This window comes from Biomphalaria glabrata, chromosome 5 (genome assembly GCF_947242115.1).
Source record: "Biomphalaria glabrata chromosome 5, xgBioGlab47.1, whole genome shotgun sequence".
NCBI classification, from domain to species: Eukaryota; Metazoa; Mollusca; class Gastropoda; family Planorbidae; genus Biomphalaria; species Biomphalaria glabrata.
This window is the reverse complement of record NC_074715.1, coordinates 43,491,824-43,636,002: the sequence shown is the minus strand read 5'-3', so window position 1 is coordinate 43,636,002 and position 144,179 is coordinate 43,491,824. Positions and strand designations below refer to the sequence as shown.

The 144,179-nt window shown below is 33.1% G+C and overlaps 6 protein-coding genes across 22 annotated transcripts; 3 read left to right on the top strand and 3 right to left on the bottom strand.

The window, feature by feature from the left end:
• Window positions 1–1,259: 1,259 nt before the first annotated feature.
• On the top strand, window positions 1,260–8,919 carry LOC106063749 (probable U3 small nucleolar RNA-associated protein 11). 2 transcript variants are annotated; one of them, XM_056031311.1, is made up of 9 exons: window positions 1,260–1,394; window positions 4,839–4,981; window positions 6,390–6,451; window positions 6,668–6,770; window positions 7,153–7,269; window positions 7,377–7,467; window positions 8,012–8,136; window positions 8,524–8,634; window positions 8,814–8,919. In XM_056031311.1, the coding sequence occupies exons 2-9, from the start codon at window positions 4,928–4,930 to the stop codon at window positions 8,898–8,900; spliced, it is 750 nt and encodes a 249-aa protein (XP_055887286.1). In that variant the 5' UTR covers window positions 1,260–1,394; window positions 4,839–4,927; the 3' UTR covers window positions 8,901–8,919. The 2 variants fall into 2 exon arrangements, with proteins under 2 accessions (XP_055887286.1, XP_055887287.1); XM_056031312.1 differs by lacking the exon at window positions 1,260–1,394 and adding an exon at window positions 3,784–3,920.
• Window positions 8,920–23,662: 14,743 nt separating this feature from the next.
• LOC106063545 (maltase-glucoamylase-like) lies at window positions 23,663–87,126 on the top strand. Of its 3 annotated transcripts, none has more exons than XM_056030730.1 (68): window positions 23,663–23,879; window positions 28,781–28,990; window positions 32,340–32,578; window positions 33,088–33,236; window positions 34,048–34,225; window positions 34,868–34,967; window positions 35,079–35,191; window positions 35,739–35,864; window positions 36,121–36,252; window positions 36,491–36,628; window positions 36,753–36,869; window positions 37,007–37,133; window positions 37,262–37,412; window positions 38,098–38,231; window positions 38,330–38,364; window positions 38,474–38,590; window positions 38,774–38,922; window positions 39,058–39,142; window positions 39,629–39,685; window positions 39,801–39,931; window positions 40,138–40,226; window positions 40,340–40,389; window positions 40,513–40,662; window positions 42,580–42,670; window positions 43,139–43,374; window positions 43,946–44,097; window positions 46,527–46,704; window positions 46,802–46,901; window positions 47,286–47,398; window positions 47,645–47,770; window positions 48,008–48,139; window positions 48,611–48,748; window positions 49,180–49,296; window positions 50,464–50,590; window positions 50,692–50,842; window positions 60,373–60,506; window positions 60,608–60,642; window positions 62,777–62,893; window positions 63,067–63,215; window positions 63,323–63,407; window positions 63,538–63,594; window positions 63,740–63,870; window positions 63,974–64,062; window positions 64,224–64,273; window positions 66,457–66,609; window positions 66,755–66,845; window positions 67,075–67,316; window positions 67,541–67,686; window positions 70,832–71,009; window positions 71,109–71,208; window positions 71,975–72,087; window positions 73,080–73,205; window positions 73,700–73,831; window positions 74,583–74,720; window positions 75,163–75,279; window positions 75,686–75,812; window positions 77,024–77,174; window positions 77,722–77,855; window positions 78,148–78,182; window positions 79,621–79,737; window positions 80,014–80,162; window positions 80,289–80,373; window positions 80,478–80,534; window positions 80,742–80,872; window positions 81,524–81,612; window positions 82,059–82,108; window positions 83,367–83,519; window positions 84,692–87,126. In XM_056030730.1, exons 2-68 carry the CDS (start codon window positions 28,816–28,818, stop codon window positions 84,758–84,760), a joined length of 8,133 nt encoding a protein of 2,710 aa, XP_055886705.1. In that variant the 5' UTR covers window positions 23,663–23,879; window positions 28,781–28,815; the 3' UTR covers window positions 84,761–87,126. The 3 variants fall into 3 exon arrangements, with proteins under 3 accessions (XP_055886705.1, XP_055886706.1, XP_055886707.1); XM_056030731.1 differs by lacking the exon at window positions 23,663–23,879 and adding an exon at window positions 24,070–24,207; XM_056030732.1 differs by lacking the exon at window positions 23,663–23,879 and adding an exon at window positions 27,858–27,950.
• Window positions 85,454–89,601, bottom strand: LOC106074068 (ERI1 exoribonuclease 3-like). Its single transcript, XM_056030733.1, has 7 exons — window positions 88,942–89,601; window positions 87,736–87,852; window positions 87,061–87,120; window positions 86,677–86,768; window positions 86,341–86,413; window positions 85,713–85,809; window positions 85,454–85,624 (listed from the first exon to the last, which is right to left on the bottom strand). Exons 1-7 carry the CDS (start codon window positions 89,422–89,424, stop codon window positions 85,539–85,541), a joined length of 1,008 nt encoding a protein of 335 aa, XP_055886708.1. The 5' UTR covers window positions 89,425–89,601; the 3' UTR covers window positions 85,454–85,538.
• A 2,664-nt stretch (window positions 89,602–92,265) lies between these two features.
• Window positions 92,266–102,031, bottom strand: LOC106063715 (protein-L-isoaspartate O-methyltransferase domain-containing protein 1-like). Of its 10 annotated transcripts, none has more exons than XM_056029743.1 (6): window positions 101,943–102,031; window positions 99,638–99,806; window positions 98,832–99,153; window positions 96,778–97,052; window positions 95,754–95,874; window positions 92,266–95,605 (listed from the first exon to the last, which is right to left on the bottom strand). In XM_056029743.1, exons 3-6 carry the CDS (start codon window positions 99,136–99,138, stop codon window positions 94,449–94,451), a joined length of 1,860 nt encoding a protein of 619 aa, XP_055885718.1. In that variant the 5' UTR covers window positions 99,139–99,153; window positions 99,638–99,806; window positions 101,943–102,031; the 3' UTR covers window positions 92,266–94,448. The 10 variants fall into 10 exon arrangements, with proteins under 10 accessions (XP_055885718.1, XP_055885712.1, XP_055885713.1 ...); XM_056029737.1 differs by having other exon boundaries at window positions 101,851–102,006; XM_056029738.1 differs by having other exon boundaries at window positions 99,638–99,749; window positions 101,851–102,006.
• A 219-nt stretch (window positions 102,032–102,250) lies between these two features.
• Window positions 102,251–124,278, top strand: LOC106063537 (lethal(3)malignant brain tumor-like protein 1). Of its 5 annotated transcripts, none has more exons than XM_056029361.1 (24): window positions 102,251–102,310; window positions 104,147–104,459; window positions 105,460–105,658; window positions 108,762–109,597; window positions 109,850–110,011; window positions 110,325–110,540; window positions 110,911–111,073; window positions 112,703–112,827; window positions 113,020–113,161; window positions 113,288–113,417; window positions 113,505–113,632; window positions 113,822–113,919; window positions 114,023–114,135; window positions 114,885–115,006; window positions 115,187–115,281; window positions 115,631–115,856; window positions 116,485–116,570; window positions 116,745–116,970; window positions 117,414–117,516; window positions 117,612–117,740; window positions 117,871–118,038; window positions 118,868–118,935; window positions 119,598–119,833; window positions 120,626–124,277. In XM_056029361.1, the coding sequence occupies exons 2-24, from the start codon at window positions 104,193–104,195 to the stop codon at window positions 120,758–120,760; spliced, it is 4,173 nt and encodes a 1,390-aa protein (XP_055885336.1). In that variant the 5' UTR covers window positions 102,251–102,310; window positions 104,147–104,192; the 3' UTR covers window positions 120,761–124,277. The 5 variants fall into 5 exon arrangements, with proteins under 5 accessions (XP_055885336.1, XP_055885340.1, XP_055885335.1 ...); XM_056029365.1 differs by lacking the exon at window positions 102,251–102,310 and adding an exon at window positions 102,394–102,561 and having other exon boundaries at window positions 113,520–113,632; window positions 120,626–124,278; XM_056029360.1 differs by lacking the exon at window positions 102,251–102,310 and adding an exon at window positions 102,396–102,561.
• Window positions 124,279–124,943: 665 nt separating this feature from the next.
• Window positions 124,944–141,020, bottom strand: LOC106063704 (serine/threonine-protein kinase MAK-like). The gene is made up of 15 exons (XM_056029366.1): window positions 140,899–141,020; window positions 138,133–138,466; window positions 137,938–137,992; window positions 136,894–137,015; window positions 135,712–135,791; window positions 135,384–135,516; window positions 134,882–135,053; window positions 134,603–134,770; window positions 134,039–134,290; window positions 132,147–132,346; window positions 131,566–131,684; window positions 130,425–130,547; window positions 130,173–130,232; window positions 129,150–129,480; window positions 124,944–126,867 (listed from the first exon to the last, which is right to left on the bottom strand). Exons 2-15 carry the CDS (start codon window positions 138,231–138,233, stop codon window positions 126,852–126,854), a joined length of 1,932 nt encoding a protein of 643 aa, XP_055885341.1. The 5' UTR covers window positions 138,234–138,466; window positions 140,899–141,020; the 3' UTR covers window positions 124,944–126,851.
• Window positions 141,021–144,179: the final 3,159 nt, after the last annotated feature.

Genomic DNA, 144,179 nt, shown 5'->3' with positions numbered 1-144,179 from the left:
GACAGTGGATTCTTTTATTATGTTGTTTTTCCTTCACTTTTTCTGCCTCCTCTTCTTTTTCCTGGTACTATTCCCTGGAGGAAGGTACTCTTTGCGAGCCCTGAAGACTTTGTAATATGGTCACATAGAGTTTAACTTTGCGTTTTTTTTTTGTTTTTTTTTTACATTAGTTAGTAGGTCATCGTGGTGTCCAATTGCTGGACTAATCTCTTTGTTTGTGATGCGGTCTTTATATGTGATACCTATATAATCTATATTATTAGGATCTTTCTGTAGTATCAGTATCTCAATTCTTTTGCTATAGGATCCTCGAATCCCCTCTTTTTCTGCAGCCAGCGTCCAAGATTCGCAAGCATATAATAAAGTGGCCAAGACCAGGGAACACATATCAGTCTGATTTTATAATTTAGTCAGATTTTAGTGTCGATGGTTATGCCTTTGTGTTTCCATATTGTTTTGAGCTTTGCAAGTACTGCTATAGACTGTGCAATTCTGGCCAGTAGTTCGATCAAGATTAATGTTCCTTCATCTAACACAATAGATCCGATATATTTAAAACTACTGGACGCTTTTCACCTCCAGTACCTAGCCTTCTCAAAGCTCGGTTTGGCTATTGGTTATCATTTGAGTTTTTCGACATTTGTTTGAGTACCATATGATGCAGATATTGTCTATATTTTGCGTCGCACCAAGTCAGCTAGTTCTTCTGTCAATGCTAGACCACCTAAATCGATTGGTTGGCTAAAAATGATTCGGAGGATTGCAAGCCTATATTGCAGTAAAGGTGTATATATTTAAAAATAATAATTGTCTAATTTACTAGGCTTATCTTATAAAAAGTGACAAATAAATAAGCTATGTAAAGCTAAAACTAAATTAAAATAATATATACAGACCTACTTCAATCAGATATATCGCCATAATGCCTATTATAAATTTTAAGAATATTGTTATCACATATATGGGCGTAGCCAGGATATTTTTTCGGGAGAGGGGATGAGGGGATTTTTTCATTCAAAATGTGGAGTTTATGAAGTATTACTTTTCGAGAGGGTTGAATCTCAACCATTGCTATACACTCGTGTGGTAACTATATAAAAGTTTTGCTTTAGTTGGTGACTACAGATATATATATATATATATATATATATATATATATATATATATATATATATATATATATATATATATATATATATATATATATATATATATATATATATATCAACAAACAAACATTTTTAGCATTTTACTTCTCAAGAATCTAGACAAGGACCTTTTCCTTATAGTTTCCACTAAATTGTACAGGGTTGGAAACCTTGGGATTTCTTTTTGAAATCTTGGGATTTTTAAGAGACCATCATTGTTTATGTCTTCAAACATTGGTTGATCAGGTCTTAGATTCTAACTAAATTCTTATCCAAATCTAGAGTATAGATCTAGATATCTAGACTCTATACATTATTATTTTCTATTATCAGAGAAATAGACTTGCTTACCTAGTTAACCTAGTCTAGAATATTCTAGATCTTAGATCGTAATCTTTAAATCAAGAAGTCTCTAACTCTACTCTAAGAAGTAGCCACTAGACTAGTCACTTAAGTCACGACTAGTGACTACATTCTACATCAGTGTTTCTCAAACTATGTGCCGCGGCACACTAGTGTGCCGCCGAAGATTTGCGGATGTGCCGCGGGAGTTTTCAGAACGCCACATGTGTAACGTTACACAGGTCTGCCTACTATTAAATGTTTATTTTATGTTACGATGACATCCCCACTTGCAACGACCAGTAATAGTAGTGGGTCGCTACATAGTGACGGAAAGGGATCTCTTCAGGTTATGGAATTGTCCACTATATATATATTATTATAATGACTCAAATGTAGGCGCCTTAGCAGACGCACAGCAGTTCTTGAATTGGTAACAATAATAATAAGCGATGTGTTTCATGTAAATTGTTTAGGTGTATGCTACTAATAACAAGTTATCACTAAGCGTTATTTATTGTTATCCATGGAGAAATACGTTAGCAAGAATGAAACTGCGAAAGTGTTAAATGAAAAGCAAGGAACCAAACGAAGGTACAAAGAAGATTACATCGGATATGGTTTCATATCTTCTGGACCTGAAGATGCTCCATTGCCATTCTGTCTAATTTGCAATGCAACTCTGTCGAATGAGGCGCTTGTTCCAAGCAAATTGAAGAGACACTTGGAAACAAAACATCCAGCTGTAAAAGCGCAACCGAAGGAATACATCGAAAACATCAGGGCTCAACAAAATAAACAAGCTAAGAAACTTACGATCTAACTAAAGCTGCCAGAAAAGGGATTGATTGCAAGTTATAAGGTTGCTCAGTTATTAGAAAGCACACACAGTGGCTGAATCAGTCATTGCACCAGCTTTAGCAATAGTTGATGAAACTATCCTTGGACCCGATGCCGCCGAAAAAGTTAAAAAATGATTCTATCTCGCGCAGAATTGAAGACTTATCGTCAGGGTCTCTTCAAGTTGATGAATCCACTGACGTTAGCGGCAAAGCCCAGCTGCTAGCTTTTATTGGGTTCATAAAGGATGAAAAATGTGTCAACGAATTCTTATTTTTCAAAGACTTACCAACTAGGACCAAAGGCGAATATATTTTCAAAGTGTGAACGAAAACATTTTGCTATTTAAACTACAGTGGAAAAACTGTGTCAGCGTTTGCGCCGATGGCTGTCTTCCATGCGGGGAAATAGAAAGGGATTCGTCACTCTTGGGCGTCAAGGAAATCCAAAGTATTAGTTGTACACTGCATGATCCACAGAGAAGCTCTTGCCTTTAAGTCTTTGCCGAAAGATTTGATGTCTATTCTGGATCAAGTGAAGAGATCTATTCTGGACCAAGAAGTTGTAAACTTCATCGAATCTCGACCGCTTGCATCCCGACTTTTCTCAGAGCTTTGTGAAGCAATGGATTCAGATTCAGAAAAAAAAGACTTTGAATTTTCTATTCATGATGAGATCTGGTGGATAAGGTGACATTTCTCTCTGATTTATTTCACAAATTAAATTCATTGAATTTAAGTCTTAAAGGACCATCAAAAACCATCATCACTGCATCCTCAAAACTGAAGTCATTTGGTGAAAAATTGTCTTTGTATCAAAGTAAGATCTCGAAAGAAGTCTTCGACTGTTTCCTACTTACAATGAATGTGTTTCAAATAAAGAAATCACCTCCGAAATTCTGTACACTTTGACACACCTGCAGTCAGCATTGCAGCATTACTTTCCAACAGTTTGAAGTCATGAATATGAATGGGTCAGCTCTCCATTTGGAAACAATGAAGCTACAAATCTGACAACTGAAGAAGCAGAGCAGCTCATTGATTTAAAAAAACGATGCAGTTCTTAAGTCAAGTTTTGCCGAAAAAAGCCTGGATAAGTTGTGGATTTCAGTCAACAAGTTATATACTGCAATCAGTTTAAAAGCAATCAAAATAATTCTTCCATCTTCCATCTTCATGGTTTTGTGAGTTTGGATTTTCAGCACTGACTGAAATCAAGTCTAAGAAAAGAGAGAGACTTCTTACAATAGACGATGTAATGTGAGTTTGTTTGTCGACTTTGGAGCCTCAATTAGATCGCATTTGCTCTCAAAAACAGGCACACTCTTCACATTAAATGTAATACTTAAAAACAAGTAAAATCTTTTTTCTTTTTATTATAAAACAACTGTTGATCTTCGTGGTGTGCCGCGAAATTTTGTAATTTTTTTACTGTGCCGGCAGACAAAAAAGTTTGAGAAACACTGTTCTACATCTATGATCTAGTCTAAATCTAGATCTAGGTAGAGACTAGAGACACTAGAGTAGATCTAATACTAAAATTAAAATAGATCTAGTCTAGTAGGTTACTAGTAATACTATAGTGTCTAGAGTAGGTATCTACTACTATCTTACTTAATTATCTATCTATAATAATCTAGTCACTCGTAGTGAGTGTAAATTAGTAAATCATAGTCATAGTAAATGTAGTTAGTGACTGTACCTACTTAGTGTCTAGAGTCTAGTGACACTGTAGTCTTATACTGACAATACTGTAATCTTGCCCCTACCATTATTTACCATACTCAGATACTGTCCATAGTGACCATAGTCTCTATAATATATATTATATTATGTTATGTAGTTGTTTTTTTTTAGTTTAGTAGATCTACTATCTAGATTATACTCTATACTTAGTTATAGTATCTAGATACTAATGGTCTAATCAAGTCTAATCATTCTAATCTCGATCTAGAAAACTAGAATGTCTATAGTCTATAGAGTCTTTGTCTGGATCTATACTATAATCATAATGTCTATATATACTATATATATATAGATTATATTCTATAAATTATAGATCTAAGTATAGAATCTAGTCTAGTCTATATAAAAATAAATATTATATATTATTATTAATAATATATAATTATATAGCTATTATAGTCTACTATAGTCATATAGATCTAGATATATAAGTATAACTATAGTAAATTCTAGTAGACTTGAAGGCCAGGGTATAGATCGAGATCTAGAATCTAGATATTAGTTATTTTTACTATTATGATAAAACTTTCCATCGAAGGCCCCTAGTTTTTCAGGTCAATTATTTGGCAGCTGTCTATCCGCACGTATGATGACGTACTGACGTGACCTCACCTGCGCCTGCATGCTCTACTAGCAGAGCGCGCCCGGTCACTGTCCCTCTCTCTCCCCCTCTCTCTCTCTCCTCTTTTAGTAAATCTTAGATCTATGTAATATATAGTGTTTAAGTAAGTGTATTATAATTATAGATTCTATTCTATAATAGATCACAGATCATCAATATCATCTTACTTTACATAGTAATACTAGAAAAATAGACGATTCTCTATCTACTAGACTACATAGAAAAAGAAAATGTCAAGCTGGAAGAAAAATAAAACTCAGAAAGTTCACAGAGAACGGCCACAGGTAAACTAATACTAACTGTTATTACTAAAAATATTACTTATATTAGACTTAATTAGACCAACTCTACAATAATATATATATATAATTTATATATCTCTACTAATCTAGACAATCTAGATATCAACTAATAAATTTATAGTATGAATATCTAAAAGTTTAAGATCTATATTTAATTTCTAGAATTCTAAATCTACATTGTATGTAAAATCTAGATTTTAGTATAATTATAATAAGACTATGTATTATAATGTGTGTCACTATAGTGTCTATATAGATTATCTAGAGTCTAGAGTAAAGCAGCCTTATACCCCACTTTAGTCTCCTACATTGAACACATCATCATATTTTTATCAATGCATCCTTTTTTTTATGGTTATTACAGAAATACTGTAGCATAATGGTGTGCAGTCCATTTTGCTAATCTCATTTTTAACACATTTTAGTTATATATTCCTATGTGAAATTGTTGATTCTAGAGCTACTTGGCGATATGTGTATACATGTATGTCACTTCCCAAAAATTTTATATGAAGGTGCATGATAAGGTACACCATTAGGGAAATGCATTCACATCAAGCACAATAGCCCTTCCTTCCCAAAAAATTGTATGGCAAATAGTCTTTTTGATTTCTTATACACATGGTAGTTCAACTCATGCTTGGCCAGAAATGAAAGAAATAGATGATTATTTTAAAACCTTTTTTAAATACGTAATGTTCAATATGGTATACAAAGCATACAATATCCTAGTCAGGGAAAAAATTGTTTGTTGAGGGAGACACTTTCGCATACCTTCCCCACCTTCTCTTTGACATCAGATTTATTTTAAGTATGTGTAGTGAAACTGCAACATATCTAATTTTATAGACCAATGGATGATGAGTTTATAGGAGAGATGCTTCATTATTTATCTTTCACTAACCAATATGGACTCTATATAATTCAAATGCACAAAATCGCTGCACTTTGGTTTTACATGTTTCATAAGGCATCTTTACTCTATATTCCAGTATTTACTATCTAGATATGGAACTTAACATAAATCAACTTTACTGGCTTTAGACTAAGACTCTAGTTGACAGACTGCTGCATGCCAGAAGTTTGTCTTAAAAAAAGCATTAGCCTAAGCAAGATCAAAGTACTCCCAAAATAGAAGAACCTTACATGACCATTAATGGATAACCCTTGGAAAAAGTTATTTCAAATACTTTGGCTCCATTATTTCCAATGGTATGCTATTTGATGAGGACATTAATTTAATTACAGGAAATCTATAGCATTTTTTAATAACAGGAAAGCTTTAAAAAGCAATGGGCACCAAAACCATGTCAAGTGTGAACATTTATCATGCCTTCTGATTCCTCTTTTTTATATTCAATAAAATATTTTTTTTAAACTTTTTTTCCAGCCAGAAGATAGGGCACATTTGGGTATGTTGGAGAGAAAAAAAGATTACAGAGAAAGAGCAAAGTAAGTTTTTTTTTTAATCTTATGTTTGCCAAATGTATAAATACAGTATTGAATATGTTTTTAACTCATTTAATATAAATGGATAATGAATTTTTAAAAAATTTTAACTAACCTTGAAGGATTTTAAATTTCACATTTTACAGTTATTTTTATATCATTTGTTTCTTTTTTTTCATTAAGTTATATTTGTTAATTTTTTGCCTTCCTCTATTTTAGAGACTTCCATAAAAAAGAAGAGACAATCAAGAAATTAAAGAGGAAAGCTGAGAACAGAAACCCTGATGAGTTTTACTTTAACATGACACGTACTAAAAGATTGGTGAGATAAACACTTCTCAAAATGTTTAGTTTTTAGCAAGAATGTTAACAGTCATAGATAATTCAGACATATACTCCCTTGCCTATCCTTTTAATCTTATCAATACTACAGAAATTCTCATCAGGTTTTTTGTTGATTTTTTATGCTGTGATACTCTATTTTGTTTTTTTTATGAAATTGATTGATTGCTGTTCCCAATCAAGACTTTTTTTTCTTAACTTAATTATTTTTATCAAAACTTTAAGAATTGAAATAGGTCAGTGTGTTAGGATGAGAGAGAGGGCCAGGGGTTAAAATAAAATAAAAAAAATCTTGAGTTTCTTATTATTCAACACTTTTTTGAAAAAAATCAACTACTGAAATATTCTTTTGAATGTTTTAGAATGGTGATCATAAATTGCGTAAAGAAGCTGAGCCTGTTGTAACTGAAGAGCAAAAGAAAATGATGGCAACCCAAGACAGGCGATATGTATTATTTAGACTATCTAAGGAACTAAAGGTAAGTTTTTGTACTAGAAGATTATTACTATAATTTTAAATCAATTTCATATAATATCAGGAATATATATATTTAATTTCTAAATCAATTTTTTTTTACATTTTCAGAAAATTGAAAAGTTGAAAAAGACTTTACACATGATAGACAGTGATCAGAAGAAAAATTCTCATGTAATTTTTGTGGATTCAAAAGAAGAAGGTAATAATAGTTAAATTAAGTCAGTGTAAACGATGCTTCATTCCATAAATGTATGACCATATTTAAATGAACTGAAACATGAAACAGTAAACCAAGGTAAAGGTGAGGATGACAGTATGATTACAAAACCTGGCATGAAAATAAGGTCCTTTTAAGAATGGTATTATCAAGTAGTCCAATCCTTTGAAGAGAAAATACAATACTCAGAAGTATCCCCACATTTGCAGATTTGAATTACAATGGATGTAATTTTTTAAGGATATCCATATTATTTCCCTTGTTAAATTGTGGTTTGAACTCAATTCAGAGGTGCTCCCCTCCCTTCCACTTCAAACTAAGATTGTAATCTGGTTTGATGCTTTACTAAAGACAAAGCTTAATTTGATTTTTTGTTTTATTGTCATTGTTATAGATTGTTTTTTTTGCTATACAACTAAAGGAATTTCTAATGTAATTTTCAGTTATTTCTTTATTGTTTAACATTATTTTTATAGCTCTAAAATTGTATAAATACATTTAATTGGTTAAATTTTTTATTTTTCAGCTAAACATTTTGATGCTGCCAAATTCTTTGACACACATCCTGCATTTATAGACAGAGCATTTAACCGACCAAAAATGGAAACTCTAAAGACTGGTCAATTTGTAACAGAGGCAGAACAATTGCAGGTATAATACACATGTATATACTTTTTGTTACAATTTTTAAACAGATCAGAGAAATTCTTTTGCTTTATTTTTTATGTAGAATTTTTAGCATAACTTTTTTTTTTTTTCAACATTGTGATCAGTTGTACATACTTACTGTCTCCATGGTACATAACAAATGTGTACATTGTCCTTAATATCATTATGATTTATTTGTTAGTAGCTAAGTAAAGCTGAAACTTATGTCAGTATTTAGGCCTTGTTAGTAGCTAAGTAAAGCTAAACTTATTTCAGTGTAAAGTCCTTGTTAGTAGCTAAGTAAAGCTGAAACCATACCAGTCTTGTTAGTTGCTAAATTTAATACATTCATATTGATAATTTTCTAAATGTTGGATTTCACTCCCCCAGGCTGTGATGGAGGCTAAAGATGCTGCTTACAAAGAGATGACAAGAAGAATGGACAGAGCCAAAGAACTGAAAATTATTGCTGACAAATTGGAAGCAAAACTTCATACTCTTGTAAGTGGTCGTTGTCATACAAAATTATGTCTGTGCCTTATGTATGTAATAATTAACACAACTTACAATAGTCATTAAAATTATATTTAAATTTAATTATAACGCATGAATTGCTAATAAATTCACTGTCAATTTCTTCACAAATCTGTTATTTTTTTGTTTGTTTGTTTTTTTTTCAGGATAAATCTGCCAAGAAAAAGTGTATACAGCAAGAGACCAAAAAGTCTGCAGCTCAATATGTCTTTTCTTTTAAGAGGCAGAAATAAATTTGACTTATAATTAGCACATCAGTGTTGAATATGTTTCTTTTCTTTATGTTATTCTCAGTACGCAAATTGACACCAAAGGGAAAAGCTTGCTATACACAAAAGAAAAATAAAACAGCTTTATCTCTCATTTGTTGTAGAAGTTGAGAAATAGAGATAACTTAAGGATTTACGCTAATCAATGATGGCGTACGATGGGTTAAAAATGAATTGTGCTATATCTACATGGGCATACTGATTTCTAACCTGTAAGAATTAAGGCCATTTTTCAAAATTGTTTTTTTGGCTAGTTACCTTTTTGTGTCATTCAGGGTACTAATGTAACTAATAATAATTAGTAATAATTATTGTACACCATATAAAAAAAAATTCAACAAATGCAATGTGTCCCAGAGCTCATGCTGTATGCTTATATAAAAGGTTCTAAGAACAGTCCATCATTACTTATCATCCCAAACTAACAATTTGTTAACCATGTTGTTTTTAGATATCTTAATTGAGTTCTTTTTACAAAGTTTAAATCAACTCACTCTGTCTGGTAAAAAGTTTGTAAACATTTCTCCCACACCCTATTTCGGATAAAGCTAAAATTTTGCACAATTATTTCTTTTACCTGACAACACAAGAATCAATAACAAAAATTAACCAATTAGTTAATTAACTATTGGTAATTAATCATTTTGTTTGGTATCTTGAACAAGGGAAAGAAATTGTACTTGACTGAATTGGTGGGATAAGCTAAATTAGTCCCCTTTATATGTCAATGTCTGAGTCTTAGTGAGCACAACATGAAAAATAGGAAGAGACTATAGAAATAATACAATCTTCTATGTTCATAGGCTCTCCACTAGCAGAGTAATTACTGTGTTGGCTTACGAAGGCTTGAGCCATGAGTTTGAATTCACGTCGTTCCCCTCCCCCCCCCCCTTTTATTTTATTTTTTTTGTCAGTCTAGATTTATTACAAATTTAATTACATGGCTGATCCAAACTGATACAAGTATGCTTCAAATATGCTTTGTTATTTTTTTTTTAAAGTATTTTTTAAATATATTTTCTTGTTTTTAAAGTTCAATTGGTTTCTTTTATTTTAATTTCTTACTCCTGTTGTAAAATTGTTTGACATGTTTCGGATGTTCCTTCAGAGTTGAAGATATTCTACTTCTTAGCCCCAAAAAACTCCCACAGGAAGACATGTGATTAGACAGCACAGGGTATGAACCCGGGACCATCGAAGCGACTAAAGAACATTCCAGCAGACATATCACACAACCCGGCAGCCATCCAGCCATATTTTGTCCATAATGGCTTGGAGGAGGAAGAAGGTATCAGTGCACTGGCTCCTCTTTGTTATAGCTAATATCAGATTCACATCATTGATATCTTAAGAAGAAAATGATCATATGCAGCAAATATAATAGACAAAGAAATGCTGTTATTTCTTCTGTTAAGTCTATGCACACACACAAAAAACAGAGAGCTTCGTAGTTTTAAAAAATTGGCAGTATTATCTGCAGTAAAGAAAGAAACGTTTCAGTGATTCACAATTTTTATTTAAAATATTCAAGTGAATAGACTATGTAGCGCATCAGTCTGATTTTAGTGTCGAGGATTATGCCTTTGTCTTTCTAGTTTCTTTGCTTAGTTTTGCAAGAGCTGCTGTGGACTACAATTCTGGCCAGTAGTTCTGGTCTGAAACGATAGCTACGAGGTATTTGAAACTACTGAAACTTGTCAGTTTTTTGCCTACAATAGTGGCAGTAGTAAGATAGCTAATTCCAGAAAAATACAAGGACCTGTTTATGTTCAATAGAACTACTTGCTTTTTTTTTTTTTTTAAATTGCATGCATATTTTAATTTGAAAGTTTTATTTATTTATTTGCAATCCAGTATTTCATGTTACAGCGCAGACCCAGTTGCAACGAGAGCCTAAATATTGTGTTCATCTGGTCCAGCTAAAACCATTGTCAATGACTTTTACTTAGTTCCCTTTTCGCTGTCTTCACTGTCTTGGGCCAGAACTTTTTTTTTTTGGAAAGGGGGGGGGGAAAGGAAGGGAGGGGGTCTCAAGTGTGTGTCGCGATCTTTGTAAGAGTTCTCCAACTGTCTTTCTCAGACATTATTTACAACCAGCTGTTTTACTCTCTGCCTGTGAGAACAAGTGACAACCCAGTTGGTCTTTATAGCATTTCGGGGGTGGATCACTTCTGTCATTCCGTCCTCTTAAAAAGTGTCATCCCCCATACGTGACCGGTGCCTTATCCAGCGTAACCACTAAACAATATGTACCGGTACTGTCGATCATACCGGCATTCAACAAAAGCTTACCTGGCAAGTGTGTATCAGTAGATTTACATTTTTTAGGAAGTCGTAAATTATCTCAATTTTGAAGATGAACTCCTTCTTATCTTATCTTATATAATACAGACGTTACTTCAAAAAAGAAGATGATTACGTCCTACGCGTCATGCATTTAGTCATGCATATTAACCAATGACTTAAATTCTGCCAAGTCACTGGTTTTCCTGGCTAGCTCAGGCAACCCATTCCATGCTCTAATAGCACTAGGGAAGAAGGAGTATTTGTACAAATTTGTCCTAGCATATGGGATGAGGAATGTGCCTTTATCTTTGTGTCTTTCAGAGTATTTTATTAAATTTTGTTTTTTGTATTTGAAGATTATGGTTCAGTGTTTTATGTATGATTGCTACTTTACTTTTGAGCCTTCTGTCCTGAAGGCTTTCTAAATTTAGTGATTTTACTAAAGGTGTTACTCTCGTCAAATGTGAATATTCGTTTGTTATGAATCTAACTGCTTTATTTTGTGTCTGTTCCAGTTTCTTAATGTTTTCTTGAGTTGAGGGGTCCCAAACGGAGGATGCATATTCTATTATTGGCCTAACCAAGGTTAAATAACATTTTAGTTTTATGTTCTTATTTGATTTATAGAAATTTCTTTTAATAAATCCTAATGCTTTGTTTGATTTTTTTTGTAGTTTCATCAATATGTGGATTCCATGATAGTTTTTCATTTATTATAACACCTAGGTATTTTGCGTTTTTAGTCTGTGTTACTGGTTTGCCATGAATAAGATAAGTGGAATTAATTTGTTTTAGTTTTTTTGTTACTCCTGTTGGTTACAGAGCGGAAAGGACTAGTCCTAGGCTGTAGCCTCCATACAAATAGGGATCTTCCAGGTAGTGCCCCCCCCCTTCCACCAAAGTCGGGAACACTCATGTGTGACGCTGTCTCGTTTGACTCTTCGCAGTGACGACATCGCGAGTCGAAGTTCGGCCATGGTTCGGCAAGAACCGCAAAGTATGCACCAATAAGATATTATCCCGTCATACCTTGCGCGATTATCGATCTTCATTTCATCCTTCTATATGGTAACCTGAAGGATGTTTTGGAAGTCTGTGCCAATGAAAAGTAGCAAGCTGTTCGGTTCATCTCTCTGCGCTACCATACGGGTTGTTGTAGCTTGATACATGTAGACTAACATAATTCATAACTTTTTTTTGTTTTTAAATTGAACACCTTTTATCTAACAAAGAAATTCACATTCTATTTTAGCGACAGAACATTAGTTACACTATCTGTAGATGTAGATATTGGATTCCCTTTTACTAACAAATGTGATTTTTAACAAGTAAAATATTTAAAATACTGTTATGACCCTATTGGCGGCGCAAAAGGGTTAACTATAGGCTCAGTATAGGCTCATACACGTGAATCACTCAGGTCAGCGGGGCCATGGACAATGGACAGTACTACGATTACACGATTAAACGCAAATATGACCAATGTTATGGTCACGTGATCGAAAGCCTGCGTGTACGAGTGACACAGTGTGTAGGAAAGCGGCAGTTCAAGACCGGAGAGCGTCGAGACCGGGACTGTTAGTCGGCTATGAAGTCGGTCCTGGTTGAGTCCTCATGTGTTGATGTACAAGTCCAGAAAGAGAGATAGAGTTTTGTACGGTGATGTACAGAGTGACATTTTATTTGTTGATGTGCTTGATGCCAATTGTCTAGTATTGGCTGTTATCTACTTATTCACTCATTATTAAAGTACCATATTATTTGGAACCTTGTTGTCAAGTTCTTGATGTGTTGATGTGCTGTGTTGAGTTTTAGCAGTTTTTACAGAAGGCCTGATTGGGAGAGAGAGATCGTAACAATACTTTTAAAAGCAAAGCTTATATTGAGTGAAATTGCATTAATTATTTTCAATCAATCATAATTAATTTTAATAGATCTAGACTAACAATAATAAATGGGTGCGATTTGTTGTTGTTTAGCGCAACTTTCATGCTTATTGTATGCTCAGTGCACTATGGTCCAGTCACTTATGTGGACCAGTGGGAGATACAGGATGAAGTAGGGGTATTTAGGAGAAGGTTTCCTTGCTGCCTTTTCAAAAGCAATTTAAAACAAAAACGTTGCTCGAGTCTGAATTCGATCTAGAAGTTTCGAGCCTCCATGACTGAAGTCCTAAGATGGTTAGACATTGAGCTTAGAAACTAAGAAAAAAATAAAAGGTTCTATTGTCTAAAAAAAAGTCTATTGTTTAAAATTGTTAGCGAACGACGTAATTCTCTGCACAAGTCTTATCTCCCCTTAGTTTACTACATTTTCTATATATAAAAAACAAATTTGATTATGTGTCATTGAAGATGAATAATTGTGCTAAGTTTCAACTTGATCAGAGTATAAATAATTTGTTAAAGATTCCACCCAGACAGACAGACGGAGTGAGTTAATTTAAGCTTTGTAAGTTAAATAGCTAAAAAAAAATCACTCCAGTTTCACTAAATCTGGCCAAGCAGAAAGTTTCTATCTAATCTATTCTGCTAAGTTTTTGAAAGGAATGATATCGGGGGGGGGGGGGTGTAAAGAAAAAAAGTCATTCACTATCTTTATCATTGCAGCTATCAATTACGAATGACATTCTTCATTTTGTGTGTGTCAAAGTTCTTTGGCCACTTGATATACAATATTTATTATAGTTATCTTCTACAAATAGCTCTAAGACCAGGGTGCACCACCTTTTTCAGTAATGAGCCATAAAAATTTCCGACATCACTATAAACAAATGGTTGAGTCTAATGAAGTTGAGTTGGAATTTCTTGGCTAACACCTCGTCATGGACTGGATATGGTCCGCCTGGCCGTAATTTGACATCACTAATCTAGAACGACTAATCTAGACAATACTACAGCGTCTCACGAACTGTGGGCGAAACTATGGGAAAATTATGTGTTGTAGACTCCAGGAAAATAAAAATCAGAAGCTCAGATCCTAGACAACGCTTGGCGGAGGGGAACCACCCCGTACCCTAGCTGGAGTAGAGGTCATGGGCGTAATATTTTTTGTATTAGGGAAGCGTTGTAGGTAAAACTTTGAGAAACACTGCTGTTCTACCTTGTGCTGCTTTTTTTTTTTGCATATACAGATCTAGTTTATTGAGGCAGTTTTAGGTACCACTTTAGCTGTAACGTATTGTTCTTTTTCAATGCACGATTTACATTTTATAGCTTTTTATGTGCAAATCGATGGCTAAAAATAGACGGTCGACCTATGTAAATATTGAACTCTGTCGAATTAAATTTCGACATTAAAGGGGGAAAAAAGCATTTTCGACCTTATGTCCATATCAACTATTTGAAGGCCAGCTTTTTGTAAATATTCTTTTTTTTTCTAGAATTCGACCGTTTGTTTGAAGACACCGAATCTCCGAATTCAGTGGTTCTCAAAAACTAGGGTAAGCGCATGGGCGCGAGCAGGATTTTTTGCAGGGGGGTGCAAGTTGCAACCAATGGCCAAATACGTAGCATCAACTTTCTTTTTATGGAGTTAGTTTTGATTATGTCAGTGAGATTGCTGATGTCAGGGCCGGTCCTAGCGATTGCGGGGCCCTATGCGAAACTAATTGCGCGGGGCCTAGTCTGGGTGGGAATATGGATAATAAGTGAAAATTAAGATTATGTATTAGAAAATAAATTCGGCTTTGCATTTTATTCATTCTTTTCTAAGAACAAAATTGCGATCAAGTTAATTTTACTTTACCAATCTTGCAACCTATGGCATATTTATATGCCAGTGACAATAAAAGTAAATACATATTGAAACTTCGTCCGATTCTCACATTTTATTACATGAAAGCTGACAATGTCTTTTTTTTTTTATCGCGCGTAGGAATGGCGTTTTTCATAAAGAATGACACACACACACATGATAATTTTGTCTATTTTTCATGAGATTTTTATGAGTTTTCAGGAAATTTTAATAAGTGCAAGTTGTTTCCAGGAATTTTTCGTATATATTTTGCAATTAATAATTACACATAAAATTAGAGCGGGGCCTATGAAAGCGCGGGGTCCACTGCGACCGCATAGATTGCAGTGGCCTAAGACCGGCCCTGGCTGATGTGCTGTTGAGTGGTCTTATGTTAAATTGGATAGACTGCAACACCAGGGGACCGTTCAAGAGAAGATGACTAATTAACGACAATGAAAAGATACATTGGAAACACGTGAGGAGCAGGCACTGATAACACATGTGCATTTGGCTGGTTTCACGCAGCCATTATTTTAAGATATGCCAGACAGTCAAAAATCTTCTCAAAGTTGTGACTTAAAGCGTGGATGGATTTGTATTTCTCGGTAAATTGTGTCTCACACAAAAAATATAAATTTAGCACCAAAGCTCTCGCTTGGAACTGTTACGGAAGAAATAGTCTTCTCGATGACACTAACAATAATAGCATGACGTATATCTGAAACGTCAATAGGGTTATTGATTACAAGGTTAAGTCTGTGAGACGCGCAACAGACAAAGGATGCTTTTGGATATTTTTCACGAATCATTGCCTGAACACAGTTCTGAATGCTAGCCTTCATGGCAGCCATCGTAGCCTTGGCTAAGTAGTTTGTCCATGTCTAGACTGTACATAATGTAGGCTATTCTTTGATTGTGCGTCTCTCTAAACAAAACCAATGAAGAAGTCTTCTCGAATACAATCGTCATCAACAAACCGAACACCCAAAGACAGGGCCTGAGATATATGCAGCAAAACAAAATAAAAGCAAAGGCAGTGAATTCATGATGATAATTATGTTTTTTTTTTTTGTTTCTTGTTTCTTTGACTCGGAGGAAGGTGAAGTTATTATATACAGTACTACGTAATCTGGTGCACTTGCTTAGCCTGCTATTTGATCAAGCGCTAGCACTAACCGCAACTCCACAAGACGTAAATATATTTATTAAGATGACTGCACTCTTCACTCTTGTTCAAAGAAATTTTAAAAATTTATCACATCGAAAGACAGCTGACAAGGATATTTCCTCCAATGAGAAAAAAAAACTTTATCGTAGACCTTAACTAAATGTAATAATAACTATAATTAGATCTATATGCAAATGAATACATTCGTAGCGACTAACGTGCTATAGAATATTTCACTCCCTTTATAGTGCAAAGAATTGTTATCTCATAATAAAGCGTACATGGTCGGCCATCAACTCCAGGTTAACTATTCTATTGTATTACAATAAAAGCTTATCCTCACAACTGTACTTCAGTGGAAGCACTACGTAGAAGAAGTTAATAGATTTGAAGGTGTACAAAATTGGCTGAAATTCGACTAATCAAATCGTGGTCGAAGTACGCTTGAACTTGGCTTCTCTGGGCTAACTCTGAAGGGGACTCGCGGTTTGTCACCTGAATCTGGCAGAGTTGTGTTTGCTGAGCGCCTAAATGCAGCACGGAAAACCTTCTCCACCCCCGACCCCCAACTGGTCCACAAATGAGATTATAGCGTTCTGATTATATTATTATAGCGTACCGCTATATAAAAGCAATAATTTATTTATTACTCAGAATCCAGAGAGGTGCACGTGCATCAATTCCTGCTAAGCCTAGGCTAGTCTACTAAAACATTCATGTATCCTTACAACCGTAAGGAAGCACGACTTGTTCAGTTGCTACTTAGAAGATAATTGATTTCATACTACAGAAAATTGACTAGAATTGGGCCACTCAGCACAGGGCCGGTCCTACAGATTGCGGGGCCCTATGCGAAACGGATTGCGCGTGGCCTATTCTGGGTTGTGATAAGGATTAATAAGTGAAAATTAAGATTTTGTATTAGAAAATAAATTCGTCTCTGCATTTTATTCATACTTTACTAATTACAAAATCACTGGTAAGTTAGCTTTACGAGCCATCTACAGCAGATAGTAGTTTTTCAACAAAAAGCCGATAAACATTAAGATCTGCCTTTTAAATTTTGAGATTTTCATCAGTTTTCAGAAGATTTTAATAATTTCAGGAGATTTTCATGACTTTTTCTTATATTTTACAATTTCAGGATAATTCCTGAAACCCTTTAAGTTAAGTTAAAATGGTTTATTTTAATACTTTACAACTAGAATTCGCGCGGGGCCTATGAAAGTGTGGGGCCCACTGCGGCCGCATAGGTTGCAGTGGCCTAAGTCCGGCCCTGACTCAGCACCCTGCGGGCGCCCATGTTGACAATAAGGCGTCCACACAAATACGGAAATTGTATACAATTAAAATAACTTCTTCGCTAAAAGATCGAATACTTTAAATAGGCTTATAATCTAGTCGCCAGTCACGCTGTTTAATATCTCTATTACATACTATTTTTTTAAAGAATTTCTTCGCTTTGATATTCCCTATCGTGTCTTTAATTCTTTCGTGCATGCAGAGCCGTATTTAAGAATCTGTCCCCGGGGCAGGATTTTTGTGGAGGCCCCTTGCTTTTTGCCCCGCCGTACGTGGACAAAGATTTTTAAACACCTATATCCACACCAATGCAAGAGTAGCTTATTGAAATATTAACAAACAAAGGTAGCACAAATATTGGTTACACCAACAAACAGATTACAATTTTATAGCCGGAATAGTGGGTTATTGTACAATTTATTTGTAGACTGTTTTCCCGTCTTCCTATTTGGTAGAATGTGGATTCAGCTCGTTACGAGCCTCATCACAAACAAAAAAAAAAAAAACGACTAGAAATTGTTGCTTGTGGAGATTTGTGGTTGCTACTTACAAACATTGAGTTAGACATAAATACACTCATAAAATGTCACCTTCATTCAAATCATTAACTTTTTATAAAAATTATTTTAACAAAAGTTTTAATTTCAATAAACACTCCTTATACAAAATATTTTTTTTCTACATTTTTAATTTATATACTATACATTTATGTAGCTTTTTCACTAAGGAGTTCGTTGGCAAATTTCAACTATGTAAAGGGGTCCCCTGGTCAAAAAGTTTGAGAACCCCTGTCCTAATGCAACGTTCGGTGAACTTTGCTTTGGTAAAGGTTATATTAAAAATAGTTAATAATATAGGATAAAGTTTAAAAAAAAAACTGTAGTCTTACACATAAAATATGAAAAGAAAGTAGGAAATCCTTTTTTATTTTTAGAAAGACACAAATAGTCAACACTAGATCATGCTCTTGCCTCACTGCTGACTTGCCACTTAAAGCTTTTGAGACTTAACGAAGCCTGTGAATTTATTCATTGAAACGACTCCCGCAATAAAATATTCACGTGGATTGAACGCCGATTTAAAAAAAAAAAAGTTATGAAAGCATTTATTCATGGCTGAAACTGGAATAGTTCCTATAAATGTCTATAAATATAACAGGATTATTCCAAGTAGACTTGTAACTCAACGCAACACTTATGACTTTTTGTAAAGTGCAAATTGTAGTTAGTGTAATACCCAGCTGTTACAGTAATATATCTACACCATCGACTACATGTGTACGTTTTTTAAAGGGAGCTAATGAGCACTTTTTTTTTGTTTCATTGCTGCTTTCTGTGTTTGTCACTGTGTAACGAACGAGGAGGTGTGCTTCGCTGAATAAGTTTGCCTAGAAGTAGATCTACACACATATTTTAGATCTACGTGAGAATGTTTTAATAAATCTCTATTCTACGCAAGACACCAATCACAAAAAAAAAAAAGAATACTTTTGTTCCCTTAGCAATTGAATAAAATCTTACTTTCTGGCGTGAATTTCAATGTGTTATTATTATTATGATATGAAAAACGAACTAATATTCATTCTGGCACTGCCAGGGTCGAGTTTTGTTGGAAACAAAATTCATTGTAGGCCTAGTCTCTTTAACAGTGTTCACTTCAAAAGTTCTGGTGATGTGGTTGATCGGCAGCAGTGCCGCTCAATTATTTTACGGCCTAAACCAAAGATTAAACAACTTAAATGCACCATATTGTTACAAATGAACAGTGATAGGTAGAGGTCAACGTATGACCCCGGCGAGATGACACAGCAGCGAGTGTCCTCTGGAATCTACATGTACAAACAAAGACAGGATGTGACGTGCCCTCACGTGTTGTTCCAGGGGACGAACAGATCTAAGTAGGGGGACAGTTACTAATGAACAGTGACAGATAGAGGTCACTACGTGTGACCCCAACTTGATGACACTGCAGCTGATGTTTTCTGGAATCTACATGTATAAACAAAGACAGGATGTGACGTTTCCTCACGTGTTATTTCAGAGGATACTAGCCGTGTTTGTGCAACTTTGGACAAGCGATTAGGGACTCTATATAAGCCAGAGAGTTAATGTTAAAGTCAGTCGTATGGAGTCGTGAGCGAGCCGTTACAGTCGATACAGACGATGTAAGACGTGTGCGGCCCTAGTGGAAGAGAAATGTGTACGACTCGATGCAAGTTAACTAGGGTAGAGTTAACTGGAGTGGACTACTGTCGTTAAAGTCTATACAGTAAACTACAGTGGACTTGAGCCGTTACAGTCGATACAGTCGATGTAAGACGTGTGCGGCTCTGATTCGATAGACTTGAGGACGACTTGGTTCAGCTTTGGGAGACCTGGAGCGACACTGGGAAGTGTGTCGTTGTTCTGTTTTGTGGAATACGGCTCGAGGAAAGTTGAGAAGAGATGAATTGCAACGAAGTGAAGTGATGAATTACAACGAAGTATAGCTAACTGTAAACTGACAGATATTGTACAGTCTTCTACGCTACATGTTACAGTAACGAATTGTTAGAGTTAATAGTCATTAAAGTTATATGAAACTGAAAGTTTAGTCGTCAAGTTCTGTGCAGTGTTTTTATTTGTGTGCCAACTAATACATCTAGCCGGAAAATTCAGAAATACGTAACAATTGGTGTCAGAAGTGGGATCTTTCTGGCTAGAATGTATTCCTACAAACTTCTTAATGAGCTTGACATGAAAGAACTTAGACAAGAGCTTCGAGAAAGAGGTCTACAGCTTAACGGAAATAAGGAATCGCTAACAGCACGTCTCAGACAAGCCCTGTTGGAGGAAGATGAGAATCCAGACACTTGCCAATTTGAAATCAAACCTAATACGATAGAGCTCCTGAGAACTTTGCAATACAAAATGAACTCGGTGAAAGAGAGCATTAAGGAGATAGAATCAGAAATCAACACCAGATTTTCTTCATTTGACCAGTTGACCAAAGCCATGAATGAAAATGAACAAATAGCTACCACGCCCAACAAGACAGAAGAACAAATAAAAGATCAAACGAGAATCATGATTAATGAGCTGCTGAACACCCAGCAGTATCAGATTGAGTCGACTGATGAAAGAGCTACACCATTGATGAACAGCGAACAATTGTCCAACCAAGGATGTGGCGATACAGACAATTACGATAGGCATGTTGGTGATGGTTGTGCTGTCTTTGACTGTGATAGCAAACCAAATGAATGTGGCCCACAAGAGATGAAAAGAGACGGTAGCTGTTACTATTTCAACGAGAAGCAGAATGAGACCGCTGAAGAAACAATAGAAGAGACCTATAGTTTGACCGAAGCTTTAGCTATAGATATACCTGATATGAGTACCGCAACTAGCCAAACAGATCAAGACAACGTTGGGTCTGCGTCCAAGCCTGTTGCTGTGGGCCTTAAAGACTTCTGTCTATCTGCCAGTGTCTACGAGAGGAACTCGAAGCTTGATTATTGCACTCATGCGTTTGACAAGAACTGTACGTACGTAGCTATGCAAGAAGACTGTGAATGCCAAGAAATACACCAACAAGCTCTAGACCTAACAGAAGCTTGTACAGCTATCAAGGTAGGCGCGAGAAGCCCTGGTGATAGTCAAGGAATTACAATAGAAACTGATGCTGAAGTTGATGGACCTTTGCACGTTGAATGTTATCAACCTGCCCCACAGTCGAGTCCTCCAGACTCGGATGAAGGTGATGACGTGTTTGACAACTTGCCTTCAAGTGGACTTGCAGCTCATTCGCAAAGCACCCATCAAAGAATAATGCTGAAGCAACTTGTTAGATCAACAGTCTTGATGACTACAGCTATGAAATACAATGCCTTCCTATGTGCTAAGTCGCTGCCATCAGCATTGATCGACAGGAAAGCAAGACAACGACAACGACATCAACGCAACCAAAGAAATATCAAATTGAGGAGGCGGAGAAAGCGACATATGCAGAGTGCAACGTGGATGGCTCCAACAAGATCAAGATACAAACCCACCCCTTCTCCCACTGATAGACCCCCACCTGCATTTATGAAACTCCATAGCCCATGTTGTTAGAAAACAAGCCCACCACTTCTCCCACTGATAGACCCCCACCTGCACTGATGAAACTCCACAGCCCATGTTTTTAGAAAGATTCTGTCCGGAACCATCAGACCAAAGAAGAAAGCCTTACTATCAGTTGAAAGTGTGAAGCCACTAAAGAATAATTTAAGAACATTCCTCATGAGAATAGCTTGATGAAGTATAACAAAGGTTTTAGAAGAACGCTAATTAAGTCAGAAGCAAGAAGGACAGAAAAGAAGTAGTTTAAAGATGTCAGAACTGTAGTGAGTAACCATCTGTGACAGAACTGTACAAGAAGATCAACCCAACAGACATCGTACAAACCCAAAGTCAGTTGCTGTTGTAAGAAGAACATGTGAATATTGCTGTACTGTGATGAACCTGTGTATCTCTGAAGAAGCTCTGTAAAAAGATGCTGGAGAATGTAAAACTCAGCCAGTGAAGCACGAACTCGTTAGAATGCTGATGAATTTTCTCGACAAGAGTGCCCAATGTCGTCATCTGAAGATCGATGTTTCCATACCAAGATTGATGAAAACATTTGTGAGGACCTGCTGAAAAATGAGGATTTGGCTCCCATTCTTCTATGGAAAGAAGATGGACAACGGCCAGATTGAAAGAACATCTCTGAGAAGGGGGCAACCACCAAAGCTTCCTTCTTGATCGTCGATCGATTTCATCAGTATCGTGGTGAAGTAGAATCTGTTCGGGACGAACAGATCTAAGAAGGGGGCAGTGTTACAAATGAACAGTGATAGGTAGAGGTCAACGTATGACCCCGGCGAGATGACACAGCAGCGAGTGTCCTCTGGAATCTACATGTACAAACAAAGACAGGATGTGACGTGCCCTCACGTGTTGTTCCAGGGGACGAACAGATCTAAGTAGGGGGACAGTTACTAATGAACAGTGACAGATAGAGGTCACTACGTGTGACCCCAACTTGATGACACTGCAGCCGATGTTTTCTGGAATCTACATGTATAAACAAAGACAGGATGTGACGTTTCCTCACGTGTTATTTCAGAGGATACTAGCCGTGTTTGTGCAACTTTGGACAAGCGATTAGGGACTCTATATAAGCCAGAGAGTTAATGTTAAAGTCAGTCGTATGGAGTCGTGAGCGAGCCGTTACAGTCGATACAGACGATGTAAGACGTGTGCGGCCCTAGTGGAAGAGAAATGTGTACGACTCGATGCAAGTTAACTAGGGTAGAGTTAACTGGAGTGGACTACTGTCGTTAAAGTCTATACAGTAAACTACAGTGGACTTGAGCCGTTACAGTCGATACAGTCGATGTAAGACGTGTGCGGCTCTGATTCGATAGACTTGAGGACGACTTGGTTCAGCTTTGGGAGACCTGGAGCGACACTGGGAAGTGTGTCGTTGTTCTGTTTTGTGGAATACGGCTCGAGGAAAGTTGAGAAGAGATGAATTGCAACGAAGTGAAGTGATGAATTACAACGAAGTATAGCTAACTGTAAACTGACAGATATTGTACAGTCTTCTACGCTACATGTTACAGTAACGAATTGTTAGAGTTAATAGTCATTAAAGTTATATGAAACTGAAAGTTTAGTCGTCAAGTTCTGTGCAGTGTTTTTATTTGTGTGCCAACTAATACATCTAGCCGGAAAATTCAGAAATACGTAACAATATGTTCTCTGATAATTACATTTAGTGGTATATGATGATTATATTCATCTACTCTATTTTCTATTTGACGGGGAGTTATCACACTTGATTCCCCTGTGTTCATATGACTATTGTGGGACAATGGTCTCTTCTAAGATATAGACATAACCTCATTGAGACACCGACAGTATGTTTACTTTTGACTAGAGCACGGACACAGCAATACATATTACTTTAGCAAACATCTGCTTTACTTCAACAGCAATAAAAACAGCTCCTTATTCTCTCTCTCTCTCTCCCTTTCTCTCTCTCTCTCTCTCATTCAAGCACATCCACTCCGTTTATATCCTTGTTTATATCCTTTTCCATCTTCATTCTGTGTCATTATCTCTCTCTCTCTCTCTCTCTCTTCTCGCTCTCTCTCTCTCTCTCTCTTCTCTCTCTCTCTCTCTCTTCTCGCGCGCGCTCTCTCTCCCTCTCTCTCGCTGTTATATGTCTCCTCATTTCAATAGCAGTCGGCGAAATTCCCTTTCCTCCACATGTTTGCAGTTGATATCTCTTCTTTGGATAGAATCTTTAAAGAAAAAAAGACATAATATATTTATTCGGGTCTACTTTACAACACGGCCATATACTATATCCTGATGGGTCTGCTGCACGGCACGACTACAGCTCAAAGACTAGATACTTTCTAATAATAAAAATACAAGGTAGGTCTAACACATTGACAAAACATAAAAAGCTCGTTTTTTTTATGTTCTTATTTATTTTATTAGCATTTTGCAATTTTTAAGCTAACGTAAAAAAAAACAACAGTAATTTATTAAAGAATCTTTTCTTTTTTCCTTGTTTGCTAGATCTATTTACTTAACTTGTAGTTTTTTTTCCTTCATGAACTTGTAATTGACAGTTCATAGGTCAAGGCCTTTGGTTTACCTGAGGCCACTGAAAGTGCGTGTATACCATTGTTTAAAAAAAGATGTGCTACTTATTCATTATTTAAGATAAAGGTAACTTCTGATTGTGTTCCAAATAAAAGTAAGTAGCGCTTGCTATGTGTGTTGCAGCATAATTAGAAAGCCTAGCTATAATGTTTTACGTTATTTTTTGGCATAATTCTATTGATATAAATTACTCTTTAATGACCGAGAATAGAGAGAGAATGAGAGGAGATAACGAATGTGAGAAAAGAAGCCAATGAGATAGATAAGAATACAAGATTAGGAAATATTAGCAAGTAACGACTCCGTCTCACAGCTGGAAAGGTATAACAGAAAAAAGATTGGATACAAATTTACCTTATCCTACTAAATACAGATATTACTCCCAAAAAAAAAAAAGATGATTACGTCCTACCCGTGTTCCTTATTACGGAATATTTCCATATTTAGACATATGTTTGTCTTTTTTCAAAGCACCACCAATAGTTTCATTTGCATAATTTTTATTTAATGTGAGATATTGACCACTCTTTTCTTCAGACGAATATAGCAAGTTTTTATTTACAAAAAAAGCAAGAGAGAAACTTGGATCATGACTTTGACACTATTATTTTTTGTTTGTTTACCATCACTTAGTCTAAAATGAAGGAAATATAATTTACAAGCGAGGTCAGTTACGTAAAATATATCGCATAAACCAGGAGCTCCTGGAAATCTCCCGAAATTGCAAAATATACGAAAAAGTCCTTAAAATATATGAAAATATATAGACAAAAATTGTCATTTTGGGGTGTCATTCAATATGGAAAACGCCAAACGTAATTGTGTAATCTGGTGAAAGAAGCTTCTCGCCCCTCAAACTAATGAAGAATTACTTGAGATCAATAATTCTCAAAGATAGATTGAAACATTTGGTAATTCTTGCTACTGAGCGTGATCTATGTAGGAAACAGAATTATTGTGATAATACTGTATGACTTTGCTACACGCAAGGCTCGTAAAGTAATTTTGTACGTAGTAAAGTATGAATGAAATGCATAGACGAATTTATTTTCTAATACAAACTCTTAAATTTCACTTATAATCCGCTTCCCTACCCAAACTTGGCCCCGCGAAATCCGTTTCGCATAGGGCCCCACAATGGTTAAGTCCGGCCCTGCTATTTAGTGACGGGTGAATATACATAGTAGATTACTTGTTCTCTTTCCATGATTTCTTGGTCAGAATGGTCAGGCACTGCTATTTAGCGTTTGTAAAATGTTTGCTTGTAAAATGTTTGACATGTTTCGGATGTTCCTTGAGAGTTGACGATAGTTCACTTCCTAGTCCAAACCTCCCGCAGGACGAAGGGGGGTGGGAGCGGCAGGGTTTGACAGTCCAGCGCGCAGCCATCCGTATAGACGTGTGAATACCCACTTGTTCTGCCCCCCCCCTCTTGTTTTTTCGTGGGGTGACTATCCGCAGAAATAAGAGAGTGATCTTTCCTTTACTTCTTCTTCTCGTCCAAACTCTTGAGGGAAGAGGATAATTATATATATAGATAAGAATAATATTTTAAAATATTTGGCTTCCACCCCGAGCAACCATTTATTTTACAAGATTTATCGCTTTATACATTTGTCGTAACTTTGTAAAACTTTGTATTGTAATATAGTCCTTTTTAAAATTTTAAATGAGTTTTTTTTTTTACATATTTAAATGTTGAATAGGCTCAACTGATTTACCCAAGTAGGCCTACTATTTGTACAAATACTCCTTCTTCCCTAGTGCTATTAGAGCATGTAATGGGTTGCCTGAGCTAACCAGGAAAACCAGTGACTTGGCAGAATTTAAGTCATTGGTTAATATGCATGACTGAATGCATGACGCGTAGGACGTAATCATCTTCTTTTTTGAAGTAACGTCTGTATCATATAAGATAAGACAAGAAGAATGCACGGAGTTTACAAAGTTCAGAAGTTCTCAATCCGACTTATCTAGGCCTACTATCTTTGATTTGGGCACTTTAGAGATATTCTTTAAGAAACCTTATCTCAAGACAATTATTATAAGACTATCTCTTGACTGAGCCCCCGACATCTTTACCCCCCCCCCACACACACACCCACATACACACACGCGCATATCATGATAATGAAACAAATTGTAGCTTTCCAGTGCTTATCAAACGACTGCAATATGAACTAAGTCAAGTACACTTCTGACAGTTTTACACAAGAAGGATATTAGAATTTGGTGCGTATAGAACATATAGAACAGGAAAAAAAGAGAATGATTAAAAGAGAGAAAGAAGGAGAGAGAGAGAGAGAGAGAGAAGGGGAGAGAGAGACATAATATATATGGCTATCCTATCTGGCAACATAATTGCTAGTTTGACACAAACATTTTGTAAATGTAGGCCTTATAAGTGGAGAAAGGGGAATGGCATTTTTTTTTACACAAACAGAGAATTTATAATGTTTAACGGATGTTAGTGAAAAATTCGTTTGGTGATCAGATTTTTGTTTTAATTCACTGGATGTTCTCGCTCTTCCCAAAATGCCTTTGATCACGCGAGCTTAAACTGGAGCTCTTCTCTCTTTTGCAATGAAGGCCTACTTTTATAATATCCTATGTTAGATGTCTTTGCTGTAAAAAGAAAAGACTTGTGTGAACTGGCTGTAAGATTATATGGCAGTCTTTTTTTTTATGGCGATGTTGAAAAACGCGTGAAAGCATTTTATTAACAATCGTAATTTACTCCTTCACCTTAAGACAATGCAGTAAACGTGGATTAGTGCATTTATCCTGCCGCCTCTTTTGTTTTATCTATAAACCAGGGCCAGGGGAGCTTTTGGATGACTCCAGGTGAGAGTTTGGCGGGAAAATCGCTCCGCCTGCTTTTAAAATCAATGTCTTCTAAGCAGTGGTTCTCTCAACTCTTCTATATGGATCTGAGACATGGGTATTATACAGAAAGTAACTAAGACTACTTGAGCACTTTTACCAAAGATGCTTGCGCTCCATCATGGACATAAGGTGGCATTGGCAAGACCGCACTACAAACAGCGATGTCCTTGCGAACGCCGGTATGGACAGTATAGAGGGACTTCTTATGGTCCGACAGTTACGCTGCGCAGGGCACGTATCCCGTATGGGGACGAACGTATGCCAAAAGCAGTCTTTTTTTTTTTTTTTTTGGTGAGCTTAAAGGTGGTCGACGTAACAGAGGTGCCCTACGAAAACGCTTTAAAGACCATCTTAGGCGACAACTTGCTTTAACTAACATAGAAGAGAGCACCTGGTTGCATGGGGCTTCAGAACGAGAATTCAATACTGTGAAGAGCTGAGCTGGCTCGGTCATATTTTAAGACATGTCTTACTGTCAAAAGTCATCCTTCAAGGTACAGTGGAGGGAACACAAAGAAAGAGTCGTCCAAAGAAAAGCTGGCTGGACAACGTAAAAGAATGGACCGAGGCCTTTCTACAGAACAGCTGGCTGCTGCTGACCAGAAAAAGTGGAGGAATTTGGTTACGCGAACTGTCACAGACAGCAGCCCTACAGCGAAAGTCAAGGACAAATGAAATGACGAGAGATGCGTTGTTAAAGCGGAGGATTTTAGCCTGTCTAGCTGTTAAACAAACCTGGTTTTCAATATTTCCGCATCACTGCCTTTGTCACAGAAACCGTTATGAAGTTTGAAATGAGAACATTAACAACTTTAAGAAACGTTATATTGTTGTTCTTAGGTATTGACTTAATCCAAATAAGGAAGATTGCAGTTACTCACCTACATACGCTGAGCCAACTGTGACCTACTTATTATGCCACATATCACGCAGACAGAGCTGTTATCAGTCGTGAGTCTATTTTTAAGTTTTTCTTTTGCAATCTGCGTCTGTGCGTGGCGTTATATTTTCTTTGGGTGTCAAATGAATGTGTCTTTGGGAGGGTGTTCCCCAGTTGTCTCCATTGGAAGCATGATGTTATATTTATATCCCTCCATGTCAGTAAAAAAAAAAGGGGGGGGCGTGGTGGTTAAGGCTTCTGAACTAGGTATCTCAGGTTCGAATCTCTGCGAAGACCTGGATTTTGAATTTCGTAGTTTTTAAGACGCCTTTGAATCCACCCAGCTTTTGTGCATAGATGTGGAAAGTAAAAGCGGTTGGTCGTTGTGCTGGTCACACCACACCATTGTTAACCGGGGGACATAGACACAGATGACCTTGACATCATCTGCTCCATATATAGCAAGATCTGAAAGGGTTATACTTTATTTTCTTTATAACAGTAAGGGCATGATGACGTCTAAATCATTCTTTCAGGTGTTTGCGGTGTAGGGGAGGGGAATGTTAAGACTAAGATTAAGACTAAGACTGCGTTATTGATCCTTACGGAATTTTGTTGTGATTACAAGGACTCTTTTCTCATATAAAGACAACACAACAGAAAAATACACATAAATACAACAGACAACATAAAGAGTTCATTCAGCGACTACACACAGGTATCTTGGTCCATTTCATGTTCCCTGATCAATGAGTGGCGGTGATAGAGTCTGACCGAGTGAGGTACTGTTAAGTTTAACAAGTAGTTAAGAAAACATCTCTTTATGTCCACGCCAGGAAACGATTGTTGACACTGTTAAGTTGTCACTGATAATATGCCTTTTTGTTCTTGTGTTGTCTAGATTGACAGGGAATTACGTCCTAAGCCCTAAACATCATGGGCAAGTACATAACAAAGACGAGGCTTAAGATCATTGTGGCTATTCTAATAGTGATCGCTATTGTGATTGCAATCGCTGTGCCCCTATCGCTTAGAAGCTCCGGGGGTGATGATGGTCCATCAGTGCCAGACAAGAGACCTTTCAGAGTGACATGCTACCCAGAAGCTGAAGGTTAGTCAACACAACGCTTAAGTCAGTAGTGACTCAGTAGGTTTTATTTCAAGTAGATTTAGAATAGGTAGACCGTAGACGCATGCAGTATCGCCTTAAAGTATGTGTGAATCCAAACCCTCTTTTAGGAGTTTAATGAAAATGGCAATAGTTCCGCTTCCGTCATGTTGTTATTGCAGGACTCAAGCACTCTACTATCTACAAAATGCTTCCAAAGGCATGCGCCTCAAATAACCTCAAACAACAGGTCCTTACTCCTGGCCATCACGTGTGGCTAAGATATAGGTTTCTGCGAAACTGTTATCTCTGACAGGAGCACTGGCGGATCCAGGAAGGGGGCGGTTGGGGCGATCGCCCTTTCGAGTGGGGGGGGGGCGGTCCTATTTATTTGCAGAAATCACAGCTTGGTAACAGAATCAATTAAATATCTATATGATTAAAACTTGTTATTGGTATTTCGACCGGTCTTTATATTATGTCGTTCATCTTTGGCCGATTGGAAGGGGAGGAGCGAATACCTCTACTGCCCTTCCCATCTAAACCCTTTGAGTGGGGGGGGGGCGGTCCTACTTTTATGTAGAAATCATAGTTTGTGAACAAAATTAGTCGAATATCTATATAATATAAACAGGTGGAAGTGCGATACATGCAATTACCTTCCCCCCATCGGACAAACCAATACTTTTTTTTTGTATTATAGTAAGAAATTACAAAATTTAAAAAATCAGTCATTAATATAATTTATATATGCTATAAAGTAAATTCTAATATCGAGTCGCCCAACCTCTATTCTTTAATGCAAAATGCAATCATTAGCAGAAATTATAAAAAGGAGCGAGGATTAATCGTTTTCATTTTACCGCCCTTCCCCTTTCCAGACAGAGTTTGTGTAATTTCACATGAATTTATCATAACTATTTTAAGAAAGACTTTGCTTTGGAAAAGTTATAATTCAAACAAAATTTTTCAATAAAACAGTCACGGTTGAGATGAGTTCAAAAGCCAGATAATCTTTTCCTAGTCGACTTTTTCCAACCTTTACTCTATCTCATATTTTTCTAGTTAAATAAATTTAGGACTATAACTCACAATTTATACTTGCATTTTATTGAATATTATTAATCGGAAATTTTTTTTTTCGGCGGCGATCCTCAAAGCCTTAATCTAAATATGGTGGGTATCTTATCTTTTCAAAGAACAAATCGGTTGTATTTGCAATGTATTTAAGGGACTATAAATTCATATTAGAATATTTTCCACATTATTCAAAAGGTCCTTTATAATAGAATGAATAATGAGCTGTAGATCATCAGAATGCGTTACTGCAGTAAAGAATGCCAAAAAAAGTTTTTAGCGTTGAGGCTTCGCCCCGAGCCTCACTGATGAATAATAAGCTGTAGATGTCAGGAGAATGCGTTTCTGCAGTGAAGAATGCAAGAAAACGCTTTTGGAGTCGGGGCTTCGCCCCGAACCCAATAATAAATAATGAGCTGTAGATGTCAGGAAAATGCGTTTCAGCCTTGAAAAATGCAAGGAAACGCTTTTGGCGTCGGGGCTTCGCCCTGAACCCCATTTATAAACAATGAGCTGTAGATGTCAGGAGAATGCGTTTCAGACGTGAAAAATGCAAGAAAACGCTTTTAGTTTCGTTTTCTTCGCCCCGAACCCCACTGATAAGCAATGATCTGTAGATGTCAGGAGAATGCGTTTCTGCAGGGAAAAATGCAAGAAAACGCTTTTGGGTGCCCCGAACCCCACTGAGAAAACTTGCAGCGCTTTCCCAGACCCCCAAGCTTGCAAGAGAAAGGCCTCAACATGACTTTTTTTTTCTGTTTGTTTTTTTCGCCGAAGATTGAGAAACAGTCTTATTTTATTCTCACATATCGAATATATATATATATATATATATATATATGTATATATATATATATATATATATATATATATATATATATATATATATATATATATATATATATATATATGTATATATAGATAGATATAGATATAGATAGATAGATAGATAGATAGATAGATAGATAGATAGATAGATAGATAGATAGATAGATAGATAGATAGATAGATAGATAGATAGATAGATAGATAGATAGATAGATAGATAGATAGATAGATAGATAGATAGATAGATAGATAGATAGATAGATATGCTGTACGCACGTTTATGCATAGGGTTAGGGTTTACTGGGCGTTAGGGTTAGGGTTTGGAAAAAAATCCCCCCCCCCACTCCAAAGTTCTGGATCCGCCAGTGGACAGGAGTGGGTGTAAAGACGAACAGCTGCCATGGCACTTGAACCAGTAAGCTTGGGACAAAAGGGGCTCGTTCGCATGGACGTAGCTATGGGGAAGTTTCGGGGTTGAAATTCTGAAAAATTTGGTGATTGTAGTCTGTAATTTATAAGATAATTCAATATCCATTTTATCTTCTAGACTATATCTTATAATGCACGAATTCAGCCTTGATAACAAGGAGGAACTAAGTTATCAATTAGATTCTAGTTAAAGCAACAAAAATAAATGTCTATAGGGCCTATAAATATAGGCCTACGTCGGCACCAAAATCAGACTGATGCGCTCTCTGGTCATGGCCACATTTTTATATGCTTGCGAGTCGTGAACGTTGACTTCAGAGCTAGAGAGGAGGATCCTAGCAATGGAATTGAGATGCTACAGAAGGATCCTAGGCATCACATTCAAAGACCGCATCACAAACCAAGAAATCAGAGACAGGGTTACTGTAGCGATCGGAGCCCATGACGACCTGCTAACTATTGTAAAAAGACGAAAGCTTAAAACCTTTGGCCACAATACAAGATCTACGGGGCTCGCAAAGACCTTCCTTCAGGGAACAGTGCCAGGGAAAAGAAGAAGAGGCAGACAGAAAAAGCGATGGGAGGACAACATTAAAGAATGGACGGGCCTGCCATTGAGAGAGGTTCTAAACAATGCAAAAAAAAAAAGGGAGGAATGGAGAAAGACGGTCGACAAATCTTGCCTGGTGTCCCAACGGTCCAACAGACTAAGGGATAGGTAAAGGTAATTACAAACTGTCTGACACTCCGTCAAACTGTGTAATTTCAAATTACAATACTTTGTGAAGCTTTTTTTTCTAACTAATATTATGCAGGTTTTTTAAAACTGCTAATGAAAACCCAGTCTTTACCTCTTTCACTACAAGTATGGCCCCTGTATAAAAAAGTTTCTAATTTTGTTTATTTTTATGAATGCTTGTAGGCTGTAGCTTACACACACAGTAGACAAGTACTGTTGTTTGGATTTCAAAATTAGCAAGAAGGTATAACTTACCATTTCATTTTATTCTAAACATAGGAAATCCTTCTTTGATAGACAAAGCAGAATGCGAGCGGAGAGGATGCTTGTATTACACAAACCCGATAGAATGTGTATTTGTTGATGGTAAAAATGTTTTGGAGGCAAGCAATGTAACTAATACCACTTTTGGCTATCAAGTCAAACTAAAACAATCTGGAGATAACCCTTTTGGTGGCAACATCAGAGACTGGGTCTTTCATTATGAAAACCGAGGAGAAAATGTGCTTCGTTTTACGGTAAATATAGATCGATATCTTTATATTAAAATATGAAGTGCATGCAGGGCTGAGTGGTAAAACACTTAATTTTTTGACCAAGGGTTCCCGGGTTTGAATTCTGAAGTTTGGGATTTTTAATTTCAGATCATAAGAGCACATCTGAGTCCACCCAGCTCATTAAGGTACCTGACATTAGTTGGGAAACAGTAAAGGCAGTTGGTCATTGTACTGGCCATATGACACCCCCATTAACCATGATCCACAGAAACTGATGAACTAAACATCTTATGTCCCATAGATCGCAAGGTCTAAAAGGGAAACTTTATTTTTTTAAATATTAAAATGCAGTATTGTTATCTTGATATAGATCTAGGCCTATAGCTTGGATACGTATTTAACTCAAGATTTTACTAATGATCGAAATAGATAGCTTAATATAGAATAAGTTTAGAAAAAAACAACATATTATTTTATTTTGCAAACAGTTGTGAAAAGGATCTTGATATCTTGTTTTGGATATATGTCAGTTAGATACACAAGATGGAAAAAGATACAAAGTGCCTAAGGTCATGAACTTACAAGAGGCCAGTTCATCAACACCTAAATACACACTTAACATAACAAGTTTGAAGAATTTTTCCTTCAACATTAAAAGAGTTAGCACAGGAACTACACTGTGAGTATATATTCTATTAAACGATGTATGGTATCCAGTCCACTATGGTTTGTCATATTTTAGTAACAGAGGCCTTAGGGGCAAAAGTTAAAATTATAGTTGGTGGGTTAAGTTATAGGCTCAACTTGCAAATTACTAAAAGTGATCCTAGTTACAGTTATAAGAAACATAATTGTCATAATCGCATAAAAAGCTTATGGCAGACCTTAAATCATTGGCTTTAAATAATGGGAAAAAAAGCTTTTGGCCCTGTGTCGATGATGTGAAGCTTTTTTGTTATATAGAAAATGCATCTTGAACAACTTTTGTTATTGTGGGATTGCATTTCAAATTATGCAATAAATCAACTTCCCAGGAGATTGCTGAATCTTAATGATTAAGTACTCTCTATGGAAATATTAAAATAATGGTGTTGCTCTCTCTAAAGCAGTATTGAATAGAAAGGAATAGAGGTTAAGAATCTTTTGAATTCTTCATATGTTACTTTATACTAGGTTGTGCAATATGGTAGCTAAAGCTCTGGGTATTTTAAAATTTTGCAACATACATCTTTTTTTAAAACTCTTATAGTTTCCTTCCTCTGTCTAATATGACATGAGGCAGCATAAATCCCACTAAAAATTGTTATATACTTGTGAAGTTCTTTAACACATTATAAGTCATATTGATTATTAAGTTTTCTCCAAATTTTATGTAGTTGTCATTATTGTAAAAAAAAAAAAAAAAAGTAAAAAAGATACACATATAGCCTTATCTATATATATATTGAATTGTAAATCACATACAAAGCAAACTAATTAATATCAAACAGGTTTGACATCGGTGTAGGTCCAGGAAGTCTTGTGCTGTCAGACCAGTTCCTACAGATCACAACCAAACTACCAAGCACTAATGTGTATGGCCTGGGAGAACATGTCCATGACTATTTTAAACATGAGATGAACAAAACCTGGACTTCATTTGCCAGAGATCAGCCACCATCATGGGATGTAAGATTTAGATTTGACAACACAGGATTAGTTGTTTTTTTTTAAATTTAAATAAGTTGTTGAGGCTAATGGTTGGGTAGAATTCATTTAGAACCTGTCATTGGTAGAATGACTTTAACTCCCTTCACTTAGTGAGAATATTCATCAGATTATACAAAGTATTATAAAATGAATTCTATACTAGTATTATTAGGGTGTGGCAGTCAAGGGGCAGTGCTAATGGCTGCCACAGATTGAAGTTTTGATTGAAACTATGCTGAGTGCACATTACACTTATGAGGTACCACAATTTGTTGGAGGGAATAAATTTCTGTCCAACACCCTAGTTTTCATTGACCAGTGAAACAAATAAGACTTTACATCATTTGCCTCATGACTTAAAGTTTCTAAGAGAAAAAGGTATTTTAAATTCAATTAACATTATACAATTTTTATGAGACTTTTATTTATTATATCTTAAGCTCAAAACAGTTTTAAACTAGCTCCAAAGGTCCATGTTTGTGAATCTCTAATTCCTCTTTTCCAATGTGCACTTATTTTGCATAATGTTTTGGTGACAATAGAAAAATCTTATAAGATTTCTATCTTAAAGTACATTTGTTTAACTGGGTTAAATTGATCCTATTATTCTTACTTATTCAGGCCATGGCTAATCTTTATGGAACTCATCCTTTTTACACTTGTGTTGAAGATGCATTGGGAAATACACATGGCATTCTTTTACTTAACAGTAATGCACAAGGTAACACTGACTTTCAAGCTTGAAATGAAAAGCTTCAATGATGAATCTATATATCTGCTTCCTTTTCAGTGTGCTTTTTATTGAGTCTTTTATGTATCCTCTTTCTTTCAGAATACTCATTTTCTGATTTGCCAAGTCTGACGTTTAGAACCATTGGAGGAATATTGGATTTTTATATATTTTTGGGGCCTAGTCCTGAAGAAGTCATCCAACAATACACTGCTGTGAGTATCATTGTGAACATTTAATTATAGTACTCTTATTATTGTGTTTTTGTGTGCATGTGTGTGCAAGTAAATACATTTAAATAGTGTGAAATTGTTTTTATGACAAGAAATATTTTGAGCCATTTATTGGGAACATTAAGTGTTAATTATTTAAATGAAAGTCTATTTTATTGCTTGTGGCATTGCCTCATATGAAAATATTCAATAACAGGTAAGTCAATGTGTTGACTATTGTCTTACAAACATTTGTTTAACATTTGTTTCATGTAGAGATAATGAGTATGTTTTGTTTGCTAGATTTGTAAAAAAAATTTTATATAACTTTATTGTTCTTCTCTTGATGTAATTTTTCCATGCGAAAAAATTATTAATCAGATTTTGTTATTTTTAAGTTCTACTTACTCTGTATCTTCTACAAGAGCTACCACAGCTGCTACTTCTGATTTGAAATAAGTTATCAGAACCTTAAAAACATCATACACATCATCATCTCAATTCATTAACATCTGTACCTTTAATATAGAGAAAATCTATTTTGTTTTAGGTGATTGGTCGTCCTGTGATGCCACCCTATTGGGCTCTTGGCTTCCAACTCTGTAGATATGACTATCAAAACATATCTAATCTAAAAGAGGCTGTGGACTCTACTGCTCGATATGAAATACCACATGTAATTATTGCATTGGCTGAACTTTTCTTTTACTAAATTCCATCAATTAAAGTAAAGTTTATTAACATTATATTGAACTATAGTTATATTCTTCAAAAGTAATACTTAACATATTTTCACTTCTAGCATTAAAAATACTGTTTTATTTAAGTTAACCTTTTTTTGTTGTTGTTGTTATCACTTGTACAATATTTCACACCTAATGTAGGTATGCTTTTATTTCACTGAGGATGATTTGTTTCTCCTTCACATTAAGGATGTCCAATATGTTGATATAGATCACATGGATACCCAAAAAATCTTCACAGTTGATCATAAAAGATTCCCTAATTTAAATGACTATTTTAAAGAGCTACAAAAGGGAGGTATGAGAATCATCTACATACTGGTAAGTGTAACATCTCAATTACTTTTTTGAAATATACACTATTTCTTTAATAAAAGATAGTCATATCCTATACATATTTCAATTTGTTTGTTGAGTTTCAGTGATGCTCATATAGAGTCATTCTTAGATAAGTGTCTCAAATTTGAAAATAATAAATTAGTTACACAACCTTTGTAGTTGTTACATCAAGATGGAAGCAATTTTATTTCCTCATTTAAAATTTTAAAAATTTCTATAGGATCCATGTATGATCTCCAATGAAACTGACTACTATCCCTATGAAGAAATGAAGAGAAACAATTGTAATATAAAGTGGGCACCCAATGTCACAGTTCCTGATGATGCTAAAGATACTGATGGAGCATTGTTGGGTTATGTAGGTGATATTACTAACCTATTATTTTAAATATTTTTAATTGCTTTATAACTTTCTCAGTATATACTTGGTTTGAGATGACACGAACTAAATGCATATTTACATATTGTTTTTTACTTTTAAGGTCTGGCCACAAGGCAAAACAGTTTTTCCAGATTACCTGAAAATTTCTACTAAAGCTGTTTGGAAAAAGTTAATTGTAGATTATAGAAATAATCTTACTTTTGATGGTCTCTGGATTGTATGTACTGCTTTATCTTTATACATTTCTTTATTTGTGAACAAATTATATCTGATATCAGATTTTCTTTTAATGTGCATTATAAATCTATTTATGTAACCTAATTTTTTTGATTAAAAATAATTTACTTTTTCTAGGACATGAATGAGCCAGCAAGTTTTGGTACAAATGAAGAGCGGCCTTTTAACTGGCCAGAAAATGTTAAGCCATACTGGAGTTTACAATGTCCCAAAAATTTCAAGGAAGATCCCCCATACAGACCAAGTAAGTGATCAAAAACAAGAATGTTTGTTGTGAAATTTGAGGCTATTAGCAGCATTCCTTTATAAATTGTGTTTATCTATTTGTATTTTCTTATAAAACAAAATTATATTGTACCCTAATTATTGCAGAAGCTGCTTATTTATGGGATACTAAGAATAGGAAAGGGAGACTATCTGATAAAACAATTTGTATGAGCACAGTACAAGGAGATAATGATGAGTATTCTCACTATGATGTTCATAACCTGTATGGCTGGAGTCAGAGTGATGTGACATTGGAGTAAGTAGCCTACAGAGTTGTGTCTGATGTATAATTTCTAGTTGATAGCTCATAAATAGAAATGTCCATTCTTTGTCTATTATGGAATTAAATTCAAGTAAGTTCTTCTTTAGTAGCTTTTGAATGAGGAGGCAGGGTATTAGATTTTTTACTTAAGGAAAGGTCCTCCTTAAATTCTGAAAAATAAACTAGGACATTTATTAGGTGTTGTCAATTAAAACTTGCAGCCTTGAGCAGAACAAGCACATTATTCATGAGAAATTTTATTTGGTGTTGTCAATTAAAACTAGCAGCCTTGAGCAGAACATATTCATGAGAAAGTTTTCTTGACTCTTACAACCTGATTACATCATCTCCATCTCCTGAATTCCACTAATTCAAGTTAATGAGGAGTCAAGGACACCTAGTCAAGTTAACATTTTTTTTTATAATTCTTTCTTGTCATCTCTAGCTTTACTTCAGCTAGATAATTTATTTTTGTTTTTTTTAAACAAAAGACTAGGTAAGATTTAGAAATCAACTTCACTAGTCTTACAATTCTCTAGGAAGATCAAATCTTTTAGAATTTTGATTGCCAACATTTGCTCTTCAGGATAGAGACTGTGTCAATTTTTTATTTTTTTAAGTTTTCACAAAATGAACACTTTTCATTGTTTAATTTTAACTGGGTATTTTTTTGAAACAGTGCAGTTAGAGAGGCCACTGGTGAAAGAGGTATAGTCATCAGTAGGTCAACTTTTCCTGGCTCTGGTCAGTGGGTTGGTCACTGGCTTGGTGATAATGTCAGTCAGTGGAAGGACATGCTCAGCTCTATTATCGGTTAGTATTTCATAAGTTGCAGGATTCAAAGAAACTTCAGAAAATCTTTTGTGTACTCAAATGTGTATTCAATAAAAATCTTTTTTCTTTTTTTTCAGGTTTACTGGAGTTTAACCTCTTTGGAATTCCCTATGTAAATATTTTTATTGTTTTTTGTAATAGTTTTACACTTGTATTGGTTGTTAGAATTTCAATTTTAATATTTTGTACTTTTATATATACTATCAAACCATTTTTTACAGATTGGTGCGGATATTTGTGGATTCTTTGAAAATACAACAGAAGAACTTTGTTTAAGATGGATGCAGCTTGGAGCTTTTTATACCTTCAGTAGGAACCATAACACCAAGGGACCTATAGTAATGTTGCATTTTCTGAAATTATTTAGTACTTTGATTGGAAAAATTCAATTTAAAAGCACTAATTGTCATTTTAAAAATACACTTTATGCAGATTGATTTAAGTTTTCAATTTGCTACAGTATCAATTAATGTTATTGTTTTTTTTTTGTTATATAATTGCTTTTATTTATTACACTTAAGCCTCAAGGTCCAGGTCAGCTTGGTGATGATGTTGGTTTCGCATCAAGGGACATAATGAGAGTTAGATACCAGCTTTTACCTTACTTGTACACCCTTTTTTATTACGCTCACACCAAAGGATCAACGGTCATTAGACCACTGCATCATGAGTAAGAAAACAAGCTTTTTTGTTCAGTCTGTATAATTCAACTATTTGTTTAAGGAAATTCTGTATTTAAACAATTAATTTATATCTAAATCTCTCTTTATATAGTCAATGTTTTTATTTGTGTTTTTAATGAAAGATTTCCCACAGATAAAATTGCTTTAGCTATAGATAGACAGTTTCTCTGGGGATCTTGTTTACTGATTTCTCCAATTTTAGAACAGGTAATTTAACATAATTTGAGATCATATTTTGTTAAGAAATGCATATATTTTATGTAAAACAGAAATATTTTTATTAAATACATTGGGTGCTAGTAATGTAAGCAATTAACTGTTATTAGTTTAGCACATTATTTTAATACATTAAGATAATTATTGTAAATAATGGATGGTTGCCTGGTCGTGCGGTTTGCGCGCTGGACTGTCGTTTGGATTTATCCATGGTCCCGGGTTCAAACCCAGCCCCCTCCCATCCCCCGTCAGCCTGCAGGAGGTTTGGACTAGTAAGTAAACTATCTTCAACTCTGAAGGAACATCCGAAACATGTAAAACATTTTACAAACAAACCTGGAGAATTAGGTTTTATGTGCATACAACACTTTTTTTTTAAACTATAATAAATTAATAATTTTTATCTAGGCAATAAAACTGCACAAGAAGTTTAAGGTTTATAAAAAATATCTACATTTTTTTGTTTGATTGAAATAGGGACAGACAAGTTTACAGTATTACCTACCAAGAGGAACCTGGTACAATTATTTTACAGTAAGCATGTTTATATTTGTTCTCAATTATTAGTCAATCTTTTCAAGCATTAAGTAATGATTCTTTTTTTAAAGTTTATATTCAATAATATTGTAGCAAACATCTTTATTCCTAGCATGATGGTGAAACACTGTCTGAAGGTTTGTACAAGTCCATAAGTGTGAATAAAACCAGCAAACCAATGCTACATCTGAGAGGAGGCTGTGTCATCATACAGCAAGACTATGCCAATAATACTCATTATAGGTATAGTATGAATTTAGAGACACTATTCATTGCCTTTTTTACTTTTAAACACATAGAAAGAATTGTCTGAAAATATTAGATGAAAAAGATTGAGGAGTCATAGTTATTTAAATTTTTAAAAACTATAAAAATAAAAAAAAATTCTTATTTCCCCAATGCTCAAATAATACATGAATCTATCTTGTGATTTTTTTTATTATGTGAAGCCGCCAAAAACCACTTACTATTGTTGCAACACTTGATGAATTTGGAATTGCTGCTGGTAATTTCTATTGGGATGATGGCGTATCAATAGGTACATAATATTGTTGAAAGGTACCATTAATAATGTCTAAGATTAATGATAATTTTATGAGACATCTATAAAGAACAACTGTATTTAACTTATAATAATGTCTTGGCTTACAGATTCCATTGAAAAGAAAAAGTTTTACTTGGCTGATATCACAGTGAATAATGTGAGGCTATTATATTTTTATTCTTGTAGATTTACAAAATTTGTCTCTGGAGAACATTGGAGTACAACACCAAAACTATTTTAAAAGATTTTTTTCATTCTTGTAATCTTTTTCTTCTTACAGTACCAGTTATCATTGACAGTGCAACAATTACCACCAGAAGCAGAATGGAATAAGATAAGGTTCAAAAAAGCTTTGCTCATGGGCATCACCAACACTGTTCGACATGTCACACACAAGGGCACTGCTCTAGCATTCAGACAATCTGGCCAGGTGAGTCATACAATCAAGTTACACTGGTATAAACCTTGACTGGCAGTTTGATTTGGAAGTTTTTAATGAGTAAAATACTGAACTACTACATTTGTAAACTTTCTCATTATAGTCTTTCTGGCTTGTAGTGTTCATTGCATTGATCTCTCTAAGTCCAGAACAACTATGGTTCATTTATTAGAGCACTTTTTCATCTGACTTTATAGTCCGGGGAGGGGGGGGGTTTCGGGTAGTGGCTGAGTGGTTAAGCGCTTGGCTTCTGAACCTGGGGTCCTGGGTTCAGATCTTTGTGAAGACTGGGATTTTGAAATTCGGGATTTTTAGGGTGCCCCTGAGTCCATCCAGCTCTAAATGGGTACCTGATATAAGTAAGGGGAAGTAAAGGTGGTTGATCATTGTGCTGGCCACATGACACCCTGCTCCCTTACCATTGGCCAAAGAAACAGATGACCTTAACATCTTCTGTTCCATGGATTGCAAGGTCTGAAAGGGGAACTTTTCTTTTATCGCCCTTGACTTTTGATGGGCATAGATCAGACTTCCGCAGCATATGGTTTGCAAATCAATGGAGAAAAAAAACAAATTATGACCACAAACCAACAGGACTTTTAAACGGACATCAGTATTGTAGGTGAAAAGCTGACAAGTGTCAGTAGTTTTAAATACCTCTGAGTGATCGTCTCAGATGAGGGAACCAAACCTAAACTACTGGCCAGAATTGCAGTCCACTATATGCTTATGAATCTTGGAGGATGCTTACTGTAACTATAGAGAGGAGGATGCAATTAAGATGCTACATAAAAATCTTACACCTTCAACTATTCCTTAGTCTGTTGGGTCGTTGGTGCAACACACCAGATGTGTCAACCATCTTTCTCCATTCCTCTATGGATAGAACCTCTTTCGATGGCAGGCCCATCCATTCTTTTATGAAGAGATAAGAAACAGGATTAATACAGCATTTGGACCCCACAATGACCTGCTAACTACTGTATAAAAACACAAACTTTATAATAATAAAGCTTGTCTTCAGGTCCAAAGATTAATGAGGATTAATTTGCTGCCCCAGCTCTGACCTACACATTTTGCCACATCCGGGGCAAGCATAGCCATTGTCCACCAGTGGTTGATTAAGATTTTCTTTTTGCCGTCTGCATCTGTCCTTGACAGTGGATTTTCTTTTGGTCTCAAACTTTAACTCTATGGCCATATCACTAGGTCCTCAAGGAACAGTACCAGGAACAAGATGCATAGAACGTAATCATCTTCTTTTTTTAAGTAACATCTGTATCATATAAGATAAGATAAGAAGAGACAATAAGAGAAAGCAATGGGAAGACAACATAAAAGAATGGACGGGCTTGCCATTGAAAGAGGTTCTATACAGAGAGGAAAAGAGAAAGATGGTTAACAAACCTGGCGTGGTACACTAATGATCCAACAGACTAAGGCAAAGGTGAAGGTATAATCCTATTCTAGAGAGAGATAATTGGCTTTCCCTTTGATGGTAGAGGAATCACACATTTTTTGTTTGGTTCGCTTTTCTTCCAGTGCTGAGGTCATTACTGTCCTTAGCTTTCTTTGTCAGCCTCTCTCCACATGGTGTGATCCTAGGTTGTCTTCTCATGGTAGTGTCTTCCCTTGTTGTGTTAGTGTACCCTTATTTACAGTTGGTTATTCATCCATTATGAGCTTCAGGTTGTTGATACATTAGTCCAGAATTTAAGTCCATTAATCTTTACTTACTGACAGTTCGTAAATGTAGGCTAATGGACAAAGTAGTCTTTTTCAAATGAGTTTTAATTTTATAAGCCATTACTTAGCTCATGATAGACTCAGTACTAAACAAAAATTCTATTAAAATATATTTAAAATAAACAACTGATGAAATACAAACTTTTGTTTTCTTTCATAAAGGTTTTGGAAGTTGACCTTCCTGATTTACCAATGACCAGTGATTTCTCAATTGGATGGTTAGATGGCTTGGACTGTTTCCCTGAAGCAGAAGGTGAGTGGGTTGAGACCTAATATGAAAATTCCTGTTGTTTAAGATGTGATAATGTTTGCTGATGTTATTAAAAAAAAATAGTTATACAATTCAAGCCTTGTTTAGCGAATCCTTTTGTAGTTGTCCAAGGCAGTGAATGTTTAGTTCTATTAAACTCTACACCTAATGACCCTTGAATCATTGTTTTGAAAATATTTACAAGCTGTAAGTTGTAGATCGTCTTTAAAAAAACTAAAGATGTTTGATTATATGACCCAAACTTCTATCACCAAAGTAGAGAATAATTGAGAGTTGGATTCTGACCCTGCACTATTGGTTTAAAAATCCATATGACATACTCTTTGTTCTAACATTAGAAACCTTGAATCACATAATTCTCTTATTTTATTACCTTTTTATAAATAATCTAAATTTTTTTATTTGAAAAAAACGTTTTTTTGATTTGTTTTAACTTATTTTGTTTGTCAGGGAATGCGGCTAACATAAACCAAAGCAAGTGTGAGGCGAGAGGATGCAGTTTTTATGAAGATCCTGTTGCTTGTAGATATAATGGCTCCTATGGACTTAGTGGTTCTTTATTCACACCAACACAGCATGGGTTTACAGTCAATTTGAATCAGAAAGGGAAAGCACCTTTTGGTGGGGATGTGACTGAGTGGATTTTCAGTTATGAAAACAGAGGCCAAAATGTTGCCAGGTTTACTGTACGTATTGTGTTTGTATTTGATTTATCAATTAAAGGTCATGAGTGTTTTTTTAAGCCTGTCATTTAATAGCAGTTGACTATATTTACTAATTCTAGAAATAATAACAGGTTGTGGATTTGTATTATTAGGTTTCAAAAATCATTAATGCTGTTGCAAACTGAAGGGAAGCATTCAGTGAAAGGATGAACAATTACACAAGTTCAATAATTAAATTACAAAATAAGGCAAATTGAGACAACAATTAAAAAGGACACATAGTTCTGTCTCTCGTTCATGCCTTAGACCCCCTGTAACAGACACCGTGGACCGTAAACTGTCTCTCCATAACAATCCATCTTTCTCTTGTACAGAGAAGTGCACAAAAAAGAGTACAATGGTCATGTGTAGGGCAGAGTCACAATACTTTTCTTGCTTGACCATCTCGTGACTTTTCTAACACTGTACCCTTTCTGAATTATTATCTCATATCTTAATATTCCCTAGAGTAGCCTACTTCATTAGTACTGAAATGGTGATTGTATGCATAGATGTTTAAAATTTAAAAGTGATCTTGTGTCTTTAAGAACAGTTTGATACACCAGATGGCAAACGTTACAAAGTTCCTAAACACATGAACCTATCGCCACCTGCAGACCAGTCTACTCTTAATTATGAGTTCAAGATTACCAACTTTGAAAACTTTGCTTTTCAAATTGTTAGAGCCAGCACCAAGACAGTGATGTAAGATGAAATAATGTATGCTTTTAATAATTTGTTTAAGTAGCAGTTGTAGTATGAATATTTGTCTGAAGAACAACCAAAATTTGACTTTTTAAAATTACTATAATGGAAAATGTTAGCAAAATATATTGGTTTTTATCTTCTTCTTGGATGTAAGGTGTAAGATGTAAGGCTTATAAATTACAACTGTAAAGCCCTTTGTTGGTCATAAAATGAAAAGGCTTTAAGCAATTTGAAAGGTTATCAACCCCTCTAGTGACAAGCTGAATGACTTTTAAAAAATATTTTTTACAATACATCTCGACAAAAAAAAATTATGATTAAAAAAATAAATTTTTAGATATAATAATAATAATAATATAATATTTATAATAATGACATACAATTTGATCGGTAAGGACACTCCTCCTTATTATAAATACTCTCCACAAGAGGTTCTCGAGTCTACTGAACATCTGCTGTACTGGGATAGGCCTATTCTGACCGACAAAACGGTAGATTTCAACCGCCCGATAAAAAAGAAAAAAACGCTACCATTATCGATATCGCCGTACCACTGTCTCATAATTTAAGAAAAACTGAGATAGAAAAACAAAGAATATATGGGAACCTAGGCTTGGAGATTAAGCGTCTATGGATATTGTCCAAAATAACAATATACCCCATTGTTATATCAACCGAGGGGATAATAACAACTGACCTCACAGACACCTTCAAGGCCCTTAACATTCCTAGGAACATCTTCGTTGCCTGTCAGAAGGCGGTACTGCTGCAGACCTGCCACATCACCAGAAAATTCCTCAGTGGAAACTGTTAAAGGGACTACGATGAATTTTGTTTCTCTTTAGCCAAACTCGACCCTGGCAGCTCCAGAGAATGACTACTCGTTCATTTCTAACATAATAATAATAATCTTTATTGTCCGTATGAAAATTTGTCTTACAATTTGTGCATTACACCAAACAAAAAACATTATAACTATAAGAAACTAAAGTGTACATTCACACCAGACTCACTCATAATTTACATGTGACAAAGTTTATACCAGATTGTTCTTATTTAATGATTTGATTGCTAGGGGAACAAAAGAGTGTTTGTGTCTGTTTGTCTTTGCTATCGGTGTCTTGTATCTCTTTTGTGATGTTAAAATCACAAAATCCTGACACAAAGGGTGATTCTTTATTTCGAGGATCTTTTTAGCTTTTCTATAGATGTTTTGCTTACAAACATTCATTTGATACATGTTTAGGTTTTGCAGTATTAGAAGCTACTTTTCTAAAAATATTTCTCCATGGACAGAAAATTGTTTTTTCTTCTTCTTCTTCTTCTAGCCAGCTTTATTGCTGCTGAGCTGTGCGCTCTTTTGCAGACTGTGCCAAGGAAAAATAGTGTGCTGTTTTCTTCAGTTGTTCAGCACTGCCGTACAGGGTGTTGGTTATGTTGGGCTGTAGTGGAAGTAGGGTCTACCTAAGGTGGATAAGGAAGGGACATTCAAAGAGGATATGGTTTACAGTTTCATAAGGGTGGACACAGTGTCTACAAAGGGGGAATTTATTTTGTTCAGATGGTAATTTAACAGAGGTGTGTGTCCTGTTCTTAGTTGGAAAATTGTAGATTGTTCTTTGCGGGGAGGAAGTTAATATTGTCCAGTTTGTTAGCATAGTCATTTCTTTGTACATGGCTCTGCCTGTGTTTCCTGATGCCCATTGGTTGAGCCACTCCTCTTAGTGATTGTTGACTAACATTAAACTTTGGGTGAGGTAGTTAACAGGTCTATCTGGTTGTGCCATAGATGAACCTGCCTTTGATAGCTTATCTGTTTTTTCATTTCCCATGATGCCAATGTGTCCAGGGATCCACTGTAGTGTGACATTGATGTTTAGTTTTGATATCATCTGATGGATTATCATAATTAGTGTTGTAAACTCTCTTGGGCTGTTTGAGATGCTGCTGTTAAGTGCTTTCAGAGTGGATTGGGAGTCTGTAAAGACAACAATATCGGATAGTGATTGCACTCCTTCATATAATTTGTTTTCCACTGTCTGTAATGCTATGGTAATTTCGGCTTGGAAGTTTGAGCAGTAATTGCCACAGGGTACACTTATTTCAAAGTGTTTATTTTTGGGGAAGACCAGGAATTGATGGTGGCTTTGAAGGCCGATCTGTCGGTATATATATATGGATAGCCTACCCAGCTTATGCTAAATGACAAGTTGTTTGAAAATTAATTAACTTTTTAAACTTTTAAAAAAAAAAGAAAAGATTTGTATTGAAAAGCTATAATTTTCTTTAGGTAACTTCTTTAAGCAGAATCATGGCTAATATATTTATTTCTGATAGAACAAAAGAAAAAAAGCATTCATTTTTTTTTAAATTTTTTATACTAACGAAGAGTCCTAAAAGAACTCATATTTATTTCTAAACAATAGTTTTGACATCGGCGTAGGTCCAGGAAGTCTTGTGCTGTCAGACCAGTTCCTACAGATCACAACCAAACTACCAAGCACTAATGTGTATGGGCTGGGAGAACATGTCCATGACCATTTTAAACACGATATGAACAAAACCTGGACCTCATTTGCCAGAGATCAGCCACCATCATGGGATGTAAGGTCATTGAATAAAAACAGTATTATATTTTAGAGTTCAAAAAATATCTTTAAAGATTTATCTTTTTTATTGTTATCAATTTTTTTGTTTTAAGGCTATGGCAAATTTGTATGGCGTTCATCCATTTTATACATGTGTTGAAGATTCAGAAGGCAATACTCATGGAATCTTGATGTTAAACAGTAATGCCCAAGGTATAATAAAGTCATTAATGTCAAACTGCACATTTAAACATAAGTTTTTATAAAGTTTTTTCAATGCATGGCTAAGTTTTTTAAATAATGTATTATATCCTTTAATAAAATGTATGAATTTTTTTATTTTGATGAAAAAAATGCAAGGTAAATAGTTTTTTATTGATGAAAAATATGCAAGGTATATTTTTTTTATTAATAAAAGATATGAAAGATATATGTTTTTTATTTATAAAAGATATGCTATGTATTTTTTTTTATGATAAAAGATATGCAAGATATATATCTTTTAAAGAGAACTATTGTAACTTACAAGAAAGCAACTATTTGTTTATTGTTTAGTGTTACAATGAAATATTTTACTGTTGTTAATTGTTCTTTCAGAGTATTCATTTACTCCACTCCCAAGTCTCACCTTCAGAACAATTGGAGGAATTTTAGATTTTTACATCTTTATGGGTTCCAGTCCAGAAGAAGTGATACAGCAATACACACAAGTAAGCTCTTAATGCATCACTTGATATACAATTTTCTTTTGAATATGAAATGGTAGCAAATATCTTCTTGTTTTTTTTTTAACTTCACACAAACTATCTAACATGTTTAGTTTAACCTTTGAGAGGATCTCACTCAATAGTGCATGCTGACAAGTTGTATTTTGTTGCTCTGGCAAATAATTGTTGGGTTTTTTTTAGAAAAGGGTTAGTACTGAAGTATTTTTAAATATTGTCTTGTTCATTCAGGTGATTGGACGTCCAGTCATGCCACCATATTGGGCTTTGGGTTTCCAATTATGTAGGTATGACTATCACAATATAAGCAATTTGATAGAGGCAGTGGAATCCACCGCAAGATATTCTATACCACATGTAAATATTTTAAAATCTTATTATTATTACATATTATTTTTTTTACAGATATATTTACATGATAAGATGTAATATTTTTTTTAATAAACTAATTACAGAAAGACTAAGTTTAAAAATAATAAATGTAATAAATTAGAGAAAGATTTAAGTTTATAGAAAATAAATGTAATAGATTTTATTCATTCTTACTTTACTAAAGTATTCCTTATATCAAACCCTGTACTTAAATTTTACTAGGATGTCCAGTATGTTGATATTGACCACATGGACACACAGAAAATCTTCACTGTTGACCACAAAAATTTTCCAAATTTGAATGAATATTTCCATAAACTTCAATCTGGGGGCATGAGAATCATCTATATATTAGTAAGTACAGTAAAACAAAATAGTGGAATGGGGCAGAAGTAATCTATATATTAATATTTATAGTAATAATGGGGGGGGGGGGGAGAGTAGACAAAGGATTGTGGTCATCTATATACAAGTATAGTCAAAATTGGAAGCAGAAGAAAAAAAGATGAGGGTCATTTATAGGCTAGTTAGTGCAGTAAACAAAAATTGGAAGCAGAGAAAAATGAGGATTATGAATTTATTTGTGAATACAGGGGATAAGGGAAGGATCTTAACATTGACAAAAAGTGAATGCATTAAAAACAAACATAACTTTGCCTAGAAATGTTATCATTTATTGAATTCAAATCAAAATGATTAAAATGAATGAAGTGACTGACAAATGCTGCAATATAACTTTTTGTTTTCCAATTGATTTTTCCAGGTGTTATTTTAATAAATTGATTGATGTTTGCAGTCTGTGTACATGTTATGTTCATATTTCAGGATCCATGCATGATATCCAATGAAACTGACTATGAGCCATACATTCAGATGAAAAAATATGGTTGCAATATAAAATGGGATCCTAGTGTACAGCCCAGCAATGATTCAAGAGATTCAGACAATGCATTGTTGGGTTACGTAAGTGTTCTAGGTTTACATTTTATATTTGGATTTTATTTTTGTGTTAGAAAGAGCTTTAGTACAGAAACAAAAAAAAAATAACATTACATTTTAAAAAGTCAGAAATGGAAACTGCAATTACCATCCACTCTTTTGGCTAAAATGTCTTTAATAGTATTTTTTTTAGATTCTAAACAGGTGAGCTCACACCATCTGAGTCAGGTCATGGGATATAAAAAAATGTCTTGTTTTGTTTTCAAAACAAATATAGTTGTTTAATTACATTATGTGTGTTAAAAAAAATATTTAAAAGAGGGTTAGAAACCTGAACACAACTATCAACTTATTTATAGTTCATATATAGTTAAGCATATCTTTAAATGATTATTAATTTATAATGAAAGTTGGAGCCACCCAAATGATTATTTTCTTTTTTTTTTTTATTTTAGGTATGGCCACAAGGAAAAACTGTATTTCCTGACTACTTAAAACAGTCTACTAAAATGATATGGAAGAATTTAATAGTGAATTATAGGAAGAATCTCACATTTGATGGGATCTGGATTGTAAGTTAATTTTGTCCCTAGCAAAATATAAATTGAAAATGCCAATGGGTAAAAACTATATCTAAGCTATTTGTTTACACTAAGCTAATGTGTAAAAACTATCATAATCTATTTCATATCCATCCATCCATCCCAGTGGCGCTACAGCCCATGGAGGGCTCTGGCCTGCTTCAACACATCCTTCCATTCAGATCTTTCCTGGGCCTTTTGTCTCCACACCCTAACCCCAAGCTGTTACAGATCTGCTTCTAAATCATCAATCCATCTATTTGATATAGATATACATAATTGTAAAGTATTTCCTGTTATTTTTTGTAAGTGATGAAGAAAAGTGATAGTACCCGCAAAATTATTAAAGAATTTTTCTTTAAGTTTTTCTGATAACCCTGTAAAGGCAACACTGCAGGAGGTTTCTCCTTTGCAGTTATTAGGTGCTTTTGTAAAACTTATGGTGAAAACAATGGACTACATCAAAGTGAACTAGGATGTAAGTGACAATACATCTTAAAAAAAAGCATCTGTTTATAAAAGCCTAATAAATCATGTTCTAAAGATGAATCAGAAGATTACATTAGTTGTTAGGATTAGGGATATTCATTGATAAGATTTGCATGTGTCAGCACTAAGTCCAAACACTTAAAAAAAATATTGATGATTACCAGACAGAAATTAGGGCCTAAAGTTAATGGGTGAATGCAGTTTCACCTTGAAAAACTTTTTTTTTATGTTATCATAATAACACTTGACTGAATCCATAGGTGTTATAAACCAAAATATGCCAAAGAATATCTTTGAAATTTTAGGACACCCCCTCAGTCCATCTAACTCTAATAGATACCTGACATTAGTTAAGAAAGTAAAGGTGGTTTATTATTGTGTTGGCCACATGACACCCTCAGTACCCTTTGGTCATAGAAGCAAGTGACCTTTACATCATCTGCCCTATAGATCACAATGTCTGAAGGGGCTACTTTACTTTTTTTAGACCAAAAATCTCATTAATATTATCTTTAAATACTCATCTTATATGAATCATATCATATTTTATATTGTTATTTATCTCTGCAATCCTAGTGTTTAATGCTAAAATACAGATGTCAATATATAAGAGAAAAAACTATTAATTGTAATTTGGTTTTGTTTTTATAAATTCTGTCAAATTTTAAGGATATGAATGAGCCAGCAAGCTTTGGGACTAATGAAGAACGACCTTTTAATTGGCCAGAAAATGTGAAGCCATATTGGAGCCTACAATGTCCAAAAAACCTGAAAGAAGATCCCCCATACAGGCCAAGTAAGTTCAGCTAACCCTTCACTGTTTCTCAATAATATTCAATAATAAAAAATTGGATACCATTAAGAGAAATGCATTAAAATCTGTTTTTATTTCCACAGAGGCTGCTTATCTTTGGGACAGGGACAATAAAAAGGGGAGACTATCTGACAAAACCATCTGTATGAGCACAGTACAGGGAGATAATGATGAGTATTCTCACTATGATGTGCACAGTCTGTATGGTTGGAGCCAGTCTGATACTACTCTTGAGTAAGTAAGGTTGGAAAGTGTAGAGGGCAGAATAAACAATATCTAGCATTGGTTTTTAGTTCTGAAAATGTTTGGATTGTGTAATGACACAAGATGCGTAGAAGTTGATGTGAATCGGGTTTTTCCTAAGTAATGTGACGAGTAAGAACAGAGTAGGTTGATGAACAAGAAGAATAACGGACAAGACGCCTAAGAGGACGACGCTAGGCTAGCGACGACAGAGGACTGTGCCCTTTTTATTGTTTATTAAATTGTTGAAGTTATCAGCCTGCGTTATTAAGTATATTCTTGATTCATTCTGTTGTTGTGTCATATGGACTCGCATGCACCAGTAACATATATATATACTCATCAACAAAATAGACCATCAACAGATGTGGCGACCCACGACGGCCAGGGCGTCATTTTGATCTACAATCTAGTTAACTTCGTGTTCTGGATATATCTATCTACAATTCTACACTTGGCGAAGTACACTGGAGAAGTACTGGATTAACATTCGTTTATTTCTACTAGATCTACCCTACGTCTATGCTAATTATCTGGACTGCAGCTGGATTTTGGCATCTTTGTTCCAGTGGATCTAGACTTTCTATTAGAGAAAATTCGAAACCGTTACCAGCGTCTAGCTTTGTCAGCCATGTTGGATATTTTTAGATTGAACTTGGATCTATATTGACTAGATCTATATCTATTGTGTCTGAATCCAGAACTATTTCGTCCGTTGAAGTGATTTAGGGCAGTCCGTCGTCAGTATACCTCTACCTATATACCTCAAGAGTGAAGATACCTCATTTTGTCAGGTTTATCTGTTTATTGTGAGTACGGAAAGTCATCTGAGTCTACATATCTAGTATCTACAAGCTGACCGTTGGATCGAGTCACCTTGTCAGGTTTGTTTTTCAAGCTATTAATTGACTGTTGCAGTGTTGCTGAGCTTGCAATCTAATCTACACACGAGTGATGGTATACCCTACTACCACACTGCGTGACCATCTATTCAACTTGTAAAGTTGACTAATTTATATTCATCAAAAGAGAGAGTTGGACTTAGTCATTTTTTTTACCTCTCTTGAGACAGCACCACCAGCTTGTCTCAGTATTGACTTATGTTCCTGACCTGAAGACAGAAGCCAGCACCAACAGATCATCAAGTGGAACCGGAACCTTGGAACCTGACCAGAGGACTTTATCTGAGAATCGTACCATACTGTGGCAGCACCAGGAGAGATTGGCCTAACTCAGTACTGCCTGTCGAATAGCCTTTGTGGGAGCACACCTTGCCTTGCCTAAGACTAAGACAGTGGGGAACTTGTGTGGAACTGACCGTTGTAGCTCCGTGGACTGAACAAAGGGGATCTAACTAAAGATAAGTTTATTTTTTCTCTCCATTATTATTAAATTAAGTCTATTAGGGACAGTAGATCTTTGTTAAGAGCAGGTTGCCTGATAAGGGCGTCATTATAGGACACATTAGAAAGTGGACCTGCTCCATTTAATAAAGTCTCGATGATTGTTTAGATTGTCTTGTTTTGTTCGTATCCACGTACATTTTATTTTTTTTAGAAGTCAAGTGAAGTTATCTTTATTTGTCTCTTTCAGTGTATACTTCCTCTAAAAAGTCTCATCTCATTAGAATAGATTTATTTTTTTTGTGTCTTATTACGTTTATTTTACACTATTCTTATTATATATTAGTAATTTTATCTTAAGTAGATAAGGTAAGCCACGTTTAATCTAGATTATAAATTCTAGATTGTTTCCAGGTATTAACTAAATTGTTATACCTATGAGAGCCTTAGATCTATTTTATCCTGAAGACAACTGAGTCTAAGGAGTAATTATTTATATATAGATCTTTTGTCCCGATTAATCGGTTGACATTATTTTATAGATGTGTTTAAACACAGTCTAATTGGTCAGAATAAAATTTTTTGTCAGTATCACTGGATTGTGATTTACTGTTGGAGGTATAATATTGATTTATCTATTTGAGGTTGTATTGAAGTTGTATTGAATCTAGACTAGTGACTAGAATAGTCCTAGGGGTATTTATTGGCAAGAAGTAAGTCCATTGAATTAAGTATTGAGGTATTGATATTTGTTTATGTGGTCTAAAGTAAGTCCACTGAATTAAGGTGATATAAAATTTTGAGTTGTATTCAAGTATTGTGGCTGTGAGTAAGTCCACTGAGGTAATACTTGTTAATATAACATTGAGCAAAGGTATTTAAATATATATATATTACAAGAAGTATTTGAAAGTGAGTTTTTGTGAAAACTAAATTGGGATATTTAGGCCAATAGGGAGGCCATATCAAAACTATATCGAGACATTGTTTAAAATAAAATAAGCATAATGGCAACAGCTCCAAACTTTGATTATATGGAGACTTTTCGCCAGCAAATTATTGCTGAGGCTAAACAGCTAGAACTTAAAGGGAAGGACCTAACTAGCTATGTGCAGCAAATGGTGACAATAGAGAGAGATAGAATAGATAAAGAAAGAAGAGAAGAAACAGAGCGTAGAGAGAAAGAAAAGGATAGGGAAGCACAATTAATAAAAGAAGAAGCAGATAGGAAATTACAATATGATCTTGAGAAATTGAGAATTGAAGCTGAACAAAATAAACAAAAAGTTAATAGCAATAATACTAATGATAGATCTAATACTAATACTACCAATGCCCCAGACAATCACATTGAAACCAATAATAGTAATAATCACACAAACAACACTAATATTTCAAGTGATAACAACCATTGGTTGAGGAAAAAACTACAACCCTTTCAGGAGGCTAGAGATTGTATTTCAGATTACCTAAAGAGATATGAAATTAAAATGGTTAATTGTAATATAAGGGAGGAAGAGTGGTCTCAAATTTTGTTAGACTTTGTACAAGGGCAAGCTCTTACAATTTGTCAAAACCATAATCATACTGTACAAAATAGCTACCAAATTTTAAAAAAGGAATTGCTGAATGCATATGGACACAATGCCAGCACATTCAGAAAAAAATATTTTGAAAACACACCTTCCAATCAGACAGAACCACAAACCACTATAAATTTGGAAAAAGACTATTTTAATAAATGGCTGGGATTTGAGAAGATTGACAGTACCTTTGAGGGATTAAAAAATTTTATATTGCTTGATAATTTTGTAGCTAAGTGTGACCCGCAATTACAATCATTTATCAAAGAAAGGAATCCCAAAGTTTTGGATGATGTTACTGAGATAATAAGAACATATAAAAATGCCTATCCCAACAACCTTTTTTCATGTAAAGATAAAAAGAATATTGATCTAGTGGGATATACACAGGAAAACAATGAAAGAAGTAGAAATAGAAGTAGGGATAGCCAACATTTTAGATATAGCAATAGTAGAGATAGGTCAAACAACAGAGATGTTACATGTTATAGATGTGGGAAAAAAGGACATATGGCTATGAGATGCAGGGGAACACAAAACAGGTCAAACAGTAGGAATAATTATAATAGATCAAGTAGTACACATAATTACAATAGGACAGATAGTAGAAATAATTACAGAGCAGACAGTAGGAATAGGTACAGCAATTACAACAACAATTACAATAATAACACATACAATAGGAGTAAAAGTAGGGAATATAAAAATAGAGATTCTGACAGAGTGTTTTTTGTTAGGGAAAATAAAAACAATTTTGCTTTCTACCCAGCTTTTATTAACAATGTTCCAATAAAGGCAATCCGAGATAGTGGCTGTAACACACTCGTGGTTCGGGCTGATCTCATTGAGGCGCAATATTATAGGGGATATACAAGGAAAGTGGAGTTGGCAGATGGCAGTATAAAGGAATTTAAAGTATTTAAAGTGTTTATTGAGACACCTTTTTACACTGGCCATTGTGAGGGAGTAGCCATGCCTAACATGAGACATGATATGTTAATTGGAAACCTAACAGGTTTGAAGGAATGTTCAAGACAGGAAATTGAAGCATGGGAAAAGAAATATGAAAGGTTACAGCAGAATAGGAATACTGAAACAGATAATTACATTAGTAATATGGTAATAACCAGATCTAAGAACAAGCCAAAACAAGAAACTCAGGAACTTATTGATATGAATGATGAAATAGTTAATGGTGAAGAAGATAAAGAGAAAGAGGTTGAAATACAAGGTCAAAAACAAGACGAAACGCAAGCAGAAAAACAGAAAGATGGAACTGAAGAAATGAAAACAGAAGAATTGAAAGGAATAAACAAATTGGCTCAAGAACAAAAACAAGATAACATCATTGGGAAAACATATGACAGAATTAGTGACAGGAGAAATAATAACCCAATGGAGAAATATGTCATAGAAGAAGGAATACTATTTAGGAAAACAAAAATAAATGATAGAGAAATAAAACAATTAGTCTTACCACAAAAGTATTGGAAGGATGTCATGATTTTGTCACATGACAGTAATTTAAGTGGACATAGAGGTATAAAGAAATGTTTTAGAAATTTAGCAACTCAAGTATTTTGGCCTAAAATGAAAGGAACCATATCAAAATACATAAGATCATGTGATATGTGTCAAAGAAGGGGACTTAAGGGTAAATTAGGTAAAGCTCCATTACAGTCAATGGATGAACCAAATAAACCATTTCAAAAAATAGCAATAGACATCATAGGACCTTTAACTAAAACAGAACATAATAATAAGTACATATTGACAATAGTAGACATGTTCAGTAGATATCCTGAAGCAGTGGTATTATCCAATATAGACACAGAAAATATTATTAATGCTTTAGATCAAAAGTTCATAGTCAGACATGGGATACCAAAAACATTACTATCAGACAATGCTTCTATGTTTACATCTGAGTTATTTAAAAGATGGATATTAAAATATGGTATAGAACACATTAAATCATCGCCATTCCACCCGGAAGCCAACGGGCTTTGTGAACGCCTTAACGGTGTTATAAAAAGATCCTTAGCTAAAATTGTAGAAAATAATCAGAAAAACTGGGATCAATATATTAATTTTGTTCTATTTTCTATTAGAAATAATATTCATGAGGCAACTCAATTTTCACCATATGAGTTAGTACATGGAAGGAAACCTAGGGATGAAATACAAATTTTTAAAGAAAGTTTGATCTTAAATAAAATAGAAAAGGAAAATGACAATGAAACAGCTTTAGATTTAAAACAAATATGGGCGGAAGCTTTTGAGAATAACATGAAATATAAAGAAACAGTACATGAGAACTTAAATGAAAAAAGAAAATTAAGAACATTGGAGGTAGGAGACAAGGTATTACTTTTGGTAATTGACTTAAAAAACAAATTAGGAAAACAGTGGAAGGGTCCATTTGTTGTTACAAATAAAACAAGTGAAGTAAACTATAAGATTAATATGAATGGAAAAATAAAAACATATCATATAAATAATTTGAAGTTATACAATGAGAGAAATGAAAATCAATTTCAAAATTTGGATACAGAAGTAAACAATGAAAATCAAACTCAAAAGTTAGATACAGAAACTGTGGAAAATGAAAATCAAGTAGATGAATGTTTAATTGTTTTAATCAATGAGGAAACTAATGAAAATGATATTAAAAATATTCCTATACTAGAAACTAAAGATAACCAAACATGGGAAAAACTGAATTTAGAAAATTTATCTCCAGAAAAAACAAAAGACATAATAAATGTAATCAGTGATTTTAAAGAAATTTTTTCCAGTTTGCCAGGAAAAACAAATATCATAAAGCATGACATAAAGTTAAATAGTGACAAACCTATTTTCATGAAGCCTTATAGGATTCCATTACACTTACAGGGAAAAGTTAAAGATGAAATAGACAACTTATTAAAACTAGGAATAATAGAACCATCCAATTCAGCTTATGCTTCACCAATAGTTATAGCAAAGAAAAAGAATGGGGATATAAGGTTATGCATAGATTATAGACAGTTAAATAAGATAACTGAATTTGATCCTTACCCTATGCCTAACATTGATGACATATTACACAAATTGTCCAATGCTAAAGTATTTACAAAATTGGATCTGACAAAAGGATATTGGCAAATTCCTTTAACCAATAGAGCTAAACCTTATACTGCATTTATCACTCCTTATGGAATATTCCAATGGAACTTTATGAGCTTTGGGCTTATAAATGCTCCAGCTACCTTTAATAGGATGATGATGTCGGTTATAGGTCATAGAAAAAATGTAATCTGTTACTTAGATGATATATGCATTTTTCATGAGGATTGGAAAGAACATTTAAAAGGAATTAGGGAGATTTTTGAGTTAATTAAACAAAATGGTCTAACAGTTCAAGCAGAAAAGGTAGAGATAGGCTTAGAAGAAATCACATTTTTAGGACATAGAGTTAAAAATAATACTATCAGTCCCATTGAAGATAATGTAAAGAAGATATTAGAAATAGAAATACCAACAACACAAAAACAGATTAAATCAATATTAGGGATGATAAACTATTATAGAAAATACATACCAAATTTAGCAGAGATAGTTGATCCATTAAACCAGTTATTAAAGAAAGGACAGCCTAGAAAAGTGACTTGTAATAGAAAGTGTGTAGAAGCTATAGAGAAAGTTAAGCATATTTTTTCTACAAATTTGATATTGAGATTACCGGATGTTTCTAAAATATTCTATGTCACTACTGATGCTTCTGGTAGTGCTATAGGAGGTTGTTTGATGCAACAGTATGATAAATTACACCCAATAATTTATGTAAGTAGGAAATTATCTGATACTGAGAAGAGATACAGTGTCATAGAGAAGGAGGCTTTAGCTGTTGTTTGGGTTGTAACTAAGTTGGAAAGCTATTTACTGGGAAACAAATTCATATTGTTATCTGATCACAGGCCTCTTAAGTTTATGCAAGAAAAAAGTATTAAAAATGGTAGATTATACAGGTGGTTTCTAATTTTACAAGAATATAATTTTCAATTGGAGGCTATTAGGGGAGAAATTAATATTGTAGCTGACATGTTGTCAAGAGTTACAGTGAGATAAACTGTTGTAAATAATGATTATTCATTTTGATTTGTTTATGCATGTATATATATGTATATGTTCTAGTCAATGGGTATGAATAAGTTGTTTATATATGGACTATATATATTTTATTTCCTTTAAAGGAAGATAACTCAGTAAAATATAAATTGGGAATTTTATTAAATCAAGGGAGATAATTATAAAATTTCAATAATTGAAGTCAAAGGTGTAAATTAAAGTAAGTATGATCATCTACAGTCATTATTTTTTTATATAATCATTATCATCCATTAGTAAAAGGCTAGGTCAGTTTGGAAATGGTAAGTGGAGAGAAAATATACTTATTGGTACCCAACAAAAAAGTTAGGTAGAATAATTTGGAAAGTTGTTTTGACACAAATATTACATTTTGTCTGACAGGAGGGGTTTGGTGTGATATGAGGCAACCTCCAACGTACATACAGCCAATGACAGTATTTACTCTGAAAAACTCTGATTTATGCCTATGGAGTCAGCAAAGGCATCTTCGTATGTGGACTATATACATGTGTATTTACTCTGAAAAACTGTTTTATGTCTGTGGAATCGACAAAGGCATCATCGTATGGGGACTGTATACATGTCTTGATGGACTTAGTACTATTGGTTGGTGAAACTATTACACTATACTATACTATTTTATCGTCAATGAGTGATGATTAGAACACCGCATACCAGATATTTTCTTACTAATAACTGTATTGGAACTGTATTGTTTTCTTGGTGTCAACATTCAACTACAGTGTGAACTTTGTGACATAGGAACATGGACAATTTCACCAGGGAACTGATGAAGATGGGAAACATGATGATGTCCATCAAGATCAAGATATATGTTTGTTTTGTCTTTCCCCAAAATTTTGGCCATATATATTGTACAGACATGACAGTAGGGATAGTGTTTTAGACTGAAAAAAAAAAAAATTGACAAAAATTTTTTTTTGATAAAGGGGGGAGGAAATATGTAATGACACAAGATGCGTAGAAGTTGATGTGAATCGGGTTTTTCCTAAGTAATGTGACGAGTAAGAACAGAGTAGGTTGATGAACAAGAAGAATAACGGACAAGACGCCTAAGAGGACGACGCTAGGCTAGCGACGACAGAGGACTGTGCCCTTTTTATTGTTTATTAAATTGTTGAAGTTATCAGCCTGCGTTATTAAGTATATTCTTGATTCATTCTGTTGTTGTGTCATATGGACTCGCATGCACCAGTAACATATATATATACTCATCAACAAAATAGACCATCAACAATTGTTTGATCTTTGTGGAGTAGCCTATATGTCTATTGGCAAAGCTTATAGCTCTAGAATGACATCTTAGAAAAATGTGTAATGTTGAATGCAGGACAAAAACTGGGGGGAAAAAGAATAAATGAAGTAAGTAAATATACCTCCCTGTATTCCCACTACTGTGTCATAAGTGTTCCTGCTGATTCTGGCTATCCATTCCTTGCTCTAATGAAAATAGGGAAGAAAAAGTACTTACATGGGTTTGTTCTAGCACATGGAAAGAGACAGAGGCTTTTATCCTTGTTTTTTTTGTTATTTAATTAAATTTTTTGTATCAAACAGAAGGTGCATAATCCAGTTTTATTCTAGCTAAGGTTAAATGACAGTTTAGTTTCATGTTCTTGTTTGAGTTGTACACATTTTTTTTCTCTAAAAAACAAAATTGCAGTATTTCTTAACTTTTTTTCTTTTGATCCCCCCCCCCCCCCCAATCATTGCACCCTTCTTAGTTGGGCAATCTGAGGTAGCATTCATCTCTAGTGGGCCATGCTGGTGTGTAGTTAGAAAAGTATTTGTATCCTGGTGATTTATGTTGCTACTTATGTTTTAGTAAATTACATGTGGTGCTAGTAAGCAAAACTAGTTTATACATTTCTGGGTGAGATTATACTTTTCTCCTTCTAAATAGAGCTTCTTTCATTTAGAATAAATTTTCATGGTTTGCTATTTTCTACTGAATTCTTAAATAGTACATTAAATTAAAAAACGTAGCAAAATATGCAAGTCTCCAACTGGGTTGGTGAGGTCACTGCATTATTATTATTAAAATAAAGACATTCAAAAGTATACCATGGTACATCCATATTGTTGACCATATATTAAAAACAACAAAATATGCAAGTCTCCAACTGGGTTTGTGAGGTTACTGCATTATTATTATTAAAATAAAGACATTAAAAAGTATACCATGGTACATCCATATTGTTCAACATATATTAAAAATTACAAAATATGCAAGTCTCCAACTGAGTTTGTGAGTTCACTGCATTATTATTATTAAAATAAAGACATTAAAACATATTCCATGGTACATCCATATTGTTGACCATATATTAAAAACAATCTAACACCTAATAGCTAAAAATTGGAAGGTAATAAAGTAAATTTTTTAAAATAATGAATCAGTATAACAAACTTTACTGTCCACTAATTTGTTTAAAATAAACAGTGCTGTGAGAGAGGCTACAGGTGAAAGAGGGATGGTCATCAGTAGGTCAACATTCCCTGGCTCTGGTCAGTGGGTGGGTCACTGGCTTGGTGATAATGTCAGTCAGTGGAAGGACATGCTCAGCTCCATTATTGGTGAGATTTTTTGTTTTGTTTTTGACTATGTTTAGAGATATTTTTTAAAACCCTTTCAATCATTTTTTAATGTTTTTGTTGTTATATTTTTTTTACATCAGGTTTGTTGGAGTTCAATTTGTTTGGTATTCCATATGTAAGTGCAATTTATATTGAAATCATTGACTACCATGCTTTCTTGTAGTTTTACTTCACAACTGCTAGTAAACTTGAATGAAAGGGCTAAAGAATAACTGTTTAATTGTAGAAAATATTGATCAGATTTAAAAAAAAATGAATGAAATAATTCTCTCCTCTTTTCTAGTAAAGCATAAAGTTTGAAATATTGAAAATAATATTTAATTTTTATACCAACTAACACTGATCATGATAAATGTCTCATCCCTCTTCCTTTCCAACCTCCTGACAACTCAGCAATGGTTTCTTTTGATTGACATGTAAAATATAATAGGATAAAATAGTTATTAAGAAAAGAAGAAAATAATCTACCTGAAGTCAGAGGTCTTAGGCTGTAGCCCAGATCTAGTCTATGTTTCCTTATCCTTTTTAATAGCTGCACTGGCATCATGCTGCCATTCCCCTGTAGGAGTTCTGGGCTAGGATGTGAAAATCTTTTTATTTCTGAAGGAACATCTGAAACTTAAAAAACAGTGTTTGACTATGTTTTTTTCTTCTTTCAAAAACTTGTTTACTGGTTCCACAAGGTTGTGGTAATGGTTCTAAGCCCACCATTACCTATAAAATGCTTCTAATGGCAAGCGTCTTAAATAGCCTCTAACAACCAGTCCAACTCCTGGCCTTCACGTGTGGTTCAGATACTGAGCCCGGCGGAACTGTTATCACCAACAGGAGAAGGGGCAAAGGCAAGCAACTGGCGCCTATACTAGCAAACAACTGGCGCCTTTACCAGAAAGCTTCTGACAGGAGGGGGTCGTTAGGAGAAGGAACACTCTGAATCCAAACCTCCGCTGCCTTGCGGCTATACCCAAACATGGAAAAGGCTTTGGGAGACAACCCTGAGGAAAAATCAGGAGCTGGTGACTCTTAGGCAGATTGCTGCACACTGTGCTACAGCCTGGCAGAGCTTGCGGCGCTACTGATCCCAAACTGTATCGGATATTTTGTTCCTTTGGTCTCATCAGCTGTGTAGAGAGGGGGACATCATTCCGACCATAGACAATGCTCAGGCTTTCATCTCGCTTTCATCTCGCTTGCTGACTGTGCTGCTATTATTGCATTACATTTTATTCATCATTATTTCAGCTCTGAAGCTTTAAACTCCACTAATCCTTCTTTTGTTTGTAGTTTGAACATTTTAATGCATAAAACAAAATTTTGATCCAACTAATGGGATGATATGTTGTGTCAAATATCATGTATTTCTTTAAGATTGTGTTGCCACTACGATTCTTCAGATCTTGTTTACTTTATATAAATTTATTCATTGACACAAACACAATTGCTCATTGGCTCTTAATTCCTCAAGACTGAATAAGCTTTTACTTTAAATACTCACAATTTCAATGAAGAAATAGAAGACAAAATAATATCCCTTAGCTACAACTAAACTCACTTCAATTCAAATGTTCTTTTCTTACTACTATTTCAAAACTTCAACTACTTCAGTTACTTCCTGGACTACAACTAATTAAATCTTCTACTTGTACTTTTCTAATCTTTTCTTGAACCTAGAATCTTTTTTTCCAATATTTCTCCAAACTATCCTTTTAGAAAAAAAAAAGTCAGTGATTTATTTACTTGACCTCAATAACTTATTGGTTAAATAATATCATTATTAGGGGATTTTCCCTTGACAAGAAACTTTCTAGAATAAAGTTACAGCTAACTGCTATATCTATCCAAGAAAAATAACATACATTTCAACCCATAGAAAAACAATCTATCCTAAATAGCAATATTCTAAACTATAGAAAAACATTCTAATGTATAGAACATTCCTCTAATGAGTAGAATAACATTCCACTAACATTATAGCCTGTAGAGCCACATTCTTGCCATATTTAGGTCAAATTAATGATTCAATTTACAAAACTAGAAAGCTATAAAATTTTGTTTTTAATGTTTTGGTTAGTTACATTGCTAAGACTTTGTATAGTTTTAAATTTCTTTGTCTTCTTTTGCTATTATTTGTGCTTCTTACATCTAGAACTTCCCTCCAATACTCTTAATCTATTTGTAATTGAGAGTTTTCTGATCAAAGACTTAAAATATGTATTCAAATGTCTTCTTATTTGATTTCAACTATACAGATTGGTGCGGATATTTGTGGATTCTTTGAAAATACAACAGAAGAACTTTGTTTAAGATGGATGCAGCTTGGAGCTTTTTATACCTTCAGTCGGAACCATAACACCAAGGGACCTATAGTAATGTGACATTTTCTGCAGTTTTCAGTATTTAGAACTTTTTGTTTTGTACTTTGATTGAGACTTCATTTTTTCATTCTGGGTTATTTTAATTTAGAATTTTGTTATAAAATTTAGATAAAGAGGATTAATTAAAATTTAGTAAATTATCCATTTCAATGCATTTTACACAGCCTCAGGGCCCTGGACAGCTTGGAGATACTGTTGGGCTCGTATCACGTGACATAATGAGGGTTCGCTACCGTCTTTTGCCTTATCTGTACACTCTATTTTTTGAAGCTCATACCAAGGGATCAACTGTCATCCGACCAATGCACCATGAGTAAGAATGGTTCCATAAAAAATGTGAAATTCAATTTATAGAATTAATACATTTAAAATTTTGTATGGATCTAATTTTGCTCATAAATGTACATTTTTTTATTGAAGATATCCAACAGATCAAATGGCCTTATCGATTGATAAACAGTTCATGTGGGGCTCATGTCTACTCATATCTCCGATACTTAACGAAGTGAGATGTGTTGTTATCACTCTTTTTTTTAGGCATATGAAATTCTAACCTTAAGAAATTGAGGGTTTTCTGCCTAGATGTGTTTGTCATTATCAATAGATTTTTTATTGTAAAATTTTAATTTTTTCAGGGTCAGACAATACTTGAGTACTATTTACCTAAAGGAAAGTGGTATGATTACTTTAAGGTGACTATTATCATTGTCAATCCTAGAATTTAATTTACATAATAGTTTACTACAATAAAAATATCAAACATAAAATTTTTTTTAAAAGATAAAGCTAATTCTAATATTAATTAAGCTGAAATGTACTTTTTATTTTTATCTATAGCAAGAAGGAGAAGTCTACAGTAAAGGAGAGTTAAAAAGTGTTGATGTTAATATTACCTCCATGCCTATGTTACATTTGAGAGGGGGTTGTATTATTGTAGAACAGGATTATGCGAACAACACACATTACAGGTGAAAGATGTTTCTATAGAGCTTAGTACATTTAAAATATTTTTATTTTTTTTATTAATTGTGCTTTTAAAAAAAAAATAACCAGCTTTTTTTTTTTCAACAGTCGTCAAAATCATTTAACAATTGTGGCAGCACTGGACAGCAATGGTCAAGCTTCAGGAAAGTTGTTTTGGGATGATGGAGTCTCAAATGGTAATGCTTTAAACTATTCTTTTTTATTCATTGCTTTCTTGAACTTGTTGTTTATTGCTTATTAAAACAATGTTTTTAAATATACATCTTTTTGGTTGGTAAATAGAACTACTAGATATTTGAAAATTCTTAATTATTTTTGTGCTTTTTAATTAATCTAGATTTTTTGGAATCTGGAAACTACTATCTAGCAACTATAAAAGTTGAAAATGTAAGTATTTTTTTTAACTGAATAAAATCAGTTTCTTTCAGCCCTGTCCTTGAATGTTATATCAACTGAATGTTGCCTACTACATTATGCTGTTTGCTGGGCCACCATCTGGATTAAACGGAAGTTTTGGCTCTGTTATTATGGCACTGACTATTTTTGTTTTATTGGTGGGGGGGGGGGGGGGGGGGGGGGTTCTTTTGCAATTTTTTTCTTATGATGATCTACATTTCTGTTACTGTATTTCATCAAACTGTTACCATATTAGGCACCAGGCTTGATGTAGACTTCAGTTTTTTGTCATCCTTTTATAAATAAATGTAGAGGAAGAGATAAACACAATAAGCTTTTTAACCAGCAGCTTACTTTGATATCATTCAAACGCAGATATCCATCCCTCCCACCGACACCTGGTTTCAGCTGCACACTCTATCACTCATTATGCCTGATCTTTATTACATTTGAAATTCAGTGCTCACATCTCCTGACCAGCATCCTTACTCCTTCTTCTTGACCAATCCCTTTCTATTGTATCATCTTCTCATTATCTTTCAGTACCTCCTAGCTCAACTCTGAAGTTTCAAGATATGAACCATTAAAAAACTTTATTATTTCACTCTATCCATCTCCTACTTCTAAAAATTCTTAAATGAAATCACTTTATCCCTGGTCACTTCATTCCCAGTCACTTCGTCCCCGGTCATTTCATCCCCTGGTCATTTCATCCCCCAGTCATTTCATCCCCCAGTCATTTCATCCCCTGGTCATTTCATCTCCTGATCATTTCATCCCCTGGTCATTTCATCCCGTTATTTTCATCATCTGATCATTTTATCTAACAAATAGTAATTGTAAGTGTAAAAATCATGAAATGAGCAATATTTAATATATTCATTTTTTATTTAAATGACAAAAAGTGTAACACATTGGATAAGAATAAAATTAAAATTAAATGCCATTAAACCTATAAAAATGTAACGTCTAAATATAGAGTTAATGTAAAAAAGTGTTTTTGTGTTAATCTACATCAATGAAATATATAGAAATGAAATATTGATAGAAATAAAGCCCTTTAAAACAATTTACAACTTTATTGTTTAAAAGGAATTAAAGTAAAACTTATATAGGCGATATGATATCCTGAGGATGGGTGAAGTCAGCCTTTATTAGAAAAAAAATAAAGCCTTAATTCAAGGCTAAAAATGACGCACCCATTTTCAAGAAAGAGCGATTGAAAAATAAAATAAAGTGAAACACGGTCATACTTCCACCACACCTTGGCCTTTGGTGATAAGTTATCAGCAGCACGGTCATAATTATTCTAATTGCACTTCTATCTCTCAAAAGATTTCCACTACTTGCACCACACCTTTACCTTTGACGATAAGTTATCCGAGGCATGGTCATAATTATTTTAATCGCACTTTTCCATCTCTCAAATGATTTTCACTACTTCCACCAAACCTTGGCCTTTGATCATTATGTCATGCACAGGATAATATTATAATGTTACATCCCCCACATCCAATAAAAGCGCTATTGCTAAGTATACACCCAGATTTACAATATATTATAAGATTTCTCATCAAGAATGCAAAGTGGAAGAGGAAACACTATAAGGCATTAGAAACATCAAAAAATATCAAAAAGCATTCTACATAATCATATTTATATATCAGATGAAATGAAGGCTTAAAGTCAAAGCCTTATCAGCACAATTAAACAATGAAAAAGAAAAATATTTATTTGGGGATGAAATGACAGGTGACCTATTTAGCAATGTAGCATTACTCCTTACAATAAAGTAAGATAATGACATTTCCATAGTCTGACAAATCTCTCATTCCTAAATCTAAAGGGGAAAAAAATGTACACATAAAAAATACATTTCTAAGGTTCTAGACAATCATGGCCAGTCATTATTAAGTTTTTGTAATTTTTTAATCTTCACTGCTGAAACTTGTCTCTACCAGTTCATTTGTCTGTCTCTTTGAAGATAAAGTATTCTTTATAAGTCAATCTTTTTAAAGTTGAATCATAAATAACAATTTTCTACAAATTTAAAATATTACAACATGGCCATTGTTAAGAATTTCAAAATAACTTTTAATAGTCATAAATGCTACATCTTTCTTTTGCTGGTCTAGTGAGGTAACATTTTTTTAAAATTTGTACTTGTGTTTTAGAGTGCTCTAACCTTAAAAGTGGACCACAATACTTCTTCTGTAAATTCCTGGGATAACCTGACTTTTACAAAAGCTGTTGTACTTGGTGTAAACATGCCAGTTCAATATGTTATTTTACAAGATCAAGAGCTATACTATAACCAGACTGGTGAAGTAAGTCTAGCTTATATTCTCACTACTATTGCTGCAAAAAAAAAAGTAGTTAGATGGTAAAATCAATTACATTTGTCCTTATGTATGTTTTGAACTGTGAAGCTTATTGGAATGGTTCTGATGTCAGTATTGTTATTTCTTTCAGCTTTTAGAAATTGATTTGTCCAACATTCCTATGAGAGATGCCTTTCAGTTGACATGGTATCATGGGATGGATTGCTTCCCTGAAGCTGAAGGTTAATTATTAATTTTTTATCCATCTAAATTTAGCCTTGATTGAAAATAGTTCCATTATGACAATGCATATACTAAGCAAGCAAGCAAATTTTAAAAACTTGTCAATAATTATTATTACCATATCGTTAGAGACTGGATGAGAGCAAGAGGTTAAGCTTTTAATATTTCAATTAACTAAAGTAGCTGTCAAAAAGTTTGATATCAATATTTTAATGACATTTTTTTCAGGAAACTTTGATGCAGTGATTGACCAAGAATGTTTAATGCGGGGATGTTATTATAATAGTGACTTAGAAATATGCAGCTATAACTGGAGCTCTTACAACCTTGAAGCTGTCAATGTAACGTACACAGACTTTGGATTAGTCGCTGATCTCAAACAAGTTGGTCCTATGGCTCCATTTGGTGGTGATATCAAGGATTGGGTTTTTAAATTTGAGAATCAAGGAGACAATGTGGCACATTTTTCAGTAAGTTTTATTTAGGAATAATTAATCACTTTGTTTACAATTCTATTCTATTATAATTTTTTTTCTTTCTGCAATTTTTTTAGATATTCTTTTTCAAATTGCTATATGGTTGGTTCTCTCCCAATTATCTGAGAAATAAAAACATTTAATACAAAATTTTAAAACATTTTTAAAGATTGCATTTTATTACATTTTTTCACTAACTATTCTGATCGGTTCTTCAGTTTGATAGTAAAGATGGTAAACGTTACAAAGTTCCTAAAGCAATGAATCTTCCAATGAAATCTACAACTCCAAAGTATGACATAGTTATTACCGATGCCAAATATTTTAGGTTCCAGATCATTCGTTCCAGTACAAAAACAGTAATGTAAGTATAATTTTTCAATGTCATACTAAATATGTGATACTTATTAGATTTGATCTAAACCAATAGATATGTTTTATCTCTAGGTATACACTTATACCCTCTATCTAATATAGGTTTATGTATATAAAATATTAAATAATAGTATATATATTTACATATACCATGCAGCTATACATATATGATTTCTGACTATTGTATCAAGTTAGGTCAACTCATGGGCTGCTGGCCAGAGATTTTTTTTTAATGTGCTTAATTATAGGAAATGAATATATAAATTCTTTTATCCAAGGCAAGGAAAAAAAAAACTATAAAAATATCTATTGTTAAAAGATTTTGGTATCCATATATGTTATAATTTAGAATAGAAGTTTAACTCTTAACAGACTGCAGGTTTTTCTAGAAATTTGTCAGCGACTTGGGGTCTGTTACTTGGCAGGGCATAACTTTGTTAATTTACAGTTTTTTGTTGAGTGTTATACATCAATTTGTTTGAAATTAAAAGCTCTTTCAATTTATCTGTCACGTACACTATGACCATATATGGTAACAGTTTTGAGTTGTTCGCCGACTTAGCTCGAAATAGCTGGGAAACATTAGACTGCAATGATTGGTTGGTCTGGGAGGAGTAAGTTGTTGATCACGTGATTACAGGCTGAAACCCGGGGAAGATGCATAATAGCCTCAGTCGGTTGTAAATATTTGTAGAGATAAGATCTAACTTGTATGTAGTTAAGAATATATATTTTATTCGTATCAAGACTCAGATATATATTATTGAATAGATCAGTTATTCAAGTACATTTAAGCATTGTAACTATTTTGTGTATAGTGTTTTCAAGTTATTAATTAAAGTAATTGTTTTTGAATGAAGAGAAGTTTCTTCATTGAATTTAGATTGTACTTAGATCATATTTGTCAAGTTGTAACGCCTAGACCTAGATGATCCTCTTATCAATTGGCAACATTCTGTATGATCGTATCATCAACATAGATCTGTCTACTTCTATACGATCATCTTATCGAAAGATCATTTCAAGATCCTCGGCAATCACAGTCATTGATGGTGCAATATAGTTCAAGTCTGATCGTGACAGTAGCATCATCTTAGATTGTGACATCAACACCATTGATGATCGTGACATTATCTATGTTTTAAATCATTTTAAAATATATTTTTTCTTTTTAAAGAAATAATTATAACATAAATTTTTTTTCAATAATTAATTTTTTAAAAATTCACATTCACAAAGAAGACAAAAAATAAATAAATAAATATATGATAATGATATTTACTTTTTATTAAAATGCATTCAATTCTGTATACAACTGACAAAAATGAAGTTAATTCATTGACAAATAAATTTTTTACAAATTTTTGAAAACAATAATCATTTTCTAGAAAAATGATGACATCAACATGATTTTTTACTAGTTAGAAAATTATTTTTTTTTATTTACTTAAACATCAAAATTATATTATAAACTATCCAGAAATAGAGTAAAACTTGTTAGTTACACATCTTATTATATAGTACAGTGAGAAATAGAACAAAAAAACAGGATTTTATAGTAATTTGTGGTACTGAGACAAACAGTTTCTTTCTTTCTGAAAACATAAAAACACATCACACACTTTGCATTTAACACTAGTTCTCCTAACTATTTTTTCATTACTGTAACATAATTTACAGTTCCCTCTCTTATCCATAAACTGTGGATCCATTGCATGTTTAAAATGAACAGGGGGCTTAGATGCGATTGGTACAGGATCGTCAATACCTATATCTCCTAACTCTCTAATTAATTCTTCAGTAAAATTAAGTTGGCCATATCTTGTGGGTCTTTTCAGCTCAGGTACATCTTTATTTTTATCCCTCCAGTCTTGAAAAAGAATATAGGAATTAACCCTAGCTATATCTAACATATGAAAAAAAATAGTCTTCCAATATTTATTTGTTTTACGAAGTACATTATATTTATTAATTAGCTGGTCACTTTTGTCAACACCCCCCCATGTATTTATTATAGTCATGTACAATAGTTGGTTGATTCACAGTCAAATTTTCAAACTGTCCATTTGTTTTAGTCCGTCGTTTAGCTGTTACACTGTCATTGGCATCATGAATAGTCGACATTAATGATATGGTCTTATTGTCTCTCCACTGAACTGTCAGTAACTGTCCATCCCTGATCCATCTCATGTCTCCCCTTTTAGATTTTCTTTCAAAATTTTTAACATCTTTTATAGCATTAGGAAAACCTTTTCTGGTCCTAAGAACAGTTCCACATGCTCCAATCCCTATAAACCAAAGATCTTTTAATAATTGGACGCTAGTATAAAAGTTATCAAAAAAAAAAGCCTATACCCTTGCCTAGATATAGATTTAGTTAACTTCATCACCACCCCATAAGCTAATCCAAAAGGGCCATTATCCTGCTTTCCTAAATAAATATCAAAATCATAGGTATACCCACTTAAAGAATCAGCAAGGATCCACAGTTTCATGCCCCACTTTATTGGCTTGTCTCGAATGTATTGTCGAAATGCATATTTACCTTTATTCCGAACCATTCTTTCATCAATAGAGACATTTTGATGAGGTTGGTAAAGCTTTATACATTTCATTCTAATGTATGTCGTTAACATTCTCACTTTACAGAGTTTATCATTGGGATCCTCTGTAAGTGGATTTGACACTTTAATAAAACACATTATGGCCTTGAATCTGTCAGGTGACATAAAGGCTCTTGCCCAAAGTCCATTGTATAGAGATTTGGTTGACCAGAATCGCTCAATGTTGGGGACCTGAACAATTCCAGCATACATGATAAGTCCACAGAATCTGTAGAATTCGTCAGGGCTTAGTTCATACCAACTCTGGAACACACTTGGTTTCTGCAGTCCATGTTTAGTTGCATAGATGTTGGTGTATTGACAGATTTGTAAAACAATATCCATTGTAAAATAAAGTTTAAAAAAGTCAATAGCTCTGAAAAATTGTTTAGCAGAGTCTCGTGTCCTAACCTGGGTACATGAGTACATGAACGTTTTGGTATGGATATTGCTTTTATTGCCCTAAAACAAAATTTTTTAATTTTGAAATGAGATTTGAGATAAATTGAATTAATGCTTTACTTTTGTTAGTTTTGACATCGGTGTAGGTCCAGGAGGTCTTGTGTTGTCAGACCAGTTCCTACAGATCACAACCAAACTACCAAGCACTAATGTGTATGGGCTGGGAGAACATGTCCATGACCATTTTAAACATGAGATGAACAAAACCTGGACTTCATTTGCCAGAGATCAACCACCATCTTGGGATGTGAGTACTGAATTTTAAATGCAATAGATTGAAGTACTTTTATAATATAATATAAGTTGGAAATGTATGTCTAGTGAGAACTGGTTTCTTTATCTTAAGGCCATGGCTAATCTCTATGGTGTTCATCCATTCTACACCTGTGTGGAGGACAATGATGGCAATACACATGGGATACTACTTCTCAACAGTAATGCACAAGGTAAACTATGGTTGAGCTATGAGGAAATGACTTTGATTTCATCCTAGTTGTCTGATTAAGATTCCTACTTTGTAGTAACACAAATTAATATATGTAAAAGCTGAGCACTAGCACATAGTTATGATAACATATTTTGATATTTTTTTTAGCAAAGCTGGGTTGTTTTTTCTTGCATTACTGGTATTCAAGTGGTGATGTAATTGTTTTTATTTCTAGGCTGTATTTTTTTAGAATCACTACAAAACCTAAATCTTAGATCTGGTTTATGAAACATAACAGCATTCCTGGATAAGCTGATCATAATATTTGTTAGATGAATATCTAAGTAAAGCATCATTAAAAAATATCAACCCCAACTTACAGATCTATATAGTATTGCAATCAGTTGCTGACCTTTGGAAATGCTGATACCCAATCATAATGAATTGATTATTGTTAACACAACATTATTAAATAGTAATTTGTAAACTGCACTAATAATGTAAGGGCGCTAATAATGAAAAGTAAAGTTAATGTTTGCTTGGTGTCTTCTTGCTGTCATCCACCCTCACAGCAACTCAACTTATTGTTAGTCAACTAACAGCAGCTAATTTTATTAAAATAAACTACATATCTCCATATAATTTGAAAGTCTACATGTTTCTAACACATTACTCATTCAATATATATGCTCTAATAAATGATGCTATCAACAACAGCCATGACTGCAACATTTTTATGCATTTTTTAAAACATTAACTGTGATATTTTTTTAATCATTTCACAGAATATGCTTTCAGTGATTTACCAAGTCTTACATTTAGAACTATTGGAGGTATTCTGGATTTCTACTTATTTATGGGCTCAAGTCCTGAAGAAGTCATACAGCAATATACAGGAGTAAGCATTTATGTTAAATACACATCAAACAATGTTTTATGCACTCACACACACAAAATAATAGGTCTGTGATTTCCTAGCTATGTAAGCTATTTCCCGGTCTTAGAGCTTACATGAAAGTTACTTGGTACTTATAATGATAGAAAAATGTAATTATTGTGGTAAAGTATTTAGAAATGCCATGGTAGCTCTAAATAACAAGGAACAATTGGAATGGACAGATGATAAAAGTTGATCATTTTTTAGACAGCAATTTATACAAATATTAAATTACCTTAAATTTCCAAACAAATAAATATTCACCAGTTGGCAATTCTTTCTTGTTTGTCACATAATCAGATCAACAATAAACCATCTTTTATATCCCCAGGGCCAGATTTAAGGTAGGGCCATTGGAGCTACTGCCCTGGTCCTCCTCAAAAGAGATTTTAAAAGTCACCCATTGTCTTACTCTCCACAAACTCAAAAACATACAAAATATACATTTTTTTAAAAACAAAAATTACATATTAAATAATTGTAACTTTTTTTAAAGTAGTAAAATTAGATCAAATGTACAAGTGCTCTAGTTCTTTCTTCTAAAAATATGGCTTGCTATTAGATATCAGTAGGTTTAGTGATAAGTTGTTCAAAAGTGGATTTTTATTCAAACTTTTGGGGCCTCTACCAAACTTCTGCCCCAGGGCCTCCCCATACTTCAATCCACCCTGGATACCCCACAGGTGTCAGGTACCTTATCAGTTTATAGTAGATTAAGTACAGTAACATTTTAAATCATTATAAAATCAGAACATTTTACTCAACTACCAAACTGTTGTTGCCTTTGGAGCTGGAGAGTTCTAATCTTTTGTAGAGTTTTAAAGGCAGGATGGAAACCTGGAACTTTCATTTCTGGAGCTGAACCTTACCCCACAACCACCAGTTTGCTTTTGATGATATTTGCTTATAGCATTTTTATGCTTTATTTTAGCTATTTACATTTCATTTTTTAGGTTATTGGACGTCCAGTCATGCCACCATATTGGGCATTAGGTTTTCAATTATGTCGATATGACTATCACAACATAAGTAATCTAAAGGAGGCAGTGGACTCAACAGCGAGATATGACATCCCACATGTAAATATCTATTTTAATTAGCAATAAATAATTTTTTAACATTGTGTTTAAGAATTGTGCTCAAAATTTAACAACTAACTGATAGACATTTTATTTATTTTCAATTCTCTAAATTAAAATCAATTGACTAAGGTAAGTGAAAAAAAATGTTCTGGAGGCTGAGATCTAAATGTAACTTATCACACAAACCATTCTGTTATTGCTACCCTTTGGTTTGTTTTTCAGAAGATAATTACATCAGTCTAGGTGTGCATATTAATTAGATAAACTCTTAAAGATTTCTATGTTCCAGAAACATTTCTTTGGAAGAAAATCATTTGATAAAATCCACATTAATATCAACATTTATTATTTGACACCATCAATTCTTTTAATGGGAGATTAAAAAAGAAATTCAAAGTTCTCAAATTTCATTTTCAAGGATTTTTTTAAATAATGTGAAACAGAGTATTATTAAGATTATTTTAGTAACTATAACATTTGTTGTTTATTAGGATGTTCAGTATGTTGACATAGATCACATGGACACTCAGAAAATATTCACAGTCGATGAAAAAAGGTTTCCAGGTTTGAATGATTATTTCAAGAGTCTTAATGATGGTGGTATGAGAATTATATATATTTTGGTAAGTTTTTTTTTTTAAGTTTTAGGTTGAGTCATCTAAAAACTGAACATAGCTTTGTTTAATAATATATTTCTATTGTAGATTCCTTTTCAAACTGCTTTCCTTATTCCTGCAGGAGGTTTGGTCTGACCAAAATATACATGTGGTAGCATTCCTATACAAAGAATGCACACAAAAATTAGGGATTCCAGCCAAATAAAAACAAATATCAACTACTGTGACTACTAGAGTTCACCAGTCAATATGTAGGCTGTTATATTGGAGAAGGACAATAACTACATATATCCTCTCACCTATTTCAGCATAAGGTATACTGGAATTTATGGGGACATTCCATGAGAGGGCTCCAACCAAAATATACAACATTTAGTCTTTTTGCATGAGTATCAGGGACACTACAATTCAAGGGTCAAGAGTATTTGTGGGTAAATGTTAAAAACTGGGCTTTAATTCTCCAATCTTTTCTTTACTATTCTGTTTTGGCAAGCCATTACAAAAGTGGACTCATGTAGCATTTTTAAAGAAATTAGTTTTGCAACATGCTGAAATTTTCAGGAAAGCCTACATTTAGATAAATCATTTTTTATTCTGACTAAATTTCAAAGTGACATCATTGACTCACTGGATGTGACAGTATCAAACCAATTTTCTCATAACACAGAAAGTGTTTGTATGTATCAACATCTGAGTTGATGCCTTATAGGATTCACTGATCTTAAAAGCTCATATTACATTTTGTTTTTACTTTCAGGATCCATGTATGATCTCCAATGAAACTGACTACTATCCCTATGAAGAAATGAAAAGAAACAATTGTAATATAAAGTGGGCACCCAATGTCACAGTTCCTGATGATGCTAAAGATACTGATGGAGCATTGTTGGGCTATGTATGTTTCAAAATCTCACAAAAACATATATTTATAGCCTATCCGATTTTAATTATTATTAAAATTTAGCCAACATAGGAGAAAAAAAGTTTGTATATGCTTTGCAAAATCTCTGACAGTTCATGATGCTTTAAAAGTTTGTTGCTAAAGTTTTCATTTTGCCATTAGCTGAGGATAATTAATTTTCAGTGCATTGCTATTATTTTTAAAAACTTTAAAAACTTATTTGCACTTAATAAGGGTCCTATAAACAATAGCTGCATTTTTTTTTGCAAGTCTGCTTTTCTTGCAAGTTGATTTATAGGAAATCTACATTTTAGAAATACAAAAGAAACCAAAATACACAATAATAAAAATAATATTAAAAATAAATATTTACAAAGTTATTGAAAACCATTTACATAAAAAATAATAGTTGTATTTTTAAAAATTTCCTTTTAAGGTTTGGCCTCAAGGAAAAACTGTTTTTCCTGATTACTTCAAGGATTCAACAAAAACTGTTTGGAAAAAGTTGATTGTAGACTACAGAAAAAACTTAACTTTTGATGGTCTATGGATTGTAAGTTTGAAGTTAACAACATATAATTAGCTGACAACATACATGCTCTCTTTTTAGTTATCTTTGTTTAGATTTTAGATTCTAAAAGAACATTCTTCATAGGCTGCATGACCTAACTAAAAATGTAGCTAGTTTTGTTTGGTAACAAACTTTTAGTTCTCTATAGGTTATGTATGAACTTGCTAGTATTGTTTACACACACAAATATGTATCTCTTTAGTACATTATGAACTTGCTAGTATTGTTTACACACACAGATATGTATCTCTTTAGTACATTATGAACTTGCTAGTATTGTTTACACACACAAATATGTATCTCTTTAGTACATTATGAACTTGCTAGTATTGTTTGTTATGAACCTGTCAGTGTTGTTTACTAAATAAAATGTAATTGTCTTTTGTAGGACATGAATGAGCCTGCTAGTTTTGGAACCAATGAGGACAGACCATTCAATTGGCCAGCAGAAGTCAAACCTTATTGGAGTTTGAAGTGTCCCAATAACTCAATAGAAGATCCTCCATACAGACCAAGTCAGTTAATTCTATAGTTCTTTACCTTGATATCTTTAACAATTATTTAAAAGTTTAATTATGCTATTTATTGTTTTTAACATTTAAAAGCATGGAGTGAAAATTAATTTAAAAGCATAGAGTGAAAATTAATTTTTGTATGCATAATTAGCATATAGCTTATTAAGAATTTTAGAACAGGTTGGGCATATGAGATCTATTTACTGAGTGGCATTGCACTTGAATGCAGGGTCAGAATTTCTGCAAAACTTCTTTTGGCGTAACATCTGTGGATGACTAATGTATTGTAGACCAGACTGCTTATCACATGTAGCCTTTAGCTACTGAATAGGCCTATTTCTTATTTACCTTTTACATAGATACTTTTAAATCTTGAATTGAAACTTACTTAATAATACTGGTGAGTGTCTATATAATAGTTTTAGTGATAGATTTTGAAGTTTACCTTACTTAGCTTAGCTTTTATAAGAAAAGTGTTTTCATTATTTGTATATATATATATATATATATATACAGGGCTTTTTTTTGTGACGGTACGCACCAGTGCGGTGTATTGGCACCTTTTTTCAATGTGGGGAAAAAATTATTACTTTTGTTGTATTTTAACGTTTATTATTAATACATTAGTAGTTAAAAGCTAGGCAATTCATCACTGAGTACCGGCTCCTAATCACTGAGTACTGCACCGGCACCTATTTTTTTTGTATTATATATCTATATATATATTGTTGTAACTCTAAGCTACTCAACGAAAGGCAGGTGATAACAATAAACGAGGTATTTATTTACAGTACAAATAGGCATGGACTTCAGCTATTAAGTCCCAGAGTGTCCTATCTCAAGTGACACCACTCCTTTTCTGTCTACATACCACTACAGACCACTGACACACTTCCCAGTGCCGCCCCAGGTCCTCAACACAATTCATAGATAGCACCAAGGACGTTCTCTTGAGTCAAGACAGCCCAGACTCCAATAACTTGCAGATCACTGCAGCCGGATCTACAACAGTCCTTCTTCCTGTCTAAACATGTCTACTACTACTTTGTGTTTTTGGTGCTCTCATGCTCACCATCAGTGTGGCGAAGGAGTGGAGTTACAACAATATATATTTTATATATATATATATATATATATATATATATATATATATATATATATATATATATATATATATATACATATATATATATATATATATATATACATAGAGGCTGCATACCGCTGGGACAGTGACAATAAAAAGGGGAGACTATCAGACAAAACTATCTGTATGAGCACAGTACAGGGAGATAATGATATGTATTCTCATTATGATGTTCATAGCCTGTATGGCTGGAGCCAGTCTGATGTGACACTGGAGTAAGTATTTTGTCATTTAATACTTTTATTGTTTTGAAGTTTTTAAAGTTGTTTAATTTGCAAGTAATTTTACATGTAACTCTTCTTTACCAGTCTTTTGTTTGCTGTGTTCCATTGGAAGGTAGTCATTCTTTAAGGTTATTTATCTGCTTATCATATCTTCAAAATAGAAGACTATTTCTCCTACACTTCATGCATTCAGAACTGCTTAACCTTTTTACGTTCTGAAAAACACAGATCCTTTTTAATAGTAAAATACCTCATTCAGACCTTGCAATCTATAGGGCAGATGATGTAAAGGTCATTTGTTTCTTTGGCCTACAGGGTGTCCTGTGACCAGTACAATGACCAACCACCTCCACTTTCCCCGACTATTGTCAAGTACCCATTAAAGCTGGGCATCCTAAAAATCCTGAAATTCAAAAACCCAGTTTTCACCAAGATTTGATCCCAAGACCTCTTAGTTGAGAAGCCAAGTGCTTTACCACTTTGATCCATTTTAATAGATAGTTTTAAATCAATTTTTTATGTTTTTATGTCGTACTAGTGCAGTAAGAGAAGCTACAGGTGAGAGGGGTATGGTCATCAGTAGGTCAACATTCCCTGGCTCTGGTCAGTGGGTAGGTCATTGGCTTGGTGATAATGTCAGTCAGTGGAAGGACATGTTCAGCTCCATTATTGGTGAGTCTGGCTTAAATAAGTAGCACATTAATGTTGAATATTATTAACCCTTTCTTTGTGAGCTCAACTTAAATCAAATTTCCTGGCAGAAAATGTTTTTTCCTGCATAAGCTTTAACAAAATATATATGTCACGGCTGGGACTATGAGGTCCCATAAAATATTCTTTCAACTTAATGCCTATTTTTGTATATTGCTTAATTTAAAAAAAAATTAAAAAGTTGAATTCAATTTGAATCAAATATGCTATTAGATTTTAAAGTAAGTCAAAATTACTCTTCTGTTTCACACAGGGCTACTAGAGTTCAACTTGTTTGGTATTCCATATGTAAGTTTCTCTTAATGTAAATTTAATTTGTTATTGCTAGTAATGTATGCTATCATGGCACTTATAAATAAAGCTTCACTTTCATAAACTGTTAGGCAAAAAAGAAAAAATATATATATATTTATATTAATAAAAGTCAGATTGATCGGCATAATTTATAGAACAATAAAAACAACACAAGATACAGAAATTTTACAAAGAGAATTAGATGAATTACAGAAATGGGAATCAAATTGTAGTATGTCTTTACACCCAGTAAAATGTCAGTTATTAAGAGTAACAAAAAAACTAAAACAAATTAATTCCACTTATTTTATTCATGGTAAACCAGTAACACAGACTAAAAACGCAAAATACCTTGGTGTTATAATAAATGAAAAACTGTCATGGAATCCCCATATTGATGAAGCTATCAAAAAATCAAACAAAGCCTTAGGGTTTATTAAAAGAAATTTCTATAAATCAAATAAGAACATAAAACTAAAATGTTATTTAACCTTGGTTAGGCCAATAATAGAATATGCATCCTCTGTTTGGGACCCCTCAACTCAAGAAAACATTAAGAAACTGGAACAGACACAAAATAGAGCAGTGAGATTCATAACAAACGGGAGTAACACCTTTAGTAAAATCACTAAATTTAGAAATCCTTCAGGATAGAAGACTTAAAAGTAAAGTAGCAATTATACATAAAACACTGAACCATAATCTTCAAATACAAAAACAAAATTTAATAAAATACTCAGAAAGACACAAAGATAAAGGCACATTCCTCGTTCCATATGCTAGGACAAATTTGTACAAATACTCCTTCCCTAGTGCTATTAGAGCATGGAATGGGTTGCCTGAGCTAGCCAGGAAAACCAGTGACTTGGCAGAGTTTAAGTCATTGGTTAATATGTATGACTAAATGCATGACGCGTAGGATGTAATCATCTTCATTTTTGAAGTAACGTCTGTATTATATAAGATAAGATAAGATAATTCTCACACTTGCTGTGGACAACAAGATACAGAAATGCATTGTGTATAGTGATATTTTTTCTTTCAAACTTGTCCTCAAGAAGGGGCGTTTCCTTTGCAAATATGGGGAGAATTATAGTGCAGGGAGATGGAAGGCTACAACTGATGGGCATAAGAAGTGTTTGTGCATACTCCATAATAGGAGGTTGTAAGTCCTTCATTTGTAGGATGAAAGAGACAGAAAAAAAAGGACATAGAATTTGAGGGCTAAGAAATTGTGTAGGAGTGGGGGGAGCGTTGTAATGCCAAACATTTTATATAAGAGTGTTCTGAGTAAAATTAACATATACCGACAAATTCAACTGTAGTGTAGCACGGGTATCAACTAGTATGCATATATATATATATATATATATATATATAAGCTATATATTGTAAATAACTAAATTTTAAAATATATCTAACAATTTTACAGATTGGTGCAGATATTTGTGGATTCTTTGAAAACACAACAGAAGAACTTTGTTTAAGATGGATGCAGCTTGGAGCTTTTTATACCTTCAGTAGGAACCATAACACCAAGGGACCAATAGTATGTTGTTTATATGTCATCTATACTTAAGTACTTAAAACTATACGTTAAATGGAAAAAAATGTATACATTTACTCAAAAACATAAAAAAATGTTTGCTTCTATATAAACATTAGACCTGAGTGCTATTATATTAAGTAAGTTTAAGATTAATAGATTTAATTGTCAAGCTCAAACTGTTGCCATATCCTCATTTTCAATTAAAGGGTAATAATAGTAGAACTATTAAATTAAATTTCTTACTTATTTTTTTTTTTTTTTGATCTGAACATATAGCCCCAAGGTCCTGGTCAACTTGGAGATAGAGTTGGTAATGCTTCACGAGATATCATGAGAATCCGCTATCAGCTTCTGCCTTATCTGTACACACTATTCTATGAAGCACACACTGAAGGTTCAACTGTCATAAGACCATTGCACCATGAGTAGGAAAACATTTTAAAATCATTTCTGAAAGTCTTCTAATGCTTTTTCTACTTTTACCAAAATAGCCACTAATAAAAAAAAACAAAAAAACAAGTAAATAATTTTTCTAATATATATCTTCATAGATATCCTACTGACCAAATTGCTCTCAATATTGAGAAACAATTCTTATGGGGATCAAGTTTACTTATTTCTCCTATACTTGAGCAGGTTAGTCTTGTTAAATCTTTAGAATCCAATTTTCCTGTCAATTTTCTAATATGTCACTTTTATTTTACTATATTTAATAACATTGAATCCATTTCTTTTTCAAGGGTCAGACAGTTCTGGAATATTATTTACCAAAAGGAAAGTGGTACAATTACTACTCAGTAAGAATCAGCTATTCATTTTATAACAAAATATCTGAAAATTGCTTTTTAGTTTTCTACATTTTACTTTAATGCTTGACAATGTTGCCAGAGACAAATTCACTTTAACAATGACTATTTGTTAACACAATATGTAAATATAGAACAAAAGTTTGTATTTTTAATTATGTTAACCTTTTTTTGCTATATTAAATTTGTTAATTCCAGCATGAAGGTGAAACACTTAAAGAAGGCTCCTTGAAGGTCACTTCTGTAAACATTACATCAAAGCCTTTGCTACATTTGAGAGGAGGCCATATTGTAGTGCAACAAAAGTATGCTAACAACACACATTTTAGGTAAGATGGGGGGTGCCACAAGTGTTTTGTATACCTCTTCCTTACATTCTCTGCTTTCTGCTATCTTTAGGTTCTCACCTATCTTTAGGTTCTTACCTATCTTTAGGTTCTTACCTATCTTTACGTTCTCACCTATCTTTAGGTTCTTACCTATCTTTAGGTTCTCACTTATCTTTAGGTTCTCGCCTATCTTTAGGTTCTTACCTATCTTAAGGTTATCACCTATCTTTAGGTTCTCACCTATTATGACGCCAATAAGTATTTTTAAGTGCTATCTTCCAATCTTCTCTTTTGCCTCAAGTTTTTCTTCCTCTGGTAATGTATTATATAGAAAAATGCAGTTCCAGTTTTTTTTTTTAAAGTTATGAGGCAATTATTTTTCTACTAAAACTTTAGTTTCTTTTAAGAAATGATTTTGGTAGACAAAATATTGTATTCTAAAACATCTCACCACTATAGCTTAAGCTATTTTTTTCAGCTGCTTTTGGTTAAATTCATTGATTTGTAAACATATAAGAATAAAATACAAATAAATATCTTTTTATATTATAAATATGTGTATTTATTCTATTTATAAGAATTCAAGAAATTTAAAAAAAATGGTATGTGCTAAACTACTTCGTATCATTTTTTAAAATCATTTTTCCATAGTCGTAAAAATCCTCTACAAATCTTGGCTGCTCTAAGTGAAACTGGAGAGGCCATAGGGAGCTTATACTGGGACGATGGTATCTCCATAGGTAAGATGTTTACAGTAGATACTGTATTTAAGAATGATATAAAAACAGTATCTTCTTGTGGGAGACTTCACTTTAGTAGTCCCCCATTTTCTTTTTACATCTGTGTAGATAGTTTGCTAACATGTAGATAGATTGCTATCAGGGAATTTCATGACTCCAGCTCATAATAGTTAACTCTCTTGTACATAAAATCTGTTTTAAGTTTATTCTAGTTATGGAACCTTACATTTAAATGCTGATTTATGTTAAATAACATTCTTATAGCTCAATCAATCATGTCATCTTTTATGGGAAAGTTTAAAATCATGGATGCTACATTTGTTTTCTCAAAAGATTTTCTATTCTGCGCTCTATATATACTACACAGTGGCTAAATATTAAATAGAACTCTAAACCATTTTTCACATACAGAGATGATAATTTAAATAACTTTTGTTTTCTAACAGACTCCATTGATGATGGACTGTACTATCTCTTGAATGTAACAGTTCAAACGGTAAGTTTGAGTGTTTGTGGTGCTACTATTACAAGTGTCTTCATTTATCTGATGATTGTAATTGTTCATTCCTAATTTAAAAGAAACAATTATTTGATGTAAAGTCTTACTGAGATTCTTTATATATTATTATGGCACTTCAAAGGAAACATACTACATATGAAATTTTATTAGCAACCATTCTGTATACAATAGTACAAGTATTGAGCAGATTTGGAGTAGCATTTTCTTTTCTTAACTCTTTGATTTACCTAGCAAATAAAACAGATCTTGACTGCAATATTATTTTTTTCTAAAAGGGGGAAAACTTTTTTCTTTTTTAGCTGTTTTGTTAACAAACATAATCCATTAATTTTTCTCAGAATCACCTCCCATGAGATGATATTTTAATGTCTTGTTACTTCAATTTAGATTTCTTTTTATATTACTTCACGAGTCATCACCCCTTCTATCACCACATTTTTTTTTGTGACAAATTTTAGTAGTGTTAACACATTAACTGGTTTAATTGAAAAAAAAACTAACTAAAATGCTTTGAATTCTAATAGTGCATCAAGGATATATAATACTTGAAAATGTGTTTAAATAAATTGTAGACAACACAATATTATGCTTCATTTTTGTTAACAGTGGTCCCTTGACTTTCGCTGGTCCAACTTTTCATGGAAGGGCTATATCGCAGGATTTCAAATGATATTAGTTGAAAAAATAGTCCGCATTTTTATTTTACACCACAGATTTTCCTGCGGCCACCTGATGTATATATTTTATGACTGTTGCATGAAAAATATAAATTGCAAGAAAATTAAAATAAAGAAAAATGTTTTTTGAATTATTACAAATATTAATTCTAGCACTGAAATGTTCTTTCTTAGGCATACTTTAGTAACAGTATACTTACTGTACATAACAATTCTTTTCAAAAGTACTGAACATTTAAGGAGTGCTTTTTAAAAGAAACAGCTTGTAAAGATTATTAAGCGAATGGGAAATTGTTATTTAGGGGTTTCAAATGTTAGGGGATGTTCTGCAACATCCAAAAAATAGTGTACATAAGTGAAATTAAATATCTCATCTCCCCATCATGAAAATTTTACTTTTGCTGGCAGTCTCGGAACATATCCCACTCAAAAGTCAAGGAAACACTGTATTAGAATAACAAGTGTTTAGTTTTATATTTATAAGAAGTAAGAACACAATTCAAGTTTGAACTCTTCATGACTAGAATTACATTATTGAATGTTTTGTGTTTGTCTAGAACACCCTAACTGTGTCTGTCCATCATAAACCAAGGGAAGAAAAAGATTGGGGCAACATCCATTATGAACGTGCTACACTTTTGGGAGTAGAGAAGAGAGTCAATCTAGTAACTTTAGAAGGAAGATCTTTATCTTTTAGCTATATCAACAAGGTAATATTTTGTATAGTTTGTTTAATGAAATGCTTGTGCATTGTTTGCATTTAAACCCAAAACTTTTTTTTAAAGTGAATAAGAAGAAAACACAAAATCTTGGACCCTAGCTTCTTTCTTCTTCTTCATTCTCATTATTATGTTGGAAGGTTTAGATAACTAGACTAATATCTGAGATAAACTGCAAAGCGGGTTTCCAAATCAGGCAGTTTCTAGTTTTTCTTCTATAGGGGTGTTATGGGGTCAGTGATTTGTTTGGGCCTCTTGATAAAGAATGCAGTTTTGAAGGACATGGTCAGCATTCTCTGGTGACACTCCACAAGTGCAAATTTCACTAGTTTCTATTTTCACCTTTCAGAACATGTGTTATATCCCATATATTATAATAGGCGGAGTTTTCTTGTGAATCAGATGAGTGCTTGTCCATTTCTCGTTTATTCATTCACTAATAATTTCTTCTGGTTAGAGTGCATTTTTCAGTTGTGTATTTGTTCTACCACATTTGGCAAGTGTGTCAGCTTTCTCATTTCCTTCTTCTCCAATATGTGCTGGGATCCATTGGAGAAAAAATTTCTTGCTATTGTTGTTGAGCGTTAGAAGTGCTGTCCTGAGTTGTCAGCGTTTTTCAAGCTTTGCATTTTGGAACATAGCAAAATTTATTAAACTAGCCCAGGACTTGATAAAATTCTATTTCTGTGTAAATTATTTTTTTATGCATAAATAAACTGACAGATTTCCTCATGAATTATCAAAATATTATTATCCTTAAACTAACATAAATAAGTATTTTTTTAAATCAATCCTTTGGGGCCACATTCTTTTAAATTGGAAAACTATGGTTGATCCTATATTCTATAGAAGTGTTGAATGTACTACTGTATTTTCTAGTGCTTAACTTTCTTCAGGACAAAAGACTATAAAAATGATGTGGCATGAGTCGATTGTTTTTCTATTTTTTTGTATAAACATTTTTTGACACTTTAAAATCAATCCTAAACAAGTGACGCAACTTTGAAAATAATTTTTAATTCTTTTCTGACAGAAAGTTATTGGTAAGGATCACCTCACTAATCTAGTTGATTATACTATACTTATCCTTAGACGTCATGTTTAGAGACATTACTATTTTATTTATCATATGATTTAATATCATAGTATATTTTTATCTGCAGGTTTTGGAAATAGACCTAGGTTCACAAAATCTTCCTTTGACAAGGAATTTCACATTGAAATGGTTTTAAATTCATAACAAGAATATACATTCCAAGACAAAGTTCTGTTGTATGATGTATTACTTAAGTTACATAAGCCTTAATTATATGTATTTTCTTGTAATATTTCTGCATTGTACATTAGTTGTATAATTAAACAAAGAGTGAATAGTCTCTTTGTGTTCGAAAAAAAATAAATTTATATATATATATATATATATATGAATTCATTCAATTTTTTCTTTAATTACCACCATCTTTTTATGTGTTCTTTATTTTCTGTTTAAGTTATGTTAAACATCTTTCTATGTTGTATGACCTTTTAGCTCGAATTAGTTTGTTGTTTCTTGTCTTTTTAAATGTTCTACCCAAAAAAAGTATTATGCATTTTGAACAGTACCTATATAAATCATTTATTGTAATCTAAAAAAAAAAAAAAAAATTGGTGAAAGCTGCAAATTATTTTTTTGTGCTCATTACATTCTGATCAACTTTAACAAATGTTGTATGTATTTTAAAAATTTCAATATAATATATTTTTGTTTCATTTAACCATATGTTCTTTCTTAGTATTTAAAGTTTAATTTGTAAATGTGTGTATTTATTGTTTTTAGATAACATTTTTATTATAATAAATTGAGAAAAAAATGATGTATAATAAATATGACGAGATGTATGTTGCCTGCTTTAAAACATGTACAATAATTAAATTTAAGTTCAGTATATAAAATCAATGTTTATTTTTTCTTAGACCAGATATCAATACATGCATACATAACCATCAAATATATACAGCAAATCATTATATTCAGCTATTCAAGTTACCATTCTGTTTAAAAATGTAGCCTCTTTGCATTAATGCTATCAAAACATTGGCAATATTGTGACAATCATCTGAAAAGTTTAAATACAAATCATTACAAAAGTAATAGAAAGTTTTCTTAAAAAGTAAATAAATATACTAATGGGAAGAATGAAATACCTATTCCACTATGATGTCTACCAACATGCTTCAGATTTAAATTGTTCAACATCACCATCATTCCTTTGGGAAAAACACTGGTGACATCTGCGTAAGACTGTTGGAAAATTTAAGAAAATTTATTCATGATTTTTAGAAATAAATTAATTTTTTACCACTTTCTTCCCAAGTACATAGTACGTTTTAGTAAATCAAAAACCAAATTGTATTTCAATGGAAAAATTAAAGTTAAAAACTGTGAAATGTGTGTGCATGTTAAGATACATTTTTATATGAACTTATAAAAGTAGCTTATCACTATCAGTTTTTAAATATTTATGAATGTAAAGTTTCTAGGTTGAAATAAAAATCTATTGTAGCTTTAGTAAGGAGCTCATTAAAGGAACAAATTTACTATTTTTATCTTCACCAGATTGTAGAAGAATTGTTTGAGAAGAATTGTTTGAGAAGAATTGTCTCTTTTATATGTTTCGAATGTTCCCTCAGAATTGAAGATTAATACATCCTAACCCAGGTGAAGATATTAAAAGCAAAGTTTCATACAGAGATTAATCTATGCATGGTTCAATTGAAGACACACTACACAAAAATATTTCTATTGACTTAAAAATAAAAAATAATTTTTTACCTTTTTAATGTTTATCCACTGTGTGAAATATGGTTGGAGAGAGAGCTCTAAGAATGTACACTGCTTGGGCAACCTAAGGAATAAACAAATAAATATATATACTAGCATTATAAAACTATTATCCACCAAAGAATGACTTAGGGAAAATTCTGAGTAGTAATTTATTTTTAAGTTATAAGTTTAAATAGAATTGGGGTTAAGTCTCTAAAGTATCTGGGACTGAAAAAAATAATCAGTCAAGTATGCTAAAAATGTTATTCTTTAGAATATGGATATGAAAATGGTGAAAATATAACAAAAAGCTGAATACCATTGATCTGTTTACATCATACTTACATTGTTTTGAGATCCCAATCACCACAAGTTACAAAAATACTTTTGGTTTTAGGATCTAACAAACCTTCACTTGACATCCACTCATGAAAGCTCTTGGGGAAAAAAAAAGGTTTAAAATACTTCAAAGATTTCATAAAAACTATAGAATTTTTTAAATGGTGAAAAGGTTAGTTTTTTAAGAATGCTTTCTAATTTAAGTGTTTGTGGTCAATTATATAAATGTACTACTCTAGTAAAGCATGATATATACAATGAATCACTAATTATGAACCTTTCACAGTGGCTGTATATCATGTTTCATTCATTTTTGTTTGTACATTCATCTTGATAATAAAGACAACACTCAGGTTAGCAACTAAAATTAGTCATTAAAAAAAAAGAAACCTGTAAAACTTGAGGCAAATGTGGCTGATTGTCTACCATAGCCTGTATGATTCCTGTTAGCTGTGTGGAACAAAAAAATTATTATAGTGGTAGTAATATCCAGCTATACTTAAATTTTGTTACAAAATGAGTATGGTTAAATTATCTGTCTAAGTAACTAGCCATATTATGTCATAAAAAAGGAAAAGCAGTGTGATGTACTAAAGTGTCATGGATGAATGTGTGTTTACAATCTATTTTATTATAGTGTCAGAGTCACAAGATACGAAGCAAGGAGAGTGACCAGCAAGAAAGAGCACTAAATCAACAAAAAGCTGAGAGAAGAAAAAGGCCTATCTGCAACTGACCAAAAATACCCATGCCATGTATGCGTCAGGCCTTTTAAAGCAAGGATTGGACTTCACAGTCATCTTCGTGTTCATAGGAAATGAGAAATGTGCTCATCTTCGACCCTATTTTAACATGTAGGTCAGTGGGAATTTATGAGTCAATTTGCACAAGGACAGTTGCCAGTGAGTGATGTGATATAAAAAGTAATAAAGTTGTGTTCGTCTTGATGGCCCAGTTATTAATTGTTTTTTAATTACAGCTCAACCCAAGGGACACTTAGATGATTAAGTAAAGAGCTGTAACATACAGTAAAGCATGATATATAATATAGATTTTACAACTTACTTCTGTACAAAATGTAGTTAGCTGAGGGTGAAACTGTGGTCTGACATATTGATGAAATATTGAGTCAACTTTCATTGTGGTAGCATTCACTTTTAAAACAGGAAACTCTATTATTTCCTGCAACATAAGAAAATTTGTTGTCCAGTTGTTTGTAGAAATTAAAAAATGAATTGAATAAAAGTATAAATACAATGAATACAGAGGTGGCAGAATGGCAAAATAGGAATTTTACGACAACCCAAATGATTGTTACTTTACATGATTCTTTACTTATCACTTTACAGTCTAAACAATATATAAGTATGCTACATCTAAGCATGCGTTAATGTATAAATGGGAAAGATTAAATAAAACCACATGAAAGTCAAATATTTGAAAATGTTTTGCTCTTAAAATTAATTCTAATCTTGGCATGAAATCCTAACTGTTATCTCTATCAAGGGACCTAGGAAATTAACCCCATGACCAAGAGAAATCCACTAACATAAATGTTCATAGTGGTTAAGTTACTTGACCAAGAACTGTAGACTTGTTTTTAGATTTAAGATCATTCATAATCTACCTTTGCTATGTAAAGTGTAAGTAAAAAAAAGATGGAATTATAGGGCTCATTATGTATTATATCCCAATATTTTTATTAAGATATTTAAAATATTTTGTCATGAGACTTTGACCTAAATTAATGGATTGTTGAATTAAGACCAAGCCAGTGACACCTTCTAAAAATATTAAGTAGAGTTGTCTATTCAAGGATTAGAAGTAGAGACTGCTTCAGATTGTCATCTCAATGGTCTCGGGTTCAAACTTGGCCCACTCCCATCACCTACTATCCTGCAGGAGGTTCAGACTGGGACGTAACAATCTTCATTATTGAAGGAATGTCAAAAACATATTTAAAAAAAAAAACAGATTAATATGATCAAGGCCCTTCTCCACCATTAAAACAATTTGTGTGTGTTGTGAGCTCTTAGAGAGCCACAAATATCTTTTTGGCATATTAAAAATGTAATTTAATTCATTGGCAATTTTTTAAAATAAATTAATTGATATATTTAGAAATTCTCAAACCTAGATAACAATAATTTGATTATGTAAAATATGTATAAATAATTTGTACTCATAACTGACTAATTTAAGACAAAAAAGAAACGCACTGCCATTATTGTAGTTTTAAACATGATGTAGCCTACATACCATAGTACATACCTGTGGATTAGGTTGAGCCACTTTATCACAGGTAGCTTCAAAATCAAGGACAAGAAAAAAATCAAAGTTCTGTTTCACCGAGCTCTTGGGTTGCATATTTTTAGCAGCCATAATTAGTTTTTTACTAACGGATAAATTCTGATTGTTAATTTCTATTCTATCAGAGACAGAGTCTTGTGAATATTGACGAGCAGATAACTGGCTACAAAAGCTTGAATATTTTTGCTCGCTTAGAGTAAAAATATTAGACCTATTAGATCTACAAGAACTATAGATAGATCTAGATTTTTTAAAATGCTGCCACAGTGTTTTCCCTATCAGATCTATTTGATGGCGCTTTGGAGTAAGACACAAAGTTTGAGAATAATAATTTTGGGTACAAAAGTGACTGTGGACAGTGTGTTGAGTGTGACAAGTATTTTGAAAGCCCTTTGAAAAAATAGATGTAAGCGCCTTGTAATGTAAACGTACATTCAGTCTCATCGTGTAGGTCAACCCAAATTTATTTTAAGAAACACAGTCATACGAATTTTTTTTTCATTAATTATTAATAGATCTTGATCTAGATTCTAGAAGTCTAAGAATATGGTAAAGAAGTTGTAAGATCCTTTGCCCTATGTTATGTAGTATGTTTACTTGTTGCTGCTGTAATTTGAAAACGGAAATTCGAATTATTACTTATTTTTTCGCAATATAAATTTAAAAAAAAAATGAAATTCGTCGTTTCTCTAGATCTAGATCTAATGCTTACATAGATCTATGCAAAGATCACAAAAGGTGCGGGATATACACATTTGAGACCAAAAGAAAATCCGCTGCCGAGGACAGACGCAGACGGCGAAAAGAAAATCTAAATCGACCATCAGTGGAAAATGGTTATATTAAAAAAAAATGCTTGCCCTGGATGTGGCAAAATATGTAGGTCACAGCTGGTGCTGCGCAGCCACGGGAAATACTGCATTCCTCACGAATCTTCGGGCTCGAAGACAAGCCTTATTATTATAAGGATCTATATGTCAGTGTTTCTAAAACTTTGTACCAGTTTAGTTCGCATCTTCCTCAACCAGCTGGAACTTAAATGGCCTTGGAGGAGCGCTGTAAGCCTCGACCCCCCCCCCCTTTTACACACTGAGAAGGTCAGGGAGTGTTTTAATGATGTACAATGAAAAAAAAAAAAAAAAAAAGAAACAAACATATAGACCTATAATTATAGCACAGGTTTACACTTTATCTGTTCATTGAAGCTCCGTTTGGCGGATAGTTCATAAATGTTTTGTTAACCAGATATTTTGGGAACCAAAGCGGGCCACATGTCGATCATGGGACGTAAAAACAAAACAAACAAAAAGACGCTTAGATATTTTCGAGTATAATATTTCATTCAACAACTGTGACATTATTTCAATACATCACAATATAATGTACACACACACACAAACAATTTACACACAATGTACACAAACAATAATTGCAATAATTGCAGGCTTTCTGAAACGTTTTCCGAGATAGATCATCTTTATGAGTGATCCATCTGAAAGCGTTAACTGTCGTTAACATGTCGAATAGGCCGCTTCTCTTGTCAGTGGGAGGTATGCCGAGAGTGAATATGTTACTTTGATATTTTGGTATGCATGATATATAATATAGATTTTACAACTTACTTCTGTACAAAATGTAGTTAGCTGAGGGTGAAACTGTGGTCTGACATATTGATGAAATATTGAGTCAACTTTCACACTCTAACACAAAATTAACCCTAACCCTAACACGACTAACACACTCTCTCGCACATTCAAAGAAGACTAAACCATTCAGTTCATAACACGTGCAAGACTATTCACATTCATAACTTGCCGCCACAGGTCCTCAACACAGTTCATAGATAGCACAAAGGACGTTCCCTCGAGTCAAGACAAGACAGCCCAGACTCCAATAACTTGTAGATCACTGCAGCCGGATCTACAACAGTTCTTCTTCCTGACTAAACATGTCTTATACTACTTGTGTTCAATGGTGCTCTCGTGGAGCGGAGTTACAACAATATAGTAGCCTAACATTTCTTGAGAGTTTTCGCTTTTGTGGGCTCGAAGCATCCACGAACGCTGTCAAAAATTGGGCAACACTAACGGATTGCTTCATATTCGGTTCTTGCACATTTGTTTTTTGGGTCATATATTTTTTAAGCAATTTCAAAAAAAAAAAAAAAAAAAAAAAAAAAAAAAGCACTCTATGCCGTAAACACAGGATTCGAGTTTGCTATGTAGTGAACATGTCATATAGATCAAGAAGAAAACGCCGCAAGGTGGCTATTTTTTCAGTTATTAGTCAAAAGGATTTAAAAATAAGAGCGACATTGGCCCTCCCGCCCTGACATTTTATAGCAAGTGTGACTTTGCTTATCAGAAAGTCAGAAAAACGCATTTCTATTGATGTGCTATCCACTGATTAAATGTTAACAATTGATGATATATTCAACATTTCTTACATAAAAGATTCCTACGCACTGGTATCGAATCAGACAAGATATAACAAGTTTGTTAGCCAGCTAATATGATGCATACATGATGACTAGATTTTTTTTTTTATCATACTCTATCTTGAGAAAGGGCCCACCAACATATTCTTGAACCCAGACCCACGAGTACCTTGCTGTGGCACTGGGTCTTACTGCCTTAATGGTATGTTCTTGTGCAGTTGTTTAGACTGAGTAAAGATATTAACAATTTCTCTTGTATTTTTTTGAGGTTGTATCCTTATAAGTTTTAAATATGGTGTCAGAAGGGAAACATTTTATTACAAAAATATTTTTAAATTAATGTGTGAATACTTTTTTTTCAAACTGTGTTTGTAAAGTGCATCTATCATGCTTTAGCATGCACATCACTTTTGGGAACAAGTTGGAAAAGGGGGGGGGCAGGAGTTGATTATCTTAGAGGTTTCCATGCTGCCTACGGTCGGCTTGAGACCCCTTGATAGGCAGGTACAGCATCCTTTTTAGACCTTGTGATCTGTGAACAAGGGTGTCTGGCCAGCAAATTACCAACCACCTTTATATTTTGCTGATTAATGTCAGGTATCCATTTGATTCAGGAGAAAATCCTATCCCTGTCTTTACCAGGATTCAAACCTGACACCTCTCAGTTGGGAAGCTAATCCATTTACCACTCAGCCACACTATTTGTTGCTAAGCAATTTATGCCACTTAGCCAAACAGACATGAAGACACTTGTTTTTAGATTTTTACTTAAACGGGCTAAATTTAGATGAAGTTACTTTATAATAAAAGATGGATATGAATGTAAATAATAATTTAAATTATCAAAGTAATTTATTCGAACGAAATCTTTATTATCTAAGAAGTGGTCTATTTACATGTTTAAAACTAATAAGCAATTAATAACCAAATATTTACACTTTCAAAACTAAGCATAGCAGTAGAATAAAAATAATCTTAAATTTCATACAAGCAAATGATTAATATAGATCTAATGTTAATACACTGGTTTAACCCATGACAATATGTACACAAATATTATAAATACTTAGGACCAGTTTGTAACTTTCATTCAAAAAAACAAGAACAAGTCTTTAAATACCATCAAAGCTACACAATTCTAAACTAATACATTTATATCAAAGTCCTTTTTATGAAAGTTGGATTAATCTATTGTCATTAACCAATGTATTCATAAAAATCAGAAATTAAAGAAATTTAAAAAAAAAGTAGCCTCTTTATATTACTGCATTAATACAGTTTTTAGTCACAATATAAATATACAAACAAAAATTGTTTAGAAAATGTTGTAAACAAGATCAATAAAAATTGAAAATGCAAATTATACTATCAAAATAGTAGACTCCTAGTCGTATTGAAAACAAAAGTCAAAGTAAGTTAAAACTTATTAATGTGAAATATTCTAATGAATCAAACAAGCAAATAAGAAAAAAATTAAAGAAACATAAGATTATAATGCCATGCTTATATCAATTCAGTAAGTGAAAACGATGTACCATATGTGGACAAAAAAACAACAATAACATTTCAACATATTTTAAATGATTCATTTCAGTTCAGTGAATTTAGAATAATTTAATTTTTAATTCAATGAACAATAATTGCTGTCTTGAAACACTTTTAATAAAGAAAAATTGAAAGACTTGAGGATAATTTTAACAAATGTACAAATTTACATCTCAATATATTGCCACAGCCATTTCACAATAGCCAAGTCATTTAGGGCAGGTTTCAAGTTGATTGTGATAGTTAATATTTACAGCATTGGAGATTTGTATATAATGGAGACAAATCCATAAATAGCAAGCTTTTTTTTTTGTTGTATTTGGGGTAGAGATTAGAGAAGTAAAGTTAAACAATACATTGTAAAACTATGTAATAACTCTTGCACTTTTGAACACTGCAGAATCAAACTAAAACTTATATTTCAAAACAAACCATTGGTATGAAAATCTCCAATATGAAATATTGTCAAAACTAATTGACCTATTTTTCTTTTGATTGTTTTATTGATAAATTAAACTTTTAAAAAGTGGTGGAAGTGTAAAACACTTTTTTTTGTTTTTCTGAAACAAACTCTTGAATCTAATACAACTTTCAAAGATTGTTGTGCAGTGACATTGACAATATAATGAAGATTTTTTGTTTTGTCCGTAAATGTATCCAAAATCAATGCTCACCATAGAAAGAACATGATACGAGCAAAGCACATCAAAGAAGGAAAGGATCAGGGAGACTAAGGCAAAGAGGATGATGTGAAGTAGAGCCTGTCAAACGCTGAGGGATTGGAACTCACCTTGACTCATTGTTTACCTCCCTTTCATTTCCCTGATGTTTCCTTGTTCTACTAGAGTGCTAAATGATAAGTTTCCTCAAGTTATACAACTGCATTTCAAGACTCAATACAATTTGATGAACAGAACATTCAATGTGTGACTGATGAAACAAATATATATTTACTTAATATTGAGTGGCGCAAAGGATGGATATAATCAAGTGAAAAATACTTAGTCAACACCACATTAAAGTTCTGCTTATTATGTGTTTACAACTTGCGCAAAAAATTACAAGAAACATTTTTCTAAAACTACATTAACAATCTTTATACATGAAAATTCCATCACAAAACAATCAATACATGTTCCTTCAAAAAATATACAAGAGTATAAACAACGAAGTCAAACAAAACAGCATTGTAACAGAAGAAATTAAAACACTTACTGTCACTACTATTTTGAGATAGATTATAACAAAATCGTCCGGAGGTCATTTAATGTTTATTTTTTTGCAAGAAATCGACAAATCAAAAAATTGGTCTTCAACAAATCTTAAGCATTTTGTATTCATTTGAGACATTTGTGTATCTACTTTTTTTGTGTTTACAGGTCTAAGACTGCAAAAGGAAAATAAGCAAAATTCTTAAGAGAATAATTTATGGGTTTAACATTAATTATTTTTTAAACCATTTTTCTACAATCAAAGTCCGAGTAAATTATCTGTAATAAAGAATAAAGGCTTTCAGTGTACTTGGAATGGGAAGAGAGTTAACTTTATCTTTCAAATAAGCTGAGAAATCTGGCTCACTAGGGTTATCATCAGTATTTATTTCCTCTTCTTCTTCAATGCCTTTCTTTTCTTCCCCATTGTCCATGTCAATAAGACATTTTTTATTTTCAGACTCATGGCTGTCTTCATTATCATCTATGTCCATCCACCCAGGATCATCATCATCTGGTATTTCTTTGTTCTCAGAATCAGCGGACGATACATCCATGCGATCTTTGAAAGAACCCTGGTTAGAATGGTGGGATCCCACAGGCAAGGCATCATCACCAAGTGAGCCGAAACCCGAAGTTTCAGATGTATCAGCACTGGTGCTGTATGAAGTTGTGATGGCACGTGGCTGTGTCAATGGTCCAGTCTGAGCTGCCATGTGTATGCCTTGAGATTTAACATCTGGTTTTGATATTAAAACTTCATCATCAGAAGACTGGGAAATACTTCTGTTAGAAGAAGAGCTGGCAGATATTCTCTCAAGACTATCAAAGGTGAAATTGTTGGATCTGTAAGCCGTGTCTCCAGAACGTTTCTTATTTTTTTCACTTCCATTTTTCAATGTGTCTGATACATTTTTTAGCTTCTTATCATTTTTTTCAACATCATTTGCTTCTGATTGATTTTCTGTTAATGCTGGTTCAATCTCTTCATCAAGCTTATCAACATGCTTATTTCCATTAAAATCTTGCATTTTTGAGGTGGCACTGGAACTGGTTACTAACGACTCACTCTCTGACAGATCTGAATCTACCTCATGGCTTTCCAGCTTGGGCTCAGGCCTCAGGTTTATTTCCCTTGATCTCCGCAAAACACTGGTGTGATGCTGCAGCTGTACATCAAGATCATCATCACTTGTGTCAATATCAGAGTCATTTCGATCAAATGCTTCCAAAATCATAAGTGCCCCTGTTGTTGGCAAAATGTCCAATGGATATCTGTCCTCATTTATATTAAGCATGGCAGTACGGCGTCGCCTTTTCTTTTTAGACTTCGAGTATTTTCTTGGAGGTAGTTGAAAGTTAAAAGTAACACGGATAGCATTCCGAATAATTATACGACACATATACTGCAACGATAGAGGATTCACTTCAGCTGTAAACAAAAATGGTGAGATATGATAATATTGCTAAATTGTACATAGTACTTGTGTAAAAATGAATTAATACAATGATTTCAATAGAAAACATATTATGAGATCAGCTGTGTAGCTAGTAGAAAAACAATTGTTGTTAATACTCACGTAAAATAACAGGGTTGGCATCTGCCTGACCTGGTTTTGGCTGAACTAGTGAAGCAAAGGATACTGGCAAAACATTTGTTGAAGTAAATTCTGTCTCACTTATCCTCTTTATTTTTAATAACTAAACAAGAAAAACAAAAAAAAAATTTTTTTTTTTAATAAAACAAAGCTAAGTGCAATTGTATCAATTAGTATGGATTAGTCGTAATTAATTTGTAATAGATCTAGACTAACAATAATAAATCTGTGCAATTAGAAAATATTTTTTTCCAATTGTTTTTGTTTAGCCTAATTTCATGCTTTTAGCTTTCTCAATGCGCTATAATCCTGTCGCTTGTCTGGACCAGTTGGGAAAGGAGGGGGGGGGGGGGAGAAGGGGGTATCTGGATGAATGTAACTTATATCGCCTTTTAAATGCATTTTAAAAAAAGTTGTACGACTTGAAATCGAACTCAGGGCTCTAGCCTCCACAAGAGGCCTAATTAAACTTATACCCCACATCTGTCAAGTACAGTTTTATTTTGTTCGATACCAAACAAAATAATTAATTACCAATAGTTAATTGAATGATTTTTTTTAAAATTGATTCTTGTTTTGTCAGGTACAAGAAATAATTTTGCAAAATACAAAATCTATATTTGAGAACCAAGGCTGACATGTTCAGATGTTTTAGTCTAATTACAAAGTATTTTTAGAGAAAGCATGAGAGAGAAAAATCCCTAATTAAAATTTACCAACAGTGTAAAACACTGTAAAACACTATGTCAAAAATAGTAGATAATTCTTTAAATCTCTGTAACCCTGTAACTTTCAGACAAAAATGCTATCGGAGCTCCATGACATGTGTCCATTCATAAATTAAGTAAAAAAAAACAACATATTTAAGATAGATAGGGCTTAATTTTTAGCACTATATATGACTGTTTTGTAGCATTTAAATATTTTTTGTGTATCTATTAAATAAACACTGTACAATGACTGAAATCAAATTTACATTACTATTTGATTATCAAAAGAGGTAAACCTGATCTCCCACAGGTATCACCAATATTCCAGTCACTTTGATCATATTCTGAATGGCATTTTTTAATTCAGGTGGGCATGCTGCTCCACAGTAGACTCTGTCATACAAGCGATTTTCTGGTGCCAGGTTTAAACAATTGCCAACCACAAATTGAGGTTCGCATAGTTCAATATCATCAAACCTTTGACATGTGCTTATGAAACTTTCCAGCTTATCCATGGCATATTTCACATTATCAGAATGAAGCTCAACACCATGGTTTACACCATAAGGTCCTGAAAATAACGCAAAAGAAATATTTATTGATAATCAATTTATTGATGGAATAATCATGAACATGAAACTATGTCTGTGGATTGTTGTATTGCTTGTACTGGTATTTGTATCAGCAATTGTAATCATGTTTGTATTCGTACTGTGGTCTGTTGTCATACATAAATGTGTATATTACCCCTTGCAAAAAAATGTAATCATTCTTTTTATTGAAATACAACTTTTTCTTACAAGGTCTTGTTTTAAATCAGTTTATTGCAATTTATTTCTAGATCCATTTTAATCTAGTAATACTAGTATTACATATCAGTTGAGAATTGAGAGATCTAGCCAAAGATCTTTTAGACCATAAATTGGATAGTTAAACCAAGTTCCACTAATTCATCAGTAACATGGAAATATTGGATATCTTTCTTTAATAGAGTCAGAGTGATGGTAGGAGTTAGTGAAGCTGAAATTCGATTTTTTTTTTAGAAACCCCAGTGCAGAACTCAAAAAGTCGCTAATGCCTTCTATCTTATCTTATCTTATATGATACAGACATTACTTCAAAAAAGAAGATGATTATGTTCTACGCGTCATGCTTTTAGTCATGCATATTAACCAATGACCTAAATTCCGCCAAGCCACTGGTTTTCCTGGCTAGCTCAGGCAATCCATTCCATGCTCTAATAGCACTAGGGAAGAAGGAGTATTTGTACAAATTTGTCCTAGCATATGGAACGAGGAATGTGCCTTTATCTTTGTGTCTTTCTGAGTATTTTATTAAATTTTGTTTTTGTATTTGAAGAGTATGGTTCAGTGTTTTATGTATAATTGCTACTTTACTATTAAGTCTTCTATCCTGAAGGCTTTCTAAATTTAGTGATTTTACTAAAGGTGTTACTCTAGTCAAATGTAAATATTCGTTTGTTATGAATCTCACTGCTCTATTTTGTATCTGTTCCAGTTTCTTAATGTTTTCTTGAGTTGAGGGGTCCCAAACAGAGGATGCATATTCTATTATTGGCCTAACCAAGGTTAAATAACATTTTAGTTTTATGTTCTTATTTGATTTATAGAAATTTCTTTTAATAAATCCTAATGCTTTGTTTGATTTTTTGATAGCTTCTTCAATATGGGGATTCCATGACAGTTTTTCATGTATTATAACACCAAGGTATTTTGCGTTTTTAGTCTGTGTTACTGGTTTATCATGAACAAGATAAGTGGAATTAATTTGTTTTAATTTTTTTGGTACTCTTAATAACTGACATTTTTCTGGGTGGAAAGACATGCTACAATTTGATTCCCATTTCTGTAATTCATCTAATTCTCTTTGTAAAATTTCTGTGTTTTATGTTGTTTTTATTGTTCTATATATTATGCAATCATCTGCAAATAATCTGGCTATAGTTCCTGAACTAATGCAATTTGGTAAATCATTTATGTAAATTAAAAATAGTAGTGGACCTTAGACTGTTCCTTGTGGTACACCTGAGTTTACTGTACTGGTGTTGATTTAGAGCCATTTATCAGGTTACAACTCTTTGGTGCTGGCTGCTGGACTCAGTCACCAATATAAGTTTATGACTATCCCTTTTAAGAAATTGTTTTTAACTTTGATATCATATAGCCAAAATTGCATCATAGTGTTTAGCAACTAAAACAAGTGTTACTGAAATGTATAAAGATGAAAGTTATAAAATGTGGCGTTTTGGTGTGTATATGATTATTTTTAGCCATGATAAGTTTTAGATAAACTAACTTAAAATATTTTTTTTTTAATGGGAAGGGAGTACCTATCATGAGTCCAACCATAGTACTTAGATATCCTGTTCCACTGCCAAGGTTCAGAAATGACAAGCCTTGCTTCAACTCCAGCGCCTCCATAACTTCTGAGTAGATGCAAGGAGCAGACAAATGCAGGGTGCCACTTTTCCAAGCTAAGTCTTTATATGCATTATCTCTGCATTCTGGCAAATAGTAATGAGCCCTGTCCACAATCCGAAAAACTTGTTCAACTTCAGGTGTTTTAATGTAGTTAGACTCCCTTAGATTATCAATAAGCTCATCATTGTCTTGCCCAGAACTAACAGCTCCTCCCATATTTACTGGTAAATTCTGAAAGTACACAAAAATAATTCAATTGTGTAAAAAACTGAGGTAATGGCATTATAGATTTAATTATCTACTGAAAATTTATCAAATAAATAATTAGTCTCAAAATCTCTTAGGCTCCTAAAAATTACAGAGAATTCAATATTCATAAAATTTTATTAGGAATTGATTATTATAAATGGGAAGTCATATATATTTAATGTCTTGTTGTGATAATTTATGCTTTAAATCAGGAGCTTTCACATTTTTTTTCAAACGGAACACTTCACATGTTCAGAAAATTTAGTGGAACACTTTAAACATTTTTTTTTTAAGTTGGGTAAATTCCTAAAATTAAAAAAATTATTATTTAACAATTATGACAAAATATGACTTTGTGACTACACATTGTAAGAAAACCTTGCTTTACATAAAAAGGTTTTAGAAAATGGAAGTATAACAATGATAGCTTATTTTAAAATGATGAGGTACTCTTCTGAATACTTACTCAGATCTTTTGAAAGATGATTTTTTTGTAATGAAAATCACTAATACTTCAATTGCACTTAAACCTACTGGTTTATATGTCAAGGAAAATGGATTCTGAGTCCAGGAATCATCTGCAATAGTTTTTGAAAACTACTGCACAAGAATTGACAATAAGTTATGTTGGTGTTCTAAAAATAGATTGGATCATTTTGATTTTCAATCACAATTGACTGCTGATGACTCTTAAGCTACTTTCTGTATATGTATGAAATTCAACAGCCATTATCTTTCTTTCCTATTACTACTATGTAAATATTCTAATTTTTTAGAAATACATATTCAGGTATCACAAAACACTACAGTTTTGAAATACTGGCTTTAAATTACTACTTGTAAAGGAACAGATAAATTATCCTTTAAGCAATAGTCTTATGATGATGTGTCTCTATATTAGAATCTGCTTTTTTTAAAATCTAAACATACAAAAACAATATAGGGTGTTAAAAAATAAAATAAAATATCATATAATGTAAAATAAAAGCAACTTGTTAGAGAAATTGCAATTGGGAAATGATGGTAGAGATTTTCAAGTTGTGAAGGCCTAGCTGGTTATCCTGCTGAGGCCTTGATGACTGAACAAGAAACATATAAAGAAATGAAAAAAAGAGAGCTATAATGGCACTGCTACTGATGTACCTGCTAGGAGTACTCTAATGAGCCGGAAGATCAAGACAACATTGGGTCTAGATCCAAGACTGTTTCTATGGACCTTAAAAACTTCTATCTCTGCCAGTACCCATGAGGGAAATTTGAATTTTGATAACAGCACACTGGCATTTAAAAAACTATATGTTGAGCGCCTTGAATGGAGAATGCGAATGCCAAGAAATCCAGCAACAATTAAGGTTTGGACCTACAAACATTTGCCTCTGTTTTTCCCACCATCATCATCATCAACATCAAACTCCATTTGAGTGAGTGCTTGAGAGGCTCAAATCCTCTGTTGAAAAAAGCCCTGGACAGAAACCCTGCTGTCTTGCATAGTGCATACATGTCACCATACAGGTTGAGAATTTTTGGTTTCCCAGACCAGTCGAGATGAAGATCAGCATGTTTAGGGCAGTCAAAGAGAATATGAGGCATGGTTTCGTCTTCTTTCTCACAGCGGGGGCACCGTGAATCAACATTTGGCCATAGCCGTGAGAAATATGAGCCAACAGGACATTGGCCCGTCCTGCACTGTGCTATAATAGCTTGCTCAGGCCTGGACAGCCTCCACCACAGGAAAGTGCAGTCAGGGCACCTCATGTACTCCCAGACTCCACAGGCTTTGTGGGACTTGTTCCAGCACTCAAACCACTTTTCCATTTCTGTTTTTTTAATTATAGCCAGAGCATGATGAAAACTTACAGCCTGTTCGGTGGTTGGAATTTTACCTCCCTGGTGGGCCAAGGAATCTGCAATAGTGTTGCCAGTCACACCTATGTGACTCGGTACCCACTGCATTATTACAGGGGTGCCATAGCGTTGCTATATGTTGTGTGAAGCCATGATGACAGTGTTGATATTGGGTGGCCATGGTCCAGGGCATTGCAAAGCCTGTAGTACAGCTTTTGAGTCAGTGACCACAACAATCTACTATGTTGCTCTCAAATGTCGCAGAGTTGAGAGTCAATGACCTTATAAAGGCTTCACAGACTGCCATGATCAATATTGATATATATTTATATGATCTAGATTATATTTCTATGATTAAGATAAGATAATTTTTATTGATCCAATCAAATGGAAATTCAGTTTGACTACAATTTAACTGACAACCTCAGCATAACGATTGTTATATTGTACAATAACAATATAGATCTTATGATGTCTTATCTTCTTATGATACAGACGTTACTTCAAAAAAGAAGATGAGATGCACATAGGCCTACGAACAACATTCACGAAACACATACAATGATACACACTCACAACCAGCGCTTTAAATGGCATTAGTGATTAAGAATCTTAGTCGTCTTAGAATGGCATTAATAAAACTAAAACAATGGCTGAAAATAAGTAATAAGGATACAAGAATCTAGATCTAATAATATGCGCAACAAAAAAATAATAGCATTCTATATATCAATATATGAATAAAGAATAATTATAATACATTATTTAGGATGTAGAAATCAAGATTTAGAATCTAGTTAGTTTTTAAAACATGCATTTTCAATGTAACAGTACTAGGTCAAGATCTATGTAACTGATCAGCAGTGAGCGAAAAATACACGAATGATCTGGTCGGTAATAATGAACAATCAAAATTATAGATCTACATTCTGCAGTGGCCTAAAAAAAAAAGTGGTCACAGTGAAGGCTGCAAAACCAAAACAACAACATTATGACGTCAAAATTAACATAACTATTTAAAACTAAGCTTGTTTTTATTTTATTATTTTTCATTATTAGCATCTTCTGTTTTTCTTTTCAAACAAATATAAATCGAACTTAATAATGGAAAATGGAAACATATTTAATCATATTACGATTAAAAAAAACTTTTTTTTGTACAAAATTTTTTTTTAAATGGTTTATGCGTTTGATGGCACAGCAAATGAATAAGGGCGAGATCTTATTTTTATTGAGTTACTCCCACTGAATAATTTTGTTGTGTAGTTTTCTAGGTTGCTATTAAAATTCAATGGTGTGTAGATTTAGATCTATGTAAAATTATTTTTTCTGTAAAGTTAAGCTGCTATTAACTTAAACGAAAGTCCGCGATGTTTTCTAAATTGTTCTTTTTAAACTCTTTCCAACATTAGACAATAATGTTTGTTGAAATTCCATTTTTATTGAAAAAAAAATTGCGCATGCTGAAAAAGGGAAGTTGTGTTTTTTTTTTTTCACAGGTTAATGTCTTACGCGTTATCAATGACTGCTCTGCCGGAGTCGAGGGTGCGTGGAAATTAGATCTAGATCTAAAACTACCAAAAAACAAACATTTTTAACATGAATAACAAACATTTTAAAATTTGATAGTAAATATAACAGGCTTTAAACTGCAGTTATGCTTGATGTTTTAATTTTTTAAATTGTTTTCAGTTCGTGTATTTTTTTAAAGCAGTAGTCCTGAGTAGTCTAAACTAAGGGTGTCGCCGTTTTCAGCTGTCGCAAAATACTAAGGGAAAGAAAGCCAAAAACAAATGAAAGATTAGATTTTGAATCTAGATTGACTAGACTAGATCTCTAGATCTAGAGAAAAAAAAAAAGAGCTAGATCTAGTCTAGACCTAGATGGCAATAGAAAAAAATCTAGCTGATAGAAGAGATTCTAATACAAATTTCAATATTTGTAACAAGGTTGACAGCAATATTAAAATTTCAAGAAACACATTTCACTAATTTCAGAAAGTTTAAATTAAATTAAATGCCACTCCACAAGACCAGTTTTAAGTTTTAGATATCATAATAATTATACTAATTATAATCTAGATCTACACGGATTTCAATCTAGATTATAATTTTGTTTTAAATTTGCACCAGACTAAATGTACACAAATATTAATTTAATTAATTAATTAATTTATTTATATAGAGATCTAGATCTAGACCCGTGATACTCATAGACACTATAGACTATAGTAGTAATGAGTATACTAGTGTGACTGTGACTAGATATCTAGACTCTAGATCCATTTTAATCTAGATTACATATCAGTATCAGAATTGAGAGATCTAGCCAAAGATCTTTTAGACCATATGACTGCCTCTGACCATGGATTATCATCATAGATAGCTAGTATTTACTTAAGTGTACTATAATTATTTATTATTAAATTCATTTTATAGCTCAGTATTGTCTACAGACCAAAAACAAATAATCTAGTGAAAGTAGTATCAATAAAGGCCTGCTCTAGCCTCTAGTAAGTTAAAGAATCTAAGCATCTTGATTGGTGACTGATTGGTTTAGAAAATAGAACTCTTAGCATGTAATTTAATAATCCATCAGAACTTTGTTGCTACAATCTCCATACATGCCTATAATAAACTGATACTTGTATCTAGATTACAAATATAATATATACATAGGCCTATTTACATATGATCTTAATATGTAAAAGAAAAAAGTTGTTACAAATTTTATTAAAATTAATTAAATTAAAAGTAGTTTAAAATCAATTTTAAAAAATTAAATATATAGAGTGTGCTTGGCTAATAAATCCAGTGCTCTAAAAGCTAAGACTAATATTAAGGCCATTGTGGCAGCAGCATTCTTCAACTGTTTTCAATCAAGAATCTAAAACTACCTTAATAAATTGTTTCTTTTTTTCTAAAGTGGGTTTGTCCAATTTGATCATTATCCTTAGTAAAAAAAAACAACTAATAACTTAGAAATCATTATAAGCTAAATATTTAGTGTTTTTTTAAATCTTAGATTTAGAAAGATAAAAAAAGAAAAGCCTGTTTATGTTTGTCATATTGCTTTAATATGATACTTCCTTCTACAGAATGTGATGAATGTTTTACTCTTATTTTCTCAGATGATGTTAGCCAATAAAGTGCCAGAAAGTAATGAATTTCTAAATTATGTCTGAGCTAGAAAGAGATGATGCTGTGCTCGATCAAGGAGCAACACCAATGGATTTATCAGTACCTGCACAAGTCTCTGGACAGGCTAACCCAAATCCATGCATGACTACATCCCCATCAGCCACTACCAATCAGATCACCATAAGCTCTGCCCCCACTTCATTGGCAGGCTATCAGATTCAACCTCAGCTTAATTTAGCAACTTATGGTATCCAGATTCATAACGGTCCTGTGGCCATGCCTGTGCATAGTGGATCTGCTCAGGTACGAATAAAAATTAAAAATAAGTAAGCTTCCTTGTAAATTTTATTTGTGTGTGCATGAAAGGATTTTTGACTTTACCACAAAAAGTCCAAACGTTTTTTAGTAAATGGTCCTCTCTGTAGAAGTGGACAGCCTTTAAAACTAAGATTCTTTTGATGTAACATTGATATTTATCTTTTAGTTATTATCATCATAGATTTATTTAATTTGATGTTGCGGAAATTTGTAAATGCTGTCAGTTTACCCTGAAATGCATGATTTGTAATATAAATGCAATTATTCAATCCTTCAACCTGATGCTATTGAGTGATTTCTAAAATTGAATCATCAATATGCGATGTAATTGTATGCTGCATCATTTATCTCTTTCAATTGAAATGAACATATTGTAGACAAAAAATAAAAAATACACTGATACTATCATATATAAGAAAATTTGATTTTATTAACAAGGGCAGTAATTCTGTACAATATCAATCTTATTCAGTTATTCTGTCACTGAAGTGTAAATAGAACTCCACCCCCTAGATAACTGCCATTTTAAATTTAAAATCAAACTGCACTGTACATCTATTTGAGTGAAGAAAATATCAAAATACAAATCATCTAAGGTTATAAATTGACTTCTCTATTAATCTTCCTGGCATGACATTAGCACACTATTTAATGTAAGAAGTTTAAAATTTAATGGTGAAATTATCATGTGATAGCAGTAATCCTTTTTTTGCTGTAAAATACCAAATATGCTACATTTTAGAGTTTATAAAAAAATTATATATTTAATACATATTCAAACAGTTTAAAAAAGCAATTTAATAACTCACTTTATAATTTGTTGGATTTGATCTTGATAGCCGACACTACCACCATGCTCAAATAACTGAGTTTCTGCCTCAGTTAATACATTAATGTGTTAATACTTTAAGCATTTTTTTGAATGAATATTGTGATGTGATTATTTTATTCAAACATGTATTTTAATTTTACTTTGTTTTTTTAGGGATTGCCAAATTCACAAGCACAAGTTGTACCTCAAAATATCCAGATGACTAGGACAGGTATTCCATTGGTTAGTACAGGACTTGGCTCTGCGCCACTAACATTTCATCCCAGAGTAACACCACATTCAGCTTTTCCAACAGCTCTACCCATCACAGCGGCGATGCAGTTAACACTGCAGCGTTTGCCCTCTTCTAAAGGTAGGGCCGTTTAATATTTTATTTCTAACAGTATTTTCACTTTCTTTAAATTCTTACAAATTTCTGCAGGTTTTTTTTTTTGATTATAGGTACAAGACTCATTTTATAAATTATGTATTCTGAGAAATCAGATTCATTATCTGTAATATTTGAAATCAAGGACATTGCCATTAATCTGAAAAAATTAAAGTTTGAAGCTTTCCAAATATTAGGACACAATGTTAAATAATGAATTAAAGAGAACACAAATCTTATTAGTTTGTGAATAAACTATCCAAGTTGGAGAAGTATGGGACATTCACATAGAATAGCATATATATTGACTGTGATGAGATGTTTAATTAGTTAATATTTGGCTAGTTTATTTAAGTGTAGGGGAAATTTTATTAATTTACATCGCTCATATATATAAGAGTTTGTACAGGCACACCGCAACTAACAGTAAGAACAGACCAATATTATAAGTTTATAAATAAAAATAATTTAATAAATGAATGTTTAAAAAAAATAAATGATCAAATAAAATTATAATCAAGAAATGAAATGAAGGTGTTAATGTTTAACATAACTGCTCATCATGGATTGCTAATTGGTGAGTGATTGGAAGAGAAGAGTGTTCCTATGTCTGGCTACTTATATTCTTAGCTGCTAGCCCGTGGGTCGTCTTCTGGCGGTCGTAGGACTGGCACTCAGAAGGATGAGTCATCCGGCTCTGTCTTAGGACGTTGGCTCGGGATATTCTCTATGCTGTGGGCACGCTGGCTCTAGGGTGAAGCCGCTACCTGTTTAGCAGTAGAGAGGGTTGGTGCTGCAGACTAAGCTGTAGTGGGGTGGACCTCTCAGCTGTGGTTTCTAGTTTGTAGATGGCCTTGCTGACTCACACCAGTCTGTCTTCTGCAGCGAAGGTTACTCTAAGCAGTTGGCATTAGGCAACAGCTATTGGGCAGTGGACAGTTTGGGCCGGGTACTGGGCAGTATAGGGGACTGTGGACACTGGGCAATATTTTATGGCCAAGGATAGTAGGCAATGCCTTCTTGCTGACAGGTATGTAATGGGGGGGGGGTATCTGGTGTGGTCGGCTTTGGTTACAGCTTTAAGTGGAGATCTGGTAGTTATAGCAATCGGGTGTAGCAACCAGGCCGGGGATAAGACAGACAATTAGGAACCTCCTAAAGGCATTGAGTAGGGATTCCCAAATGCCTTGCAATCATTCAGATGCAGGCATTGGTATCAATCCCAATAGGGCATTTGAGACAATTAGTTATAAAATCTTAAAGCATGCGTATAACTCAATAACAAACAAAATACAAGTAAGATAACCACAGTAAATGTGTTACCATACAATGTAGGATGATACTAGTCAAGATTCATCCATTGAATATGATTACGTCGATAAGTAATCAGTTATAGTAAAATGGGGAATGAGCATAGTATACTAATGCCAAAGATGAAAATAAAATTCGAGGGATCGAGATACAATGATAAGGGTTTGATATAATCAATCAAAATTAAACTCATCCAAGGAACTATAAGTTCACAAGTGTGTGAGACATAATAATATGTATGAGGGATATATACTAGGAATGCGAAATAATTACTTTCCCATGCGCCCTGTAAGTTGTTTAGAGCACTGTGATCTAAGTTCTTAGACAGTACTTAGATTCACGAAAGGTTATTGTTTACATCAATCACTAAGATACAGGAATGGATGAAACATAACGAATCAAATACAAAAGCTATGGCTTCAAAGGTAGACAACCATAGCGGCATTAATGATACTATATGAAGATATAGCATCGACATAAAATAGTACAATGTACATACATAATAAAGTCATAATGTAATGACAGGGAACGTGGTTGTGTACTAATGTGTACTCACACATTCCTATAAGATAAAATAAGTATAGTAAAATGTTTACACTTACCCGTTTGTCCCTAATGAAACCTCACTAATAAACTTCCTAACAGAGGAGACTGAATGAATTCTAGTGGGCCTAACTTTGAATGCTTTGGTCTCTCTCTATATATAGATGGGACTTTTTGTTTAAAAGGGTGGGGAAGAAAGCTAGGTGATTTTCTCACATGTATCTATGTACCGGAGATGTCAGGCGCCAGGTCAGATTTATTGTCAATATTCATTGCCTACCGCGAGAGCAAGAAAATTAAGCGAATATGTATCTGTCCAGCCCGAGTGCAATGCTATTCTTAGAGCGGTGTGTATCCTGCATGGGGGGGGGGGGGAGAAATAGGTGTGAAAAGTTATTAGGCCGCTGCGTGTAGCGCTGGTGCCGCTATCATTGTGTGCTGGTCACCTGTACAGCGGTCAAAAATTAAAAGTTAGCCCTAGAAAAGCTAGTTAATGTTTTACGTCGAGATTCGTCCCGTGAGAAACAGTGCGAGGGGAGATAAATCCTAAAAGAAATTAGTTATGGGTGGACGTGAAAATAATTGTTTTAAGTTAAAAATAAAAGTTTCCCACGATTTGCTGGGAAAAACTGAAATGAACTTTTGCATGCAAGTTTCGTATCGTCACATTGACCACTACTACTTCCAGATGAATATCAAAATTTTACAAAAAGTTTGGACAGCCAAAAGAAATTTGAAGATGAAGATGATTAATAGATTCAAAGGGCCCAAATCTGAAAAAAAAAAATCCCCAGTTCTTGATGCCTTTGTTTGAAGGTTTGATAGAGAAGGACAAACACATAATTCTTTGTTGATTCTGCATCTTCTGTACCATGTCTATTTTGAAGTCTTACTTTAATTTAAAAAAACAACTTAAAACCAAGTGAATAATGATGATGAGTACTTAGAGGCACAAAGAAAATCTAATCTTTCCAAAGTAAAAATAAAATTGAGAGTTTTAAGGTTATAATGTGTTGTTTTGTTGTTTTTTTCAGCCTACATATAATGTTTGAAAAGTTGCTCAAGACATTTAACATTTTGTATATAAATTGTAAAATAAAAAAAATTAGTCATTTAATTATTAAAACTAAGCAATCAATTTTAAAATAAATTATAAAAATAAATAATAAATCTTTACCACCATAAAAACAAAGTTTCATATTATAGTATCAATGTGTGTCTTATATTTATCTAGGTCAGCCCATTACAGTTCAACAAATCCCATCTGGAACCATTGTACCATTTGTAAGTCAACAGTTGGTTACTGCAACAAAGGTTGCAAGACCAGGAAAATCAACTGTCAGACATAACATAAACACCTCAAAGAATACTGTCCTCCATAATTCATCTCAGAAAATACTAGCATCAACTGTCAACGTCCCCTTAAGGCAAAGAATGACAAGTCCTAATGGACAAGTTCAAAGAACACCTTTAGGCTCTCAACCAGTTGCTCAACTCACTCCAGCAACCCAAGCTAGTTTTCTATTACCCAGCGCAACCTTGGTTCCACAACCAGTTTCACAGAGCACCATTAGCAATGGCATTTTGCAATCCAATAAAAATTCTGTGTTAAATTTGCGCTCTTCATCACCAATTGGGACTGCCACTATTGTTGGATCTCCTTCGCAGCTGAGCACAGCAACATATTTGGGAGGGCAACATATCTCCATTCAACCAAGACCTTCCTTAGCGACATTTATTACTGGTGCTCCTACAGCTTTAACCTTGACTGTCACATCCATTGCTCCAAGTCCAACTACCCTTCTAACCACATCCTCTTCGAATTCTTCCCAAAACCCACCAATAAATTTCAATCAGCAAGGTCAACAGTTTATACGACCTGTCTCAGGAATGTCACAAACTCAAGCTCTTCGTGCAGGTATACCTGTTGTTCTCCCTCATGGATCTCTTCCAGGACGTCAGAACCTTTCCAAAAATAATCTCCCTCGTATTGCTCAGAAACCATTACCACATGTCAGTACTCTAAATTCACAACCTGAAGGTTTAGGTGTATCAGTTAAAGGAAATTTGGTGAGTTGTACTGATTTAACTATAATTTCTAATAGTTAAAATTATTTTTAGTTATAGTTATTAATATTTATATTTATATTTATATATATATATATATATATATATATATATATATATATATATATATATATATATATATATATATATTCACTCTAAATATGATACTTGGAGCTTTATTTTATAGTATTAGGTTTGAAGAATGCTATTCTTTTGAATTTAACTTCATTATTTTATCATATTTTTATTGCTCAGCCTCTTACAAATGTTTCACTGAAAGATGTAGCTGGTCTGACAGTTTTGGGTCAGTCTACAACAGGTAATACTGATGTAACTTTCACAACTACTTCTGATAGTACAACTACCAGTGCCATTGTATCTACAGAATCTGTGTTGGCATCTGTTATACCTGAAAATGTGAGTTCATCTTTTTTTTGAAGTGTTTGATCTGTGAGTATTATAGGCATCTCATTAGAAATATTATAGTTAATGTATTCCACATCATTAAATATATAATTTGCAATACAGCTATAATAATAGTTTTAAATTCAGTCAATAATATTTTTGGTAAAATTGTAACTTATTTATGTCAAAATTTAAAACAATTTTAATTGATTAAAGTCAGCCCAACATCATGTTCTATGTTATCTTATTAAAATGTTTTTGACTGTCACTTCTTAATGTCTAGACTTGCTTTGTATTATAATTGTTGGCTTTGTCTTTTGTTTAGAGTGTAGAAGAAAACAATGGGACTCCTATAGTTATGGTCTCTGCTCCTGTTCCTTCAATAAATGATCTGGACAACTTAGAGACCCTTAACCAGTTCAAATCCTCGTATACTGTTGAAATTGAAACACCCACTGCTGCCAAAGAAAATGTCCCAGTACAAAACAATATAAATCAATTGTTGCCTCCTGCTGAAGAATTTAGGGTTGTTGTTGATCAAGTAAGTAAATCTAAGAGTGTGATTTATACCACTTTTAGTATTGGGGGGCAAAGTTTTCTTGGAGACCTTAAGCTGTCTTTTAACCTGCCTCAGAGATGCATAGCTTATGATGTTAGTCTGATAGATATAACCAGTTTGTTTGAATTAGGTATGTTTATGATGTTAGGTAGACATTAACCAGTTTGTTTGAATTAGGTATGTTTATGATGTTAGTCAGATAGATATTAACCAGTTTGTTTGAATTAGGTATGTTAAAAAATTTCAAACTTTCCATTCAACAAACACCATTGACACATTTATAAAGACTTTGCATATAAGTAATTGTTATTAAACCATTCTGTTGTTTACGATTGTGTTTTGTATCCATCAGAGCTCTGGACCTTATGAAACTAGTTCACAACTACAAGGACAGGATTTTCTATCATCTGTAAACAACAACAAGGAACTATTATCCACTGCTAATTTGAATGGAGAAGAATCCAAGAAATCAGAAGAGGATATATCAGAAAAATCTTCTTTAGATATAAAAGAAGGTAACTTTTGCACAATGTTCTATTTCACTCTCAGAAAACAACTGACTACCAATTTCTCTCTATCCTACAAGAAAAACTCACATTCAAAAACATCATGTTCGCATTCATACCTGGGGATATAAACAAAAGGAAGATAAGATAAGATCAATTTTATTGGTCCATTCAAATGGAAATTCAGTTTGACTACAATTGACCACCTCAGCGTAACTACTGTAACAATAATATAGATGCAAATACGAACAACATTCACACTCACAACTAGCGCTTTTATGAATTGCTTTTATGTATTTCTCGATGACGGCAAATTACCTTGTAACACTCTGATCGAAAGTGGGATAAAGGAGTTATTAAATCTTTCTTATGGAAAGGAGACAACAACTTCGTTCAGATCTGCTGTAACAGTGGTTTAATGGGTGCAGGTTGTCTAAGAATAAAACTCTTTCATAACAAAATAGCAAGAAAGAAATAACACATTTACTCTCACCATACCTGCCCCAGACAAAGTCCTCTGTCTTTCCTAGTGCCCTTAAAGCATGGTACTGGTTGTCTGAATTACCAATAACTTATCACATGATATCATGAAGTATCAAATATACGTGTCTTAGGCTTTATTAGCTTAACTGACAATCAAAGAACACGAATTTGAAAACGTCCAAACTTTCAAATATCTAGGAAGTACAATAGATTTAAAAAATGACATACTAACAGAAATAAAGGAAAGAATAGCAGGAGGCAACAGAGCATATTATAGCACCCATCATTTACTTAAGAGCAAAACAATTTCAAAGAAAACCAAGAAAATAATATACAAAACCATAATAAGACCAGCAGCAATGTATGCAAGTGAGACCTGGACACTGACTAAGACATCAGAAAATTTACTAAATACTTGGAAATGAAAAATTCTTAGGAAAATCTAAGGTGCCATACAGGATGAGACCGAGTGGAGGACACGCACTAACCATGAGATATATCAATTATATGAAGACCCACCAATAGTGAACGAAATAAAAACGAACAGACGTTGGGCAGGTCACCTTGAAAGAATGTCAGATAACAGAGGAGCCAAAATTATATACAGGCAAAAACCAAAAGGCAGGCAACCCAAAGGCAGACCCAGAATGCGATGGATTGATGATGTAGATGCAGATCTGCAACAGCTTGGGGTTAGGGCGTGGAGGCGAAAGGCCCAAGAAAGTTCTGAATGAAAGGATGTGTTGAAACACGCCAGAGCCCTTAGATGGATGGATGGACAATTTTTTTCCCCAAAATTACAATGCTTAACTTTACTGTGGTTTCTCAATTATTTTTGACACTATTCACCATTTTTTTTAGGAAACATCTGGGAGCTTGTGTTTTAATTTTTTTTTAAATAAATCATCCACAATAGTTGATAAAGCAACCAGATATGTTTAAATTTTTTAATTTGCTTTTTATATAGGGCATGTTTTGTGTTACAGCATACTCAGTGCACTAGGGTACAATCTCTTTTGTGGACATAAAGTGGTTGGGTAGCTGGAATTACTTTTTCGTGCTGTTTTTAGGCTCTCAGTAAACACATCTCAGCATGAGTTGGGAATGTTGTTGCAAGACACCTACTTTATTTTTCACCACTTTGCACTTATTTAGATTGTGTTAAGATTGAGACAATCGATGCTGACAACCAAGGTGCAATACTTACTGAAGGTTTCATTGACTCCAATCTTTTAGAATGGACAGATGGTATAGGCACTCTACCAGGAACAGATATGAAAGTAAGTACTGGCTTGAAGATAATAATTATTGCAATTTATCCAAAACCCATCTAAACAATTTTCTCTAACATTGGGAATGTGTTTTAAATCTTGTGTCTTCAAAATAAGAATTTTAATTCCATAGTATTGAATAATGTTTCAATTTCAAACAGATTGTATATTTCTTCCCTTGTAAATTTATTCCCTCTTCAGTTTAAAATCAATGAGTTTGGAGATCTAGAACTAGTGGATGATGGAACATCAGTAAAGTTTGATTCAGATTCTCAGAGTCCAGCAGTAGAAGTACATAAAAAAGACAACATTTCTGAAGGGGTTGATATCAAAGTCTCCTCAGGTTAGCATAAAATTACTATCTTTAGGTATTTTTAAGAAAGTTTATTTCCCAAGTCTCTATATCTTTACTTATGAGTAGTGTAGTTCTTAATTTAAAAAAATATGGTTTTGTTTTATTTCTTTGTAGTCACAGATCCTGCAGAACTTTCTGAGCATGAAGGAGATCCCATTTGTTGTTGTGTTTATTGTGGTCGCTATGGATACAAGAGTAATTTCAGAACATCAGGAAGGTTTTGTTCCCAGTCTTGTGCTGGAAAGTAAGTTTCTAAGGCACTTCTTTATTATTCTATCACCTTGAAGTATTTCTGCTTGGTTTGAGTGTAAATGGACTATATTATCTTCAGGAAAAATCTTCACAGAAAGCAAATGTTAATGTCAAAGATGATGATGGGAATGAAAAACAAGAAAAAAAAGTTGATTCTATCTGGAGAAATGAAAACTGTCAGCAAGGATTCTGCTAATGAAGTTTCTGGTAAAACTTTTTTATTGTTTACCTGCTTAGAATGGTTTTAGATACTTAATTATGTCTCTGCACTTAGGTTTGATCTAAAAAGCATGTGAACATGTTTTTCAACTAATGTCAAGGATATATAAGTGTGCTAATGATGTTAGCTAATTAGTTGACCACTTTCCTAAATATAGCATTATATTTGTTTTACAGTTCCAAACAATTCTGAGAAAAAACTTCAGAGTTTTGACTGGGATCAATATTTAGCAGAAACTGGAGCTGTAGGAGCTCCTAAAAGATTATTCAAAGATGTAAGAATCCTGTGTTCTGTTTAGTGTATAAGTGTAAGCAGAAGTAGTAATAAGAAAAAAAAAAATTTTCATCCTAATTTTTACTGTTTTCATGTTCTTACAGCCATTTCCAAGTAATCGCAATGGTTTCCGTTTAGGTATGAGATTAGAAGGAGTTGATCCTAAGCATCAGTCTTTGTACTGTGTGCTAAGTGTTGCTGAAGTTCAAGGCTACAGGTAAACAACCAAAGCATTTGGTGTTTAGTTTATACAGTTATGTTTAGACTTAGTACAGGTCTGAAAGTTTAAGGGAAATGTTTTCCATTTATCTCTGTTGTTACTGATTTATCTCTGTGGATTTTAATTTATCTCTGTTGTTACTGCTCAATTTTATCACTTCATGATCTTCATGACCCCCCCACCACCACCAAAACATTAATTATCATTATAGACAGAATATAGTAAATGAATGTTTATTGCCCTAGGGTAAAGCTGGCAGTTATATGGTTTCTTTTTAGTCTTGGGATGTATTAATACAATTTTACTAGACTTATCACTTTTATAGTTCAAAGTTTATCAATTAACTCAGAATGTCATCAAGCTGTGTGAAATTGTAATTACTCTGTGGTAAAGATATGAAAATGTATCAGTAATGTAATCTCTGAACACTTTAATGTTTATGTTTAGTGTTACATACAGAAAACAAAAGATTTCTCTTAACATATAATCAATGTGGAATGAACTCATAGAAAAAAATCAACACAGAAACATTTAATAATTTTTTAAAGTATTCAGGTACATACTTGAGTACCCACATCTAAAATTTTACAAACGATACAAGATTTAAGACTAAAATTATCACTTTTTTTCTTCATATTCTCTCTTGCTTATGGTCATTGCAATGGTCAATATATTTCAGAGCATCACCATGCATGTATTTTGGTTTGAACTAAATTCTCACTAAGTTTCTTTTTTTTTTTTTTAAGGCTTCGACTTCACTTTGATGGTTTTTCTGAATGCTATGATTTCTGGGTCAATGCAGACTCACCCTTTATTTTTCCAGTTGGATGGGCAGAAAAAAATGGAAAAACTTTGGAACCACCCAAAAGTATGTAATTTCTTTTTATCCTTAATCATTACAGTTTGTAGTCTTATTTTTTGCATTGAATGTATAGAAATGTTATGATGTCATGCCAGATATACTGCTATTTTAACTAATCCCAAAATAAAACAATCATTTAATTAATTTAAATAATACTGTTTTTTTTATTCTAACATATTTGTTCAGATGTAGCTATAGAAGAATTTAACTGGACTAATTATTTGAAGCAAATCAGGGCTGTTGCTGCCCCCAAGAGTTTATTTGTAAATCAGCCTTTGTCAGTAAGTTGTTTTTTTTTTTAAATATGCTTTTTTAAATATTTTTGCTTATTTAAGCCATACTTCAGTTGAGACTCCTGTCCCAATGTAAACTTATCATTCAAGAGTCTTTAAAAATATCCTTGCATTCAAAAGGAAAAAATCCCAAAATTATGAGCTAGTCATTTTAATATTTTATTTTCATTTACATAATATAATCATTAAAGTTGATTAAGAAACCAGCTAGCCAGCAGTTTACAAATTTATAGCGGATTTTTAATTTAACAAATTTTCAGTTTTACATTTTTTTAACTGTCAATGATTTTTTTTTTATCTCAACTTTAAAAGTACAAATAAATTAATTTTTCCTTAGGTGACACCCTCAGCTTTTCGTGCGGGTATGAAACTGGAAGCTGTTGACAAGAAAAACTCGAGTTTAATTTGTGTTGCAACTGTGACAGACACCATTGGAGATAGAATTCTCATCCACTTTGATGGTTGGGAAGACCTTTATGATTACTGGTGTGATATAACCTCCCCTTCCATCCATCCAGTGGGCTGGTGCAAGTCTAATGGTCATTCACTTTCTGCACCACCAGGTTTGTACCTAGCTTTTTTTTCACTTCTCCAGTGTTTAAATTCCTACTATTTACTTCGACTTCGATCCTCCAGCGCAGTTGGTGCATTGGGGGCCAGCTGTTTCCACAAAGATCTGTCACTGGCAATGTCTGAAAACTCTTCCCATTTTATGTCCTCTGCTCTGGGGTCCTCCATGAAAGTGTGGTGCCAAGTTAGATGAGGACATCCCTTTTTGTGCTTTCCTTGTATTCGCCTCCATGTCTTTGCAGCTCTTGGTATATGTAATTCATTCTGTCAGAGGACATGTCCCGCAATCCTCATCCAATGCTCGGTCACAACCTCATTAAGTGGTTAATTCCCAGTTCAGCATGGATTTTTTTTTGTTTGAGACCTGATCTCTGTAACTGACTCCCAAAATCATAGCCATTTTTATTGAGCCACATGTAGTCTTTTTCTCAATTTTGGCCGATAGCTTCATGTCTTGCACGCATATGTTGCAACAGCAACCCAATTTCATTGGCTTAGATATTTATTTTGTTGTTTTTTTTACTTTCTCATTTCTAGAGTTTTCTAACAGTTTGACTATTTGCTGTTAAATTGCAATATTTTTCTCACTTTTATAATTTATATAAAAAATTTCTTCTACAGAATATGGAGACAAACTGGACTTTGATTGGGAAACTTATCTAGCTGAAACTAAATCAACTGCAGTTCCTGCTCGAGCATTTAAAACAGTAATTTAAAATATACTATTTATATAACTTTCACAATTTTTATTTTTTTAATTATACATTATATTTAAGCTTTTAAATATTTTTACTGTTTGGTGTTAATAACAGTTAGAATCAAAGTATGAATAGTTAAAGAATGAAAACAATGACAATGAAAAGTGTATTTTGGTTTCACAGAGAAGTCCAGTGGGTTTTGAGAAAGGCATGAAAGTAGAAGTGGTAGATAAGAGAAATCCTATTTTGGTGAGAGCTGCTACTGTTGCTGATGTTCAAGAGCATCGAGTGTTGATTCACTTTGATGGTTGGGACAACATTTATGATTATTGGATAGATGATGACAGCACTGATCTTCACCCCATTTACTGGTGTGCTAAAACATTCCATCCACTGCAGAGTCCGATTGGTCAGTTATGTATCCATTGTCTAGTATGTTTAGTGCATTTTTTTCTTTAATCAATTTTTGAAGTTGTTATTTTAGGAAGGGGTGGAGTAAATTTAGGCATAGGATTTCTTGGCAGTCTAGGATATTGTACTTTTCAAGCTGATTTTTCATTTAATGTGGGGGAAAAGTCTAGAAAAAAGGGATGGGAGGGAGGGAGGATTGTTGGTCATGCTCATATTTTTAAAACTTTATTTTCTCCCCTTCAGGGAACCTGGTTGTTCAAATGTGTCTGAAGATTTAATCTAATCTTTAGTCTTACGTTTTTAATTTTTAAAGTAAACTGCCTCACAGGTTGAGCCTGCCATAATAAAATGTCTTTTTTTTTTATTTCAATTACACTGATTTCATGTTTAATCATAGTTTTAAAAACAAATGATATACTTTTTCTTTATTTCTTTGATCAGATCCAAAAAGTCTCAAAAATAATATTGAAGCAGGGGGTTGTCCAACAGCTGGTTGCAAAGGAGTAGGTCATATAAAGGGAGCAAAATACACAGGTCATCATAGGTAAATTGGTTTATTAACAGTAATTTAAATTTAGTATAAGCCATTCTACTTTTTATAAGTTTTTTTAATATAATTCTGTGACTTTTATCTTTCAGCGCCTTTGGGTGTCCTTATTCTGAAGTGAATATGAGTAAAGACACAGCACTCACTGATCGACTTGGTTCTTCTAGATCTGAAGAGGGTAGTAATTTACTAATGAGGCAGGACTCAGCTACTGATATTAGGTACAAACTTGTACATCGAATCAACCACTACACCATGAGTCTATCATGCAACATTACTAATATTATACTGTGGAGTAAGATTGAAACTATTTACTAAGATAAAGATAAATGTTGTTTTAATTTCATTTAGGAAGTGTCCAACTCCAGGGTGTGATGGCCTTGGTCATGTGACTGGCAAGTTTACATCCCATCACTGTTTGTCTGGCTGTCCACTTGCTGAGAGAAATCTGATCAAAATCAAACAAGAGCCTGGTGTTGAACCTCGGCCAGTTGGTCGACCTGGTAGGGGCAGAAAAAGGTATATATTTATATATAAAATAACTACTATTTGAGTAGAATATCAGAAAATTTGAAACTCTCCAGGAAAAGGGGCTGATCATATTGTAAATCAAATAGTAATCACCCCCCCCCCCCCCCTCTAAAATATTTTTTTATGGAAGACAGACACTTTTTTTAAAGATGTAAATTGTTTTTATATGAAGACAGTTAAAAACTATCACATTGTGATTTATGCTAATTAATTATACATTTATTTTCTTATTTTTTAAATCTTTAATCCATTAGTTTAGAATAATTATAAATACTTGATGTGAAAATCAACCTTAATCTCATTATAAAAGTAAGACATTAAATTTTTTTTATTGTTTATTAAAAGTAGGAAAAATTAAAAGTTTGTCAGCAACAACATTTCAATTGAAGAAGATAGAGAGATCTAGACTTTCACAATTCTAAAATGCTTGATCATTTTGGTTATCTGTTCAAAACTTGTTATCATTTTAATTCAAACTTTTTTGCTCCTCTTTACAATAGTCTGTTGTTTTCTTTCAAATATTCTAAACTACATCTTTGTAGATTTTCTTGATGTTAGTTAATTTCATACAATCCTATTTTATTCAATATTGAAAAGTATTTCAAATTACAAATTATGAGTGCATGAAATTTTACTGCTTCAAAACTTCAGTTAATTGGGTTTTTGATTTGCCAAAGAGAGCTGCAGTTAATGTGAAAATGTTACAAAATAGTTTTGTTAAGTCATCAACATATGGCTTTACAGGTCAATTGAATTTTCATAAAAAATGCAATTTTTAGATTTTCTCGCTTTAATTAAAGAATATAACTTTTTACAGAAAAATATTTACCACAACTCCCCCATTGCCAGTGGAGAAAAAAATGATTAAAACTGAGCCTTTAGATGGTGAGTTTTTCTTTGCATTGTTTTATTTATTTATCCATTGTATGATGGTTATTTAAACTACAACTGTGGTTGTGAGGTGATGAGATTGTGAAATTCAGTTCTTTTCCGACTTATTTAGAGAACTGCTGAAGTATATAGGTAAATATTAAATAATCATTTGTTACAATATACAGACTTGTATTGCTTCAAGGTCACTCAAGTTTCCTAAACAACATTAAAATTTGTAAGAGGACTGCTCCTTTACAAATTAAAATTTTGCAATTTAAAAAAAAGACAATAATAAAAGTGTATACTAATATGAGAACAGGGAGATTTTTAAACATTCACTGGAACCTTCAATTTTTCATGTTTTTTTGTTTTTTTTTGGAAGGGCAGGGAGGTAGGATAGGGGGAGACAGATCATCTACCTTAGCTTGAAATCTGATTGTGAGTCTTTAATGTATACAGGTTCCTTCTTCAAAATAAAATTCAAAACTAGTATGTTTATGAATTCACATTTGATCTAGATTTAAGTTAAAAAGTACACTTGAGGCAAATATTCATGTCATCTTTTTTTAAGTCCTACTAATTTTCTAAAATTGTTTGTGTTTTGAATAATTATATTAAAAAAAAAATTTTTTTTTTTATCTTCTGTGATAATCCAGTATTTGTATTTCTATCAGTTTGTGAGGAAGGAAGTTCATTGCAAGCAAGCATACACGAGTCAGTGTTCCAATCATCAGCCATGAGCCTACCTTCTAATGACCAACCACTGTGCTGGGAGCATCACGCTAAGCTACTTCCTGGTCTTTTGGAAGTGAACCAGAGCCAAGTTAGCAGCTGGTCAGTTGACCAGGTAGCAGACTTTGTGTACAAACTGACAGGCAAAGAAGATCAGGCACAGAAGTTTAAAGAGGAGGCAAGTGCATTCCCTATACACCTATAGGTTTTAGGCTTCTTGTTAGGATGAATCATTCATTAGCTGTAGCTTCTAAAATATCATGAACAAGATCCAAAAAAAAAATGACTATTAAATTACCCACTAAAATTGGATGTAAACCCAACTAATAAGGGTTTGATACATCTAGCGTCATAATTAAAACCAACATACAACATCAGCCAACACTATGGCCACCCATTGCATAACTACACACTGGTCATTCTCAGAAATAAAAACTTTGAGGGGTCATCCATGACAAAAGTCAAGTGGAGTCATCAATACAATAAGTCACATTCAATCAAATAACTTATCTAAGTATGAAGATACTGACACTGTTTACCTTCTCTCTTTGGCATTATCCTGTGTTTACATTATTTTTTGAAAAAGCATTTGCACTTGGCTACAAAATAAATAACAAACATGTACATAAAAGGGTCAAACTTAGGCTTGAAACTGAAACATCAAATCGCGTTCACAATATAACATGAAAATTTAGAATGTTCAAAATGTTTCTTTTAGTTTGAACTGTAAATGAAATTGTATCATTGCCTTGTAATAAAGAAAAAAAATAAAACTTTTTATCATTATTTAATTTCTGAAGATTAAATGTGAGGTGTTTAAATTTCAGCCGCCTATCTTGCTGTGCCATTGACATATAAAAGTTTCACTCATTTGGGAATTGTTTTTATTCTGATACTTTTTTGTTACATATATCTGTGAGCTCAATCATCCATGAAAGAATGTTAAAACTAATTTTTTAATATCTTTCAGCAAGTGGATGGAGACTCGTTTCTACTGCTTCAACAAAATGATCTGTTAAACTTCTTGAACATCAAGCTGGGCCCTGCTATCAAAATTTTCAACAGTATTTTGGTTTTGAAAGCTGCTAGTGAATCCTTGACTTAGGACAAGAGTTTAAATGTCAAACCTTTTTGTTTTATCCTACAGTTTCATTTCGTTCAGTTTCATTTCATCGAAATGAGTTGAGAAAAAATTCTTTATTGTGATGGGCTTTCATGGCCTGGCAGCCACTTTTGTGACCGTTGTGTATTTCTTGAAATGTGTGCCATATTTTTAGTTCTTACTGTGGTTGTAAATAGAGCTGCTGATTTGAAATATTTGTGAAGGAGCCGCCCCCCCCCCCCCTTCCCCCTCATTTTTTTTTTTTTTGTAGTTTATCAAATTAGCGTGGCTTTAACTAATGTTTTAGTCAGCTGTTGTAGAATTGAAATGTAACTTTGTTGCATATTGAATGTTTAATTGAATATACTATGAGTCTTTATACTTAAACGTTTTGTTGTATTCATTAGCATTTAACACTAATGTAAGTATTAGAAATATGAATTTTTCAAAACGTATGTTTAATATCTTTACAGTTAATAATGTTTTAAGTTTAAATTTACAGGTTCATTTTTTTTAGCTGCACACATTTCAGATAACCATGACAATGTTATTAACAAAATACAATTTTCTGTTTTAAATTTCTTAGTTATAATTATTTGTGGTATTTATTATTTAGTTGAAACACTTGCACACCATGCTCTTTGAAAGAGATTGATAAAACCTTACGTCAGTGTGATGAAACTTTTAGGAGCAAGCCATGTTATTCTATTTTGGTTAGTTGAATTCAAAAGTTGTTTTGTGAAGCTGTCTAGTGTATAAACTTCAAAATCATGTGACAGTGATGGACAAATATTAAAAAGTTGCAGCTGCCAACATGATAAGTCAATTGAAAGTTTCACCTGTCTTATAGGAAAACCACAGTTAAGTCAAGAATATTTTATTTAATATTTGAATACTTAAACAATAGTAATGCTAAACTTTTGATATAACCTTGGAATGTTAATAAATACTTTGTATTTTTTTTTAATGAATCTTATTATGCTATGCTTCATTACTATAAGTACAAAAATAAATTTATGCTAGACAATGTATATATATATACATATATATATGTGTGTGTGTTAGTGTGTGTACAAACAACTAAGTACACATTGTTTTACACATAGTAACCTGACATGATCTATTTAAATAGAGACTGACAAAACTGCAAGAAACTCATTGTCCTTTCATCTAAATATTTTTTTTCTTTGATTTCTTCACCATCCTTTTATGTCCTTCAAACTATTGTTTCATGCAAATTTAAAACAAACATTTTATTTGTCTGAAAATGTTTGATTTGTCTGTTATATTGCATGTTATGAAATGCTTTGTTATTAACTTATTATCGAAATTATGAATACGAACTTAATGTGGCTGATTGCACAAATCAAGTGCAGTATTAATGTCTTTTTCACCCCATGTGTTGCTTCTGTGCATTAGCTTTCAACCAATTCTGTAACAAGTTTTATTTGAAAACAAAATAAGAGCAGCATGTCCCAGAATGTTATTTACCTAATTGTATTTTTGTTTACTGCTGTAGATTTCAGGACATTTGACATCAGTTCAAATGAATTGTTTTCTTCTTCTCACTTCTTATATCAAGAAAACATGGAATGAACATTTTTTCCAATGTCATTGCTTCATTCGTTCTGCTTAAAAATCAAAATGTTTTTAATTTTTAAAATTGTTTATTTTGTTTTGTTTCCTTTGATCTCTTGTATGTGTTTGTTGTTTTAAACTATTAGCCATCCTTTAGTTGAACATTCCTCAACTCACATCCCTCTCTGATGTAGTGTTTACATTTTGTAGCAACTAACCAGCCAGGTAGTGGATTAGTTGTAAACTTTTGGGCTGCCCTTGTTTTATTCATACATATCACTCACAATGATGGTCATTTTTTTAACATTTTTTGTTCATTTCCAGCAGTGAGGATGCATACCTCCTAAACTGGCAGACGTGGTTGCCAAAGAACTTTGATATCAAAAAAAGAAATGTTGATTTTTGGGTTCATTTAAAACATCCCCCCCCCCCTCTTTTACTTCTTCTTGATGCATTGTCACTGACCTAAATACTCCCTGTTTTGATTTGTTCTTAGCTAGCACGCACCAACTTATCTCTACCACATAGAATTATTTTGTTCCTTTAATAGATAACTTGGAGGATTGTGTATTAAATTGTGCATCTTGTTAAGCACTTGTTCTAAAGTAACTAGTAATAGAACTGTGTTCATCTTTACTTGACAAAGTTCACTTAGTACCCTCAACATTATTCCATTGATTCAATGCTGCTGGTGGGAGACTTTGCTTTGTCTGAAAGTTGGCGTCTCTCTCCAAAATATCTGCACTGACTACAAGTAATTTAGGCTATTGATGGGTGTTTAGAATTAGGGTTAGTAGGAATGGGTTATGTCCTTCAACAATGTAACTTTTTTTTAATAAGTGTCAAATAATTTGCTTTAAAGTTCTATCCTTATTTGTGCCCAAATACTAGGTCTAATACTAGGCCATTAGGAGATGGTAAGTAAATAAGTTGGCTGCTGAACTGTTGTATTTATAATATAAACATTTCATTTTGTTGCATTTACTACATTGGTGCTGAAAGACTTTTTGTATGTCTGCTCATGACATTTTGTATTGAGTTGTCTTCTCACTGAAACATCTTGTACCATTCAAAATGGAACTATTGCCGTCTGTGGAAAGTTCAGTGCTGATACTATTACAAAATCTGTGATTTCTTTGTAGGGTGCCTTTTTATATCCATCGTTCCACTCACTTTTCTCCATGGTTATATTTAAAGTTCAAACTCAGTAAATGACTCAAATTTAAATGTACTAATAGAAATTACAGTTTGATTTGTACATTTTTTCTCTCCATGTTTCTAGATCAATATTTTATACTCCATTATTAAACATGTGTGAGGCTCAAAATCCAATATTATCCACTATGTCATTTTATTTCTTTATTACCACTGAGCATAATATTTGTTTTTAATCTGTGGATAGATAAGTCATAAGTAGATGCATCATGAATAATGTACAATGACAGAAAATCATTGTTTTGTTTGTACAAAATATATTTGGCACTCACAAAGTGTGTGTGTTCTAATGTAAAACATTTTTTTTCCCTGTTATCTTATAGCTTTGCAGTCATCATTTGCTCATTAAAAAACATTATTCAGTGCTAAATTGTTTGAGTCTTCTTGTTAAATCAGGTCAGTTAGACAATTATACTTAATAAGTGAACAAGATATTAGTAATTGTACTTATGGACCTATAGATAAAGAAGTATAACAATAAAGAGGATAACATTGAACACATGATTCATCTTAACTTTTGAAATACAGACGTTACTTCAAAAAAGAAAAATGATTACATCCAACGCTGTCAATCTAGTCATGCTTGTTAATAAATGACTTAAATTTGGCCAAGTTATTGGTTTTCCTGGTTGACTCAGGCAAGCCATTCCATGCTCTAATAGCACTAGGAAAGAAGGAGCATTTGTACAAATTTATCCTAGCATATGGAACAAGGAATGTGCCTTTCTCTTTGTCTGAGTATTTTATTAGGTTTTCACCGTTTTTTTTTTATTAGAAGATTATGGTTTAGTGTTTTATGTATCATTGCTAATTTACTTTTAAGTCTTCTATCTTGAAGGATTTCTAAAATTTTAAGAAAACAAGTTGAAGCCAAAAATCATCTTGCTAATTGCAAAACACGTCATAGTGACCAGCATGTGCACTTCAAATGTTAGCTCAGTAACTAAATCTTAAATTAAGTAGGAACATATAAATATTTAATACCAAGTAACTAGGACTATTCAAAGAGCACTTTGCACTTTAAACATTATGATACATGCTACTGTAAAACTACAAGACAGAAACACTGAGTCAGTGCCCTTGATGACACTCTAACCAGGTCATTTCAAACCTTTCTTGAGCAGGAGACTTGAACAATACCAATTTCTCATTTATAAGTTAAGATTTTCCTTAATATTGAATTCTACTCATTGATTTCATATTTAAGAGCTAAAATTATGTTTTATAAAGAATTTCTTTATGTTAAATGGTGGGTACTAAATACTGATGATGATATAATTAAAAAATACTGAGAATAAAATGTGATTATATTTTTGTGTAGGTAATGACTTTGGTCTCCAATTACATTCAGTAAAATTTTAACAACTTTAGTGTACAAATATTCACTAAAACACCATTATAAATGTCATATTAATTTTGATTTATTACACAGAATGAAAATCTATATACAAATAGAATGAGAGTTCTTCATGGAAATAAACAGCAGGAAAATTACACAAATTTATAGAAACTATAAAAAGCAATTACATTTTACTATTAAGTTTAATTTTAAAAATATTGTAATGAGTTGATAAACAATTATTTCACAACCTTTATAAAAATAAAAAGACCAATCCTATATATTTTGTTTACATTTATATTTGTTATAAATGCTCATTTTGTTAAACGGCCACAAAAAATTTATAAAGGGCAACATGTACAGATGATATTGGGTCATTTATCTACTTTTAAGTTAATGTTTTTTTGCTTGTTTATAGTACAGTGAGATATTTTGTTTACATCATAAAAATATTTGGATCTAATAGTGAAAGAAAACAAAATATAAGAAGCTTGTATAAATTTATCAAATGTATTTAAGCTGAAAATAAATCAGTATTTTAACAGTAATATTTATAAGTTAATATTACATGAAGAAAAAAATGGAACTATATCAGAATGTCTACTAAAACAAATAATAAAAGCTTTTAAACAATATGCATGAGGCAACTATCACAGCTTAGAGTTAAAACAAAATAAAATCTACAAAGGTTTGACACCTTGATCATTAAAAAAGACCCAATTGAATTTGAAAATTAGGTCAATGTTAAAGGGGCAGGATTTTATTATTATTATTAAGAGCATGTGGATGAAAACAAAATTACCCAAACTTAACTATGTCACTGACATGTGTATGAAAAGAATCTCTCTACACTAACCTAAACTTAACTATGTCAACGAACTATGGATGAAAAGAACCTTTCCAAACTGACCTAAACTTATTTATGTCACTGACATATGGACGTGGGAGCAATTTGATCCCATTTTCATATTATATATCTGCTATTTACAAAAAGAGAGAGAGATTTTCCCAGTTAAGTCCCATTTTTATAAATCTTTGATAGATATATATTAATACTTAACTTTCTCAAGAATTACGAACCAATTTTATGAAGATTTTTAATATGTAAAAATGACTAAGCTACTAGAAATTAACAATAGTTAAGAGACAGTGGCATGTTTGCACTGAAGTTCATTTGTGCTGCCATATTTCATTAAAAGTCATGACAACAAAATTCAATGATTATTAATTAATTTCAAACAATCTTCATTTCAACAAAAATAAAGTATATAAAAAAAATATTCCATTCATTTAAAACAATGAGGAATTCATACAAATTGTTTTATTTAATTTTCATGGCACATTATTTTTAACACATGCCATAAATTATGTTAATTTTTCTACTGGTGAAAGATAGAACTGCAATGAATGAAAAGCGGCTTTTTTTTTTAGAATCAACAATTATTTTCAAAAGTATAAAGCTGTTTTATCAGAGTTTGAATGTAAAATATTGTATTTACAGCCAGATCTTATTTATGTATACAAATAAAAACGTGTGCATAAGTATCAAAAAAAGTCTGAGAACAGATTCTCTTACTTTCAGCATTGCATGTTATTTATCTGAGCATGCTTGTTTCATTTTATGCATACTATAATTATGACTAGGTTGATTGTATATAAGATGCTTAAAAATAAAATACAAATTATTAGATATAATAGAGAAAAATGTATCATACATTGTTTTTGTTTTAAAATGTAAACTTCGGGAGATATTTCAACTCAATTTGAAATGAATTCAAAAAAATATTTAAAATTAACTGAAAAGCAATGCAATAAATTGTATGTTTACTCATTGCATGAGTATGTGTGCTTGTGTGTGTGTGTAAGTGAGAGAAGAGCAAAGTTCCAGTGAACCATTAGCTGCATATTTCTTGAACTGGGATTGGATGTAAACTTTTTCAAAACTAAACTTTTCTCTCATAATCAGGACTTGAGATATCTGGGGGGAAAAAAACAAAAATATATATATAAAAGTTGAAGTCAATGGAAAATTACTTTATATGGATGTGTATCAATGATTCTAACCTTTTAATAGTAAATGCATTTGTACCATGAAAATAATCAGCAACCACATTACATTATCAATATACCATGTTACTAGCACACATAAACTTAGAGCACAAGGATATATAGGAACCCCTGCTGTAATAAACAAACCAACTTAAAAAAAATTCTAGCACAATAGGTAGATAGCCTCAAAGGTACTTTTATTTTTTTGGAAGAAGTACCATGTATGATAGTTTTAAAAATTGTGAACCAATACCTGTTTAGATTTTTTTTAGGATTGAATAGATGTATGTTCTAAAAATTACTATGGCTGTATGTTTTTCTACTTGTTTTAATTAAACCTACTTTTAATAGAGAATATATTTTGATTATTTGTCCAGTAGGTGCTAATTTAGCTTTGACCTAGCCTATGCAAAATAAAATGTTAGATAATAATGTTTCTTGTAGATTTATCCATCCTGTAAATGTGATACATTTATGCCTGCATAATTGCTATATGTTTGTTTTGTTAGGTTAGTTAAAAGCTACAACATATGAACGGAAAGCATAAAATCAATCATAGAATTTGTATAGGTTGCACTGAATGGCTCTTTCTTATTCCTATGGGCTACAATTATAAAAAGTGTCTAACAATCATGCTTCTGCTTATGGAGTAATATGTACTGTTCCATAAGGCAGCCATATTGTTTTAAAACTTAATGTTTATTACCTTAACTTCTTCACTAACACAACAATTAAACAAAAGAATGGGAATGAAATAAAATAATGCTTGTTAGGCAACTAGTTACTTTCAAAGTATTTTCTCAATTTTTCCCTCCTTTTACTATATGATTTCAAGAATACTCCCCTGGCCAATTTTCACAAGATAATTGCAAGAATACTCCCCTGGCCAATTTTCACAAGATAATTGCAAGAATACTCCCCTAGCTGATTTCCACAAGATGATTTCACTACAAATATGTGGTTCCATAAGGTTGTCATTGTTGGAAGTAACCCTCCACTACCTATATATAATGCTTCCAATGGCAAGTGCCTCAAATAACCTCAGACAACCAGTCTAACTCCTGGCTCAGATATTGAGTCCAGTGAAACTATTTGACTAACAGGAGATGAAGCAAAGGCAAGTAAGTTTCAGGCAGGAGGGGCTTGTTAGCCTTGCTTGGCTACCACCTAGGAGGAAAACTGTGCATTCAAACCTTTCTGATTGTTTTTAGTTTTGTGTTTATGATGGACTGTTCGCAACATATTTATCTTAATTAGCATATAAAAAGGTACATTATTATTAAAAGCCTGACAATACAATCAAGTCATCTTTTTATCAAACATTTTTGTATTATTATTGTAAGTTTTTCTTTCAAAAATTGACTTAATCAGGAAAAAAACAGGAAACTTAAGAATATGTTACATTTTTTTTTATGAATCCAAAAACGTAAAAGAAAAAAAACCCTCTAAAATACTAAACTCTTAATACAAAAAAATTCAACAGTAAGAAGAAAAAAAAGTGAATTCTGTCATATTTGTAAAAATGTGGAATGGGCAAAAATAAAATTTAATTTGTAAAGAAAAATTTCAGAAAGAAGATAGATAAAATACATTTTATTTTAATAATAGCATAAAGACAATGATATTGTGTTAAATCTAACATTCACTCAAATTGAAAACCAACTCTTTCAAGGTAACAGACATAGATTAGCAATGCTTGTTAGTTTTGAACAATTAGCAATTAGGTTATCTATTTATTTAAAAAAAGCAAAAACAAATTACCTAGGAAAAAAGTTTGTCCTTTTTAAGGATAAGATAGATTGCATTAGTGATTCAAAATGAAAATATGGTTTCAGAAAGTCACTAAAAAGTGGAACATTACCAAAAATAAGTTGAACGGATACATTTTGTGAACCAAATAAATGCTTGCCAATAAAGCTTTACTGTATAATATTTTTTGCAGCTAATTATTTACCAATCAGGAAGAAAAGTTAGAGACGCCCTTAGATATTGCAAAAAAAAGAGAAATAAAAGAGTGAAACAGTAGTCACATAATAAAAGGGAAACAAAAATAAAAATTTTAAGGTTGCAAGAAAAAACATGGGGATTGTTTTAACAGTGGGTGGCAAATATTACAGAAAAATAATACTTCATACACTGAGGTATTGGAATCACAGTTTTATTAATATGCATCAAAGTTCTGTTAAAGACTTAGACCTTAAAAACACTTACTTTGAGGACCAGTCAGTTCGACGAGGTCCAGGACCGTAATCTGAAGGGCCAGGTTTTTTATTACTTCCTACAGCTGGTAAAGGAGCTGTTTTTTTCCATCCACCTATTGATGGCTGGTAGCCTGTAGAACCTGAACTTTGGTTAAATGATGGCTGATAGGCTCCACTGCCAGTTTTTGAACTAGCCCCACCTGCAGCCCCTGAATTCTGGTGCATGAAATTTGAATTAAGTCCCCTGCCTGCAGGGTTAACAAAAGTGCCACCTCCACTTGGAGAGTTGTCATAAGATGGGGAGCTTGTAAAGTTTGAATTACCAAAAGTGCTGCCCGTACCTGTCAACATAGTAAACAGAATATGGTTTAAATGTGTAATACTGTGTATAATATTGTGTAAACCCTTAAAATATTCTGCTGAGGTAATTCATGCATATTTTAATTATTATGTTGAAAGTGTTTTGTAATGAAATTTTTTTTCATTCACCAGAACAAACAGAAAGTTGAACACATGGTAGATTCTTAATTCCCTTTTCATATAGGTATAAATGTTCAAGCTTGTGGTACCAATCTATATTATAAATCAGAGAAAAAGTGAGGGCCCTAACGTAGGTGAAGATACATTTTTCAACCTTCTATTTTTTAAAGCAGGGGGGGAGATTTTATGCATTTTGTACTGACACTTCGGCGGGTCGGATGGAAGCTCATCATGGGCCGGATCTGGCCCGCAGTCCGTATTTTGGGCATCACTGGTATAAATTATTTGCTCTTCTAATGCATTGTTCTATGTAATGCACAATTGTAGAAACAAATTATATTTATGTGCTTGTACAATCAATTTTACACAATGGAAACTAATGTTTAACAACTGGGACTTTAGCCAATGGTTTCATTGATTGTATTAATTAATAATGATACACCATCTGTTATTCTCCTATAAAAGATTTAATACCCAAATATGGACAATGCGAATGTTGTAATAGTATCAACAGTCTAGATAATAATTAATTATTAAGTTGTTGTTTTTTTACCTTTATTTCCAAGAAATGATGGGACATAATCACTGTCATTGTTTTGAGGTCTGGATACTTCTGTCAAATATCATCACAAACAGAAATTCTACTTTGCCAACTATCACAAAATTCATTAACAACTAAATTAATTATGAAATTAATGATTAAGTATGAAAGTAATAACTCCCATGTTCTCAGACTGAGCATGTATCATGAACAAGAAATATGAACATTATAACAGTTTATTGTTAGGACAACATTGGCACTTACTGTTGTTAGAATTGATGGCAGCCAAAGGTTGTGCTTTTGGCATGGAGTTCCAATCATTCCCTAGCCCCAAACCACTATCTCTTCGAACACTGTCTCGGCGAGCACTATTTTTAGGATTCATTCCTATAGTTTTGAAAGCCAATAAATCAATTAATTCAAAATGTTAGTAGTCAATTACCCTCTTACTAATTTTTTAAAAAACTTAAAGCTGTAATTGAAGAACAGTTTTATAATATTCTAGCAAGAAGATAGTTCTTGACTTCTTATTATAGATAGTTCCTTGGAGATGACCTTTCTCTAGAAGAGGAGATAAAAAATGGAGGTCTACAAGGCATGTGTTCTTAGTACGCTACTATATGGCAGTGAGTCATGGATTACCTACACAAAGCAAGAGAGAAAACTAAACTCACTCCACTTATGCTGCCTTCAAAGGATCTTGAAAATAATGCCGCCTGCGCTGGCTTGGACATGTTTGCCGGATGGAGGACAATCACATCCCGAAAATAATTCTGTACGGGCAACTGGTCAACTCGCGTATGGTTCAAGAAAAACTGGTCGCCCCCACCTCCGTTACGTGGATGTGATAAAATGGGATTTAAAATCAGTGAACTTTGATACTGACCATTTGGAAGACATAGCCTTAGACCCACTAGTTGGAGAGAGATGGTGACCAAGAAAGCTATGGACAGCGAGATAACATGGGCCTCAGCTCTTAAAGAAAAGCATGCCATACGGAAAATGGCCGGCTCCTCAACCACCAAAGCGAAAGCCACCTTGAACTGCAATATATGTGATAGGGAGTGTCTCTCCAAAATAGGGCTTCACAGCCATATGAAAAAGTTTTTGAGATGAACCATAGTCGCTCAATGACTGAAGGAGGCCAATATATATATAGAGAGATTTTTTTTTTTCCATATTAAGCTTAAATACAGACATTTTTTTAGTCTCATACCAAATAGCCAAATGTAGTTAATTTAAAGTGAAGTTATTTAAGTTGATAAACTATTCAAAACAATATTTTTTATTATATGACTTATTATGTTCTAAAGAAATGAATTAGAATGAATTTCTAAACATAATGAAAAAAATTAATGTTCTTAAAGTTATATCATTACAAAAAATTCCAATGGAGATGACTAACCTGGTAAGTACCTGGCTTTACTAAAGTAATGTTGTTTAGCTGATGCTGCTGAAGATCGTCCTGAGTTAAGTCTGTTTTGTTGTCTGTTTACCATTGGATAGTTTTTTGCCTGGTAACTCCTACGAACAATTAATAATTAGCTATCAAATTTGTTTGAAAATATTAAGTAGTTGACAATGACCTGTTACAAGCGTCTATTTCAGGCAGTCAATTATCTATAACAGCAAAGAACAAAGCAGCAGGCCTTTGAAGTTGATATCCTTCAGAGACGCTGGAGATGGATAGGTCACACCCTTCGCAAGCCTGCATCCAACATAACAAGGCAAGCCCTAACCTGGAACCCCCCAAGGAAAGAGGAACAGGGGACTGCCCAGGAATACATGGCACCGCATTTTGGAAGCAGATGCCAAGACGTGGGGACAGTTGGAGAGACTCGCCCAGAACCGAGATGCTGGAGGCTGGTTGGTGGCCTATGCCCCAAAAGGGACCACAGGCGGAGATGAGAATATGACGAGTTATCTATAATATACTTTTAATAACAAACCAATGAATATCACTGACTTAAGTATGATGTTACTTACCCTAGAAAGTCATCATCATCATTTTTATTCTCTTTGCCTAAAGCATTGTTGTTATTCTTAGGAGGTACCGGAACTTTTTTGGTGGTTTTATTTGGCAGTGTATCAAATTCTGTCCAGTCATCCCAAGTGTCTGAAAGTCCCGCCCCCCAACGTTTTCGACCACCACTTTGTTTTTTGCTTACTGTCATCGAGAAAAAGTCCTAGAGCGGAAAACAATATTTAAAATTAAAACATTCAATTATATTATAAATAGTTATGCTTGATAATATTTTTTAGCTTCTGTTGTTTGAATTACTATGTGCTTTCGTTGTATTTTATATTCAGCATTTCTTAACATCACATAAATCTTTTTACATATACGTACGCAAGTTTTAATCTAGTATTTCTTTATAATTAAACATTTGCACTGCTCTAATTGTTTTGGTATATTAATGGTGAATTCAAAGAAACCTTTTTGGTGAATTCAAAGAAACCTTTTCAAGTTCAAAGAGCTAATGAAAAAGAACTTCCTTTGTTCATACATTCATACAAAGTCTCCATTCATTCATTTATACAAAGTCTCTGGTCTGAGTACCAGATCTCATCTTCTACATTTTGTTCAAAAACTAAACCTCCTTAAGCCTCCCTCCTCACCCACATTGTTACTTCCTGGATGTTGCCTAGACTTGACATTCCATTGTTGGGAATTTTTTTAAAAATGTATTTCAAAATATGTAATGCTTATTTATTTGTAAATGTTCTTCTTTAACATCTGAAGAGACAATGTTATCCCTTTGCAACTTTTCGTGACTAAAGAGGCCAATACTTCATACACAGCTGCAGTCACAGGTTGGGCATCTGTAAGTAACATACGCTGCAGCATTTTCACCCTTCTTTCTACTTCTAGAGTGCATGCCATCTGCGATCCTGGACCCCTTCCTTTATCCTTGCTCTCCATGTGGATCTATCCAGTTTTTCATTCTCCCAACTGTTGGTGTTTTGAAGAGCTTCATGTTGCCCTTGCATACATCAGTATACCTTAAAACTGAGTGACCTACAGCTCTCCTTCCTTCTATTAGATCACCCAACAGAATGTCTTGTGGGAGTCAACCTGGAGGCATTCTGTGAACATGTCCATGCCAACCAGGGCATCTACTACTGATAACAGTGTGGATGTCCTGGCACCCTGCTCTTTACAGGACTTCCTTATTTGTTATTTTATCTTGCCACCTTTTTTAAAGAATCTGCCTTAAGCATCTGAAGAAGATATTCATTTTTTTTTCCCTGCCAAGAGTAGGTGAACCATGTTTCACTACCATATAAAAGAGTTATCATAACACAGAAAAATGTTAATACACTTTAGAAACACCTTACCTAATTTAATTTGTGCTTAACATTTAGCTTTTCTCATCAAAAGTGACATATTTTCATATTAATAATAATAATAATTTAATTTACAGAGCGCTGTTAATAAACATGATGTAGGCTCAAGGCGCTGAAAATCAATAATACATTAAGACATACAGATGAGAAACATAAAGACATACAAATGAGAAACATAAAGACATACAAATGAGAAACATAAAGACATACAAATGAGAAACATAAAGACATACAGATGAGAAACATAAAGACATACAAATGAGAAACATAAAGACATACGGAATCACTTTGTTACTGAGGTACATGGACATTTATAACATGTAATGAATGCAGGGTAAAAAATACAGAAATATAGATATTTTAAATAGCATATAATAATTTTAGTGAATTTTTATTACCGGTACTAAATAAATCTAATTTCTAAGATTTCAGTGATTAACTTTGAATGAAATGTCTGATAAAGACATACTAAATCCATCAATACAGGTAAATAATGCTACAATGAATCCTACTGATACTTAAAGACATACTGAATCATTCTGTTTGGACATCTGGCTAGGTAAAGCTGGAAGTAAGTCAGAGAGATCATCTGCAAGCCCCACCCTCTGCGGCTGTGGATGGAAGCTGTAGTCAGTAGGCTTTGTTTCTGGGTATGTGCTTGGAGGCTTAGCCATGGGCTTCTGTGGGGAAGTCTGGGATGGAAGATTGGTTGGGGTTTTAGATGTAGGGGGTGGTGGACGTAAGAGATCTGTACCCACTTGGAAGAATGCATACCGTAAACACTGAAAAATAAAACATTTGTTCAGATTAAAATTGACTAGTTATGGTTAAAAAGACAACAACAAAACAATGCACAAATGTATTTACTATAAGGATCTAAGTAAATGTTTACAGTTATATTCGTCATTTATACCATTTATATTCCAATCAAATTAAATCTAATTTGAAAACTGAAAACTCCTGCTTTCTAAAAATAAACATTAACATTGAGTGAAAAAAATCACAATACCAAAGTTATTTGAGATTACTTAATGTTGAAATAAGTATTTCAACTTTAAAATATTTATTGAAAAAAAAACCTAAGAGAAATAAACCTGAGGGGCTGAGGGTCTTTTTTGTGGGTTCCACATCAGCATGTCTTTCAGGACTTGTAATCCATCGTTGGTAGCATTGGGAATGACCTGTTTCAGTGGAACAGGAACACATTGACTGAACCTGAAGTTCATACTCGCAGCCAGCTGATAACCCTCATTCCAGTCTTCCTGCTCACAAGAAAACAAAACTAAAAGTTTATTCCGTATTAAAAAATGCTAATTGTTTCATTAATATGTTCATTAGTAAACCATAATGAAAATAAAAATATTGAGGCCAACCTTTTTTGGTGTCCCTAGCACTGAACATATTTTAAAAATCTCATCTATTTCTGAACTACCAGGAAAGAGGGGTCGGAGAGTATAGAGTTCTGCCATGATGCAACCAATGGCCCAGATGTCAATGGGTGAACTGTAGTTAGTGGAACGTAGTAGAACTTCAGGAGCTCTGTACCTGTGTAAACAGAACTTACTTTTTTATTTCTTCCTTTTGATCCTCTTCAGTATGTAAGGAAATAAATCATTTGCTTTTATAATTACTTAATTAGCTTTTAAAAACAATCAAAAGACTGTTATGAGAAGTATGACAAATAAACACAATATGGGTCACTTAAATTTAAAGAATATTTTAATTATGTGTGATGTTGACTCCATTTAGACATTTGGTAAATATTAAATCTTGTGAATTAGGATTGTAGTTCTATGGTCCATAAAAAAACTTTAATGAACATTGAAATGCAATAATGTGTGTAGTAATTGATACAAATATGGCTCTATTTCTTACCATCGTGTTGAGACATAATCTGTGTAAGGTGGCCTAGATCTGATTTCTCTGGCTAGACCAAAATCTGCTATTTTGACCTGCTCAGTTCCATTACACAACAAATTTTCAGGCTTCAAGTCACGATGAAAAAATCCTATGGAGAAAATGACAAAAGTATTATATCTTGTATAATGACTGAGAATATTAAAAAGAATAGTTTGAGTTTGTAGTACCATTTTTTTTTTTTCATTATTGCCAATTCAAATAAAAATTTATCTAAAAGTTTCTCAAACAAGAATTTTGATGTCACTCAACACGTTAAGGTTCTAAAGCAAATGCTGTAACTCACCATGTTTATGCATGAAAGTCAACCCCTGAAGTACTTGGTATGTTATGTTACGTACTACTGACTCTGGCAAAAGTTTGTCTCTGTAGATTAGGGAAAATAAATTATTTTCTATTAAGGAGCAATTTATTAAATAGACGTTGTATTGAATATTAATGAACTAAATAACTGAATATATAAAATACAGAAATTACTTAAAAAAAAGGTAACATCCTGTGCGTGTCCTTAAGTATCTAAGTCATGCAAGTTAATTAATGACTAAAAATCTGTCAAGTCGTTGGTTTTCCTGGCTGATTCTGGCAACCCATTTCATGCTCTTATAGCACTAAAGAAGAAGGAGTATTTGTACAACTTTGTCCAAGCATATGGAAAAGGAATATGCATTTTTCTTTTTTCTGAGTATTTTATTAGGTTTTGTTTTTGTATTTGAAGATAATGGTTCAGTGTTTTCTGTATAATTGCTACTTTACTTTCTGTCCTGAAGGCTCTCTAAATTTAATGATTTTACTAAAGGTGTTACTCTAATCAAATGTGAATATTTGTTTGTTATGAATCTCACTGCTCTATTTTGTGTCTGTTCCAGTTTTTTTATGTTTTCTTGAGTTGAGGGGTCCAAACAGAGGATGCCTATCTATTATTGCCCTAACAGCAAGGTTAAATAACCTTTTTGTTTTATGTTTTTATTTGATTTTTTAAAATTTATTTTAATATAAAATGTAATAGTCAATCAATACTCCATGGGACAAGAAAGCCAAATAGTAAAATCTATACTCCTGCTATTTTTTATTTTAATAAAGAATAAAATTTGTATTCAAGGTAGTGTTTAACCTTCATAAGCATCTGATATCAGGTGATAAAAGTTAAAGTGTTTGGTCATTGTATAGGGGTGAGCTCTACTTCCCATTTAAGGTGAACTTCATCAATGTAACAGCTACATGAAATGTAAAAAATGTTTCATAAATTTGTTGCCCATTCAAATACGAAAAAAATGTAAACCCTTTTTGTAATCTTAAATTCTAATTGTATAAAATGTCCCAAATATTTAATGTATTGGTTTATATCTAAATGTTAACATAAACTATTCTAGGTCTATATTATGTATAGGCCTATTTTAGGAGCAAGAATATTGTTACTTTAATGATTACATTTTTTATTTTTATTTCTCTTCTAAGCACTAGTTTTTACCTGTCTTTCATCATCTGGTAAAGATTTTCCTTCATAAACTCAAAAACAAAATATAACATGTCATTCTCTCTGATCACTTCCTTCAGCTTGACAATGTTTGGGTGATTCAGTTTTCTCAAAGACTGGAAAAGTACACAACTCTGTTAATGATCTACTCATCAAATGTTGTTTTATAAAACATAGTTGACCACAGCTTTAATGCTTTTTTTTTACAAAGCTTATATCAACTCAATCTGTCTGTCTGGCCAAAAGTTAGTACATGTTATTTCTCTGACATCCAATCTTGGATCAAGTTGAAATTTTGCACAATTATTTCTTTTACCTGACAATGCTAGAATCAATAAGAAAACAAATTAACCAATTAGTTAATTGGTAATAAATTATTTTGTTTGGAATCTCAAATAAGGGAAAGAAATAGTACTTGACTGAAGTGGTGGTATAAGCTCAATTAGTCCCCTTTATATTACGTAGTCATCTAAGGCTTAGCGAACACAAACATGAAATAGAAACAATCGATAACTATACAATGTCCCAAGTTCATAGACTCTTTGCTAGCAGAGTGGTTACTGTGTTGGCTTGAGAAGCCTGGAGAAGGCTTTAGCCTACAAGTTTGAATTCAAGTCATCCTTTTTAAAAAAAAAATACATTTAAAAAGTGATCCCCCACATACCCCGTTCATTATTCCCCTACCCCTTTCCAACTGGTCCAGACAAGTTATAGCATCATAATGTATTGAGAATGCTAAAAGAATGAAATTGTGCGAAACAAAAACAATTGATAAAGAAATATTTCTAATCACACAGATTTATTATTGTTAGTCTAGATCTATTACAAATTTAATTACATGACTGATCCAAACTAATAGATACACTTAATATAAGCTTTGTTGTTTTTTTTTATAAGTATTTTTTTATATTTTGCTTGTTTATATTTGTATTAGAAACAAACAAAAATTATTGGATAAATATATTACTTTGATATTTTGATTTTTAAAATGGTATTTTAAATGACCAAAAAAGCTAGGTATCGAAATAGACTTCTTACCTTAACTTCTCGAAGATTCAAGCATTCATCCCAAGAATAATATTTCTTTTTCATTCTAAAGATAAAATTTTTACTTTTATAAAATAATTTAAAATGTTTATTTTTAACTCATCTATACTAAAAAAAATATTTTAAGAAAAAAATTCCAACTGTTGGGATTAAAATAAAAATTTAGTTAATTAAAAAATGTCTTACTTTTTAATTGCCACTTTTTCATTTGTTTCAACTGTAGTTGCAAGCAAAACACTTCCATAAGTTCCATCCCCAAGTTGCTTAGAGATCTGATAGCGGTTCATTTTTTTAAATGTTTATAGTTCCTAACCCAATGTTTACTTCTTAGGTGTGGCACAGAGTTTGCTGAACACCTAATATGTACTTAATATGTACTTTTGTTGAAATAAAATACTGATTGATGATAACATTACAAAGAAAATGAGAGTTTTTGCAAACTTTTCAAAATTCAACTATAGAGACATTGCCAATGATTATACTCATTTCTAGATAAATGTGTTCTCTGAACTGTAAATTCCTAGAGAAGAGAAATTTTAAATTAGAGTTAGCTCACAGAAAAATATTTTGTTAGGTTCCATCAATATAAATGCAGACAAATTTCAATGGTCAGAAATAATGTGATCTAGATCTAAAACAAGCATATCTCAAATTATAGTTACCCTTTTCAGACCCTGTGTTAAGACAGATGATGTTAAGGTCAAATTATAGTGAACTCATTAAAAGTTTCTTTTTCTTTAAGTTTTATAAGTTTCAGACATTTCAGAAATGAACATTATTACACCCTAGTCCAAACCTCCTACAGAACTGCAGCTATGAAAGCGGGCAGGGTTTTAACCAATTAGACCAAGTTCAAAGTGCATTATAAGAACAGCATATGAAAGGAAGTGGATTATTTACCAAAAACAACATTTTCAAAACTTAAGTTGCTAAACTTTTGTGACAATAAGGGTCTGTGAACAAGCATAAGCTTGCCTGAAAATACACAAGTCAATAAGCCGACTGAATGACTGCAAGTAAATTCTATTACACATTTCAAGAACATTATCCATTACATAACTATGATTAATTATAATTTAGTTACTAAACATTGTTTGCACAGTAGGGCCTAAATTATCTATTTCATAACTATGATTAATTATAATTTAGTTACTTTGTTTGCAAAGTAAACTCCTTTTTTTAATCATTATTATGCTATGTAACATTAAACATTTATTATAGTAATTATCAATAGTAAGATTGTATTATCAAATTAAAAATTGCTTTACTATAAGGCTTTTTTTTTTGAGTCCCAAGATTAAAGAGAAGTGCAGTATTTCAAGTGGCTGTGGGACCTACATATTTTGCCACATCCAGCGCAGACATAACTAAAAACTGTTTTATTCCTATTGTAAAATGTCATAATACGAAAAGAATGTAACATAATATTTAATGATAATATATGCTCATACTTAATTTGACGTAAATTATTCTTTTTCATCTTTATTTTAAACTAAAGGTATATAGTCATGCATCAGTGACTTAAATTAAACTCTGATAATGCTAAAGCTAAGTCATTAGTTTTCCTAGCTGATTCAGCCAAATTCAGGCAATCCATTCCATTATCTAAGACGATAAGACAAATGGCACTGGGGAAGAAGGAGCACTTGTACAATTAATTTTTAATTACCTTTTTTCTTTCTAATTTCTAGCAAATAGAATAATAAATTTGCCATTCTGAATTTTTTTCAGCTTTCGACTTTTGTTTATCTATATTTATATTTGTAAATTTAATTATGGTTCAGCATTTGGTAATCCTGTAGATCAGCGTCCCCTGCTCACAAAGTACTGATAATTAATACCTTTAATTCATATTATAGATGTAAATAGTGTTTTTAATCAATTTGGTTGTTAAAAGCAATTATGAATATAATTATTAATAATTATTACTGAAGTGTGAGTGAGAGTAGTGAGACTGTACTATCACTGTGACTGAGTGTGAGTCAGTGTGACTGTGACTGAGTGTTTAGTTTAGAAAAGATCTAGTCAGCTAATCGGTAAATTCATAAATATAATACCATAAATATTCGCATTAAAATATCAGTATACATCTAGAATGCCAGTAGGATGACTTCCACAAGACATTCTGTATGGCGATCTAATAGAAGGCTAAGAAGACAGGAGAGCCGCTGGTCGCCCACTTTTACGGTATACGGATGTATAAAACGCAACATGAAGTTCCTCAAAATCGACACTAGCAGCTGGGAAAAAGTAGCACTGGATAGATCCATATGACAGGGAGAGAGAGCATATAAAGTTTTAAAGGAAGGGTCTCGGATTGCAGATGCCATACTATCAACTAAAATACACAACAGAAGCAGAAAAAAGGGTGAAATTGCAAAGGCGCCTGGTGATTACATGATACATTAACTTAACATCTAGAGTATTCTAGAGTCTATCAGTCATCAGTCTATCATGTCACTATCAATCATTGAATCATGATATTAATAGATAATACTATCTATATTCAGATTATTATTCTAGATTAGATATGGCATGCTCAACCTGCGACTGCAGATATAATAGTTATCATTAATTAAGTCATATGCCATATGCCTATCACCCTATGTCAGTATCAAGTATGTCACCGTCACTATGTGAAGTATTGTGAAGTTACAGAACTTCAGAAGTATCGTGAACGGTGAGTATAAATTAATGTCACTGTGACTATGAGACTATCAATAGTATCATTAGTTAAATTAGTATCAATAATCATGATATGTCTGATATGACAGTATGTTTATGTTTATGATCAGATATGACATATGTGTATCAAGGATTGGCCTTTTTAGTCACACAAGAAGTTGCAAAAGGAAAAGATCGTCTCTCGAGACGAAAAATGCCACAGATAGATCTAGATTTCATATGAAGATCTACATATGATATATAATATAGATCTAGAATTAGGCCTACCGTCCTGCTGAAGTATCACATTCCAATGATGGCAGCCATGTTGCAGTTGCTATATTGTGTTTTGTTTGTCACGTGACTAATTATAGCAACGTAAATACCTCTATTGGTTTTGATCATTGACTATAGATATATGTATAGTCTATGGTTTTGATTTCAGTCAACTACATATACTTTAACTACAGGGGTTACATATGTTTTGGTCTACTATTTGATAAAACAGAAAAAAGATTTACTGCTGAAAGCAGATAAAAAGCTGGGTTTCGATACTTTCAGCACAACAAATATCAGAAGCTATATATATATATATATACAGATTATCGAAAACTACAAACCTGTTTCCCCCCCGTAATAATAATAAATGCTTGTCTTCGAGTCCGAGGATTACCATATAGGCCTAATACAATATTTCCCGTAAATACGCATCTCCAGTTGCTATCTACATATTGTGCCACAACAGCGCTGATCCACCAGTCCTTTTTGTTAAAAAAAAAAAAAATAGGTGCCGGTACTCAGTGATGGATTGCCTAACTACTATTAAATTAATAATAAACGTTAAATACATAGTAAGAAACGTAATAATTTTGTTCACACATTCAAAAAGGTGCCGGTACCCCGTACCGGTGCGTACCGTCACAAAAAAAGCACTGGACATAACCATTGTGGTCAATTTACATTTTCTTTTCGACAAATTCGTCTTGTTTTCGCACAGTTAAGTCACTTAAGTAAGTTGGCACCTATAAGCTGGTCTTTAAAGCGTTTCCGTCGGGCACCTGTCATGTCGACCACCCTTCAGCTCATCAAAAGAAGAGTGCTTTTGGCATACGTTCGTCCGTCATACGGGATACGTGCCCTGCCCAGCGTAGTACTGTCGGAACATAAGAAGTCCCTCTACACTGTCCATACCAGCTTTCGCAAGGACATCGCTGTTTGCAGCGCGGTCTTGTCATCATATGTCCATAATGGAGTGCAATTAAGAATCTTTGTTGAAAGCGTTCAAGAAGTCTTAGTTGCTTTCTGTATAGTAACCATGTCTCAGATTAACGTAGAAGCGTAGAGAGAACCACAGCTTGGTAAACATTGATATGATTTTTGTAGGCAGGCAAAGTGATTTATTCCGCCAAACTCTCGCCTGGAGGCCTACAAAAGCACCTGACCCTGGCCAGATGGCTATAATCAGCTTCCCTTGAAAGTGATGCATTTTAATACTATGGTACCTTTAAATGTGGAGTGGTCCATTTACGGTGATCTTTGGGGTTGAGTAGGTTTTATTGTATGACTTCTGGAACATGGCTAATGTTTTCCGAGAATTATGGATTACCAGAAGAGGCGGTAGAACATATAGACTTAACGCCTGATGGCCTCCGATTACTCACCCCCAATGCAAGAGTTCCAGCTTGTCTTCTAAATACGGCCAGAGTGAACATCGCTTTCTTCAATATTGCCGCCCCTGTCATTAGTATTAGTTCAAACTAAAATTAAAACTGCTTTGTTGGTCTTTATTGGAAATTTGTTATGAACACAATGACTCTTTTTTTTAAATTAAAAACATCAAAAAAAATAACAGACGTCGATACACGACGCACAAAGAAATTAAGTTCCTTGAGTGATACTTTTCTCAGTGTAGTGCTGATAGTCTCACAGGTTAAGTAAAAAACACGTTTTTGTACTTTTCGGTTCTAGCCCTAATGGACAGGACTTGACGACGATTTAACGTAGTAATAATGAAGCAAGTGGCGGTTATATACATAGGCTATGTTTCTTTGTTTTAAAAAAAAAATCCTCTATTCAGTTTTTCTAATCTCTATAAAGTTTATGCTTAAATATAGTATATACAAGTTAAGAGTGCCGGACATTTTACTTCCCTAACGCGTACTTGATCATGTCCGGTAGCAATTGTTTTTCTAATCTTAACAAGACTATATAGACTGTAGGCCTGATATGCCTATTGGTTTTAAATAGAAATGTGCAATGTAAAAAAAATAATTTCAGTTGTGTTTTCAATAGGTAGATAAAATACAATTTGTTTTCTTAAATTTGTATAATGTAGAATCTTAAAATAATTCTATATACATTATGCCACTTTTATTACTCACTTTAAAGAAAACATTTTTTAGGACAAAAAAAAATGCAAACTTTTGTTAATGAAAAGTCTGTAGAGTTCTCTATGTCATTGTACAACGAAAATAATATACGTAAAGGTCATCGTCAAAGATAGATAACTGTTGGAAAAAGATGTCATCTATTTTTTAATTTATATAGGCCTAAGTTTTGCAATTTTAAAGGTCAACTGCATAAAACATTATCTTTTCTTTTACTAATACAGTTTAAAATCATATGTAATGCTTAATCCATATAAATTTAAACCTTTTGAAGATCAAACTTAAGAAATAAAATGTAATTCAAAGTGTGTTAATAGGCCTATAATCTCAATGTAATAGAATTACATCGGCCGTGTGGCATTTACGTGCACGTTATCGGCGGCCGCCCGATGTATATGTACTGTACACTAATGGAGAAAAAAAAAAAGAACTGAATCGAAGCGCCGATAGAAGTCGAGGCTTTTCCCATCATGATGAAAAATGTAATTTAAGAAGATTATAATTGAGAAATGAGTCTTTTGTAAAATTCGAATGTTCTTGTTATGTTACTCTTCGGTGTTTTTTTTTTTTTTTTTTTTGGGAAAAAGGGGGGAGGGAAGGGGTGAGTTTTGTTACGATTTGTTAAAACTACAAGGTGAAAAAAAGGGAGGGGGGCTAAAAATCATAATTTTTGATGTTACGTACTATCCTAACGTTCCCTAAGTGGTAATTAATTAATTTTCTTTTATATAGAAAAGGGAACTTATATATGGCAGTGACTATGAGGTTATTTGCCTTAGATAAGCTTTTTAAAAAAAAAAAATAATTAATTTCGCTTGTTTCTTCTTTCCTTTAATATTGTGTAGCGTTTCTGCAGGTATCCACTCCTTCCGAGTGAATGACTTAGGACCCAGTACTTGTTGGCATGTTGAAGTCACTGTTTCTTTCACTTTCTGCCGCGTCTGTTTTAACGTCTCCTCTTCTAACAGCTCATCCAGGACCCGGAGTTTGCATTATAGAGTGGCCTTGAACTCTTCCTGTTATGCGCAGTCTTTTAGCGTTGCAACGATGGTATTGGCTGAATCCTCCTGATCAATTCTTCTTCAACTTTAGTCTCAGTCGGAAGACCAAAACTTGATGGTGTGAAGCAACATCTGCTCCTCGTTGGACACGTAAACCCCGTAAGAGACGGAACTTCTTCAT

Bases quoted from the DNA above. Each gene is read 5' to 3' on its own strand.
- LOC106063749 (XM_056031311.1), top strand. From the start codon at position 4,928: ATGTCAAGCTGGAAGAAAAATAAAACTCAGAAAGTTCACAGAGAACGG. The intron at 4,982-6,389 runs GTAAACTAATAC...CTTTTTTTCCAG, and splicing joins TTCACAGAGAACGGCCACAG to CCAGAAGATAGGGCACATTT. The intron at 7,468-8,011 runs GTAATAATAGTT...TTTATTTTTCAG, and splicing joins TGTGGATTCAAAAGAAGAAG to CTAAACATTTTGATGCTGCC.
- LOC106063545 (XM_056030730.1), top strand. From the start codon at position 28,816: ATGGGCAAGTACATAACAAAGACGAGGCTTAAGATCATTGTGGCTATT. The intron at 73,832-74,582 runs GTAAGTTTTTTT...TTTTACTTTCAG, and splicing joins TGAGAATTATATATATTTTG to GATCCATGTATGATCTCCAA. The intron at 80,873-81,523 runs GTAAGATGGGGG...ATTTTTCCATAG, and splicing joins GCTAACAACACACATTTTAG to TCGTAAAAATCCTCTACAAA.
- LOC106074068 (XM_056030733.1), bottom strand. From the start codon at position 89,424: ATGAGACTGAATGTACGTTTACATTACAAGGCGCTTACATCTATTTTT. The intron at 87,853-88,941 runs GTATGTACTATG...CTTATGTTGCAG, and splicing joins TGGCTCAACCTAATCCACAG to GAAATAATAGAGTTTCCTGT. The intron at 85,810-86,340 runs GTAAAAAATTAT...ATTTTCCAACAG, and splicing joins AGTGGATAAACATTAAAAAG to TCTTACGCAGATGTCACCAG.
- LOC106063715 (XM_056029743.1), bottom strand. From the start codon at position 99,138: ATGGGAGGAGCTGTTAGTTCTGGGCAAGACAATGATGAGCTTATTGAT. The intron at 95,875-96,777 runs GTTTACCTCTTT...TTTCTTGTTTAG, and splicing joins TGATACCTGTGGGAGATCAG to TTATTAAAAATAAAGAGGAT. The intron at 95,606-95,753 runs GTGAGTATTAAC...TTTTGTTTACAG, and splicing joins TGCCAACCCTGTTATTTTAC to CTGAAGTGAATCCTCTATCG.
- LOC106063537 (XM_056029361.1), top strand. From the start codon at position 104,193: ATGTCTGAGCTAGAAAGAGATGATGCTGTGCTCGATCAAGGAGCAACA. The intron at 110,541-110,910 runs GTAAGTAAATCT...TGTATCCATCAG, and splicing joins TTAGGGTTGTTGTTGATCAA to AGCTCTGGACCTTATGAAAC. The intron at 113,633-113,821 runs GTAAAACTTTTT...TTTGTTTTACAG, and splicing joins TTCTGCTAATGAAGTTTCTG to TTCCAAACAATTCTGAGAAA.
- LOC106063704 (XM_056029366.1), bottom strand. From the start codon at position 138,233: ATGAACCGCTATCAGATCTCTAAGCAACTTGGGGATGGAACTTATGGA. The intron at 135,054-135,383 runs GTAAGAAATAGA...CTGTTTACACAG, and splicing joins GATTATGTCTCAACACGATG to GTACAGAGCTCCTGAAGTTC. The intron at 131,685-132,146 runs GTAAGTAACATC...AATTGTTCGTAG, and splicing joins GATGATGATGACTTTCTAGG to GAGTTACCAGGCAAAAAACT.